The sequence below is a fragment of the Drosophila eugracilis genome, unplaced genomic scaffold, assembly GCF_018153835.1.
Source record: "Drosophila eugracilis isolate 14026-0451.02 unplaced genomic scaffold, ASM1815383v1 contig_116, whole genome shotgun sequence".
Lineage (NCBI taxonomy): Eukaryota > Metazoa > Arthropoda > Insecta > Diptera > Drosophilidae > Drosophila > Drosophila eugracilis.
Genome location: NW_024571941.1, coordinates 101,254 through 233,394, shown reverse-complemented (window position 1 = coordinate 233,394; position 132,141 = coordinate 101,254). Strand labels below are relative to the sequence as shown.

Here is a 132,141-nt window from a genome sequence, read left to right as displayed (position 1 = left end):
ATGCAATGGGAAGTTGGAGACCATTATGATTTTGAGTTAAAACCGCTCCACATGCTTGCTTACTTGCATCTGTTATTATACAGAATTCTTTAGTGAAATCTGGATATTGTAGCAAGGTAGGTTCCATAAGTTTTGTTTTTAAGTATTGGAATGCATTTTCACACTCATCCGTCCATTTAAAAGGAACATTCTTTTTACATAATCTTGTTATGTGCCGTGAATAGTCGGCGAAATTTTTTATAAAACGTCTATAATAGTTACAGAATGCTACAAAACGTCTAGCACTGTCCGCGTCGAGCGGAACTGGGTAGTTCATAATGACATCGTATTTCTTGTCATCTGGAAGTATTCCTTTACCAGTGCATTTATGACCTAGAAAAGTCACTTCATGCATAAAAAATGAACATTTTTCTGGATGTAGTTTTAGGTTGAATTTCCTACATTTCTCAAAAACATCTGATAAGTTTTTTAGCATATGTTTTTCGGAACAACCGATTACTATTTAGTCATCCATATAAAGAAACGCTTGAAAAGATTATAGACCAGAGAACGCAATAGTCATCATTCTCTGAAACGAATTAGGAGCTATTTTCAATCCGAAGGGTAATCGCGTGAAGCGATATGAGCCGTTGCTCGTTGAAAAAGACGTTATATCTCTTGAACCTTTTTCTAGTTTAATTTGATGGAATCCTGACATTAAGTCGAGACATGAAAAGTATTTTGCTCGACCTAGTTGGTCTAAAATATCATCAATTCTAGGTAATGGGAATTTATCAGATAGTAATTTTTTATTAATCTGGCGATAGTCAATTACTAATCGCCATTTCTTTGCATTTGATCCGGGGGATGATTTCTTAGGAACAAGTAACAATGGGCTATTATACTCGGATACTGACGGTTCGACAATCCCGTCTGAGATTAATTTTTCTACTTGTTTTTGTATTTCGTTCACCTGACTATGTGGGCTTCGATAGTTCTTTATATAAACTGGTTCATCATCTTTTAATCTCAGTTTCTGTTTATAAAAATTATTTGTGGTTATTGATTCGGTTTCCAATCCGAATATATCGCTATACTGGGTGCATAGGCTAGTAAGCTGAGACTTGAACTGTGGAGGGAAGTTTTTTGACAGTTGTGATATTACGGATTTTTTTCTATTGTCTGGATTTGTGTTGACTACATCGTAGTTCGAAAGTGATTCATATGTTAGATTATCTGTACTCACTACTTGGTCGGTATTTGTTGTGTTTAATAGTCTTATGAAGGCATTATTGGATGTTGCTATTGTATTTGCAACGTAAATACCATGTTGAATTTCCTGATTTGGAATTAATACACTGTCTGCTTTTGAATTAAGTTCAACTTTCCGAATAACTTGGGATCTTGCTGGCAGAAGTATTGAATTATTGCCAGAACTATGAGCTATTGGTACTTTAATTGGGAATTTTAAATTATTGGGTCTAATTATAAGCCAATCTTCAGATGGCTTGAAGTCTAATTGACAGTTGTATTTTTTGATAAAGTCGATGCCTATTATTCCATCGCATGGAATTGGGAAATGTGAATTTAGGATATGAAAATCGTGTGGAATTATGTAATTGGTGGTCTGTATCTCTATAAAAACTAAACCTTTGGATTTTATTATTTCTTGACTTATGCCTTTTATGTCTATGATGTAATCATTTTGGATGTTTTGGAAATTATCCGAAGTTTCTTTTAGAATGGAAATGTCTGCACCTGTGTCTATTAAAAATATAAGTTCTTTCCCAGTAGCTACATTAAAAAATGAAACGAATATATTTTGGCTGAGATTAATGGTGTGAACTCTCACTTCATTTATTGTTGAATATTTAAAGGGTTTTGGGAGTTTTCCGATGTGTTTTGGTTATTATATTGCGTCATTCTTACATTGCCTTGGTTATTGCTATTGTGGCCTCGGTTCGAGTTACCACTGCCTCTATAGTTTCCTCTATATGGGCCTCGCCCTCTATTGTTATTCTGATAATTGTTGTTATAATTACCGTTGTTGTAGTTATTGTGATTACCACGAAAACTACCTCTATAACTGCCACGTCCGCGATTTGAGCCGCGCTGTGGATAATTCTTATATTATAGGACAGTGTTTGACTGCCCAGTTGCTTCAGTGCAACTATTAACAAATTTGGAAACGGCTTCGTTCATAGTACTGAATGTGCCAGCATGCTGCATGGAATAATTCCTGGCTAGCTCTAAAGATAAACCATCTGATATATATGCACCTTCTAAGGCTTTCGTCATCTGCCCAATTTCTTGTGTGTATTGGTTATCAGTTTTATTGCGCTGCTGTAGATTCATCAGCTTCGCTGATAATACCTCAACAGTTTCGCCTTTGACGTTGCTTCCTAGTCTGGCAAACACCTCAGTAATTGTTGTTTCATTACCGATTAGATTCCTGGCGACACCTTTTAGCTTTATTTTAATAATGGAAATAGCTAATTCTTCGTGCTCGCCTTTTATTGATTGTATTATTTGTAAAGCATCAATGAAACTTGTTAAATTTTCAGCCTTACCATCAAAAACTGGTATAAGCTTAGATGCTGTATTAATAAAATCTATATTTGATTGTGCCATTGTGATGGATTTATCTATTTTGTATTCTATGACGCTCGAAGTATCTGAATCTGTAGAATTATTCAGATCAGTGTATACCGCCGGAATAGTAAGATTATTCAAATCTTCATCTTCTATTTTGGGGTTTACTTTGGGAAGCTCTTCTGACTCAGATTCGTTCGTTTCTTTTGATTCCGAGTCAGGTGCAGTGTCAACTGCTATTGGAGTGTTTAGAACGGTTGGTAATGATATTTCTAAACTGAACTTTTGTTTAATAAATATTAAATTAGATCGTAGTCGTATTAAAAGTTTCGATACCTTTGACCAATGATCTTGATTTAATCTTTCCCTATGATCATGTATTAGCATACGCGCTTCATTAAAGCACTCTACTAATATTTCAACGTGCTTCCTAACCGTGTTCTTTTGAATGGGTCTATTCTGAGTTAGAGACTTGTACGATCTGTCAAAATTATTTTTAATTATTGATAACTCCTCGTACAATTTGTTCCAATTCATGCCTTTAATTTAGCCATACTTTTGTAAAGAGAATTACGTAATATATTTTAATATTTATTTTCTGTTATTTCATTTTCTTAGATTTTAGGTGTTTACATTTGTGTATAATAATTTTTGTTTTTTCTGGGTTTTTTATTTTAGATTTTGTCCAGGTCATTTGCTTGACTCTGGAATTTTTTCTTTAAACATTTGTTGTGTAATTTATATAATTTTAGCAATACGCTTGCTAACATTATAACAACGATTATCATTAACAATATTGTAATTGTTTGAAGATCGATTTTTTCGGATTCAATTTTATTAACGACATTTGCCGTGGAATCTACAACTTTTGTGTCTACTAAACCCATTTTAGATGTTGTATATATTTTTATTTTTCAATTTCTATTTTATTTTTCTCTGAGTCATATTTTGTAATGTTACTTAATTTTTCTGGGAAGTAATAGTCAGAATCATTTATTTGATCTGTTTTACTTATGCTATTACTACTCATTAATTATTATTTGTACAGCTATACGGGACATACTTTCAAATTGGGCAAAAGAGGTTCCGCTCAATTTTTCAAAAAATATTATATTATATAAAAAAAATATGCATCGCAGTGCAATCAAAAAAATTATGCAACGCAGTGCATGGGTTAAAAAAAAATTTTTCTGCTCAGTTGATTTCCTTTTTTTCCACGTCAGCTGGTCGTCGCCGGTTTGGCTACGCTGACGTTCCCTCGGTGGCGCAGGAGGTGGCGTATTCCCGCACTCTATTTTCTGCTGCTGCTGTCCGGGGCCTTTTGGACTCAGGCGTTACCGGTGCCGGTCCTCGCACAGGTGTGGTTGCAGTGGGGGCTGTCCAGTGGTCCAGGGCAATCCTTCGGGCACGTCTTTTTTAGTTTCGGTAATGGCTTGGGTGATGGAGGTTTTGTTATTATTTTTTCATTAATTTTCCTTATCGGTACTGAGTGAGTGGCGGCAATCTTTGGGCATTTATTTTTGTTACTCATTAATTTTTCTTTCAGAAAATCTAGTTCTGATTGAAGTTTTTGGGCTGTAGCCCACGCGGGAGGTGGAATGTTTACGTAGAGTAGCCACTTTAGGTGTGCTACTCTTTTTTTTTTTTTTTTCGCAACTCCTCCGCGATTGCCCATTGCTTTCACTCTACTCACTCAGATTTTTTGTCGATTTATTTTTTCATGTTTCCTTCTAGTCCCTCGATGTCCTTCCATCGCTGTCACGGTCGCCATGTGATAAAAGGATTATACCCAAGGGTTAAGTTTGGTTGGTTTTTATTTGGAAGGAGCAGCTGAGGTGCCGCTCCAACGATCAAAATGTCTCTGTTCTTTTACAATATTTCTTAAGTCTAAGTAAGGCTAAGTCTCGTAGCTGCGCTGCTCGCAGGCGGCGGCAGAGAGACGGCTATGTACTTATGTATAAAGGAATATAATAATATACGTTGTTATGCGCTCTCAAGTGGAGGCGCGAGGGGTATGCATATGCTGACCGTTTGTTACGATTATGCTGACACTAGCACTGTGTGCGGGCTAAGCCAGAACGATCGGTTCGTATTTCGGCCACTTAGGGTTTATGACCGGGACTTTGGATTATGTAAACACTGCAACAAAGTGTTACAGTGCGCACCCTTTAAGTACTCATGGTTGGTGGTCATTTATGCAGTCATTCGAGATCCATGTAGAGTACAGGAAAGGAAGCCAAATGGCTCAAGTTAATTGTTTATCTGACAAAGTTTACTTTCAATTTCGGTTGGATGACTCTTTCCTGGATCTTCGTGCGACAAAACTCTCGGTGACTGCGCGGCTTTTCGATCCATTGGGCCTATTGTGTCCTTTGGTCACAAAGGCAAAGATGCTTTAACAGGAGCTGTGGCTTTGGATAATAGATTGGAACAAGTCGCTACCAATGCAGTTACTATCGTAGTGATAAGCTTTTAAGGCAACTTTGCTTCAACTGCCCAATGTTATGGTATCGTGATTCGTTCACACAGATCTGCAGGTTCCGATTGAGACACACGGTTTCTTTGCCGCTTCCATGCGAGCACATGGAGCGTGCATCTACGTTCCCACTCAAACTGCTGAATGTTTAAAAGTGTCATTACTGGCAGCCAAATCAAAAGTAGCTCTAAAAAAGTAGCCACTAATTAATTGCCGAATAATTACAGTTTTCCTATGGACTGACTCTGAGATCACTCTGCATTAGATTAAATCCCATCCCTCGTCATTGTCCGTTTTCGTCTCGAACCGAGTAGCGGAAATCCAATATTGGTCGAAGAAAGAAATTTGGCGACACGTCCTTACGAAAGAGAACCCAGCGACTCGAGGATGTGACGTTGAAGAGCTCGTCACGTCCATCTGGTTCGCTGAGCCATCATTTTTACTCGACTCAGAAAGCAATTGGCCTGTAAACTCACACTTCGAACCAGCTTCAGAAGTTGTGTCTAGGGAGTTACGCAAGTCGGCGTTAACTCTGATCGCTACAACAAAGCCTAAAGGTTTGCTTCAGAAAATAGAGTCCTTTTCGTCGCACCTGAAGCTTCTGAGAGTTTTCGTGTGGGTTTTCCTTCCGAACAAAGTATTACGCCAAGAGAACTGAATTTTGCATTCGAAAAGATTGTAGAAGTTATCCAATCTCACGAATTCAGTGACGACATAGGCAAAATTCGGAAACAGATACCGGTATCACCGAATATTCAGAAATTGAATCCTTTTGTGCAGGAAAATAGCTTAGATTGGTGCTCCTCGACGTTGCTCCGAGTTGGTGGTCGGTTATTGAATGCTCCTATCCCGTAAGAAGCCAAGTTTCCGTTATTGCTATCGAAAGGCTCGCAATTCGTTAAATCTTACGTGTCATACCTGCACGTTACGAATTGTCACGCTGGTCCTCGAGCGCTTGTAAGTCTTCTGCGCGAAAAAGTATAGTTAGTCAATGCTCAAGAAGTATGCCGCCAAACTATTGCTTTGTGCATGCGCTGTTACCGGTGCAAGCCGCAACTCTTGACTAAAATAATGGGGAACTTGCCATCAGACAGACTTCGAGCTCTTCGCCCTTTTAATATCTGCGGCATTTAGCCGCTTATCGTATTCGTGGCAAGCCACCGTACAAGTCGCACATAGCCTTGGTTGTGTGTTTTGCGTCCAAAGCGATCCACTTACAGTTAGTGTCTGACCTCACCAGTGATGCTTTTTTATTGACTTTGCAAAGGTTCGTGAGCCGCCGCGGGATCCCGGAGAAGGAATGTTGCGACAGCGCGACCAACTTCGTCGGCGCAGACCGCCACCTGAAAAATTTCCGGGCCCGTCTGGGGGAGCAGGAGGACCGTCGACGTGGGAGCGCTCGTCGTCGTAGGAGAAGACAACATTCTACACCAGCAGTGGAGGATCGGGCGTATTGTGGCGGTGCACGTCGGTGCTGATGGCAAGGTCTGAGTGGCGAACGTGAAGACAGCGGAGGGAACGTACCGGAGGGACATCCATAGATTGCCGCTTTTACCTTTACAATCCTGAAGGACGTCTTCCCTTCAAAGGGGGCGGTGTTCGGTCACTGTCCGGGTTTTGAGTGTAAAGAGGGGAGCGGGACCCAATAAAGCTTTTCGGTCAGGCGAATTCGGCCGCCGCTCTCCTCTCTCCCTCTCTCGTTGTGTCTTCTGTCCATAGCATAAGATAATTAAAGTCGAATAAATCAGTTCACATTGAAACTCCCTCTCGTTTGCACGCGTCGTGCCTTTTCGTCGAGTTCAAATTGAAACTCCCTCTCGTTTGCACGCGCCGTGCCTTTTCGTCAAATTAAATTCAATTTCGAAGTAATAAATAAAAACCCTGCATTTCACAAATTTAACTTAATAAAAACGCTTATTAATTCTTCACCAACCCTAGAAAAATACAAACAGTGGCATAACTTCTACTCAGTCACACAAACTGCAGTGACTTAGCATCTTACTTAAGTGAATTTGTCCCCCATTTCTCAGAAGTGATGAAACCTCATTATCAGCTTACTTCAAAGGTAAACGAATTTGACTGGAAAGAAAAATTGTGAAAGCCGCAACTCTTGACGCAAATAGTCTCTCCGCCCTTTTAATATCGTAATATTGGTGGCAAGCCATACTTGAGGAGCTGCACCCCATTCCAAAGGTAGAGATACCGTGGCATACGTCTACATTTGTCTACCTATACCATACCAGGAATTTGAACACGGTGAACTGCATAGAGTCAGTAAAGTCTGCAATACTGATATTTGGTGTTCCTAACAGAGTTATAGCGGACCAAGGCAGATGTTTTACGAGTAGCGAGTTTCGAAAATTTTGTTGCATGAATAACATTGACTTCCATGTAGTAGCGATGGGTGCCAGTAGAGCAAATGGTCAGGTGGAGCGTGTCATGAGTGTGCTAAAGGGCATTCTGACGGCTCTGGAGACTAGCGAACGATCATTGCAGGAGGCATTGGGCGAAGTACAATTGGCTATAAATTGTACCATGAACCGAGTAGTGCCTCATAGTTGATGATTGGCAAAGAAGCGAGGCCCTTGGGAATGCTCCCTGTAAATGAGGAAGTGCGAGTAGATTTCAATAGGGCTAGAGAAGAATCTAAGGAAAGTATGAATAAGAACACTCAGTATGATAAGGCAAGAATAGAATAAAATCATGCTCATGTGGTAAGGCATGTAAATGGCGATCTTGTTCTATTGAAAAACGAAGGGTGGCACCAAACGAAGTTGAATACAAAATTTAAGGGACCATTTGAAGTTGTGCAATTGCTAGATGGTGACCGATACTTGTTAAAATCATTGACAGCTAGACGAGTGTATAAATATCCACATGATAGTGTGCGTAGTGTACCAAAGATTCGAGAGATTTTGAAATTGGCGTGCGTGCAAGCAGATGATTGAGCTTGAGCGGAAATTTAAAAAAGAGGGAGTTACGCTTGAAGGCACAAGAGGTGCCTTGATTTTGTCTTGAAGAATAAATAAGATATGTAATTATAAGAGTTAAGTGGATCATTAATAAAGAGATTGGTAACCAAGTTTCACGACATATCTTGTACTGTGCAGAGCAACACAACACGGAGATATGTTTGATTTGGTTTGAAACACTGGGTTCAATTATTAGTTATAGGTCTCTCAGTGTATAGTTTAATAAGAAATAAATGAGCTTGCTAAATAAGAGAGAAGAGTTTTGAATAAGAGCGCGGTAGGAAAGGAGACCAAAAGCCTTGCTGAGTGTGGCGTAATGATAAGAAAGAGAGGGCGAGCAAGAGGAGGAGGATGGCAGTTGAGAAGAGCCCTCAGGAGTGAACAGAAGTAAAACAAAACATTCTGACTCGGTGCGCGTTGCGAATTACAAAATGACTGAGGAAATCCACCCTTATTCCCCGATACATACAGGGTGGCCCATGTAGCGTTAATATAATAATAATTATTTTCGAATGTCATTGTCAATGTGTCAGATATTTAGTAGTACGTTTGTGGTTTACGAAATGGTTAAGTTTACGCTCGACTGCAAGAACTGCAAGAAAATTGCGGTCAAAATTCAGAAAAATAAAACGCCTTCCAGGCAGTTTGTGGATAGTTTTGTTAAGCATGTGCGTGAGACTAGATCTTTGATGGATAAAACAAACGTTTGGGTGCTCTTCCAGCGCGGTCGATCAAAAATATTGCTGTGGTGGCCGTAAGAGTCAATAACAATCCGTCGAAGTCATCTCGACAGTGTGCTCAAGAGTTGGACATTTCGCGCTGCTTCAGCCGCATGACCATCCAATGCATTTTCGATCCGCGGAATGGACTCTGGGGCGCGGTGGTTATGTTAAGAAGCAATCTGTCGAATTTTAGGTTCAGAAAATCCAGAACGACTGACTGTTTGGTGCGGTATGTGGTCGGGTGGCATGATTGTGTCGCACATCTTTCGATTTCCTGCAAAGACCCATGGGCCGCTGCCGCTGTTGTACTGCCGAATTTTAACCCTTAAAGTGAAAACTCTGATGCTTTGTCCTGGGATTGAACAGTGGATTACAGCTTATAAGAAAACCTACTGGCAAGCAGGGCTCTAAGCAAGTTGCCGAAAGGAAGCGGATCTCATTGGCTTTCTTAGACATACTTTCCAGGAATTACGCGGACTCAGTTCAGAGCGCTCATTCCTGAGCTAAGCAAATCTTAGCTAACACCATAATGAATCCGCTGAATGGAGTCCGAAGGAAAGAGGAGTGCTTATCATTATATGGGAGCAGAATTTTCACATCGCTCTTGGCCAAGTAAGTCTCTAACAGTGGAACAAATTGCAGCTTCAGTTGTGTTGGCACATGGATGCCAACCCTTGGGCCCATACGCAGTCTGGTGGGTCGTTCCAACTTAGTTTTGACTCAGTAGCTAAGTGCTCGCTCATTCGAAAGGCTGCTTGGCTAGAATTGACACTAAGCGAATATTGGTGAGCAATAGTTTAAAATCTTATTCTATATAGTTTTAGGCAATCATATTATATACGACGCTCTAATTGATCGACACATTTTGAGCCGGGAATCGTAGTATAGTATATATTGCCTTTCAAGATTTCTGAATACGAGCATCAAGTTATCGGATATTTTTGCAAATATACTACTGTCTATAATTCCATAAAAACACTTCCGCCAATACTTGCACGCCCAATAGAGTGACCAAAGTGAGTCCTTTAGAAATACTTATAAGAAAGGCCCTTTTGGACTTGTACCTCTCTGTAACAATGAAAATATAATATTACAACACAAAAAAGAATGGTAATAGGAGAAAATTAGATGTGATACAGATAAGGTCACTATTATAAGACATAAAGTACTTATGTAAATGATTATGTTTTGCATTTGCATTGCAAGAAAGTCACCAGTACTTATAACATACGCGATACTATGTTAAGCAAATTGAAAATTATAATTTTGCTAAAAATGGACTCCATATAAAAAACTAGCGCCGCTCATTTCCATAACAATATAAAAAATGTTTATTAGCTGACGGTGCCGTCACAGCCATTGTGATCATCGGCTTTATGGCCTTACATTATTTACTTGTATTAACGATCAAATTGTATTAAACTTAAGCATTCATTTTATGGACGTCACCGTTTTTCGCTGTTTGGTGGAGCTATCATCTCTAGAATATATTTGATTAATTGAAACTTTATTAAAATGTGGGCGGACAGATGATAAATACGTCTTGAGCTGCCTCGTAATATCAAGAATCGTCATTCTTAATCCCAACTCTTAACCTCGTCCTGAGACCTCTGATCTCGAAGGAACATCCGGACCAGCAGACGTACATATGTACATGCCAATATTGATTCGGCCATTTACCCTGATCAAGAATATATGTATATATATAATTCATATGGTTGGAAATGCTTTCATTTTTTAGCTACACATATTATACCTTTTTATTCCCGTTACTCGTAGAGTAAAAGGGTATACTAGATTCGTTGAAAAGTATGTAACAGGAAGAAGGAAGCGTTTCCGACCCTATAAGGTATATATATATATATTCTTGATCAGGATGAATAGCGAAGACGATTGTGCCATGTCCGTCTGTCTGTCCGTCTGTCTGTATGAACGCTGAGATCTCAGGAACTATAAGAGATGAAAAGTTAAGATTAACCATGAAGATTCTTGAGGTCCCTACGCAGCGCATGTTTATTACAGCATCCTGCCACGCGCACTCTAACGCCCACAAATCGCAAAAAACTAAACTAAAATCGTTGAATTCTCTGGAACTATTAGAGCTAGAAAGTGGAAATTCAGAATGTATAATCTTTAGATACCAGCGCAACTTATAGTAGTAATACTATCCGACACCCACCCATACGCTACTTATGAAGAAATTAAGGTTATTAGGCGTCACATGGGCAATACTATGGGCATCATCAGTTACTCAACATGCTTTCTCTGACGATGGGTGGTGAATTTCCACTAGCAAAATTAATATTTTAAAATTGTGTAAAACAGTAACGGGTATCTTATAGTCGCGGCACTCGACTATAGCATTTCCTCTTATTTTACGTGTAAACGGGTATAAGCACATACATATTCATTCTTTTACAAGATAAAATCTCCACCACTTAATATCTACCAGTGTCACAATAATAACTCATGTACAAGTTAACACAATCGCGAAACTACAAGTTAACGTAATCAAGAAAACAGTTTTTGTGCAGTAATACGGCGAGCTTTAGCAATAAGAATATTCATGTACTTAGTTCTCGAACGTAGATGGAGGTTTAGAGATAAGATCAATGCTGTATACTCATTAGTCGATTTTTGGATATCATAAGCACCGGTCATCGCCGCGCAAGCCAGCAATAAAAGTCAACTCACGCAGACCACGATGTTAATAATATAATCAATCGACCACGCTAGCCAGCGGATCGAATAAATAAACCTTAATCCTAAACAACAAATACAAACCCTCCTAACTGGCGTCCAAACGGATATTCGAACCTACGATAATTAACTAATTATAAATAAATTAAAAACCGATAACAACTGGAGTGTCCCGAGAGATCAACAACTGGAGTATCCAGAGGCAACAACAACTGTAGCAGCCAGAGACAACAACACCGGCAGCAACGACTCTAACCTCAACAATAACTTATTTTTTCACTTTTTCATATTAATACATAAGACCCAATTTACCATATATTAGATTGTCAAAAAAGTCTTGCGGTATTTTCGCTAGTTGGCGCTGAAAGCGCGTAGTTCTTGTTTTATTCGTCGCATCAGGTCGTGCTATACCTTTTTGGAAAGCTTATTTCACGCGCTAACACGTGTTTGATTGTCTTTTCTTTTAAGTCGTTCGTGAGTTATAGCGTCGCAATCATGGAGCAAAATAAAGAGAAAATACGGCATATTTTACAGTACTACCACGATAAAGGCAAAATTGCATCTCAAGCTGTCAATAAAATTTGTGCAGTTTATGGACCCGATACAGTTTCCATTTCCACCGCACAACGATGGTATCAACGTTTTCGTTCTGGTGTAGAGGTGGCCGAAGATGCGCCACGCAGGCCTGTCGTCGAAAATTGCAATAAAATCGCTGAATTGGTCGAAAGAGACCGGCATAGTAACAGCCGTAGCATCGGTCAAGAGCTGGGCATGAGTCATCAAACCGTTATAAACCATTTGAAGAAGCTTGGAGTCACTAAGAAGCTCGATGCACGGGTGCCACACGAATTGACGCAAAAAAACATCTTTGACCGTATCGACGCATGCGAATCGCTTCTAAATCGCAACAAAATCGACCCGTTTTTGAAGAGTATGGTGATTGGCGATGAAGAGTGGGTCATTTACGATAGCATAAGACGCAAACGGTCGTGGTCGAAAAGCGGTGAAGCGGCCCAGACGGTGGCCAAGCCTGGATTGACGGCCAGGAAGGTTCTTCCGTGTGACCTTGACCTTAAGTCGGGGTTTCACCAAATCATGCTTGCGGAAAGGGATAGAGAAAAAACAGCATTTTCGGTTGGAAACGGAAAATATGAGTTTTCCGGACTACCGTTTGGCCTAAAAAATGCACCAAGTATATTTCAACGTGCCATAGATGATGTCCTTAGAGACCACATAGGAAAGTCCTGTTATGTCTATGTTGACGATGTCATAATATTTTCCAAAGGAATGGAGGACCACGTAAATGACATTGTTTGGGTACTGGATAGACTGTTTGAGGCCAACATGAGGGTTCACTATTAAACACATTGTTAGGTATAATTTCTGTTCTAAGTATAATTCTTCACTTTTCGGACAATACGTCTCTCCTCGTGGTCATTAAAAATTTTGTTCGGTGCATCACGGCCCTTATCTGCAACCCTATTTTCGCATAAACGTCTTTGGGTTATGTATGGGTTTGTACTAGCGCTTGAGGCAACCATTTCCTGGGTTTTCCCATCCTTAAACGAAAACTTATAAATATGCTTTTGTTAATATATTTTTACTAGTATTAAGAAAAAAATGGGTTTAAAAGTCGCAGTTTAGAGATATTTACAATTAAAGTGCTTGCACGAAATAAGCTTGTGCGTCAGAATTGCCCTATTTTTAAGTTTTTGTATAAAAAATTCTTTCGTTTTTTAAGTTAGTTAAAACGTTTGTTATTATTTAAATAAAATTAAATTTAAATTATTTTCATATCTCTGTTGGTTTAGTAGCAGTATCAAATTTAAACTTCGGCCATGTGAGGCCTTATAACCTAAATTTCTTCATAAATACCGAGATAATGTTCCGATTTGAAAAATCTTTGGTAAATCGATAGATATTAACAGAAATAATTTATACAAGGTCAAACAAAGGCATTCATAATATTATTATAGACGCCACAGTGTTTCGCGGTTTATGGGCGTTAGAGTGGGCGTGGCTGGATAAAAACTCGTGGGAAGTTGCAGTGGCAACCCTTAAATACGTATTCTTAAGCTTTCTTAACTTTCTAGCTCTTTTAGTTCCCGAGATTTTTGAATTTTAGGTTTTTCGGGTTTTGTGGGCGTGGCTAGATGGAAAAGAAAAACAATTCGCACTTGGGGCATCATAAAAATCTACATGCTCAATCCGAACTTTCTATCACTTATAGTTATCGAGATATCAGGTTTTCTTGAAAATGCGAAAACCGTCTTTTGAGCTTGGTGGGCGTATGGGTGGGTGTGGCCAGATAATAGTACTACTAAGAGATGCGCTGGCATCCAAAGATTATGCATACTGAATTTCAACTTTCTAGCTCTAATAGTTCCCGAGATTTAAGCAATTTTAGTTTTTCGTGGGCGTTAGAGTGGGCGTGGCAGGATGCTGTAATAAACTTGCACTGTTCCGGGATCTCAAGAATCTTTATAATTAATCTCCACTTTGTATCTGCTATAGTTCCTGAGATCTCAGCGTTCATACGGACGGACGGACAGAGGGACATGGCTCAATCGACTTCGCTATTGATCATATCTAGTATACCCTTTTACTCTACGAGTAACGGGTATAAAAAAACTGTGTTAACTTCAATAAGGCTATCTATTGTCACCAACGACCGAAACGCACGGATCATCCAATTGAACTACCATTCCAATGCCCAAACGCAGTACCAAGTACGAGATTTATTACAACTAAAATACCAGATAAGTAGTTTCAAATGGATCCCCCATGAAGTCGACATTGCATGTTTTAAGAAGACTGATGACAGCCTTCGTCTTAGAAAGGGAGGAGTTAACACAATCACGCAACTTCAAGTTAACGTAATCAAGAAAACAGTTCTTGTGCAGTAATAGGGCGAGCTTTAGCATTAAGAATATTCCCGTGCTTAGATCTTTAGAGATAAGATCAATGCTGTACTCATTAGCCGATTTTTGGATATCATAAGCGCCGGTCATCGCCGCGCAAGCCAGCAATAAACGTCAGACAGCGGATCGAATAAATAAACTTTAATCCTAAACAACAAATACAAACCCTCCTAACTTATCTACATACATATGTATGTACATCTATACATTTTACCGGCTTCGAATTTCCCAATCCAGACTTAATCGTTAACCTACATATATTTTATAGAACTCCTTCATCAAACTATAATAGGATTCTAAAAATGTTGAGCTAGGCCTACCAGTAAACAAACCAGTTTCTATTGCCACGCTCTACGTTTTAAACTATTATTTGTAATTTCTTTACCTCTTACCTTAGTTCTCTTGCCAACTGAGAAGACTCGTTTAAGGTTCCGTTTCGGTCGAATCAGTCTCTTTCTGAGCGTTGGTTTTACAAGATTACCACATGCGATCGCGAGGTTGTGACTAAAGCCTTCTCTTGTATACATATATTGTGTGTGTATGTTTGCATCAAACAATGTCTGCCTCTCAAGCCCAATATGGCCTTTCGTTTTGAGATTTGGTCATAAATTAAAAATAAAAACAATTACTATGAAAATATAATAAACAAAAATGGTGCAACAAATCAATGAAAAGTTTGCCAAATGTATACGCAGAAAAGTACGAATATAAAATAAATCAAAAATAGAGAGCTTAAATTTTTAAAGAAGCAAGAAGTTTGGTCGCTTCAAACAACTAAATCTACACGTATTTACTCACTTTTCACCTATATATTTTATATGTGTTATATTAAAATTTACAAATAAAGCATTTACTCTCCCTGTTTCATAATCTAAAAAGTGAGTATTCAAACTTATAGATATGTATGTACATACATATACATACATATGTATTTGCTTCACCAGCTTTCTTTTTAAACATGATTTGTTATTTATTGTGGGAAATTCATAATATGGTTTTGTACATTTGTACATACTTATGTATGTACTTAGATATGTTTGTGTATACAGTAACATATGCATGTGCATATATGTATGTACCTTACATTAACATTACTATCAATTAATATGAATATATTTAACCAAGAAATGTTTAAATTGTTAACATGAAAATATAATTCCTAATCGTCACAAGATCTAAAAATTATTGGTCCTGTAATGGTATCACGGCATTCATACGTACATATGTACATATGTATGTATGTATGTACGTCGAAAAGAAATTCACATCTAACTAGCATAATTAAAAGAAATGTATAAGTGTTTTGTGTGAACTTAGATACATATGTCTGTATGTATGTACATACATACATATAATGGCGTGCAAGTCTGAGTTAATATTTGCAGCTATAGAATTTAGGCCCACATAATAAAAAAGTTATTGGTAAAGTTAATGTACTCAAATTTTTTGTGTTTATTCTTCAAATATTACAAAATTCCTAAGCAAAATATAACAAAATATTCTAACTGGTCTCATTGAGAAATAAAAAACAAAACAAACTCGCATGTACTTAGTTATGCTCACTTTGAACTTTTCTACAAATCTTCAATGGAAAGCTTAATTGCAGATTTTTACCGTTTTTCTCTGAGAAGCGTAACGTATCTTATGTATTAAAATTATGAAATTGTCAAGAGACGTAGCAAGATTAAGTAGTAAACCTAACTGAAAATGGATGTTCGACACGAATAATATCCAAAGAGTGTAAAATCAGCCAATCAGCATTTATTCGTTTGCAAAAAAGGCGTAACGATGTCCATCATTCCCATCAGACAGTGGACAGCGTGTCGAGCAATTGGATACGTCTCAGAAGTGAAAAATAAGGTTTGCAGCTGTGCACTAAGAGAAAAAAATTCTTCACTCATTGTTGTTTTTTTTATGTTTAAAATATATGATCAAAATGTATATCTTTATTTTGAGATATTACATTTTAATTTCCGTTACATATATCTCGAGATATTAAAAAAGAAGCTAGAAAGTCATGGGTGTAAAAATAAATTATGTGCTGCCCATATGGGAATTTAAAGTAAATATATCAAGAAATTTGAACACATTGAAATAAAATTAAATAAATGACTTCGAATACAAAAGTATTAAATTTCATTTCGCGGGTCGACAACGTTAATTATGCGTTCAACTTAAACTTTTTGCTTGCGCCTATAAACTTTAGAATCAGTGGAAATATAAATATTAGGCATGTAGTTTTTTGTGATACCCCCAATGCGAATTTTTTTTTCTCGGCATCCGAATTTTCTGGACATAATGGTACGAAATCATTAGATAGTCTGTCTTCTTCAAAAAAATCAAACTCTTGTGTGCCGCAGATCACTAGTTCCCTTCTCCCTCCCACTTCTTACCTTCAGAACACTGAAGTGTCACCCTTGGGTGATGGTAGGAAACAATTAGATAGTTTGTCAGCTTCAAGGCTCCTGGCTCCTACAGAGCCAATTTCCATTTGCATCAACCCGCCCGATACATTGCAGGGGAATTCCGTGCGCGGATTACCGGCATGCATTGGCAGTCTAGGATTAGAACCTCACCAAAGCCCTTAAAGGTAATCCCATCTGAGAAACATATATTCGTTTTCCGGCTTTTCGATGATACGTCTGAGTCAGGCGTATTTGCTTACATACAAGCCAGAACGAAAGCCGACATCAAGTTGGAAGACATAACTAAATTTAAATATCACTATAATAGGAAAGATTTAATTTCTATAGACTCTAAACTCGTATCCGAGGAGATTAATCTTCAATTCGGGGATATCGAATTAATTTGTGTTTAACTTTTGCTTCCAGGTAGGTTTTATTTATCACGTGTTCTTACATCCCTCCCAAACGAAAATAGTTTAGCTTTAACTCCCTCCTCCCTCCCTCCCTCCGCTTAGTAACTCTCAATACCCTGTTTAAAGCTCAGTGTCATAAAATTTACACAGGATCCGAAATAATTTTATAATTTTGTTAAGACTAAGCACTAAATCACTAACGTTTCAAGACACAACAGCGAGAACTGATCAGGCAATAGCCGATATGTTCGCCAATTTTTTCAAGCCACATATTGTGCTTCGATAACCCCTAGGCAGCCTTATGTTAATGGTGTACCGGCAGTAACGCGACTTTTTCTGTCTAGGAGTGGTATTTTTAAAGATCTTCAGAGTGTTAAGCCCACCTTTTCCCCAGCCTCCGACTGCGGCCCGGCTATGTGCTTACGTACTGCGCGTCTTCCATGTGCAATCCTATTCTCAAACTGTTTAATCTTTTATCATTCCTTAACACAAGAAAGGGAAAATTTCGGATGCTGGTCATTATAGAGGGATCTCCAAATTATGAGCAATTCCAAAACCCTTTGAGAAAATCATTGTGCCCCATTTCAGTAATATCTCCTTATAAGCATGGTTTTATGAAGCGAGGGTCTACGACAACAAACTTATTAGAATTAACATCTTACGTGGTTCCCGAAAATGTCTAACAGAAATAAGTTGTACAAGGTCAAACCAAGGCACTCATAATAATATAATAGACGCCACAGTTTTCCGCGGTTTGTGGGCGTTAGAGTGAGCGTGGCCGGATGCAACTTCGTGGCAAGTTTTAGAGGCACCTCTTAAATAAGTGTTCCTAATCAAAATTTTGTAGCTCTTATAGTTTCCGAGATTTTTACATTTTTGGTTTTTCGGGTTTTATGGGCGTGGCTTGAGTGGCAATTCGCATTGGGAGCATCATAAAAACCTACATGCTTAATCCAAACTTTCTATCTCTTATAGTTACCGAGATATCAGCTTTTCTAGAAAATCCGAAAACCGTTTTTTAAACCTTGTGGGCGTATGGGTGGGTGTGGCCGGATAGTAGTACCACTTTAAGATGCGCTGGCATCTAAAGATTATACTTTTTGAATTTCAACTTTCTAGCTCCAATAGTTCCTGAGATTTGAGCTATTTTAGTTTTTTGCGATTTGTGGGCGTTAGAGTGAGCGTGACAGGATGCTAAAAAAAATAAACTTGCGCTGCGTAGGGACCTGCAGAATCTTCATGCTTAATCTTAACTTTGTATCTCTTATAGTTCCTGAGATCTCAGCGTTCATACGGACAGACTTACGCTTCCTTCTACCTGTTACATACTTTTCAACGAATCTAGTATATTCTTTTACTCCACGAGTCACGGGTAAAAAAATTGTATCAGGTGTGAAAGATACAGGCAAATTTCAGCAGAGCAAGTTATTGGAATTATACCGAGGCATAGAATTACAATTTCCAATCTATTTCTATATACGGAGCTATACTATGCCCTAGGTTCCGAGAAAAAAAGTTGGAAATTAGATGATAAAAAGTAATTAAGAAAATGAATTTTTGTTTTAATAACTTTTACTTATTGTATCTACTCTTAATTTTGAGACTAACAGTATACTAAGACTGCATTCTGGTTGCGCGTCCCTCAAGTCGGTCGCTGGGTGGGTAAGTCATTGCGACGAAGACGTGATTGGTTGCTCAACCTTGTTAGACCTCTCGCAAGGTGGTTAGGGTGCAACGATAGCTTGGTAAAGAACTTTTCCTTTTGTTATGCGATGACTTCTTTGACTGGTAGAATGTTTAAGTCGCGGTGTATGTTTAGTTGCGAACGTACTACGGTGCCCCGGTGGTCCATCGAGCCGGATCTTCTGCGATTGAATTCAAGTTTATTTGTGTATAATAAAAGACAAACTAGCCGCTGTTATTGGTAATGATCTCTGTAATCGGGCAATTCAACAATATCGTGCCTGCAAGGGGAAAAATTACTCGTACCCTTAAGAGTGCTTTGGAGTTTTCGCAGGTATGTGATAGTGTGGAAACATTGCAACTGAAGCTGGATCGTCTTGTAGCCACCTTCAACCACTTTATGGACCTCTCCGATGATTATGTTGCATATAACCAGGAGGAGGGATATGAAGACCCTGGATTGGATATACCTGAGTACGAGGACAAGTTTTACAGAGTGCATTCCATCTTCATTAAAGCCATAAACGAGATGGGTGGTCAAGATCATGGACAAGACCAGTCGAACATTTTGCAATGAAGTACAGTGGCACGTCTATTTGAGGGACAAAACCAACTTCTGGGACGAATGCGTACCTCATCGGGAGCAGCTGATTTAAGGTTTGAAAAAATTTGAATTCCCACATTTTCTGGCAAATACGAGGATTGGAGCCAATTTAGTGATTTGTTCTTAAGCTTTAAGCTTTCCAAGTGCAAAAATTTTCATTTTCTGAAATCTTATTTAGATGGGTAAGCACTTTCCTTAATTAAACATATTGCCGTCAGTAATGATAACTACCAAGATGCGTGGGAAAAATTGGAAAATCGTTTTAACAAGAAAACGATAATCGCTCGATCATTTGTTCAGAATTTTCTATCGTTGCCAACCGCTAACAATTTAAATATCGCAGAGTAACGTACGGTAATTGACTATGCCGACGAATGTATTCGAGGCCTACACGCGCTGAACTGTGACAGCCGCGATGTGTGGCTAATTTATTTTTTGATATCCAAATTAGGACCCTAAATCAAACGAGCTTGGGCAAACTGTAGTGTGACGTCCAAGAAAGACGTCACCATAAATGATCTATTCGCTTTTCTTTTTGCTCATTGTGATACTTTGGAGTCTTGTCAAAATATACACGTAATGCAACCCCCAGGACCAGCCCGGAGTAGAAGCCGCCAAGCTGCTTATCATGCAAGTGGATCAAATCAGTCTTCTCGCGACTGTATACATTGTCAAGGACAGTACAATATATACGCATTTACTGCATTCAATGTCGTAAATCGCTGCCAGGGATACTAAGCTTTGTTTTAAGTGCCTAAGTCGATCTCATCAAGTCAAGAATTGTAATTCTTCGAACACTTGCCGTCAGTGCAGCGTTAAGCATCACACGCTAGTCCACCCGAAAGAGTCTAGATCGATTCCGTTGGCCTCCGCCCATATGTCTGCGGCTGAGGTTAATATGTTTCCTTCGATTGATCCTGATGATGGTATGAATACTGCTGCTGTCAGCCATCATACTGTGGAGAGGGCCAACAATCAAGCCCTACTGCCAACTATTCTAGACAATGTAGTTGACACATGTCGCAAAAAGGTCATGTAGGATAGTGCTCGGTACTGGATCAACAATAACCATGGTAGCTGAGTCGTTTATCCGGATTGATATTCCACGCACGCATGCTCGCATCTCAGTTGTTGGATTAGATGCTAACCCGGCTGGAGTTAGTTGAGGTCGCGCTAGCTTCACCTTGCTTTCAAGGACCACGACTGCCTCATTGGAGGTCTCTGGCTTGATTATGAGTTCTCTGACTTCCTTGATTCCCGCTTAGGTCAAATCCACCGCTCCTGTCTAGACCAAGATTCGCAACTTACCGTTAACTGACCCGACGTTTGGATCACCGGGAAAAATCGACGTTATTTTAGGCGCTGATCAACTGTGGAACATCTATACTGGACTTCGCCGAGAGTTTGGTATTGAATACCCCATTGCACTACATACTAATTTTGGTTGGGTTATTACAGACAGCTATGATGATTGTGTCAAACCATTTACGAAGATTTGGATTCCCTAGTTCGCTCTTTCATCGACATGGAACAGGTGCATCCCCAGCCGAACCGCATGGGGATTCGGCAGCAACCTTCTGCCTTGGCGAGCGCTCTGCATGCCACTGCCAGATTGGCGGCCAGTGTGGATGCCTATACGGCGGCGGCTACAGGCACAGCGGCAACCGGCGACTACGGCGATCATATGCGCCAGAATCCGAACATCAGTCACATCCACCAACAGCCCCACCAGTCCCACCAGACCACCCAGCAGCCCCTCCAACCACCATCTACACCAGCTGCCCGCTCCCCAAATGGGTAATCTCAGAGCGAGCAATTTTGTTGGGTCGTCGCGGTATCTCTATCACAGCCAGTTCAATTCGAAATCGGCGAGCCAGCTTCGCCAGCATTCGCGGCTTCAGCGATAGCATCTTCAGCAGTAGCACCAATAGCGCCACTAGCAGCACTCGCAACACTATCCTCCATAGCATCGCCCTCATTTGCGGCCCAGGCCCCACCCTTTCAGTTGCGTACCTACCAACAGAATCAATCCTACCGCTTTCAGCCGCGCGGACATCACCGCACCGCCAGCAGCAGAATGTCGCAGTCCGGCGAGGATCTCCACTCGCCCACGTATCTATCCTGGAGGAAACTTCAGCTGAGTTGGGCCAAGCTCAAGGCTTCCAGTAAGACATCAGCCCTGCTCTCAGGATTTGCCATGGTGGCAATGGTGGAGGTGCAACTGGATCACGACACAAGTGTACCACCGGGCATGCTGATAGCCTTCGCCATCTGCACCATCCTCCTGATGGCGGTGCACATGTTGGCCCTGATGATCAGCACCTGTATCCTGCCAAAAATCTAGACGGTGTGTAATCTGTTTTTTTTTTCATTTTTCCTCCCTCTTCTGTTTTTTTATTTTTGGATTTTTTTTAAAAAAAAAAGGTGTCTTTTTAAATTTCGCGAATTTCAAATTTTTCCATTATCATTTTTTTTTTTGTTAATTGGTACACCCAACCTCTGTACCAAGTTTCAATGGAACATCCTCTTTTGTTTGGTTGTAAAGGAAAAATTTAAAATTTTTTTGCGAGCTCGGCGATTTTTGCTACGAAAAAAAAAAAAAAAAAAAAAATGATTTTTTGTCAAAAAAAAACACCACAATAATGCCTCAGCCACCATATTCACCGGATTTGGCCCCATGTCTTTTTCTTGTTCCCAAAACTGAAGATAATCGAAAAATTTGAAAAATTTGAAATTTGAAAAGTCACCTTACTTAATTCTAAAAAAGGTTTCGATAATCGAAAAATTTGAAATTCGCGAATTTGAAGAGTCACCTTACTTTTTGAACACACCTCGTATTGATACAGCGTGAGCCTTCTTCACGCTACTGGGACTTATACTGTTCCTGCTAGAGTCGTTCAACTTCATCCTGGCCAGGATCAGAGTGTCCGTGTGGTCACCGTTAAAACCGCCAGAGGCCCCATTACGAAAATTGCTGTGCTTCCTTTGAACTGAACCGTCGTTCAGGGGCCGGTATGTTGAAGAATAGATCGGAAGAATTTATCATTGAAGAATTTATCATTATTGTCAAATCGTACTTAGTTAAACACTACACTACATCATTGTATTGTTTTTCTAATCGCAGCTAGTTAAATGCACATTATTGATTTGTATTCTGTATCAAAGCTTTAAGCTCACTCGCATAGCCGAAATTGCAGTAGATCTTTATTAGTATTGCAATATTACGCGCTTTTCTGCATTATCTTTTCGGCACGTTTTTTCGACAGTTATATATAGTTTTGTACCCGCAACCGTTCAACCTTCACCTGCTTAAAACATTTTGTGTATTCAAGAAATAAATTGGAACTCTATAAAAAAAAAGAAATACAGTCCACTTAATTCGCAAACAGCCTTGTTAATTGCATTGTAGAGCTGCTTTCCTTTTGGAGTGACGAGACGAGATGCAAAGTGTGTGGGGTTGGCTTGAGTGAGCTAAAAAACTGCATAAACTCATCTTCAGCTATAGTGAAGCGAGGGGGGCAGTATCCGGCGGCTAGTGTAAATTGCTTGCCGGTATTTAGTTTTATGTATATACATAAATGTGGCCTGTAGCTAGTTTTTAGAGAATTTTGTATGCTAGTGGTGCTTAATACGGCTTCTGGTTAGAATTCCAGTCCCACCATGTGCTTTACCATCTGGATGATTTGTTCCGTAGAAAGAATATCCTCGTAGTTGAAAATCGTCGATTTGATTGACAAGTCTCCACAAACTACACACACCGGGCGCAGCTTAGAGTATGATCCTGTAAGGCCCTATTCTTGGCAGTTCGCACATTGCACCGTGAGATTGCGTTTGTGCGGTTCCTCAATTGTAATTCTGCTGTAGGAGGAACTGAAGATTTTATATAGTAAGCACTTCGTATTTCTTAAGGGGCTTATTTTCTGGTTCGAGCTCAACCTTAAGGAGTGGCTGCGGCTTTCTATTCCTGTTAAGGATATTGAAGAATGTCTTAGCGCTAAATTCCTCCTCTTATGGAGCAGCTATGCTAGCATTGTCACGGGTTCATTTTCGTTGAGAACACAGCCTTATATTTTCTTTGTTTTGGTTCTGTTTTTCGGGCAGCCCAGCGGCAGACGTATTATTGCTTGGGCTGCTAGCTGATGATGTCGTTAAACGCGCTGTGGATATAGTTGCGGTTGTTTTTGTTGTTATGGTTGACGTTGCAAAGATATTGCGGTGCTAGTTACTGCACTCTTTGGCTGCAGAGACATCGATGGTAGCGAGGGGGAGCATTAAGAATTCGGTCAGGTTGGGGGTAATTGACCTCGCTTGGAAAAAACTTGCTTTACTTTCGGCTGCTTTAAATAAGCAGTCCGCGTTGTTTTTTTTGTACTGAAGGCCGTCTCATGTCTTGCTCACGTTGACATTGTGTGCGAACGTTGTTTAGACTTATTGCATCGAGGTTGAGTTTGTTTGAGTTTTAAGTGTTATGCTTTATATTAATTAATTAATTAATCAATATAAGCATTATCGATGTCATCGCTAAAAGCGTCTTTGAAGATTTTGTTGTTGAAGATTTACGAAACCATTCTCTGCACTTTTATGTTTTTATTAAATTTTTTCCCGGAGCACAATAAAAACACGTCTGCATGCGACGACGGTTATATATCGTATAGAGAGAGAGAGAGAGACAATGAAGTGAAAAGAAAATAGGAGATTAAGATATTAACAAAGGCCATTAGTCTTATTAAAATAGAAGACATAGGTACATTAAGGAAAATACGACCGAGTCAGAGCGGTGAAAATAAAGTCTTATGAGGGTTCAATTTTATCTACCCTCTAACTGAATCTCCCATTCCTCTGAGACCAGAAAGGACTACTCAATGTTACCCTGAAATCAATAAGCTTGGAGTAATGGCAATAATGCCTGCTTTATGCTTATCATAGTATCCAATCGGAAAGGGATGAGCCGATATCAGTTTCTTATGTAAGTATGTAAGTAAGTATTTTGTGTGTATGTTTGTATATATTAAATAAGAACTCATTGTTATTACCTGTTACTGATCATCATGAAGAAATAAAGGGAGGGAATGGCTTCGCCACAAGATCCCAGCTCGGATCGATACCTGGCGGCGTTGGAAGTTCAAAATTGTTTCCTCATGCAAATAATAAGAACCATGTAGGCACCATGGAATGGCGAATGCTCGCTGGTCAAGGAGAGTGTTGCGGAAAAATTTACAGAAATAGAGATTTCTTAATATTGTACCTCTATATGGCAAGTACTGAGTAATATTAATAATAAAGAACATTGTTTAAAAGCTTTATTGTATGTAGTTATGGACATAAAGCAGTGAGTGAGTGTGCTCCAAAGACCCAAAAATGGAACGAGAGCATAGACGCACTAATGATCGTGCGTCTGATACCCGAGAAAGGAAGTGTTGATCGCACTATAACAGCTCTCTGACAGGGATGGGAAGAGTTGTGGCGGGAGCATCTGTAAGCGTCTAAGACTCGAGAGGGGAAGTAATGACTGCACTATAACGGCTGTCTCACAGGGATGACAAGTGTTGTGATGTGGAAAATGAGAAATGAAATAAGATGAGGGACGGCACCATGATCTTGTATGGATAAATGGCGAGAGTCAATATGGACGAGTCTTATAGGACAATAATTAAAATTTAAAATTGCAACGTGCAACGTGTGATATGTCAGGAAGGCCGTTTCGCAGCGTGATTCCTAGAATTCGTAGGTGAGTACATTTTCAGTGGCAATCTGAATTCGGGGAATACCACGCTTTTTTTTTAAGATGATATTGAGTGAAAAGCACTCTCCGATCGTAGATTTCAAGACTCTTGAGAAAGACATAGAGGACTATGTTCTAATAACACGAGAGAGTATGCGCCTTGAGGCGCGACACAAGAGTTGGGATTATATTGTCGAGCTTCATGAGTCAAAACGGTCGTAACTCGCTGTGCTGTCTCGCAGAAGTTACGAAAATACGAAGTACCCTGGACGCCGATATATTTATAAATGAATTACTCATTGTACAATGAGGTTATAAATTCTAATCCGAACATCGGTTGACCTGAGAAAGTTCAGATATTTCTATGGACACAATCGATAATATATGTACACTTGAAAACCCCCAACGATGAGCGGGAAAGTCTGCAAGGATCTTTAGATAAGCGTACATTTAAAATTCTTACGTAAGAGTCGAATATGAATAAATAAATTAGTTTGAAAATATAACTCAACAAATGTAAACGTCTTTTATTAATACTTCTCTTACCATAAGGATAGTCCGACCCGTAACTTAAAACTTTCATAATTGGAGACAAAAATTTAAACACCTCAAGTAACTGAACTCAATATAGCCGTCTCAAACAACAGCAAATACTGTTTATTTTTTTCGATCTACTTTTGAAAAATATATTAAGGTTAAAGACAGCCTTTTAAACGGCCAGTCTCACTATGCCGATAACATGTCGCCCGTCAATGTCTTCTGGAAAAAAAACGGAACGGCTTAGATCTCGCAGATACGTTTGAGCAATAACTCGGTGACCAAAAACACTCAATGACAGCGTAACTGGGTTAATTGGGTTAATCACTCCTTCCGGTCTACCAGATAGGATCAATGCGAAGCGTGTATTAAGCATGGAGCTGCTTCACGCAGTACTGCCCTTTAGCAGTTGAATGAGCACTGCGAAATCTTCGCAGGAAAAGGATTTAAAGTGAAGCACACTAAGTGCGGCCATGGTTTATGTTGAGAATACAAAGGGAGATCCCATAACATGTCGTGTTTTACTGGACACGGGCTGAAAACTGCCTTATGTACCCGAACATTGTATCCAAGATCTACAATTGGTTACTGGCAAGGGGATGCAGCACGCTTCACATCAAGTCTCATATTTTGGCATACCATATGGTTACTCATGCCCACGTGATTGTCAGGATCACTTCTTCTCTGGAAAGGCAAATTATATAAAGGATCGGCAGCTGGCTGATATACAATTCGACAAACTCTCCGATTGATATACTTTTGGGAATCAAATACGTTTGCTCTGTAATCACAAGGCGAAAGATGTATTACAACAACCTTAACCTTAATGTTTCGGACGCATCGATCTCAACTGGATTGCGACAGAAAAACCTAACTGTGTTTGCATGGTCTGACTCAACAATAGTGCTTTTTTGGTTATTATATACACCAACACAACTAAATATATTCGTTTGGAACAGGACATCGGAAATCCTTGACAACATCCCAAGGCAGGCTTGGCGTCATTTGGACTTCAAATCAAGCCCATTAGCTTGTGCTCCACGGGTATGATGGCTGCTGATCTCATCAACTTCCATTTGTGGTGGAATATGTTTTTGTGGCTACGAGACTAGGATCAATATTTGTTGAACTTTTGGATTCGAACCGAAAATTGACATGGACAACATGTTCCCCACTCTCAGTTGGTCAGGACGCATGATTGGTTTCCCACGATTCTCGACAAATGTATATCCTAGATCGTTGTGGAGCCAGACGAGGTCCGGGACCGGCTGCAGGTCCTTTTTAAGTTTCCCAGCAGCAGCATCAGACTCAACAGAAACCACAGCCCAGAAGCACTACTAGTACGCTGTGCCGGCCCAGTACAGAAAAATATACAGCTACAATGATATAAACTTTATTGGAGCTAAACGATCGCTCGATGCAATGCATAATTACTTTCGTCACAACATCGAACTCAACGCTCACCTTGAGCAGATGTGCATCTTGCTTGCTAAAATCAGCGCAGTAATCAATTGGAGTCCTTTATGTTATACGGAATCGGACTATCTGACACCAGCTCACTTTCTGATTGTATCCTGATTAAGTCATTAAAACCATTGAATCCATGTACCAAAGACTCTGAAAATGTCATCAGGAGTATCTTACAACTCTTCATCAGCGTCCGAAATGGAGTAAATAACGACACTATGATCTTGGCACCTCGCACGGGTTGTTGAGACCTATCCAAAAAAATAAGGAGGATCAATTCGAGCCGTCAGTTTTAGTCCTACTCTACGCATTTGGCAAATTATGACTTTATAGATGGACTTTTAGACATATACGACACGATAGTTTTGTACGTAACCCCTTAAATAGGCAGCTGAACTTTTTTATGATGAACTCCTTGCTTAATTATTGAGTTCTTTACAGCTTTCGGAAGAGCCTTATGATTTTTCGAATTAATCGGTGGCTTGCTCTGACTTTAGCGTTGTTAATAGTAATTGTTATTCTCTTTACTTAAATAAGTGTAAAACTGAATTTAACTGACCCCAAGCAGTTTTTTATTACTTTGTTAATGCCAATCGGAAATCCTCTGCATTGCCTTTATCGGCACTCTTGAATAATTTTGAAGCATCTACATTTTTTAAAACAACTAATAGTATCAGTTCTTTAATAAACTCGGATTATCCCTATCATTACAGAAAGTTCTCTTTTGACTGATTTTAAGTTTTTTTTTTAAGTTTTATTCCTCATCTATTTTTAAACAAATAATTAAAATCTTTTAATTGTCGATTTTAACATTAGTTTTTCCAAATGTTATCCTGATTCATAAAAAGGGCAGTAGGATTGATATTGAAAAATAGAAATGCCTTTTTCTAAGCTGTTCGCAGTTCGCAAAGTATTTGAACGTGACATTTGCAACATGCATGTTACTCGCTTCTGTCACCGTCCAAATATGATTTTTTTAAGCGAAGATATACTTACTTTCGAAGATATATACTTACTGAAGGTGAAAGTTGATGGATTTAACAATTAAATGCAGACCAATGCAACTTATTCTGATTTTAGCAACGGTTTTGATTTAAATGATTTAAATGCTATCTTAGATTTCTATTATTCAATCCATATTGTCGTACATGTAACCTCATCCTTGGGTTCATTAAGCGATGGTCAAAAAAATTTGATGATCCTCATACAACAAAATTGTTTCACACTTACCTTGTTAGACCAATCCTGGAATATTGATCCGCTGTTTGGAGACCCCAGTATCAAGAAATGTCTTAGTTTTCCTTATTTTTTTATTGCGTAATAAGCCTACCTTCTAGTCTTGAGATGCCAGCGCATCTTATGGTGGTATCATAATGCGGCCTACTCTTACGCTCACAATTTTGGCTTTTTGTAGAAACGCTGATATCTCTGTAACTATAGGTGATAGAAATTTTAGATTAGGCATGTAGTTTCTAGTGGCGCCCCAAATACGTATTATTATTACACCATCTGGCCACGCTCACTCTAACATCCAAAAAACGAGAACCAAAAATGAGAAAATCTCGGGAACTATAAGAGGTAGAAAGCAAGGCCTAGGAACTTACTTACTGACTTATTTTAGAAATGGCATACCCACTTTAACGCTCACAAACCGAAAAACTGTGGCGTCCATAATTTTATAATCTATGTCTTCGTTTGACCTTGTATAACATTTTTTGTCAATATCTACAGATTTACCAAGATTTTTCAAATCGAAAAAGTATTCCACTATTTATGAAGATGTATATGACAGGGACAGTTACGTCACCATCAGTTAGTTATTTTTTCCATTTCAACTACAAAACAACAACAATATGAATATTTTACAATTGTTTAGGACACTATAGCGATTTTTCTTGTTATGACTAATCTGTGGACTCTGTTAATTTACTACATTCATGTTTTAATGTTTTCTTTTAGGCTTTCACGGAATTTTTACCTATTAATTTGCCTAGATGTGTATCTAATTTTAGTCAGCGTGAATCCTCTCGTGTCCTTTTCAATAATTATAATAACCTCTATCCCTTGCTTAAAAATATTGTTTCTGATGTATTTACGTGTTTTTTATCCGATTTTAGTTTTATATTTTCCTTTCTCGCGGATTCGACTAGCCCACATTTATAAGGGCCCGGAACTTGGTGTCGTTGGCCACTTAATTGTACTGATCTAGGTGCATCAACGCTCAGCAATATATGATCCCAACTCCGCGACAAAGCTGAGACTCAGATGTCAGGAAGTAACCGAATTGTATTCAAGAAAGCTGCTTGACTGCATGCAGACCGTTGACCGGGTTTCGTATGGCGAGAAGAACATTTTTTTAAAGAAACATTCCACGACGTTGTCGATAAGCATCTGTAAGATGCATCTGGGTTTTAGTCCGACGTTGGTCGCTTGCTCTATTGAAATACGTTCTCTATAGCTGCAGGTGCAATATGTGGATGCGATGATATATGACCAAGCTCAGAGAATTGCAATAGCGTATAATGGCGCATTTTACAAAATCGACAGTCATCATTGCTAGTGCAGCGGGAAAGAGCACACGACTTACTCAAATAATTGTCGATATATCGAGCACCTGTATTCTCGATGGAGCTTCCAAGCGTTGTGGGTTCCTTATTTAACCTTGATTCTACGCAGTCCGCCAAGCTGTGCTACGATTACCCAAGATTATCCAAGGCCTGAATGCGGCGGATTGCAACCATTGGCAAATATTGACCGTGCTTAACATCGACTGTATTAAGTCCGTATTATCCATTTCCATGCTGGGCAACGTATAGATAACGTTTACGTGTTGTAAGAGAACAAGACGAGAATTTTTTACCTTTTAATCATAATTTTCCAAGTCACTTAGTAATTTGTCTCTGTGAGCTGACTTATGTCATTATCGCAACTTCCTGGCAACGACTCTTTGAGAAATATCTAATATCTAAGCACTACTCAAATTATTGTTTTTATGTATAAGGCTTGTAAAAGGCATCACAGTAGCCTGTCCAATCGACACACGCACAACTAACGTTTGGGGCACGTTAAGTCGATCTTCTGGATCGCGCCCTTGGTCCAAGTACCGCTCTTCGGATTTCGATTGGAAATTCTCATCGTAGTGCCTTAAAATCCTTTCAAGCTCACAATTAGCTAATCCGTCTCCTTGAACGCGTACTGAAGTTCCGCCACTTTTTCTAGCCGCTTTACTCCCAAGAGGAAGTGAAGAGAAGAGAGCGCCTCGAAAGTTCCAAAAAGTGAGGACGTTGCGTCTACATATTGCCGACTTCTCTTCCAGTGATTTTCAGAGCCAGCTTGCAATCCTAGTGCAGCCGCCTATTCACACGCATAATTATAGAATTTTCATCTATGCTTGCAATTGCATGGTCCGCTTGTGGGCCACCATTGCATTTGGGTAACAGGGAGTCATGCAAACCAAGCACCAAAAAAATAAATGTTAAAAAATAATGTTATATTTATTTATTACTTCGGATTAATATATGTAAATATTTATATACAATGTAAATAGAGCGTTCCAGCGGTAAGCCAAGCGGCTACCGTTTATCGATGTCGGGGGTGTAAGAATGGGCAGCACCACCCTGAAATGTGGTGGCATGTCAAGACAATACATACTTAAGCCAACTTTCTAACTTTTATAGTTCCATAACAATTTTTGAGCTGCGGTGTCAACTCAAGAATATGTATTTAATGGTATTCAAAGAATAATTATACTTTATCCTAGCTCCTAGCTCCTAGCTCCTTTCTAGCTCCCATAGTTACCGAGATCTTCGCGTTTTTTCGATGTTAGAGTGCTTTGGCCAAATGCGGAAAAATAATACGTACCGGTCTGCTCTTCATCATGTTTCATCGATAGCCGCTGGTTTGTACGCATGCACCGATATGTCGACTGCTCTAGATATATTTTATAGTACATTAAACCTAATTTTTGATCGCTTTGTTCCGTTGCGGTATCCGGCTATGGCGGATAAACCCCCTTGGTATACAAGGCACCTTTCTATTCTAAAAAATATCAAATTAAGATTATTTAAAAAATACTTAAGAACTAATAGCAATGACTGTTTTGTGCATTATATGGTGGCTCGGTCTAACTTTACCGTGCATAACGCTCAGTGCTATAAGAACTATTTAGCTCGATGTAAGAACCAGTTTGCCCTGGATCCGAAACAGTTCTATAGTTTTGTTAACACTAAGCGTAAATCTAAAACTTTTCCGTCTTTGCTATCGTTTGGAAAATCTACTGCAAGCACGGATCAGGAAATTGCCGATCTTTTTGCACAGTTTTTTCAAACTACCTATTCACCTTTGTTAATAAACGCGCAGACTTACGCTTACGATATCCCCCGGTCTAACTTTATTTCCCGACTGTCGGAATGTGGGGTTATAAAGGATCTTCAGAATGTGAAGACAGTCTTTTCGCCAGGTCCAGACGGGGTACCGGGCTGTGTGCTTAGGTACTGCTCTGATACCCTGGCCAAACCCCTTTTAAAATTATTTAACCTTTCCCTGGAAACGTCCACGTTTCCCGCTATCTGGAAAGAGTCCCTTATCATTCCCCTTCACAAGAAGGGAAAAAAATCGGATGCTGAAAATTACAGAGGTATATCTAAACTATCAGCAATTCCGAAACTTTTCGAAAAAATTCTTGTGCCTCACTTGCCAGCATGGCTTTATGAAGCAACGGTCTACCACTACCAATCTTCTGGAACTAACATCCTTCGTGATTACTGGTTTCCAAAATAAACTTCAGACGGATGTCATTTACACTGACTTCAGTAAAGCATTTGACTCCGTGAATCACGGCCTTCTTTTAGAAAAACTTGACCTTATCGGTTTTCCTACTGATCTCCTGGGATGGATTAGCAGTTACCTCACAGGTAGAACGCAACGAGTTCTTTTTAAAAATTCAGTGTCTGCTTTAGTCTATGCTTCCTCCGGGGTCCCCCAGGGGAGCCACCTTGGTCCGTTACTTTTTACCTTATTCATTAACGACCTTCCCTTGGTTATTAATGACTCCCTAGTACTTATGTATGCAGATGATGTCAAACTCTGTCTGCAATATACTGATGCCTTCTACCAGGTGAAACTGCAATCTGACCTTAATAATTTTCAAAACTGGTGCTCTGCAAACTTATTAAATCTTAATGGCTCTAAGTGCAAAGCAATGACCTTCTGTCGCCTAAGACCTAAAGCTGCCACTTATACTTTGTATGGTGTAGGTCATTAACACGCATTTTCTTCCTGTTTGGCGCCACAAAACTTTGACGACAATAAAATTATGGTTTAAGTCTTGGGTTGTTTGTTTGTTTAAGCAATGGAGATATTTTAGACATATTTTTTCAGAACCCAAACAAAAAAAAATTTTTAACGCTCACAGTCTAAATTTTTTTGAATGACGTTGAAAGAAATTTAAAACGCACAATAACCCGTGCTGACTTGCATTTTAACTTGTCGATACTTGATAACTACGTTCGACACTTTCGACAATTGTTTATGTAATTGTTTATGTATTATTACGCAGTGTTAAAAAGATTCTTAATAGTGATGCGAAACACCAAAACTTCCTTCTAATAAGCAAGCCTTAGCAGTTTTATTCTACAACATTCGTCAAGTGAATTTAATTCTAACTGTAACCGTTAGTGCAAATCTCAGTATTCGCGAGTGCCAAGAAAAAGGTTTCAATGCTAAGAAAAGGTTTCAAGTCAATGATGTTGCTGAAAGAGCGGTTAAGATGATGCAAGAGTTTCATGGATTAATTACAGTTGAAGAGGATCAAAAGCAATTTTTATTACGCTGCGTACAGGAACACCAGAAGATTTATGCAGACCGTAAAAAACAAACCTTAAAAAGAAAATTTTTAGAATTATGTTTTTCTCACATATACATAATAATAAATAGCAATATGATTCGTGTATATAAATATTTTATGACCTAAATAAACTCGATTTTTTAGTAATCTTCAATACTTATTCGAATACAGAAATTTAAATTTAATGTTCGATATAAAGTCGGCACGTTGTCCTGATTCAATCGCCATAATATTTATTTTCTATGTTCATAAGGTCATTTGGAAAGAAAATAGAGGGTATGCGATTTTAATTTAAAAAAAAATCGCACCTGTTACCTTGGGACACTCTACCGGACATGGCCAATTTACCGCCAATAAATTGCGCAAAAAATTGTAAACAAATTTCCCTAATATGGGGTTTAAGTTTTGAGTTGAAATTAAATATTCTTTTCGTCTCAACACCTAACAATTTACCGATATTTTTTCAAATCGGAAAACCATCTTACAATTTATTGAAAAATAAGCAATAACAAAATATAACAATGAGATACCTGTTACAGTCTTATCCAATAATTAAAATAATGACTTTGCAATCTGGGATTGACGCAGTGAATATTTTTTGAATCTTCTCTCTTTGAGACTGACGACAAGTATTCAAATCTTACCCGTTACTGTTTTACACAATTTTAAAATATTCATTTTGCTTTGAAACCATGTTGAGTAACTGGTAGTGACGCCACAAACCATGTGAGTCGTTAAACCTAAATTTCTTCATAAATAGCAAAATATTGTTCCGATTTGTGGGCGTTAGAGTGGGCATGGGAGGATGCGGAAATAAATTTGCTTATGGACCTCACTCCCTTGCCACTCCCTTTGAAGCCTTCTCTTATTGCGTATCAGTTCGTTAATATGTGCAGAAACCCGCCAGTTGTTATCAGGATTACAAGCCGGTATAATAGGGGTGGAGTGTTGTGCAGCTAGTGACATTACAGACACTAGTTCATCAACTGAGCTGTCAATATGGGTATTTACATACTTTCTGTATTTAAGCCAACCTGTTTTACGGGAGGTTAGAGCATGTATGCATTCTGACAGCTGTAAATGTAGAGATAAAGTAAAATAGCTGAATGATCCAATGACAGATCTGTTAAGTGTTCCACGTGGTCCACGTCTTCTTGTGTCGGCAAAATTGATGAAGTCAGGCTTCTTATTAGGACCTATTGGCCAATATGTAGGCTTGCCAGGGAGAGGTAAGACCAAGCTTGTTTCTGGGTGTAATTATACCGTTGTACAGCTGCCTTTCTTGCGATTGGTAAGTCGAGAGCGCCAATGGATGTGTTTTGCGTAATCACCAGCCGCTAGAAATCGGTCACCTAATAGGTCGAAAAACTGTACAAATTCATATTCGGAAAGGTTTAAGGTACCGCGGCTGGTATCGATGTGTATTGATGTAGCTTGTATACAGGCTGTTGCAAATGATGGCAACACATAGTGCCTGATGCGTTTCTTGATCAGTATTCCAGTACCGCCATGAGCCTTGCCATTTTGTTTGTTAGGTGTGTCTCTGATATAAGCATTTCGTTAATGTCATACTAATCTAGGAACTGCGAAAGCTCGTATTTGTGTTGTGAGATGCCATTCGCATTACAGAAACATATTTTTAAGGAAAACATCTAAGCATATTTTTGTTTGATTTATAGCTCCAAAAGGAGATTTTGGGAGCGCGTAAGTTCCAGCACCGTTTGCTGTATTGCTACCATTGCGTTGGTTATAGTTACCAGCATTGCTTCTTGGCTGTTAGGCAATGGTGTGTTTGCAATTATACGTTGGTCGACGGTATATGTGGATAATTGTTCCGGGTTACAGGATTTCGACCGGCAGTAAGTTTTCGTGTGGCCGTATTCCTGACAATTCATGCATCCCACAGGCCCATTCCGCTTACTTGTAGTCTTTTGTTACTTTTAAGTTTTTAGGTGTAGTAGTTAATTTTTCCGTTGTCAAGGTTTGCTTGACCACTGATCGGTAATCTTGCTCGTCGTTCAGTTGTATTTTTGTTTCATTAACATTACCCCTTTTTATGGACTTTACATAGAATTTGTTTGCTCCAATTTGATCAGTTATTTTTTTAACCATTTCTGCACAGTTTGCCTGATGGTGGCTTTAGTCAGTCTTAGGTGTTTGAGCATTATTATCATCATCTTTAGGGTTACTAAGAATATAAAATCGGTTTCCTGTCAGGGCATTTTTGTCACAGTGGCTACAGTTTTCTTCATTTGTTTTTTGGTGATTGAGGGCTACATTTTCTTTTTATTTGCACGTACTGATCGATTCCTGTTTGTATTAGTGGTCCGTTATTTTTTGTATTTCTGGGGCGGGTAGGGGCTACTTTGTCAGTAAGAGCTGACGAGGCACAAACTGCAGTTGATGTGGTTGTTGTGCTGATTGTTGTCGTCGTTAGTGTCGGAATGACCGTCTTAAACGAGGGCATTGTGCTGGTCGTTGTTGTAATAATCAGTGCATTGGTTATGTTATAGGGGTCGGGGGACGGACATTTGGCACTCCACGGCTGTTTTTGTGATGTGCCGCTTGCACATAATAAGCCGGGAGAGAGCGAGCGTGCTCTCTCCGTATTCGACTTGTTGGATCTGTTAATTCTACCGTTATTATATAGAAGTAAGCGTTATTTCTGATTAACGAGAGCCGACGTTCGTCTTGTTGTTGTTTCCGAGACTTGCTCATTATGGTTTTTCGAGAGAGAGATTTGTAACAAATTGTATTATCCCTTATATTAGTAATTATAACACTTTATAAGGGAGGCACATAATCAGAAGTACCCATGAGTACACTCTGAGCGTCTTTTCTCGAAATAGAGTTCGGCTTTTTTAGTGTTACAGGGCGGATCGATATAAAAACACGTCTGTTGTCATTGCCTTTCACTCTGCCCACTGATATGTGATAATTAAACTGAAAAAATCATCACTCATTTTACTGACCCGACAAATGCGAAATATACTCTAAATGGCAATCAAAAGGTATAATGAATGAATTTCAGTGCAAGGGTTCGAAGATGTTCCAGAAAGAAACAAGAACAAAATATATTGTGTTTGGTGACGAAATGAGGCGGAAATAGGAAAACGAAAAATTGTTAGTATAATATCGCCGCCAGCTTATGGGCGTTAAAACGGGCGTCACCGTGAACTGCGGTGGGATCTATAGATCAATCCTAACTTTCTAGCATTTGTATTTTCCGAGATTTTTTTTTTTGTTTTTAGTTCTTTTCGGTTTGTGGGCGCAGCATTCCGTTTTCAGCGTATTCAGCGGTAACTGCCTTTCGAGCTTATTGGGCGTGCCAGTTTTATCACTCATTACTTAAGGACCTTTATCCAAATTATAAACAACCTCCAGTCAAGTGCTCTTCTCTAGCCAACTCTAACAGTAACCCGAAGATAGATATTTCGATCTACTGTGTCCAATCTATTCCCACACAGATTAATTTAAATTACTCCACGTCTGGACGGATTATATAAACATCAACATAACATAACATAACATTGGAATTAGATTGTTATGTTCGTATGGAGTCGTACGAAGAGCTTCGTTTCTCAATCGCATCCATTATGACCGGCGGATCGTTCAAGAATGATTCCAAATCCTTGTAAGATGGAACTGATTGTTGTAGCGGATTGACGTGTCGGTGATTGCCTTGACCGGAATAGGGTTACGTTGATAGTCGCTTAGCTTTAGGTGGCACTTGACGAGATCAGGATTACCGTTTGCGCAGATGTACCGATACGAAGATTCCTTCATCATGGTGACGGGCGACCATGAATCAAATTCGAACTAGCATGACCACGGCCACGGATTTTTTGAGGCTGACCACCGGAAGTAATTGATGAACGCGTTCGTGTGATGGCCTGTTATTACGCATGTAACTGGGCGTAGAAGATGAAGATTTGGTTGACCCAGCTTGACTGTTACTGCGGCATACCAGACGTATGTGGCCAGTTCGACCACAGGAATGACAAGTGGCGTTGCGGAACGGACACTTCTTGCGGACGTGCCGACCCCCACGCAACTCGAACTTATTCCGTGGATGGACTCGGTGTTCGAAGACTCGAGGCGTCGGACATTGTCGCCTCGAATCGACAACGCACTCGCAGCGGCTGCTTCACTAGTGTCGGCTCGTGCCATGACCCGCTGCACCGTCAATTCGGGGTCGGCTAGCAGGCTTCGCTGGAGACCTTCGTCGCGCATGCCACACATAAATCGGTCCCGCAACATGCGATCTAACATTTGTCCGAAATTGCATCTTACCGACAAACTTCTTAATACGGCCATATAGTTACCGACGAACTCGTCGGGGTGCTGATCACGCTTGTGGAAATGGTAGAATGCGGCAATCTCCGATTGGCGGGGCGCCAAGTGACTGGTTGATATATCATAAACGTCTGTTAATTGCTCAAAAGACGGTATTCGCATTTTTTAGAAAACCTGATATCTCGGTAACCTACATGCTTAATCCGAACTTTCTATCACCGATGCTCCCAATGCAAATTGTTTTTTCCGATCAAGCCGAGCGGGCGTGGCCCACAACTCCCACAAAACCCAAAAAACCGAAAATGCAAAAATCTCGGAAACTATAAGAGCGACAAAATTGTGCTTAAAAATACGTATTTAAGAGATGTCTCTGAAACTTGCCACGAGTTTTCATCCGGCCACGCCCACAAACCGCGGAAAACTGTAGCGTCTATAATATTATTATGAATGCCTTCGTTTGACCTTGTATAAATCATTTCTGTTAATATCTATCGTTTTACCAAAGGTTTTTGAAATCGGAACAGTATTTCGCTATTTATGAAGAAATTGAGGTTATAAGGCCTCACATGGATTGTGACGTCACTATCAGTTACTCAATATACATTCTCTGAAAAAAGGTGGCGCCTTGTAAATTTCAACTAGCAAAATGAATATTTTACAACTGTGTAAAGCAGTAACGGGTATCTTATAGTCGCATTCGACTATAGCGATTCCTTTTGTTTTATTTGGAGTTGAATGTATGTTCAAAGAAATCAGCAAGATTTATAAATACCCACAGCACTAATTACAAAATAAACACTCATTCTGAACAGTTTAAATGCCCCGATACACGGAAATTCAAATGTTAATCCACAATTAAATTATGCGATGATGAATTTGGATAATTTTAAGGTTACGTCCCGGGCACTCGGCGAATAGTAAATGGTTGTATATGTAGTTCCGGAGGTTTTTAAAAGCCCAAACCATGGCAAGGAGCTCTCGCTTGTTGGTCGCGTAATTTGTTTTGTGATTTCTCTCAGCCTGTCGAACCTTTCTTTCTGTTCCTTACTCATGTTGATATCAATCTTTCTTGATTGGTGTTTACTATATTTTCCGTTTTCTCCCTTTCAGAGTCCCTGAAAAGATCTGAAGAGAAAAGGTGTTGTTGGTGGGGGAAATTCCTTGATGGCTTTTATCTTTTCAGGTGAAGTTCGGAGTCCTCCTGGTGACACTATGAAGCCCAAGTACACGACGCTCATTTTAAAGAACTCTCATACTCTGCTTCTAAGAGCTTGGTTAAGACCCAGTCCACGTCGTTAACGTGGTCTTCTTTTGTTTTTGAGAATATAGTGTCGTCATATTTTAGAGATTTCTTCTTTTAGTACGTCATCGATAGCCCTTTGGAAGCAATACTAAAAAATTCATATTTGCCATTGATTATAGAAAAAGCTGTTTTTTCCCTATCTTTTTCTGCCAGCTCTATCTGATGTAAGCCTGACTTGAGGTCGAGTGTGGTAACACACTGGGACTCGCCCATACTATAGTGTTTATGGCTATAGTGTTTATGGTAATGGAAGTGCTTCGTCTGGGTCAGCGAAGGCTTTATGATCTTTGACAATCATTTTATCAAATGTGGTTTTATTTGCCAAGGGAACGTCATCAATTTAAATAACGTTGACGTTTTCTGCCCCAGTGATTCGGATCTTTTCATCCCCGTTGTTTGTGTGTAGAACAATCCTGGTAAAATTGAGTGTCTCATTCGCTTGTTTAAGCAAGTCGAAGCCGATAATACCGTCGAAGTCTTTAAGGTTATTTAGGATAAAAAAAGGTGTTTTTATGTTAAGCACCCAAACTGAACATTTTTTGCTGATTTATTGACTTCATCGTGTAAGGTTTCTCCGCTGCCACGATGTCTTTTTGCCCCGGGGTTGGAGTAATATAACTTTCTAAGTACCTGTGTCTAAAAGTAGGTATACCCGTTACTCGTAAAATAAAAGGGTATACTAGATTCCGAGACCATAAATTGAGAGAATAAATTAATAACTAGGACGAATACAATTGAAAGATAACATTTTATATAAGCTGACAGGAGTGCAAAGAGTGCAATCTGTACTTTAATTCATCAGAAAAGTGAGTCTATTAATTACTCAGGAATATAAATAATCAATAATCCTATGAAAAGCAAGACGATCCAAAAAATCAATCACACGGTGAAATTTTACAAAAAAGACCCACTTGCTATTTACGTCAAGCTGTTTTACCAAGTTTCGATCTTAGGCATGTACAATCTGCCGCGTTTTTGCTTTAAACCGGGTAACTGGTTTCTTTCTAGGAGACCGTTTCAATATTATATTCTTCGTCAGTATCAATAGCGAAGTCGATTAAGCCATGTCCGTCTCTCAGTCTGTCCGTATGAACGCTGAGATCTCAGGAACTGTAAGTAATAACGGATATCTAATAGTCGCCACCGAAGTGATCATTTTTTGGCCCGTATGGCCACGCCTACTGTAAAGACGACAAAACATAAAACATCAATAAATCTAATCGATCGATATTCTCGTCGATATTTTGCATAACAAACTGTCTCACATAAGCTTCAAACAACTAACAAAGTTGTATACAAACCGAAAATGCATTTGCAACAATATATGGCCATGAATCGGGATAAGAGGGGCAAAAATGTTATCCACTTTTAGATTTCTAAAAGTTCAACATAATAATAAGTTACACTTTACAGAAATGGAACCTAAGGACCTAAAAACATACGAGCACATTGAATTTATCACATGTACTGAACATTTAGTCTTAACAATTGACGATTAGGTTACAAGGTCTCACATGGGCAGCGACGTCAGTTTGTAAACATGCTTTTTTGACAAAAGATGGCACATTGTTCATTTCCACTAACAAAATGAATATTTTAAAATTGTGTAAAACAGTAATGGGTAACTTACGGTACTTGACTATACCGTTTCTTCTTTTTATACCTGTTACTCGTAGAGTAAAAGGGTATACTAGATTCGTTGAAAACTATGCAACAGGTAGAAGGAAGCGTTTCCGACCCTATAAAGTATACATATTCTTGATCAGGATCAATAGCGAAGTCGATTGAGCCATGTCCGTCCGTCCGTTCGTCTGTCCGTATGAACGCTGAGATCTCAGGAGCTATAAGAGATACAAAGTTTAGATTAACAATGAAGATTCTTGAGGTCCCTACGCAGCGCTAGTTTATTACAGCATCCTACGCTACAAATCTAACGCCTACAAAACCCGAAAAACAAAATATACAAAAATCTCGGAAACTATAAGAGCTACAAAGTTGTGCTTAAGAATACGTATGAAGGAAATGCCTCTGCAACTTGCCACGAGGGTTCATCCGGCCACGCCCACTATAACGCCCACAAACAGCGGAAAACTGTAGCGTCTAGAATATTATTATGAATGCCTTTGTTTGACCTTGTATAACTTATTCTTGTTAATATTTACCAAAAATTTTTGAAATCGGAACATTATTTCGCTATTTATGAAGAAATTTAGGTTATAAGGCCTCACTTGGTTTGTGACGTCATTATCAATTACGCAACATGCTTCGTCTGATAATAGGTGGCGCCTTGTGAAGTATACATATTCTTGATCAGGATCAATAGCGAAGTCGATTGAGCCATGTCCGTCCGTCCGTTCGTCTGTCCGTATGAACGCTGAGATCTCAGGAGCTATAAGAGATACAAAGTTTAGATTAACAATGAAGATTCTTGAGGTCCCTACGCAGCGCTAGTTTATTACAGCATCCTAAACTAAACCCTACAAAAACCCGAAAAACAAAATATACAAAAATCTCGGAAACTATAAGAGCTACAAAGTTGTGCTTAAGAATACGTATGAAGGAAATGCCTCTGCAACTTGCCACGAGGGTTCATCCGGCCACGCCCACTATAACGCCCACAAACAGCGGAAAACTGTAGCGTCTAGAATATTATTATGAATGCCTTTGTTTGACCTTGTATAACTTATTTTTGTTAATATTTACCAAAAATTTTTGAAATCGGAACATTATTTCGCTATTTATGAAGAAATTTAGGTTATAAGGCCTCACTTGGTTTGTGACGTCATTATCAATTACGCAACATGCTTCGTTTGATAATAGGTGGCGCCTTGTGAATTTCGACTAGCAAAATAATTGTGTAAAACAGTAACGGGTATCTTATAGTCGCGGCACTCGACTATAGCGTTTCCTTTTGTTTTGTTTTGGGAAGTGTAATCAATGTAAGGGATCTATATTTCAATCAAGTTAATTCATGTAAACAATTTTTAATACTTTTTAATAAAATTAAACTTCCTAAAATCTGCATTTATCTGCCAATTTATCGTATTGTTTAAATTTCTTTTAATCAATAATTAGATGAATGTGAACTTTAATATCACAAAATTGAAAAGTTAAAAAAAATTGGAAAAATTTCTCGTTCTTCCATTTTTTGTACTTTTTTTTCACAAAAATTATAAAACGAAAAGAAGTGAGCAGAGAAACAAATAAGAATTACTGAAAGTATTAAAGTATAGTGATGGTTTAATGAAAATTATATTTAATCTGGTGGTAGTTTCTGCAATTTTAGATAAGATGTCTTTATATGTTTAATATTGACAATATTGCTGTATTTTTCTTGCAGACATAAATTTTTTTTGTAAACAACAATCTTTTGACAAAACTGAGACGTCTATTGGGCAAAGAAAAACTAAGAAGCTTATTTAAATGTGGAAGCAGAGACAACTTAAAAGATGTTTAAACCTTAAAAACAAGAAAACTGAAAGAGCTTGCTATCGAGAAAAATAAAAATCGAAGGTTTGAAATGGAGCATGTAGATATTGCTGGATATACCCATAACACAGCCCCAAATTGGAAGAGTATAAGCAAGTTGGAACAGCAAGGTGAGTTTTGAGATTTATTTGAAACGTACTAGTCTTATCATAAAACTTTTAAAAAATTGTTGCTGTATGTAAAAACGGGCCAAATAAGCATTTACATTAAACCTTTCCCATATTTTTAACCCTTGTGAACATTGTTCGTTTCTAAGATTTTTTCTGGAAATATAAAATTCTTAGATTGTGGGACAATAACGCTAAAAATCATCATCTTTCATCGTGCGCTCTTTTGCAGATGCTGTATTCTTGTCTATCTCGCGGCATATATTAGATCCCATCATAGAGGAGACCAGCGAGGACGAAAAACACAGCCCTGTTTGCTGGAGGGACTGTCAAATGCATCGATCTCCCATCTGGAGCTCCACGGAGCTCGAAACAGGCTCAATGATACGCATTGATGTTATGGGTAAGCTAATCAAGATTCCATTCTTCAATTCTACATATTCGCATATAATTGCACTTTTCTGAGCAGATGGCGATGTAGTATCTGAACGCGACTTCGTTTGCCCTCCTAAGCGACCAAAACGCGGCCAAGATTTGGATTCCGGTCAGAGTTTTGAGGATAGCATTCAGTTGCGCCGTTCTCTAATCCCCGACCCCGAGATTGACAATAGCTCGGAGCATTTCCTGACCCTAGACGCCTGTGTTCGGGAGAGTTATGAAAGTCAAGGGCAATGGAGCAGCATTAGCTGTCGGCGAGGCGGCACATTCGACGACTTTTATTCGGAAAACGACTCCCACCATTCGCTATCACGCAGCTCTTCCCTGGTGCAATTTGAGTCTCTGGAACGCCAATTCACGCTTCAGGAGCAGCACCATAGTATGGGCATTCTCTCCAACAGTTCGCCCTTGCTCATTTGCGAACTAAATCCCGGAACTGGGATAAATGACACCACTACGGAGAGCAGGAAGGGGTCGTCTTCTTCGCTATCCATTATGAAGCGGTACGAGTCAAGTGACTGTAGTCGCCTGCATCAGACATACCATGAATTGAAGAAAATCAACTTTGAGAAGCAACAGCAGCCGCGAGAACTCTCCTCCAAGATCTTGTACCAGGTTGAGCTAAATTCAGATTTAGAGACCAGCTCCAGTTCCAGCTCATCCAGCAATAGCAGCGTCCACAGCTTTATCAGCTCGTGCCTCATCAGCAAAGACTCGTATGAACGTAGAACCATTAAGCCGGACTCCACTCGACGACTGCCGCCCAATTCGGCAGAAAATCTATCCGTGGACTCCGGCTACTGTGAGGTAAAGACGCAGCAGCATGAAAAGTCTAAGTCTCTACCGGATAATTTCGACAAGCTCTTCGAAGAAGAAGAGGAGTTGCTGCTAATGGAAGACGGCGCGGAACATTCCCGCTACTTCAATGGCGGACATGATTTGTGTCAGCCAAAAATAGACAAAACGGTGGACACACCCGTAGCGCCCAGCTCTCATTCTCCGTCGTCTATTAATAGTTACCAGGAGAGGGCAAGCTCTCAGTCGCTGCCATCGCCTACTGAATCGGCATCGACGTCGTTCACAGTCTCTTTAATTGAACTGCTCAACAGTTTGCCGGGTACCGGCGAGACGTATGGTCCAGCACCCGAAGCACTCAGCTGCGCTCTGGCCAGCAAAAAAAAAAAAATCAGCCATTACTCCCGCCGCAGCCATAGCGCCAGTTCTATCGATAGCTGCAACGGCATTCACGCCACACAATCACTTAACAAGCTGCAGTATATTGGGCGGTGCCGATGCTACCATTACAATCATTCTAGCCAGTGGAACTGCGACAGCAACAAAGCAAGAAGCTTCGCCGAGGGGCTAAACTTGAAACAGGTAGATATCCAAGACAGCCTTTCTCAAGACTGCCGAAGCCTTACGAGGATTCAGGGAAGCTGCATCTGGAACGAATGCGCTCGAAAAGATTTAGGCGTCGCCAGTTCGGCATATTTAAATGTCAGCTACCAAGACCTTACGCTTCTGGACTATACGGATAATTTACTAACGGCAAAGCAACTTCGGAAAAACGACAAGAGGAGTGAGGTAGATGAAATGGCAGACCGGAGAAGCGTTGTCGGCGGTGACTACAAGTCAGTCATCTGCACGGGAAACTTTTTGCTGGATGAAATCAGCAAGATATACGACAAAAATGTATCAATACTAACAGATAAACCAATTATGGGGGATCAACTTCTACAAGAGGACTGCATTTCAAATGCAGCCGAAAAGCTTGAACAAGTGCATCATGTGCAACTAAACATAAAACCAGCACCGCCACAGAAGAAAAATCAGCAACAGCCGTTGTCTATTAAAAACTGCGTAAAATCATTTGACCAGGACCCCACATTTTTGCGCACATCATACTCTTATTTCCTGAAGCAGTGCCATTTTGGTGCTACAAGCCAGACCAAGGGGATTCCATGCCCGGAAGTCTCGCAAAGATCTCTGTACAAGCGCCGCCTTCAGTCTCAGGCATTAACAGCCAAGCAGCGTAGTCTGGTCAGAAGCACGCCCAATCTATCGGACAGCCTTGATGGACGAAAGGAGCCTGAGGAAGATATCTACGTGAGCAGTGCTTACACTTCAATGCAAAACCTTCCGCAGGAGTCAATGCAGACAAAACCATTAGGAATCCTGCTAACATCTGGATCGAGACACTCCTTTGGCAAGGAGGTAAGTTTTTGCCCAGTGGTAAGCAAGTACTGCTGGCAGGAGCAATCTTCCGAGGACCCGCCAGAAGATCAGGGCAATTCGGACGAATACCAGCAGGGCTCCTCGAGCGACGGTCTGATCGATAATGCAGACGTCAAATTAAAGTACAACACCAAAAAGAATGAGAACATAGCGGAGATTTTCAATCTAGAGGAGACACATCGTTTAAGAAATTCATCAAGTTTACATGAGGTATGTAAAATGTATACTTAGTAGATTATTCAAATGTCAAGATAAAAATAATACTTAAGAAAAACATAATGTAAAAAAAGAGGACACGCTCTAGTCGAGTGCCTCGACTATAAGATACCCGTTACTATTTTACATAATTTTAAAATATTCATTTTGCTAGTGGAAATTCACAAGGCGCAACCTATTGTCAGGTAAATAGATAGATATTAACAGAAATAAGTTATACAAGGTCTAACGAAGGCATTCATAATAATATTCTAGACGCCATAGTTTTCCGCGGCTTGTAGGCGTTAGAGTGGTCGTGGCCGGATGAAAACTCATAAATACGTATGCTTAAGCACAACTTTGTAGCTTTTATAGTTTCCGATTTGCATTTTTGGTTTTCCGGGTTTTGTAGGAGTTAGGGTGGGCGTGGCTAGATGGGAAAAAAACAATTTTCATTTGGGCCATCATAAAAACCTACATGCATAATCCGAACTTTCTATCTTTTATAGTTAACGAGATATCAGCTTTTCCAGAAAATGCGATAACCGTCTTTTGAGCTTTGTGGGCGTATGGGTGGGTGTGGGCGGATAGTACCACTATAAGATGCGCTGGCATCTGAAGATTATACATACTGAATTTTAACCTTCTAGCTCTAATAGTTCCTGAGATTTAAGCGATTTTAGTTTTTCGCGAAATGTGGACGTTAGAGTGCGCGTGGTAGGATGCTGTAATAAACTTGCGCAGCATAGTTAATTTCAACTTTGTATCTCTTATAGTTCCTGAGATCTAAGCGTTCATACGGACAAACGGATCCAGATCAAGAATATATATACTTTATAGGGTCGGAAAAGCTTCTTTCTACCTGTTACATACTTTTCAACGGATCTAATATACCCTTTTACGCTACGAGTAAAGGGTATAAAAAATTAACGTTGTAGGCTAAGTGCCCCGACTATTAGATAGTTATGCACATACATACATATGTACATACATACATTGATATGTATAAGTATGTAAACAACATTTAAAAATATATATATGTACATATTTCTGTATACTTCCGAATAAAAAAATTGTTTGTATGTATGTATACATAAATCGAATTGTTTATACTTATGAATCTATTTGTATATTGAGCAAGTTCCCTCACACATACATAGATACACATGTAAATACGAACACACATAGATGAATGAGCATAGCGAAAGTGATAAAGAGAAATTGGGTTCTTTAGGATACATACAGTGCCGAACTAAATTTTTGGCACAGAAGGCTTCATGAACTTTAAGGCACGACTTCTCCCCTTAAAATTTAGATATTTAAATAAACAAAGAAAAAGGGTGGCCAGATCGATGATAATATCCAAAAAAATAGAACTAAATCTTAAGTGTGCCAATAATTTTGTTCAGGCAAATTCGCCTCTTTTCTATGTTATTTAATTTTTAAAAATCAACCATTGAAGGTAAAAAGTTGAAATAAACTTTATCGTGTTATGTTTTTATAATATTATATGTATAAATTTTTGTTTATTTAAATATCTAAATTTTAAGGGGAGAAATCGTGCCTTAAAGTTCATGAAGCCTTCTGTGCCAAAAATTTAGTTCGGCACTGTACATATATTAATCCAGCAAGCATTTTATGAAATTTCTGATCGAATATGAGTCATTTTCGACTCTCCTAGAAGAGCAAAATGATCATAAGTGCGCTCGTTTTCTGATCGAAAAAGACTCTCTGCTCGGTAGAAAATGGCACCCTAGCCCTTAAGTGTGCCAATAATTTTGTTCAGGCAAATTCGCCTCTTTTCTATGTTATTTAATTTTTAAAAATCAACCATTGAAGGTAAAAAGTTGAAATAAACTTTGTCGTGTTATGTTTTTATAATATTATATGTATAAGTTTTTGTTTATTTAAATATCTAAATTTTAAGGGGAGAAATCGTGCCTTAAAGTTCATGAAGCCTTCTGTGCCAAAAATTTAGTTCGGCACTGTACATATATTAATCCAGCAAGCATTTTATGAAATTTCTGATCGAATATGAGTCATTTTCGACTCTCCTAGAAGAGCAAAATGATCATAAGTGCGCTCGTTTTCTGATCGAAAAAGACTCTCTGCTCGGTAGAAAATGGCACCCTAGCCGCGACTCTTCCTAAACAGTCGCATTCGATACCTCAGGAAGAGTAGTTTTCGACTCGTTTTTCTCGCAAGAAACGAGTCTTTTTCGAGTAATATTTTAATCGAAATTCGTTCGCTTTCGACTCATTTTCCTCCCAAGAAGCGAGTTTTTTTCGAGATGTATAAGAATCGAAAATAAGTGAAATATTCAATAATATTTTGTTCTTGAATTTTTTATTTATTATATATATATATATATATATATGTATATTAAAGCAAATAAACTAATTCACGCGGTTTCTTTTTTTAACAAGGTATTTGGCATGTACGAAAAATGTTTGAAAAGCCATGTTTATGTGCTTATCCGTGTATTTGAATTTTATGTGGCAAATATCTAGAAGGAGAAAAATATTAACTTTTTTTCACCAATAATAGAAATATTTTCTTACTTTTTATTATTGTTATAAGGAAGCACTTTTCAGCACTTTTGTAGCCAATTCGTCAGAAAATACTTTTCGAATTGCTGCTCTCAGAAATTGAGATGGTCCTTCTTCACCAGTTATCCCTATAAATTGTTTCTGAAAATTAAATCAAATTAAATTAAGAATCATTTCAAGACACCCGACTCATTTCAAGACACCCGACTCACTTTTCCCATAAACATGGGTGTCTCAGACACTCCCTTCATTTGCTATGAGTGTGTCGGGTGTCTGTGCAAAAGAGTACTGGGTGCGCAAGTGCACATTCGAAATGATCTTGTGCAAGACACATGGCCTTATTTTAGGGTGCCGATCACACTCTGAGTGCCGAAAAGGCACACATGATTCGAGTGCACTCATTGTTGTTATCTCATTGTACCCTTGCCGTTCTCTGATGTAGACATTCCTATTTAGACGTACAGAATGTGAAGAAACATTTTGAACAAAGGAATTTAAATACGCTTATTTTAATTTGCGTTCGACGTAAAATATAAAAAATATGTAAGTTAATTTTAATAACCTTTTGTACTATTATTTCTTACTTTAACTCAAGCCCGTTGGGGCAAGGATCCATTGATAACAGATTGGGCTTATTAGGTTTTTTCATTTATTTCACCTCATCCTGTTAAGGTAAAGGATAATATAAACAATGTGTTAAAATTATTTATTACACAGCTATGGCTGCGGAGTATGATTTTAAACTGAACTAAAGGTCCGATCCGGCTGCAGCTAGAAGTCTTCGTCCGGTCGCAGCGCTGTCGCCAAAGTGCCGGATCAGCATTTTTATCCGGTTGCTGACGATCACTCGCTGCGCGAGTGTTCTGGCCGGGAACCGTGGGATTGCCCCCAGAGTGCAGAGTCGGCGGTTTCTTCGTTGCGCATGTTGACCACTTCTGGCCGGGCTCCGGGTGATTGTCCCCGGAGTGCAGAGTCGGCAGTTTCCTTATTCCGTGTGTTGGCCACCGGATGTGGCCCGCAACTCGGCAGTTTCCCAATTTGGGAACTGGGTGTGTTAACTTGTACATATGTATGTATGTATGTATTTAGCTCTTATGTATATAGAATATGCTAATTAAGAAGCTAAGCAAGAACATAAACAAAACATTGCAATGTGATGAGGGACACTGCCAAGAAACTATTTACACACACATGTAAGTACATACAGTGGCTCCAAGCTTATTTCGTGCAAGAATAAACCAAAGTTTAAATTTGACACCGCTACTACAGTAGCAGGGATATCAAAAATTTAAACGCAGTAATGTTAAGAATGTCGTATATTATTAAAATAACAACAAAAGTTTTCACTAATTTAAAAAACAAAAAAAAATTTCATACAAAAACTAAAAAATAGGGCAGTTCTGACGTACAAGCTTATTTCGTGCAAGCTGTATGTATAAAAATAACGTATTTAAGTTATCTATAGGACAAATTAAAACCTTGGTTACTCTTAAGTGGAGTACAGGAAAGAAAAATTAAAAACTTTGGCTTACACTTACAGTCTGACACTGTTAAGAACTTATTTGGACACTATCGTGTTTTTATACCCGTAAAGTCAAAAAGGGTATATTAGGTTCGTTGAAAAGTATGTAACAAGTAGAAGGAAGCGTTTCTGACCCTATAAAGTATATATATTCTTGATCAGGATCAATAGCAAAGTCGATTGAGCCATGTCCGTCTGTCCTTCCGTCCGTCCATCCGTATGAACGCTGAGATCTCAGGAACTATAACAGATACAAAGTTGAGATTAACCATGAAGATTCTTGAGGTCCCGGGACAGTCCAAGTTTATTACAGCATCCTGCCCTGCCAACTCAAACGACCACAAATCGCAAAAAAAAATTGCTGAAATCTCAGGAACTATTAGAGCTAGAAAGTTGAAATTCAGAAATTATAATCTTTAGATGCCAGCGCATCTTAAAGTGGTACTACTATCCGGTCACACCCACCCATATGCCCACAAGGCTCAAAAGACGGTTTTCGGATTTTTTAGAATATGGCGTCTATAATAATATTATGAATGCCTTCCTTTGACCTTGTGTAACTTATTTCTGTTAATTATTACATTATTTCGCTATTTATAAAGAAATTAAGGTTATAAGGCCTCACATGGGCAGTGACGTCACTATAAGCATACTCAACATACTTCCTGTGACAAAAGGTGGCGGATTGTGAATTTCCAAAAATAAATAAATAGCAAAATAATATTTTAAAATTTTGTAAAACAGTAACGGGTATCTTATACACTCGACTATAGCGTTTCCTCTTGTTGTATATAAAAAGGTAAGGGGATTTAGTATAAACAATTTTGATAGGACAAGAAAAATAATAAGAACATTAACTACTAATGTTATAATTAAGTAAAGTGTGGTATTATTTTCTGAAATTAGGTTTAAAACGTCATTATGTTCTACTATCTTTATCTTGAGTACATTAATCGGTGAATACAATGCTGTTAAATCAAATTCTGGCTTAATGAATTTTCGCATAAAATAACATTTCCAATTTTAATTCTACATTGTTTTATTCTAATAATTTTGCTTCCATTTATTTTTATTTCGCCATTTAATTCTTGACAAGTTTGTTTGATAGTAGTTTTAGGTAGATTCCATGTAAGTATAATATTTGGTTCAACGTATTGAATCATTTCTTTTGAAAGAGTTGGTATAAAATTACAAATTGGATTTTTGTGCTTAATTATATTTTTAATGCATTCATTATTAACTTCTTTATTGTCTTGATTATAAATTTTATTCTCATCTTCAAAATATGATTTTTGATCTGAATAGTCTAACTGATACCCATTATGGTCGGGATAAGGAATTATTTTAATGGTGTTAATGATTTTGTGGTTAATTGGGATATGTGAAATAAGTAGTAATTCGTTATTTTTGTGGTCAATCCAAGTTGATGTTTTGATTAAAAGTATATTTTGGCTGTTAATGGATTCTAGTTTGTCGTAATTGAGTAACTTTGGATTAAAAAGTCCAAGACGTGAAAGTTGCATGCCCATTTCTATGTCTTCAATGTACTCAATAAATTGCATGAGTTCATAAACAAGTGTCCCTTTCAAAAATGTTTAAACTAAATTACCCCAAAAATAATCATTTGTATGGCAGTTTAGTTTTGTAAGGGATTCCGCCTCTTCAGACCATGTTTTAATCATTACGAATATTAAATTGAATAACAGAAAACTTAAGTAAGTTTAAAAGATAAGATTAATACTGAAAGATTATCTGTGAAAGCAATCAAACAACAATTTCTTGCATAGTTCTTTAACTACAATCGATGTCACTAAAGCAGGTAAACCTTAGCTTAACAGAACTTTTTTGCCATGGTGACAAATTAGATGTCTTTACCGAAAAACTAATAATAACAGTAAAGATTTATTTTCACGACTGTTTGGTAACTTCAAAATAGTTTTTTTCCCAGCGTTTCTAGAGTGTTTTATTTGTAATTAATTATATTGTGAAACGTTTTTCAGTATACCACTCCTTGTACCAATCCCCTCTCAACGTACGAAAATTGTGGACTCGACGAGAGCGGCATCGAAAACAATGCAAAAATAGATAGACAAAATCAAAAATCCGATGCTAGGACCACTCTGGAACTCAAGACCGCATTAAAGATCACAGTCAATCATGAACCCACAGTCGTGAACTCGCCATATGAAGCAAAATATTTCAGCGTGGTGAATGATACACCTATTGAAGCAAACCTACGACCTCTTAGCCTGCCTGTCCTTAGCGAGCCACCTACCAACCGCGCATACCATATTCTTTTATCTTCCCAGAACTTGCTGCAGCGCTATGAGCCGGAAGTTCCGCAGACTCTCAAGAAACCATTAGCCAGAAAACCCACGATTTTTGTTCCTACTATCTGCCCGATCGACAAGAAGTCCGCCTCTAGAGGCTTTCTATACAAGTTCGCCACCGGATTGCGCTCCTCACTACATCGCAAAATGAAACAAAAGCAGGATAAGCATCTTAACCACTTGCCTGATTCCAAACAGTCACAGAAGAATAAAGCGTTGCCCTGGATTGAAAAGGAGTCAGGGCAAAGCATTGGAAACGGAAGGTCCAGCGATGTTGCAAAACAGCAAACAGAACAGCTCTCTAAGACGTTAATACTGCATAAGGTGACTGGCAAGCCGCCACTACCAAACGTGACATACCGAAGTGGCATTCTGGCGCATGCGTCTAAAGAAGCCGCTGTTGGGATTGCTAATGCCAATAATTGCCACCCCACAGAGGCTTCGTTAAGCACCGACCAGTTAACAGCGGACATTCATGCGACAACGATGTGGAATACCGAATTAACTACACAAGAAAGTTCCGCGCAGAAGACACAAATGAGTAATCAACATGAGAGGAACAGTCACTCGTCAAGACCCACAATGGTAACCGCTTTTCCGGTAGATGTTGCTCCAGAGGAAGAGGTAGGCAGGATGGGTTTTATTGAGACCAACCTGGACACTCATGAAACGGTCATCAGAGGAAAAACACGCTCTCTTATGGACATAACTTGCAACCCTCTTCGTAAACCGCCCATGCGGTGCATAGAAAAGCGGCAAAATGTTAACAGTACTATCTACGATGTCAATGAAATGGGCGCAGTGAATATTAATTCTTCGTCAGGAGGATGTGACGTAAAAATATCTTCCATTAGCAGGCCGCACAAGAGCATGGAGTTTCTATTGGACAAGGAAAATCAAAAAAATTTTTTGGTAAGTATCAAAAATGCTCAAGTGCAGATGTCATTTAATCTGCTTAATCTTTTCTAGTGTTTACTAGTCGTTGGCACTTAATTAGCTTAGAAATTCTACCCTCATTATTATTGTTTTCAGAGTTCAATGTTTTAAATAGGTTTAATGTTACTATTAAAAATAATATTTATCAAAAATGTCGATCAAAAGAACTACTGTTTTATATTTCTTTTTATACCCTTTATTCGTAGAGTAAAAAGTTACATTAGATTCGTTGAATTTAACAGTATGTAACATGAAGATGGAAGCGTTTCCGACCCAATAAAGTACAAATATTCTTGATCAGTACCAATAGCGAAGTCGATTAGGCCATGACAGTCCGTCTGGCCGTCCGGCCGTCCGTCCGTCTGTTCGTATGAACGCTGAGGTCTTAGGAACTACATATAATGTATGTATGTATAAGAAATACAAAGTTGAGAGTACGCAAAGTAAGTAAGTACTTTCGAATCGGATAAATGAGTAACGCGTATCTTGTAGTCTAGACACTAAGGTATAGAGTTTCTTATTGTTTTTGTGAAGGAAAATGTTTGTTTGACAATATTTATTCATTCTGACGTTAAGATAAAGACTATGAATAACCTATACTATATTATCGAATTCCGCGACTTTAAGATGCCCGTTACTCTGTTCAACAATTTATGTATGTATGTACATATGTATGTATATATAGATGTACATAATGTCAGAGCACTAGGAATGCTCTTCTGAATTGTAGAGTAGTGTGCGGGGTTTATCATTGTTTAACTCAACATAATATTGTGGAAAATTTTGTTGCCATTAAAACAAGAATAAACTTCGAGTTTCAAAATAATAATTTTGCTCAATTTATGTGGCATTAATAACTAAAGAGGGCACTACTGCGCACTTAAGGCTTTATACCTTATCATTTGTTTAGGTAATTGCAAATACAAAATAAAATTATTTTTAAAAGTTTAGTTACAAATCTATAATTATTTATATGCTTACGTTACATACACGTAATCCACGACTTTTACACAGATTGAGGTAGGAAAAGCTTAACTTTTTACACCGCAAATTTATAAACATATAAAACCGCAGAAGTATTTTATGGGCCGTTGAAAACTATTTTAAATAGATACAACTAAAAAAAGTGTTAAAAAATTTAATAAAAATATTTTATGGTGTCTTATTGATACCGGGCTTAACATCATCATTTTTTAGACAAATTTAAACCACAATGTGACTAACGCAATTTAATAAATATCATATTTAAACATTTATTATGGTATTCACAAAAGAATGTAATAACAGCAAAGGCATTTTGCTCTCGGGGAAATATAGCTCACCTATCAAAGAATTTTTTAAATATATATTAAATATAAGGAAATTAATGCAAGTACGAAACACCTCAGACTCTAGGGCTAATACCAATAATAGGTTATATTTTCGTTCTAAGGCAAGTTGTTTTGCTTTATTTTGGAAAGGGACGCGTCGTCGTACAACGTACGTATTTTATTTTGTGTTTCTTTGAATAGACTTATATGGTCTTTATAAGGTCTCTATGTATGTGGGGGTGTACACATTTTTAAACTATTTTTTTCATTTTTAATCTTGAAAAGCAATTTTTCGCTAGCTAGCTTAATTTTAGGTAATAACATCAGATAATGCTTCGTAGAAAAAACACAATAAAGAAATTATATAAACAAGAAGAAACGCGCCGCGACTATAAAATACCCGTTATTGTTTTATACAATTGTAAAATATTGATTTTGTTAGTGGAAATTCACAAAGCGCCACCTATTGTCAAAGAAAGCATTTTAAGTAACTGGTAGTGACGTCACTGCCCACGTGAGGCCTTATAACCTATGTTTCTTTATAAATAACGACAAAATCCGATTTGAAAAATAAATGGTAAATCGATAAAAATTGGCAAAAATATGTTATACAAGGTAAAATGAATACATACATTATAATATTATGGATACCACAGTTTTTCGCGGTTTGTGGGCGTTATAGAGGTCGTGACAGGATGCTGAAATAAACTTCCATGCGTATGGACCTCAAGAATCTGCCTGCTTATCTGAACTCTGTATCTATTATAGTTCCTGAGATCTCAGCGTTTATACGGACAGACAGCCATTTCTTAATCGACTCGGTTATTGATCCTGATCAAGAATATATAATATATACTTTATAGGGTCGGAAACATTTCCTTCTACCTTTTACATTCTTTTCAACGAATTTAATATACTCTTTTAATTAAGGAGTAACGGGTATAATTACCCTACGAGTAACGGGTATGAATAGACATAGAAATATAAGTAAATGGAAAGCTGAAAAATTAATAACAAAGCAGATTTTTAAAAATTAAAAGTTTTATTTTATTTCCGACAATCATTTCCAGTTACTTCTATAATCAATTTCAAATTTTATTTTGCTAGCAGGGTTTTACGTTAAAATGGTTTGAAAATTGTAAAAGGATAGTCGGACTTGAAAAAGGTTTTGGTAATGTTTTAACCATTGGGTGTATTTGAAAAAGTAGCCAATAAAACTTAAATTGGAATATGGATTTGGAATAATTGCTACGCTCACTATAACCCCCACAAAAGAAAAAAAAACAAAATCGTTGAAATCTTAGAATATACAAGAGCTAGAAAGATGGGATTAAACATGTGTGATCTTGACATGTCAGCGCATCCATGTAGTTTCTAATGATGCCCTCAATGCGTGTTATTTTTTCCCTTATGATCACACCAACTCTAACGCCCAAATTGTAAGTAGCGCTAGATCCGCCAAAGTAAGCCGCAAGCGCAATGCATTTTGGCAGGCATGAGCAGAGCAGGGCTTGGCCCTTAAACCCAAGATAAATTTTAGGTTTACCCACAAACTAAATTTAAGGCTCAGGTCCAAGCTAAATTTTGGGCATAAGATCGAGCGTAAGGCACAGTTCAAACCCATGCTTAATTCCACGCTTAATTACGAGTGGGCATGGCGAAGTCGCGTAGCTCCGGTGAAAGGGTGCTATTCCAGTTCAAAGTCCGCCAGCAGGAGAGAAGCGAAAAGGAAGGCGGGCAAGAAGAGAGCCAAGCATTCCTCTCCTGTGAATAGCAGGATACCCGACACACTTAAGGAAGAAAAATCAATTACAAATATATAGAGTGCGGTGTAATGAACAGTTTCCGGAATTTTAGACAAGACGAGAGTGAAGAAGTTCGGCAAAATTTTTTGTGCGGTTCGAGACGTGCCAGGCGAGCGAGCACAGTGGACCGAAAACCTGGTGAAGAGAAAAAACAAATATCCTTTTTTGAAACCATTTAAACAGAAGCGGACACAACACGGAAGCGTTTTTGTCGTTGGTTAGTGACTTAGTCTCTGATCTAATTAACGTTACGTTCCGCCATTGTTAAGAAAGAAAAAAAAGAGAAAAAGAAAGCAATGTATGTGTGCATCTATAGAATTTTGGTCGTTGTACCACTGTCCGTTTCGGTGCTATGATTACGGGCACCGTTGTAATCTCCAGCAGAATTCCGCATTGTTGACTGATAGTTAAATAAATTGAACGAGTTTCGTTTATTAGTTGTATTTGCAAAATATTTAGCCAGTTAGGTAGTTTTATTATTTTGCATTTTATTTTACTAATATTTAGTTTTTTTGTATCCATGTATTACCCGTGTTTTTACTTGCGATCCTCATTTTGTACACAATATTTGAAATATATAAAATGTTTATAATATGGTAATAAGCCTCGTTTGCCTTCAGCTTAAAAAATCCCCATGTGAAAACTATGTAGCAACCTGAAAGGGCCGTCAAATTAAGCATATTTTATTTTGGAGTTGGAAGGGTCGGCACCTGCAAACTCAATGTCATCGCAGGGTTTTAGGAAAGTTTGGTTTGTAGAACTCTATCGCAGCACGCGAAATCTTTTGATTAAGATAGAAAATGAAAAGATGCCGGGGTAGAAGGACAAGACCACTATCCCACATAGCCGACGAAGAGCAGCTGAATATTCGCTCGAGCGTTCTAGACACCTCCCACATCCATCATGGCTTTGTAATTCGTTACAACTATGAAAGGGAACTCTAAAAGCTTAAAAGTTTGGCTTAAGCTTACGTATTCTATAAATGCCACCGAAGCTTGAGATGACTTTTCATCCAGCTACGCCCACTCTAACGCCCACAAACCGCGGTAAAGTGTTGGGTCCATAATTTTAATATCTACCAATTGACCAAATATTTTTCAAATTGAAACACTGTTTCTTAGAATTTTAGTTTAAAAGCCTCACATAGGCAGTGACGTAATCATCAATTGGAAAACTTGCTATATTTTGTTAAACTACTTAAAGTAGGGCTTATGCAAAAAATTTTACACTGACCACAAAATTAAATTAAATTTTTTCACTGTTAAATACTGAACTTTCTTAAACAAATTATGTAGACACCATAAAACCAACGTATTTTTGTGGTTCGGATAGCCTTCCTGGACCTGAATTTAAGTTTTATCCATTAACCATTTGTAAGCCAATCCTTAAGCTGTTTAATCTGTCCAATTTCGATGTACGATGTCCAAAACTCTAGAGGTGTTCCTAAAATTTCAGCAATTTCTTCTTTGCTTAGTGATCAATAAGTATTCAATAAAAGGAATGAAATTAAAAACCTATAATCACGTTGAAACCTTTACTGATTTTTTATTCTGAATACATTTTTTGTTAGATATGTTAGATAAATCGCTTCATTGAGCAAACTACAACCATTATAAAATGTTGTAATACGAAAAAAATTAGAATACAATATAAAATTTTTTTTTTATTATAAAGAATTACAAGCACTGTGACGTAATTAGTTGTTGTTATATGTACATGAGAAAATATGATGTTAAATATATATAAGTTTTACAATTTTGGCCGGCACCTTGCGACCCTGTGAAAAATTTTTCTACCAAGATACGCATTAATAAAATTTTATGTAAGCTGTATTACTTTTGAAAATATTTTAAAAGCAAAAATCAAAATCGGTATACTAAGGAAAGGAAATCATTTAGGATTGTGAAATGTACTTTATAAAGGCTAACATGAAATGATTATAAATGATTATAATATAAGTTAATTTGGACCGACCTTTATATTATTTCTCACTTTCACTCGTGCCCGTTTATTTCTCCTAAACCTGTTAAGGTAGAGGATAATATAATTGATTCTTTGATAATTACACAGCTACTAGAAGTCTTCGTCCGGTCGCAGCGCTGTCGCCAAAGTGCCGGATCAGCATTTTTATTCAGTTGCTGACGATCACTCGTTGCACGAGTGTTCTGGCTGAGAACCGTGGGATTGTCTCCAGAGTGCGGAGTCGACGATTTCCTTAATGCGCTTGTTGGCCACTTCTGGACGGGCTCTGGGTGTTTGCCCCGAGAGTGCAGAGTCGGCGGTTTCTTCATTGGCCGAGCTCCGCGTGATTGTCGGCAGAGTCGGCAGTTTCCCTATTCCGTGTGTATTTGGAGGAGATTTTTTTTCCTTAATCTTTCTTTATTTCGTACATTGAAATTCTGGAAACCATTCCGGTGAGCACAACAGTTGCAAAACGCGCGTATTACCGAACTAATGAATGAAATGCACCTATTACCGATCGTCCCCGCCGCCTGTCTGGTGAGAAACTTCCTAATTAAAGAAGGTATTTGTCGGCCTTCCAAGAATCAATGGTCAAACCAACCACATATGATTAGCAAAAAGGTGGCATTCTTGCGGGGGCTATCGAAAGCCGAATGCAATAACGGTACCTGACCGGTACCCAATTGCTCACATGCACTATTTCTCGGAACCGCTTCACGGAAACAAATATTTTCCCCTCTCGATATGCTGAAACCATACCATCAGATCCCAATGGCCGAGTGTGATATAACTAAAACTGCCATTTACTGCTTATTTGGCTAGTTGATTTTGTCTACATGTAGTTCGGTCTGAAGAATGATACACAAACGTCGATATTATCGTGCCGTCTTGGAGATTCTTCGTAGCCATGGAAGAATCTCCCCAAGTGCCACCTGGGCCAGGCAGAGAAGCCGTTTTTCAGCTACATTATTAACGAGTTAACGAATAAACTTCCCAGTCATCGAGTAGAAGCAATTTAAAAATTGCCAATGCTATCTACAATCAGTAACCTTGGACCTCCTTGGCATCATCAATTATAACCGAAGATGCCTACACCGTTTAAAATTCCTCAGGAACCTCAAGAAAAGCGACCAACGCCAAGTTGAATTGATGCCAGATTTTATGGCCGCCTACGAAGTATGCAAGCAAAGTGTCACAGATGCCGTAGTATTGACGCATTCGAGCCCAACTGCTCAACTGGCTATGTGATACATATGTTGTCACGATTGCAGTCGCACTCAAACAGGTAATCGACGGCCATCACTAAGATCTTGGATTTTTCTCAAAGAAGCTCATAGATACAGAGAAAAATAAGAGGAAACGCTATAGTCGAGTGCCGCGACTATAAGATACCCGTTACAGTTTTACACAATTTTAAAATATTCATTTTGCTATGGGAGAGATCCCGAGATTTTTGCATTGTTGGTTTTTCGGGTTATTGTGCGCGTTAGTCTGGGCGTGGCTTGATCGGAAAAAAACAATTCGCATTTGGGACATCATAAAAACCTACATGCTTAATCCGAACTTTCTATCTTTTATAGTAACTGAGGTATTAGGTTTCCTTGAAAATGCGAAAACCGTCTTTTAAGCTTGGTGGGCGTATGGGTGGGTGTGGCCGGATAATAGTACCACTAGAAGATGCGCTGGCATCCAAAGCTTATATGTACTGAATTGCAACTTTCTATCTCTGATAGTTTCTGAGATTTCAGCGATTTTAGTTTTTAGTGATTTGTGGACGTTAGAGTGGGCGTGGCAGGATGGCGAATTAAACTTGCGCTGTCCCGGGACCTCAAAAATCTCAATGCTTAATCTCATCTTTTTTTCTTGTATAGTTCCTGAGATTTCAGCGTTCATACGGACAGACGGACGGACAGATCAACCAATCCACTCTTTTAACTTTAAAATCTGAACCTACGATTTTCTAAATTAAGTCCCATGTTTAGGTCCCGCAGACGGCGAAAGACTTCTTCGGTTCCGTGCTTGTATTTTCTAGGACGCTCAAATGGTGATAATGTCGTCCAAATGAGCGAAGGCGTACGGATCCATGATTGGTACATAGTATCTGATAGTCGCGGCACTTGACTTTAGCATTTCTTATTATACCCGTTACTCGTAGAGTAACTAGGTTCGTTGAAAAGTATGTAACAGATAGATGGAATCGTTTCCGACCCTATAAAGAGATTATACATGAATATTATCGATTCTCTACGCAGCGTAAGTTTATTACATCAACGCCCACAAATCACGGAAAACTGAAATCTTTGAAGTCTCATGAACTATTACAGCTGGAATGTTGAGATTAAGTATATATAATCTTGGGACGCCGGCGGACCTTATGGTGGTACCATTATCCGGTCACACCTACTTTTACGCGCTTCAAACTCGAAAAACGGTTTTCACATTTTGTAGAAAAGCTGATATCTCAGTAACTATAAGTGATGGAAAGTTCGGAGTGGCGTATTGTGAATTTCCACTAGCAAAATGAATATTTTAATATTGTATAAAACAGTAACGGGTATCTTTTAGTCACAGCACTCATTTCATATACAAGTTTGTATAAGTTTGTATGGGACCAACCAAGCCATCGAATTTTCTTTGCAATAACCAAACGGATAACGCTATAAGACCTCACATATGCTGAAATATTATAGTTGGTTATAAAGCATGACTTTTAGGCTCGAGCTGTAGATAACGCTGGAAAAATGGTACTCTGTAGCGAAGCTAACTTAACTACGTAAATTTAATTCTGAAGTCTGCAGACTACCTCGCCATCTCCGCCATATTAGCATGCTGACTGTTAAGCGTTTAAGAGATGCCTGTTGCTACTATGAAATTGTTTACTGAATCGGGAAGGCGTGGGCCACCTGGCACAGGGCGCTTAGTGCACCGACCAATACACGTTAGCAACTTCCACGTACTTTCCAAATACAGAAAAAGGTCCTTATTGCTGACATGCGCAAAAGCTGAAAAAAATTGGAGCACTACTCGTTTGGCTGCCTTTGGGCTAGCTGAATTATTAATGTCGCCAGTATCTTCCACAAGTTTATTGTGTACTTGCCGGTGCTGGGTGTCACGTGCCATGATTGACCAAGTAATTAGTTTATTTTACCTAAGATTGTCAAATACAAGGCTAAGTGAACGTAAAAGAACTTATTTTATTTAGGATAGGAGGGTTGGTGCATCCGTTTAAAACTTTTTGAATGATTTTATTATTTAGTCGCAAATCAAACTATGTTTATATTATGAATAATAATTCTTATTAATTAATTATTTGCTCAGTGAGATACTTTTACTTATTAAATATATTATTATAAGTGTACATACATATGTACATATGTACATACATATATAAAAAATATGGGAATTTTCTGGGTGTGACTTACCTCGCTTTAAAACCCAACTTCTCCTGGGTATAAATACATACAAATATATGTACATATGTAGGTATCTATTTTTGTACAGAAGTTTTAAAAAATTTTTTCATACATTCATACATATATATGTGCAAATGTACATTGTATGTACAATCTTATTAAATTCTCATGTCACAGTGTATGTTATCATACTCTTATTCTTATATATGTTTATATGTACATACATACATACATACGTAAGAGGATATTAATGATACAGAGGCTAAAATAATTGAACTACATGTGTATGTATGTATGTAAATAGAATCTAAGGATTCCTAGGCAGTTTTAAGTTGTTTTACTGCCCGGACACAACGACAGCAGCATTCGTAATATTACGTTTTATGTACATATGTATGTACATACATATGTTTGTATCCCTGTGTCCGTATGAACGCTGATTTCTCAGTAACTATAAGAGGTACAAAGCTGAGATTAAGCAAGCAGTTCTTGAGGTCAGCTATTTTAGCATCCTACCACGATCAGCTATTTCAGACTCCTGCCACGCCCAGTCTAACGCCCACAAAAGACGAAAAACTAAAATCGTTAAGATCTTAGGAACTGTTAGAGCTAGAAAGTTGGGATTAAGCATATTAAATCTTGAGATATCAGCGCAGTGCTATTATTGAGCCACGCCCACTATGCTCGAAAATTGGTTTCCGCTTTTGTAAAAACGCTGATATCTCGGTAACTAGAAGTGATAACAAGTCGGCATAATGCATGTAATTTCTAATGATGCCCCCAATGCGTATTGTTTTACCCAATCCGGCCACGCCGACGCTACGCTCACAAGACCAAGAAAACCAAAAACGCCCAGATCGCGGTAACTAAAAAGAGATTTTTTAAGAGTTAAATGTTTCATTCTGGCAGCACTGCAGTGCACTGGTTGGTAATAGCATCCAAACGTCATCTTTCAAAGTGAGAAGTTTTCAGTATTCTTTACCATTTCATCAACAAACGAGCAACGGATTGCACTTTGTTGAAATTTATTATCAAATTTTTTGCTTTGTGAAAATCGTTTATGGTTTGTTAGGACCATTTTATGGTCGTCAAAATCGACCTAGTGATCAAGAATTCGTGCTGTTATTAACAAACTTCGATCTATGAATCGTAAAATGTCAATTCGATACCGTTCTCAGCAATTGATCATGTGTTACTTTAAATAAAAAAACCAAAATCAAAATTTTGACTTTTAATGTTCCAATTCTTATTTAAAATTGGTCTAGATATTTGAATTTATTCTTTTTTTTGTTTAGCTCTGCCTGTCCTTTTCAAGAAAGAGATAGCATGATTTTCATTGTGTATTGCAGCGTAAGCAACGTGCAAGGGAATCAAAAAATTTGTTAACTTTTTTAAACCAAGTGTTTGTGCAATGGAATTAATTAATATTTTTAAGAAATGTATTAAGTTTCTTTTAACAACAAAAAGTATATGTAGTATTTGTTGTCTTTTGTGTAAATCATTATTGTATTTAATACATAATTGTGAACGTTCTTAGTTTGTCTTTTCTGTGTTTGTTTAGAGTTTTAGTTGTGATGGCACTCTTTGGCATTAACAAATCTTTTTGTATAATATTCTTAAGCATTTGAAGAATGAAGGAAAGTTTAGTTCAAGTGCAATTGTAAATATATATATTTGATGTAAATATTTGATTATAAATTAAAAAAATTATTTATTTTATTTTCGTTTTTGTTATATGTATATATTTATAATTTCTGTCATTATTATTTTGAGGCAAAATAGTTTCCCGGCGAAAACTCGTTTTACACTCGTTTACATTGTTCCTGTGTTCCAGCTATAACCTATAGTATCCAGATTTTTACTGAAGTTTTCCAGGTTATATACGAAAATTTCCAAAGTATTGTTGCATTAGAATGAAAAACAATAGTTTTTCATATAAAAACTGAATATCAGACCGATTGTTCATATGGCAGATATATTACTTTATGATAAATATTAAAAACAAATTGTGCCAAGTTGCATTGTATTCAAGTATTTTTGGCCGCTCTCCCATACAAGCCAGGACCAATGTGCACCACTGTGTGTGGAAAATTTTACGATTTGTTTTGGGTTTGAGAGCCTATAAAAGTCAGCTAAAATTTAAGCATAATGACCTACCACAGCGCTTAGTTTTTGGTGAATGGGTTAGAACAACTCCATGATTATTTTTTGTGGGGTTATTTAAAGCTTTTTAGTCTATTTAGACATGCCTAATACGATTAAAGCCTTGCCGGATAACAAAACACGCGTGATTCGTGGAATACAGTCTGAAATGCTCCAAAAAACTGAAAAATTGAACCTTTCGAATGGACCACTTGAAACGGAGCTGAGAACAACATTGACATACATGAAATTATTTTTAAAACGAAAAGCCAAAGGCCAAAATTTATTCCAATAAAAAATTTTATTTTATGATGCAAATTCGAGTGTTTTAATCGATTTTAAAAAAGGTACTATTAAAATATCAACCGTTACAGGAGCTTATTTAGATGCCACCGCAGCTTAGAGTGGATTGCTGAGTGAATCGCTGCGAAACGGCATTCCTGACATATCACACTTCACACTTCACATATCACTCTTCACTTTAACAGTTTTTCGAACCTAAATTGCAATTCTTTTCCAATTAGACTCCCACTATTTATCCATCGTGCAGTACCACATAAGCTACGGCCAAGCATCCACACAGGTTCTTGACCCCCGCCATAACACTTCTCATTCCTGTGAGACAGCCCCTCTCGGGTCTTAGACGCACGATCACCAATGCCATCTATGCTCTTGTTCCCCTCTCGGGTCTTAGACACACAATCACCAGTGCCGTCTATGCTCTTGTTCCCCTCTCGGGTCTTAGACCGCCATTACCAGAGCCGTCTATGCTCTCATTTCCCCTCGGGGTCTTAGACACACAATGCAGTCTATGCTCTTGTTTCCCTCTTGGGTCTTTGGCCCACAATCAATAAAATACAACTTCTAAACATTATTATTCAATTTAAATATTACTCAGTTACTACTATCTGTCCGTTTGAATGCTGAGATCTCAGAAACTATAAGAGATAAAAAGTTGAGATTAAGCATGAAGAGCTTGAGGTCCCCACTCAGCGCAAGTTTATTTCACCATCCACGCTCTCTCTAACACACAAATCACGGGAAACATAATTCGCTGAACTCTCGGAACTTAGAGATAGAAAGTTGGAATTAGATATGCATGATCTTGATACACCAGCGCATCTTATGGTGGTACCATTATCCGGCCACGGCCACTCTGACTCCCACCAATCTCGAGAGACTGTTTTCGCTTTTTGTAGAACGGCTCGGTAACTATACCTGATAGAAAATTGGGATTACAGCATGTAGTTTCTAATGACGCCTCCAAGGCGTATTATTTTTTCACCATCTGGCCACGCCCACTCTAATGCACTTGTTCTTGTTCGTTTTTACACGCGGCATATATGACAGCAATTTCCGCTGTGTAAATTGAGATGTGTATTGGAAAACGGACTGTTTTGATAATCGTTTTTGATGTTTTATGCTGCTCCGTGGATGGATTTGGCTCCGTCCGTGTATATTAATTTAAAGTCATTCAATGTTTTCTTCAATGCAATAAATATTAATTTAAATACTTCCGGTGGAATGGTAGATTTTGTTGTGTAGTGTAACGATAGGTTTAAACAGTCAAATTTAATGAAACCAAGTATTTTTTGATCGGTTCTAGCGGTCAAAGTGCTATTTTCGATTGAGATCATTAATAATTTTTGTAGTACTGATTGGAGTTTTGACTTTCGTGTAGTTTTCTGATCTTTTGAAAAGTATTTCGAAGCGGTGTGCTTTGCTGTGTTAAGCTCCAATCTTTGTTCTGTTGACATTAATTGGTAAGGCTCCAAATGTGTGTTTTGCTAACCATTTTACGATGTTTAAACGGTTTGCTACTTGGACTACCAATGAGTCGATGCGCTTATACGCTGTCAGGAAAAGGATATCTGCGAGGTGTCATTGTACAGAGCTTTGCTCTCAGAGTATTCCATCTTGATTCTGATTGTTATTCTCCTGTTGCTGTAGAAATCTTATCACGTAACTGAGTATTCTACGTCCTATTTTCCACCTTATCAGTTAGTCAACTACCGTATGTTTTCCGACACTGACAGGTGTCTTATTGTCGAACCGGCTCTCAGATATACCGACTTATACTTTCGAAAGTCTAGTTATCGCCTATCGAGAAGTCCAACAGCCTGTTGGCAACGACTCATTGACTTTGGCGATGCATGGGTGTAGGGAAACTTGGCGATATGAAGTTATTAATGTTTTTTGAGTACCCGCTTTGTAGATGGGAATAATAGTAGTAGTTCTTTAATTTTTGGGGGATATGATTTGTTTTGAGGAGGGCATTAATTTATGCAATTTTTTTTTATAAATTTTATATAAAAACAGTGCAAAAGAAAAAGGCCGAGAGATTTTATTTTCGATAATTTATTTGAGAATGCTGAGACTGCGTGTTTACAGCCAAAAAAAACGAAATGCAATGAAACGAGCCGAGCGATCAGCGACTCGCGACCCCTTATCTCGGCTTGTCTTCAGATTAAATAGATAATTCAGCGTATAGTGATGCTAACCAAATTCTAAACCATGATTTTGGCATTAGCTTGATGACTTCTCCCGACATGATTATTGAGGATATTGTTGTAAAGGTCTATGAGTCTTTTAATTGCAGGAAAGGATAACTTCTTGAGCATTGAGTAGGGTATTCTGTCGCGACTAAGATTTCGTTTTAGAGTGTTAAAAATGCTCCTACCGAAGGATTTTGAAGGGTAGCTAATAATTCTGCCTGCGCCTTTTTATCTTTTGATTGATTATTTATCTTGGCTTGAGCATACCCCAGCTTCTGTGCCAGCTGTTAAAATCTCCTTTATTAAAGTGTTGGGATATTTATTAAGTTATTTTGCTGAAAGTTTCTATCCGCTTATCCGGCCACACCCACCCATACGCCCACCAAGCTTAAAATACGGTTTTCGTTTTTTGTAAAAAAGCTGATATCTCGGTAACTATAAGAGATAGAATGTTCGGATTAAGAATGTAGGTTTTTTTGATGCCCGAACTGCAAATTGTTTTTACCCATCTAGCCACGCCCACCCTAACGCCCAAAAAACCCGGAAAACCAAAAATGCAAAAATCTCTCATCCGGCCACGCCCACTTTAATGTCCACAAACCGCGGAAAACTGTGGCACCTATAATATTATTATGAATGGCATCTTTTGGCCTTGTATAACCAAAGATTTTTTAAATCGGAACGTTATTTCGCTATTTATGAAGAAATTTAGGTTATAAGGCCTCATATGGTTTGTAAGGTCACTATCAGTTACTCAACATGCTTTCTCTGACAATAGGTGGCGCCTTGTGAATTTCCACTAGCAAAATGAATATTTTAAAATTGTATAAAACAGTAACGGGTATCTTATAGTCGAAAGACATACACTATAATATTATGGTCGCCACAGTTTTCCACGGTTTGTGGGCATTAGAGTGAGCTTAGCCAGATTAAAACATAAGGCAAGTTGCAGTGGCATCTCTTAAATACCTATACTTAAGTACAACTTTCTAGTTCTATAGTTCCCGAGATTTTTGAATTTTTAGTTTTCGGGTTTTGTGGGCGTTAGAGTGGGCGGGGCCTGATCGGAAACAATTCGCTTTAGGGGCATCATAAAAACCTATATGTTTGATCCGAACTTTCTATCACGTATAGTTACCGAGATATCAGCTTTTCTAGAAAGATTTTTTCCGTGATTTGTGGTCGTTAGAGTGCGCGTGGCAGAATGCTCTAATAAACTTGCGCTGCGTAGGGACCTCAAGAATCTTCATAAAAGTTTAATTTGTCTTAGCTGGTATCGAATTTATTACATATTTTTTAAGTGTTCATAAGAGTAAAAACTTTTATTTTTTTTCTTTAAAAAATGTATAAAAGGCATGAAAGGTTTCGTTCTTTGAACCTTACTAAGAACGCAAAGGAGATATAAAGACTGTACGTTTATTAATATATTTTATTAGCTTATACAAATTTACGGACCACAATTTTTATGGCACTGTTAATTAATTTTCAGCCTCCTGAAAACGAGCTGCAGAAGTCGCATGACAATAATCCGTCCGCCCTGAGCGAGTACCAACAGCGGGTTCAGGCATCTCTTCAGCGTCTGAATATCCCCGACTGGTTTCGCCACTATAATAAAGAAACCGGACATGAATCAGATGACCGAAATGCCGTCACGGGTGCATTCACCGGCTGTTACCGACCTAGCAGCCTTACGCGCGAGCGTACTCAGGAGTCTGGGCGTTGGCAGGCGCTTAATTCAAAGACGACCTCCCTGAGCTCTCTGGGATCTCATCGCTCTAACCGAAGTCCCCTTCTGATGAGTCCATCCGCCCACAGCCAACACGGCGGCCAAATCTTAAATTCTAGACGGACTGTGGTCGGTGACACTCGCTGGTCTACTTCGCACCTTAACTCCACCCAGACGTCTCTCACTTTCCCGCAACGCGTTAGCTTTTCCCGTGGGGCAATTATCAATAATAGCTTTACGTCAGTGGCCAGCAGTAGTGGAGTGTTGCGCAATTCTTACCGTCAGCCGTACCTAGGATGGCGCAGCATTGAGAAGCTGTCTCAGCGGACGCCCCATGAACGGTAAGTTCCCATGAATAATTTTACACGCTTTGAGACATTTCAGGGTATTTAAGGTTTGGACATCGGAGAATTGTTTGAGAATAGTTATAATCTTAATATTATGAATGTCTCTGAGATACCTTTGACTGCGTCAACTTGTAAAGTAAAAATTTTGCTAGCAGAATTTAACTCAGCGAACAATATTACTAGCGCAACCTTTCTTCAGAAAAAAATTGTTTAACAACTTACAGTGACGTTACTGGCCATGTACCTACATAACCTGCATTTATTAATAAATTGTGAAAAAATGTTTATATATTAAGTCGAATTTATTTTTTTTCAATTTGAATTTCATTCAATGTTACTCTACGACTAACGAGCGGAAAACCAAAAACATTTTGAGGTCCTATGCTAAATTTTAAAAAATCAAGTCGTGCTCGCTTCGGTAGATCAGGTGGTTGGAGGCTTCTTTAAAGATATTGAGAAAATGTTCTCGGATAGTTTTTGTACTAAAGCTTTTACAGCCTCGTCGGCATTAAAACGTGTAAAATCCACCTTACCTAAAACCTCTTTTAAGGTAGCAATTCTTGATATTGTTCTTCTTGGTAAGCTGCAAATCTTTCAGGCAATCGTTTCGAAAATAGTTTATTTCAGCATCCTGCCACGCCCACTTCAACGCCCACAAATCGCGAAAAACTAATCTTGCTGAAATCTCAGGAACTATTAGGGCTAGGAAGTCAGTATGTGTTATCTTTGGATGCAAGCGCATCGGATTAAGCGTGTAGGTTTTTATGATGCTCCCAATGCGAATTGTTTTTTTCCGATCACGCAACGCCCACTCTAACGCGCACAAACCCCGAAAAACCAAAAATGCGAAAATCTTGGAAAGCTAATGTGTTGCCAAGTCTGTGGAAAATTCTTCAAAACATGTATTTATAAAATGACCAGCTATCCGTCTGGCGATTTTTAAGTCCAGCAATCTGCTGTCGAAGAAACATGGTTAATGTCTTGCAAAATTATTTTTGAGTGTTTTTTAATAATATTGTAATTCCTGTCAAGAAGCTCATTGCAAAAACTTTTTATTGAGTGTTTTATAACGGGGATTCAATACATTTATCACATTACTTAAACCATTCTCCTTTATGACATTAATGGGTTGCAAATCAATTGCTATAAGTTGCACTATTAGCTTCATCAAATGCATTTTTTTCGTGCGGAGCCATTTTCGTTATGTTTTACTTTGCTTACAAATTTATCAAGGCTTAAATTCGATTGGGGCCCAACGTATTTTTGATTGATCAAAATATTACTGCATGTCTCTAAGGTGATGCAAAAGATTCGTCTTATTTCCCTTAATTTTTAGCTTTGCCTGCATATTTTTCAAAATTATCCCAGCCGAATGGAACTTCGCTATATCGCTTACCCAGGTGGCTTTTTATCGATATTCCCTATTAATTCTTCTTTATTTCTTTGAATCGTCATTTTTTTGTGCAAGCACATGCACCCAATTATCTTGACAACCGCCACAACACTTATCATCCCTGTCGGTCAGGAGTTATAGTGAGGTCATTATTTCCCCTCTCGGTCCTTAGACGCATGATCACCAGTCATCAATGCCCTCTTTCCCCTCTAGGGTCTTAGACGCACGATCACCTGTGGCGTCTAGCTCTCGTTTTTTTTTGGGTCTTAGGCTCACACTGACCAGTGCCGTCTATGCTTGAAATTTTTGTCCATAACTACATAGAATAAAACTTCCAAAAAAGATTCTTCATATAATTGAAGTACTCAGTACTTGCCATTTAGATTTACAATATTAAGAAATCTCTTTTTCTCTAATTTTTTTCGCAGCACTCCTTGACCAGCGAACATTCGGCTCCAAAATGATTCCTCTTGGTGGAGTTAATGTTCAAATGTCAACTCTCTTCTCGTAGCTCTTGCCATTTCTACTAGTACAACCGTGGTTCATGCCGAAGTCACATGTCCAATTCCGTCACATTTGTAGCACCTTATGGGTAAATGATCATTCGCGGTGTTACTCCCTATGTCTGATTCTTTCTCCAATCGAGAGCGACATTCAGAATATTTGTCGCCAGCCCTTCCACAAAAATAGCAATTAAATTGCGACTGCATCGTGGTTTTCTTTTTGTCCGGGCCAGTCGAATATCTATCCCCGTTGATGCGTTTCTTGAAAGCATAAGCCTGCAGCTGCTGCTTAAGCTCATTTGGAGTCGTCACATTCGTAGTAAACACCGAACGCAACAAGTTAGGGTCAATTTGTGCCATGTGGGCAACGTCACTGATACGGCGATTTCTTTTAAGTCCTTTGCTTTTTATTTAGAGATAAAAAAGAGACGATGCAACTGCCATACTCAGCGAAACGTTCTTTGGAGTTTGGACGCCTGTTCAAATTTTTGATTGGTTTAGTATTAGTATTTAAACTGCGACCAGCCAAAGCTTTGCTTAACGCAATCACGAGATCACTACCTTCGATCGCATTGTCGGTAAAGATTAGGTCCAACGGAGTACACCACCTCTCTGTCTGAGCTACACTTAAGCAGTGCGACGTGGAAAGCTTTCATTCGGTGCTCTATTATTTTTATGCCCGTTACTCGTAGAGTAAGCGGGTATACTAGATTCGTTGAAAAGTATGTAACAGATAGAAGGAAACGTTTCCGACCGTATAAAGTATATATATTCTTGATCAGGATCAATAGCGAAGTCGATTGTGCCATATCCGTCTGTCCATCCGTCTGTCCATCCGTCTGTCCATCCGTCTGTCCATCCGTCTGTCCATCCGTCTGTCCGTCCGTCTGTCCGACCGTCCGTCCGTATGAACGCTGAGATCTGAGGAAGTAAAGTTTTTTCAGGTCCATACGCAGCGCAAGTTTATTTGCGCATTCTGCCAATCCCACTGTAACGGCCACGAATCGCGAAAAACTGTGGCGTCTAGAATATTATTATAAATGCCTTTGTTTGACCTTGTATAACATATTTTTGTCAATATCTATCAATTTACCAAAGATTTTTTAAATCATAACATTATTTCGCTAGTTAGGAAGAAATGCAGGTTATAAGTCCTCATATGGGCAGTGATGTCACTATCAGTGACATCAACATGCTTTCTCCGACAATAGGTGGCGCTTGGGGAATTTCCACAAGCAAAATGAATATTTTAAAATTGTGTAAAACAGTAACGGGTATCTTATAGTCGCAGCACTCGACAATAGCGTGTCCTCTTGTCATTATTTCAAATGAGGTTACGATTTTGAGCTTCCAACGCCACCAGGTATTGATCCGAGCTGGGAATCAAATTATTACATTATTCATTATCAGTGATGACTTTCTAAATCCCAAATGGACGGATGAAAACTCGTGCCAAGTTGCAGTGGCATCTGTTAAATAAGTTTTCTTAAGCACAACTTTGTAGCTCTTATAGTTCCCGAGATTTTTGCATTTTAGGTTTTTCGGGTTTTGTGGGCGTGGCTTAATCGGAAAAAAACAATTCGCATAAGGGGCACCTAAGAACCTATATGCTTAATCCGAACTTTCTATCACTTATAGGTACCGAGTTATCAGCTTTTATAGAAAATGCGAAAACCCTCTTTTGAGCTTGGTGGGCGTATGGGTGGGTGTGGCCGGATAATAGTACTACCATAAGATGCGCTGGCATCCACAGATTATACATACTGAATTTTAACTTTCTAGGTCTAATAGTTCCCGAGATTTCAGCGATTTTAGTTTTTCGCAATTTGTGGGCGTTAGAGTGCTCGTGGCAGGATGCTGAAATAAGCTTGCGCTGTCTAGAGACCTAAAGAATCTTTATGCTTAATCTTAACTTTGTATCTGTTTCAGTTCCTGACGGACATGGCTCAATTGACTTCGCTATTGATCCTGATCAAGAATTTATATACTTTATAGGGTCGGAAACGGTTCCTTCTAACTGTAACATATTTTTCAACGAATCTAGTATACCCTTTTAATCTACGAGTAACGGGTATAAATACTCATTGGCGCTCAACTAGGCTAATTAGTTACTCAGAGGCGTCAGGAAACAGCCACCGTAAAACTATGTTATATAAATATAATATTTTTAACAAATACTTAATAGTAGGAAACCAATATAATCATAGATAACCTACAAATATGAAGATATAATAACAATAATATTTTAATCAGCCGAGGACTGTTAAAACAGGCAAATGGGAATCGGAAGTCGAATGAATCTCATTTTATTCCTTTGCTGATACCAAAAAGGAGTACAAAAAATATAGCATAAATAAATTCATTGGAAATATTTATTAAAATACAAATTTTAATTCATAAACGTAAAAATTAATTTGTTTGGTTTTCGACAATGGTGAAAAACCCGCCAATTCTCTATAGCCTCGCTTTTCTCAAGTTAAATGATTTAAACACTGCCAACTGGTAAGTGGTGTTGAACATTTTCAATGTTGCCAGACTTATTTCAAATTTTAAAAAAAAACGTTACCACGAGGCTGAGCAACCATAGAATTCAAGAAATAAGAAAATATAGCGAAACATAAACCCAATTAAAATAGGAATTCTGTCAGAAACTGACGCAGGTATACATTTTACCTTTAGTAAGAAGATAAATAATGTTCTTTTAATGTATTAACAAAAATACCTTTAACACTTTCATGCCAAAAAAAAACAATTCAATATACATAACATAGCATTTAATATATTATGGACGCCGTAGTTTTTTACTATTTGCGGGCTAACGAGTGGGCGTGGCCTGATAGCAAAAGAAGATGAATGCGCAATCCCAACTTTCTGCCACCTATAGTTCCCGAAACTTTAGCGTTCCTACAGATACATGCTACAGTCTCAGCTGTTCACACGGAAAAATGATTAGCTAAATCGGCTGTCTATTGATCCTGAGCAAATAATATACATATATAGTACTTGCATAGTGTACCTGTTACATATTTTTACTTTACGAGTAATGGGCAATTATTGTTATAATGGCGGATTCTACTAAAACATATTTGGAAACTGTTTTAAAATGATCCATTAGCCTTCGAAGGATTTTATGTTATATTGTGTTTTATTATGTTATAATTCTAATTTGTTTTCAGTTAACCTCGAATTATTTCAATTTCTCCCATTTCCCAAACGACTTGGCCATTTGTCGTAACAGGCACCTGGAGAACATTCGACATTTTGGCGACATTTGAATTTTAGCATAATATAACTGAAAAAGCAAGCCAAGTACCTTACAATAATGTGAGAGCTATAGTATTCGACATAGTTATCAAAATTAGAGAATAGTTATAGTAATTTAAGATAATTCCGTCCTATGTTGTAGAAAGAACGATATATTAACGTTAAATATGAAAAAATTGTTGATGTATTGTTGCCTTCTTGTATTTAATAGAAATTCTTTTAGTTTTATTTTGAAGTGTTATTTATTTAAATGTTTTACCAGAATTACACTGTAAAATAAACCATGTCAGCCAGCAGTGGGCCTTTTCCAGGAAACTGTAATCTGATAAAACTTTTCCATTGGTTATAATCCTCAGGAATCAAATGTCGTCGTTTGGCAGATGCTTGCACTTTCTCCCTTACTGATTTTTTTGGCTAAACATTCTTTATGTAATTTCTATTTAACACCATTCTGATCGTACGCGATAGCGTCAGGCGATACTTGGTCTGCGTTCACACATGTGCCCGCGGACGCACAAAGGAAACAGAACCGTGCCCTCTCGATTTAGCGATTTCGAAATCTAGACTGAAAATACCATCACAGCTACAGTAGGTTATGCTGCTTCGTGCTGATCGGAGACCATTGCCCTTGGTTTCATTGTCGCAGATGTAGTATTCGGGCAGACCTGGATTGCTTTCTTGATTGTTGCTCTTTTGGACAGTTAGGAAGTCGGATACCGCATAGGGAATACACTTGGCCTCCAGGTGCAAGACGGGCTCGTCAGTGGTCATTTCGGCACTTGGGGTCGGACTGGCGCTTCTTTCTTTCTTTAGTTGGGTCATACGAGCGTGCTGAATCTTTTGTGCCCGACGGATTTTTCGACGCGTATTCCTTTCTTTCTCTATACGAGAAATAATTTCCATACTTTCAATGAATAAATTCAGGTCGCGCTGTCCGAAGTTGAGTGCGTTTAGATTTATGATGCTGGTGGACACAGATGACTGGTCCTGCCCGCTTAGGCCTAAAAACTGGGTGAAGTTGTATGTTGGCATTTTTTTTAAATACTTTTTGTTTTAAAATACTTAATGACTTTCCTGTAGCTAGACTGGTGTGTTGAATAATGAAGCAAAATGTTCGCCATCGTGACTTATTTATACGCAACAGGTAAAAAATTAATCTCTTTGATTCCACGTTGCTTACCTGTGATCATACCCATAATTGGGCTGCCTGAAAAACCCCTTAATCCTTTATAATTTGAAGTGCCCCGTATCCAAGGTTGATGAATATAAGTAGGACCGAAACAAAATCCAGGAAAACTCACCAAACTACCTGGCAGATAGTCAGACAAATAACGATAACGAACATAAAGTTGTGAAAATTGTGCTTCAGCGATTCAAAATTTTAAAATTAAATCGTGTTTTAAAATATTTTAAAAGCTTATGTACATATTTATTGAAGCTGTAAATTTAGCTAAAGAAATTCGAAGATTTGGCTTGTACCGTACAAGAAAGAGAAATAAAGTTTAATAACAATGCGTTTTATAAAAGCGTAATATAAAACAAGAAGGAACGCTATAGTCGAGTGCAGTGACTATAACATACACGTTACTGTTTTACACAATTTTAAAATTATTCTACCTGTTTCATACTTTTCAATGAATCTAATATACCTTTTGACTCAACGAGTAACGTGTATAACTATAAAAGAGTGACTGAACATTTGACATGGGCATGCATCTTTATATGTCTAGGTGTCCAACGTACGAGTATACCAAAAAGTTATAAGTGTATATATATATATAAATGAATCTAACCATGTATGTCCGCTATAGACTCGTAAACGGCCGGACCGATTTTGATAAAATTTTTTATACGTGTTAAAGGGGGCTCCGGGCGTGTTTAGAAAACAATCAAGAAAAATTTGTGAAAATTTAAAATAAGGAAAATTGATTAAAAATTTGGAGAATTGAGTAAAGTAGGCAGCTCTGATCATTTATAGTTGGCAACTCTTGATCAGTATCAATAGCGAAGTCGATTAAGCTATGTTCGACCGAATATTGTTCGTCAGTTCATTTGTCCGTTTGTATACACGTTACTGGTAGAGTAAACGGGTATATTAGATTCGTTGAAAAGTATGTACAGGTAGAAAGAAGCGTTTCCACCCCGATAAAGTATATATATTCTTGATCAGTAATAATAGCGAAGTCGACTTATTCGCCTATCCGTATGATCGCTGACGTTTTAGAAACCATAAGAGATACAAAGTTGAGATTAAGCATGACGATTCTTGAGGTCCCTACGCAGCGCCAGTTCTTTTACAGCCTCCTGCCACGCCCAGTCTAACGCCCACAAATCACGGAAAGCTCAAGCTTTTGAACTATTACAGTTGGAAGGTTGAGATTAAGTATGTATAATCTTGATATGCCTTTGCATCTTATGGTGGTACCAATATTCGGCCACACCCATTGTTACGCCCTTCAAGCATTTCGTAGAAAAGGTGATATCTCTGTAACTTTATGTAATACAAAGTTAGGAATAAGCATGAAGCTTTTTATGATGCCCCAAATGCGAATTAATTATTTCTTATCTATCCTCGCCCACCCCAACGCCCACAAAAACCCGAAAACCAAAAATTCAAAACTATCGGGAACTATAAGAGCTAGAAAGTTGTGCTTAAGAATGCGAAATTAAGAGTTGCCACTGCAACTCGACACAAGTTTTCATTCGGCCACACCCACTCTAACGCCCACAAGCCGGAAGATATTTTAAATCCCACCAATATTTCGTTATTTCTGAAGAAATGTATGTTATATGGCTTTACGTGGGCAGTGACGTCACCATCAGTTACTCAATATGGTTTCTCTGACAATAGGTTGCGCTATGTAAATTTCTACTAGCAAAATGAATATTTTAAAATTGTGTGTATCTTATTATCGCGTTTCTTCTTGTTAATTTTCAAACGGCGACAAGCCGACATTCTTTGAATGAATGATAGGGATAGGGAATATAGATAAAGATAGGGAAGTCAAGATAAAGAGGTGTAACAAAACTATAAATGTACATTTTGAAATCGGAATTAATTGGCCCATGGTTACAGATATCCACACAAGCTAACCTTATCATTGCTAAGGCAGCATAGGCAGCGATTTGCTGTTGGGAATTCTCCAGCTCCTTGTATGTTGTATCGATCCTTTTGCCGCCTGTAAAGTGATTGTTGATGATGTTTTTGTAAAGTGACTTATGTTGCTAAAATGACTGAAAGTAGAGTATAGCTCGCTAGAAGTAATATTGGCATTTCGAGCAACAAATTTAGGGGATAGATAAAGCAAATTAGACCCTTAAATTTGTACGAAAATTTTCTATAAGACATTAAAGTTCCATTAACCATGTCAAACATTTTTTCAATGACCTTTTGTGGTTATACAACAGCTGTATACCGTCTGATGATTATTGCAGATGTACACAGCTGTCGGTACTATAGTGCACTGCCAACTTCCAGAATTTCATGTTTTTCCTTTGTAGTTATTACTCGAACTATGAAATGGGAATTTGTTGATAGTGGGTGATGGATAACAATCAGCAGATTCCCTACATATGTTTGAAGTCATTGAAGCCTTGTACTTTATAACGTCTGATGAGCTTCTGTGACGTGTTCGCCCTGATCTCTTCCTTGTTTATTTTGCAGAATGGCGACGTGCTGCTCCAAGATGTTGAGGCGTGTATTAGTGGCTGACTTACTCCTTTTGATTATATTAATGGCTGAGTCTAAAATGTATGTTTTGTTTTTAGAGCTGCATCAAAAAATAGTCGTTTGTTTTTATTCGCATATTCTCCATTTCCTCAGCATACTTCAAGTCGAGAACTCCGGATTAAAAAGTTGCAACGTACCTGGTATGCGGTACACATCGTTGGCACATTTGTGTTAGTTGACGAAATCCGATTTCCAAGATCCGTAAATCATTGTAGTATGGAGCTAATTCGTAATATATAGTTTATATCCATTCTGATACCACTATTCTCGAGGTGGCAAGATAGCAAATAGCGTAATGCTAGCGGTCTGCGCCAGTGCCAATGAAATTATAAGCAAAAGCACCAATAACAATGAGGGAAAGCTAACCATTAGTACTTTTTACGGCGCTTCAATGGCTCAATGGAACCCGTAAATTGCTTGAGTTTGGATCATTGGTGTTTTAATACAACGCCTTCGGGGAATAATTACTTTAGTCTAGATTCTAATTCCTTGCCTTTTACGAGTGTTTTTTCCTTATGCATGGTGCAGGTGTTAAAGTTTCGCCAAATAAAAGTGATCAGGAGTGAGTGCTGTTAGGACCGTGGGATCAATTGACTTTGGCGTATTTGGCCGAGAGCTTATAATTACCTCAATCTCGATCATTACCTCGTTAATTTCTTTGAACGTCAATGACACCGTCGCAGTGGTGTTGTCGAGCAAACGTATTGCTGACTTAACTACCTACTCACAAAGACACAAAATTCCACCTTTTTCGTGCTGCAATAACTTATTATTTGGTTCTTTGCCTTTTCTTTAAAGATTGATTCATCTAATTATTTTAGTTTGTGACTGGCACCTACAAAATTTGTCGTAATGGATGGTCTGACATCTAACTCAGCGGCCTAGAAATATTCACAAAGCGGCTAAAAAGGCATCAGTGGTAAAGTCACCCACCAGTTCAAAGTACACTGTTTTTGTGGAGAAAAAGCTATAAAACTAAAATGTAAGCTGTCGGGAACAGTCATCTAGCGCATACCAGAATCCTGGCTTACAAATTGTTTGCCATCACTGTATGATGAATTGTACTTTTTTCTATCAAACAATCAGAGGCTCACCCGATTACATTTCGTTTTCTATCGCTATAGGATTTTTGTTTGTATAATTATAAGTTGTAAATCATATCTTAAAACAAGAGGAATAATTAATGTCTCCCCAAAACATTGGTGACCCCGACGTCATAGTGTGTGTGAAAGTTAAGAAATTATTAAATATCATTTTAATAATTCCAAAATACTTTTTGCTACGTACCCCAGATAACGAAGACTTTTATCGGGCAAAGTCAGGCTCCGTGGCGCGTCAACTTATGGCGTTAAATACACTCCTAAGTGACAAAAATACGTTTAACAATTTCATGCCAAAAAACAATTCAATATACATAACATAGCATTTAACATTATGGACGCCGTGGTTTTTTACTTTTGGCGGGCTAAAGAGTGGGAGTGGCCTGATGGTAAAAGAAGAAGCATGCTCAATTCCAACTTTCTGCCACCTATAGTTCCCGAAACCTTGGCGTTCCTACAGATAGATGCTACAGTCTCAGCGTTCACACGGACAGAATGATTAGCTAAATCGACTGTCTATTGATCCTAAGCAATAATATACATATATAGTACTTGCATAGTGTACCTGTTACATATTTTTACTTTACGAGTAATGGGCAATTATTGTTATAATGGCGGATTCTACTAAAACATATTTGGAAACTGTTTTAAAATGATCCATTAGCTTTCGAAGGATTTTATGTTATATTGTGTTTTATTATGTTATAATTCTAATTTGTTTTGAGTTAACCTCGAATTATTCCATTTTCTCCCATTCCCAAAACGACTTGGCCATTTGTCGTAAGGGGCACCTGGAGAACATTCGACATTTTGGCGACATATGAATTTTAGCATCATATAACTGAAAAAGCCAGCCAAGTAGTACCTTACAATAATGTGAGAGCTATAGTATTCGACATAGTTATCAAAATTAGAGAATAGTTATAGTAATTTAATATAATTCCGTCCTATGTTGTAGAAAGAGCGATATATTAACGTTAAATATGAAAAAAATTGTATGTATTGTTGCCTTCGCAGGATAGAACCTTCTTGTATTTAATAGAAATTCTTTTAGTTTTATTTTGAAGTTTTATTTATTTAAATGTTTTACAAGAATAACACTATAAAATAAACCAAGTCAGCCAGCAGTGAGCCTTTTCCAGGAAATTGTAATCTGATAAATGGTTTCCATTGGTTAAAATCCTCAGAATTCGAATGTCGTCGTTTGGCAGACTCTTGCACTTTTTCCCTTACTGATTTTTTTGGTGAAAAATTCTTTATGTAATTTCTATTTAACACCATTCTGATGGTACGGGATAGAGTCTGGCGATATTTGGACTGCGTTCACACATGTGCCCGCGGACGCACAAAGGAAACAGAACCGTGCCCTCTCTATTTAGTGATTTCGAAATCTAGACTGAAAATGCCATCACAGCTACAGTAGGTTATGCTGCTTCGTGCTGATAGGAGACCATTGCCCTTGGTTTCATTGTCGCAGATGTAGTATTCGGGCAGACCTGGATTGCTTTCTTGATTGTTGCTCTTTTGGACAGTTAGGAAGTCGGATACCGCATAGGGAATACACTTGGCTTCCAGGTGCAAGACGGGCTCGTCAGTGGTCATTTCGGCACTTGGGGTCGGACTGGCGCTTCTTTCTTTCTTTAGTTGGGTCATACGAGCGTGCTGAATCTTTTGTGCCCGACGGATTTTTCGACGCGTATTCCTTTCTTTCTCTATACGAGAAATAATTTCCATACTTTCAATGAATAAATTCAGGTCGCGCTGTCCGAAATTGAGTGCGTTTAGATTTATGATGCTGGTGGACACAGATGACTGGTCCTGCCCGCTTAGGCCTAAAAACTGGGTGAAGTTGTATGTTGGCATTTTTTTTTAAATACTTTTTGTTTTAAAATACTTAATGACGTTCCTGTAGCTAGACTGGTGTGTTGAATAATGAAGCAAAATGTTCGCCATCGTGACTTATTTATACGCAACAGGTAAAAAATTAATCTCTTTGAATCCACGTTGCTTACCTGTGATCATACCCATAACTGAACATATAGTGCACTGCTCCTAAATATAATGCAATGGCTTCCTGAAAAACCCCTTAATCTTTTATAATTTGAAGTGCCCCGTATCCAAGGTTGATGAATATAAGTAGGACCGAAACAAAATCCAGGAAAACTCACCAAACTACCTGGCAGATAGTCAGACAAATAACGATAACGAACATAAAGTTGTGAAAATTGTGCTTCAGCGATTCAAAATTTTAAAATTAAATCGTGTTTTAAAATATTTTAAAAGCTTATGTACATATTTATTGAAGCTGTAAATTTAGCTAAAGAAATTCGAAGATTTGGCTTGTACCGTACAAGAAAGAGAAATAAAGTTTAATAACAATGCGTTTTATAAAAGCGTAATATAAAACAAGAAGGAACGCTATAGTCGAGTGCAGTGACTATAACATACACGTTACTGTTTTACACAATTTTAAAATTATTCTACCTGTTTCATACTTTTCAATGAATCTAATATACCTTTTGACTCAACGAGTAACGTGTATAACTATAAAAGAGTGACTGAACATTTGACATGGGCATGCATCTTTATATGTCTAGGTGTCCAACGTACGAGTATACCAAAAAGTTATAAGTGTATATATATATATAAATGAATCTAACCATGTATGTCCGCTATAGACTCGTAAACGGCCGGACCGATTTTGATAAAATTTTTTATACGTGTTAAAGGGGGCTCCGGGCGTGTTTAGAAAACAATCAAGAAAAATTTGTGAAAATTTAAAATAAGGAAAATTGATTAAAAATTTGGAGAATTGAGTAAAGTAGGCAGCTCTGATCATTTATAGTTGGCAACTCTTGATCAGTATCAATAGCGAAGTCGATTAAGCTATGTTCGACCGAATATTGTTCGTCAGTTCATTTGTCCGTTTGTATACACGTTACTGGTAGAGTAAACGGGTATATTAGATTCGTTGAAAAGTATGTACAGGTAGAAAGAAGCGTTTCCACCCCGATAAAGTATATATATTCTTGATCAGTAACAATAGCGAAGTCGACTTATTCGCCTATCCGTATGATCGCTGACGTTTTAGAAACCATAAGAGATACAAAGTTGAGATTAAGCATGACGATTCTTGAGGTCCCTACGCAGCGCCAGTTTTTTTACAGCCTCCTGCCACGCCCAATCTAACGTCCACAAATCACGGAAAGCTTAAGCTTTTGAACTATTGCAGTTGGAAGGTTGAGATTAAGTATGTATAATCTTGATATGCCTTTGCATCTTATGGTGGTACCAATATTCGGCCACACCCATTGTTACGCCCTTCAAGCATTTCGTAGAAAAGGTGATATCTCTGTAACTTTATGTAATACAAAGTTCGGAATAAGCATGAAGCTTTTTATGATGCCCCAAATGCGAATTAATTATTTCTTATCTATCCGCGCCCACCCCAACGCCTACAAAAACCCGAAAACCAAAAATTCTAAACTATCGGGAACTATAAGAGCTAGAAAGTTGTGCTTAAGAATGCGAAATTAAGAGTTTTCATTCGGCCACACCCACTCTAACGCCCACAAGCCGGAAGATATTTTAAATCCCACCAATATTTCGTTATTTCTGAAGAAATGTATGTTATATGGCTTTACGTGGGCAGTGACGTCACCATCAGTTACTCAATATGGTTTCTCTGACAATAGGTTGCGCTATGTAAATTTCTACTAGCAAAATGAATATTTTAAAATTGTGTGTATCTTATTATCGCGTTTCTTCTTGTTAATTTTCAAACGGCGACAAGCCGACATTCTTTGAATGAATGATAGGGATAGGGAATATAGATAAAGATAGGGAAGTCAAGATAAAGAGGTGTAACAAAACTATAAATGTACATTTTGAAATCGGAATTAATTGGCCCATGGTTACAGATATCCACACAAGCTAACCTTATCATTGCTAAGGCAGCATAGGCAGCGATTTGCTGTTGGGAATTCTCCAGCTCCTTGTATGTTGTATCGATCCTTTTGCCGCCTGTAAAGTGATTGTTGATGATGTTTTTGTAAAGTGACTTATGTTGCCAAAATGACTGAAAGTAGAGTATAGCTCGCTAGAAGTAATATTGGCATTTCGAGCAACAAATTTAGGGGATAGATAAAGCAAATTAGACCCTTAAATTTGTACGAAAATTTTCTATAAGACATTAAAGTTCCATTAACCATGTCAAACATTTTTTCAATGACCTTTTGTGGTTATACAACAGCTGTATACCGTCTGATGATTATTGCAGATGTACACAGCTGTCGGTACTATAGTGCACTGCCAACTTCCAGAATTTCATGTTTTTCCTTTGTAGTTATTACTCGAACTATGAAATGGGAATTTGTTGATAATGGGTGATGGATAAAAATCAGCAGATTCCCTACATATGTTTGAAGTCATTGAAGCCTTGTACTTTATAACGTCTGATGAGCTTCTGTGACGTGTTCGCCCTGATCTCTTCCTTGTTTATTTTGCAGAATGGCGACGTGCTGCTCCAAGATGTTGAGGCGTGTATTAGTGGCTGACTTACTCCTTTTGATTATATTAATGGCTGAGTCCAAAATGTATGTTTTGTTTTTAGAGCTGCATCAAAAAATAGTCGTTTGTTTTTATTCGCATATTCTCCATTTCCTCAGCATACTTCGAGTCGAGAACTCCGGATTAAAAAGTTGCAACGTACCTGGTATGCGGTACACATCGTTGGCACATTTGTGTTAGTTGACGAAATCCGATTTCCAAGATCCCTAAATCATTGTAGTATGGAGCTAATTCGTAATATATAGTTTATATACATTCTGATACCACTATTCTCGAGGTGGCAAGATAGCAAATAGCGTAATGCTAGCGGTCTGCGCCAGTGCCAATGAAATTATAAGCAAAAGCACCAATAACAATGAGGGAAAGCTAACCATTAGTACTTTTTACGGCGCTTCAATGGCTCAATGGAACCCGTAAATTGCTTGAGTTTGGATCATTGGTGTTTTAATACAACTTCTTCGGGGTAAATACTTTAGTCTAGATCCAAATTCCCTGCTTTTTACGAGTGTTTTTTCCTTATGCCCGGTGCAGGTGTTAAAGTTCCGCCTTTACAACCCCTTTCGCCGACACTCTTTTCTACAAAAGTTAGCGCATTCACTTGCTTATTAGAGCAAGTCAATTCTTCGAGCTTTTTAGACAAATTCGCTTAGGAAACCGTTTACCTACCCTGCAGAAAACCAGACCTGGCTGGATCGTCTCAGGTTGTGTAAAGGTAGGTAGCCTCTACGCGCTGCCATCTAAAAACGCGGATGTTGCAAAGGCGTTGGGCCTAGCTTGTGATACTCTATCGGATAGTTTACTTTTCAGCTTCTCAAGCCCGTGGACAGACCAGACCGCAACCATGCGCAGCATTCTTTCGGCAATAGGTGATTCTATGATCCACTTGGATTAATAGCCCCGATCATCACCAAGCTAAAGATTTTTATGCAGGTCCTATGGAAGGATAAGCTTGACTGGGATGAATCCCTACGGCAATCGTTGCACTCGTCTTGGTTGGAGCACATGTCACAGATCACAACAGTTACTTGTTTAAAATTTCCCCGCATTGTTTTACAGTATAACTCATCTTGCAAAATTCATGGACTTTCTAGTGCCTGCTGGAACTGGCTATACATCCACTTCCTCCTCCGCGTCGGCAGTGCTGGAGGTGGCAGGTGGAAGCCGAAGTACTGGTATACGCGGCGGCGCCAACATTTCCCCCTTCTCCTCATCGTCATCATCGGCGCCGTTATATTCATCTTCACCTTTGTCGAGAACCCGCTCTTCTGGCCAGCTTTCAAGTGGAAGAATCGTACATGGCCACATATACAGGAGGACAACTTACCCCCCTTGCGGTGGCGCCTCGGCAGGGTGGAGAGCACTGTCTCCGGAGATCACGGCGTCGATCGAGTTGCGGTGATCCGCACTAGCTCTGGATTGTGCAAGCTGGCAACAAGGAAATTAGCTGCCCTGCCCCTCGAAACTAGTTCGCTTGGAAGTATGGCTCTTCCAACGGGGGGAGTATGTCGGGAGCAGTCATCTAGCTAATACCAAAATCATGGCTTACAATTTGTTCAGCATCACTGTATGCTAAATTGTCCTTTTTATCTATAAGGAAAGCCGAGATAAGCGCTTGCTTTGAGGTTTTTAAATATTTTCCATTCAGATGCGTTAAGATCGAAATGGGGGTGATAAGCGGTGGTTGACTCGGTAACGGCAACTGCAAGCGACGCTCTGCACTTTGCATTACTGCATTGTACTAAAATATAAACCGACTGGTCCGATGCTAGCGAGGATTCACCGACCCGTGATATAGAAATGGTTGAGTTATGGGGCGATTTTAAATTGAAGTTCATTGGAGAAACGAGAGGTGACGGAGTTAACTTGAGAGGCCGAATCAAATACGCAAGATCGGTTTTTGACATACACTATGGCAGTAGTAAGCAACACGTATTCGGTATTATTTTGACCACTTTCTTATATTGCATATAGTGCATCAAAGAAAGACATTAAGCAATGCAAAAAAAAAGTAAAAAGTTAGTTAAAGAAGCCAAAGATCTGTGACTCTGTAAGAATAGAATATTAGGACTTGCCTGCAAATTTACTCTTTAACTCTCTAATGCATATAACCTTAACCTAAACTTTAAAAATTGTTTTTTTTGTAATGCCTAGGTCTTGTATTGTTACTTTGTAGAACCGAAGAACCTTTACCTATTAGTTAATTTTGCATCGAATACATTTACTCGTAAAACTATTATACTTACATTATTCTACTTATATTAACACATACATATCCCCTACGAGGAACATATAAAATGATAATATTGTTTTTGCAAAAAGCATAGAGCAGAGCCTTTTTACACCCGTTACTCGTAGAGTAAAAGGGTATACTAGATTCGTTGAAAAGTATGTAACAGGTAGAAGGAAGCGTTTCCGACCTTATAAAGTATATATATTCTTGATCAGGATGAATAGCGAAACGATTCAGCCATGTCCGTCTGTCCGTATGAACGCTGAGATCTCAAGAACTATAAGAGATGAAAAGTTGAGATTAACCGTGAATATTTTTGAGGTCCAAACCAGCCCACAAATCGCGAAAAACTAAAATTGGGAACTATTAGAGCTAGAAAGTTGAAATTCAGAATGTGTAATCTTTAGATGCCAGCGCATCTTATAGTAGTAATACTATTCGGCCAGACCCACCCATACGCCCACAAGGCTCAAAAGACGGATTTCGCATTTTCTAGAAAAGCTGATATCTCTGTAATTATAAAGCGTTAAAAATACGTATTTAATAGATGCCACTGCAACTTGTCACAAGTTTTTATGCAGCGACGCCCACTCTAAAGCCCACAACCCGTGAAAAACTGTGGCGTCTAAAATATTATTATGAAAGCCTTCGTTTGACCTTGTATAACTTATTTCTGTTCATATCTATCGATTTACCAAAGATTTTTCAAATTGGAACATTATTTCGCAACTTATCAATAAATTAGGGTTATATGGCCTCACATGGGCAGTGACGTCATCATCAGTTACTCAACATGCTTTCTCTGACAACAGGTGGCCTTGTGAATTTCCACTAGCAAAATGAATATTTTAAAATTGTGCGTTTCCTCTTGTTTAATTATGCGAATTACACGAAATAGTTTTAAAATTGTTTATTTACAGTCTGGCAAATTCGTTGCTGACCCAACGGACAACTTCGTCCTCTACATTTCCAACCAATGAAACAGGGCCCTTACAGTCTGTAACGCCAGAGGTTCAAAGCTCTATTAAGGAAGTGTCATCCGCCATCGTTCACTACGTGAACGACCAGGAACAGACTCAAAACCGCAGTGGATCGTCCAGTCCAAATTCAAGGTAAGGCAAATGTCTACTTTCCAGTTTAAAAAAATTCATGATCGATGCATCCATTAACTATTTCTGTCACATCCCTGAACTACCTTTCCGTCCTATCAATATTACTATTATCTATTACTAACGGTAAACAATTCGTAGGTATGTTCAACATGGGACATTAAAAGTAGAATTCACATATAAAACAGGAACAAATACTTTACTATAAACTCTTTACAACATCTCTAAATTCTGCTAAAGCAGCCACCTTTGTAGTCTAAAACAAGAAGAAACGCTGTATTCGAGTACCGCGACTATAAGATACCCGTTACTGTTTTACACAATTACTGTTTACTTCATTTTGCTAGTGAAAATTCCGAAAGCGCCACCTATTGTCGGAGAAAGCATGTTGAGTAACTGATAGTGACGTCACTACCCATATAAGGCCTTATAACCTAAGTTTCTTCATAAATAGCGAAACAATGTTCTTATTTAAAAGTTTTTTGGAAAATCGATAGAGATTGACAGAAATAAGTTATATAAGGTCAAACGATGGCATTCGTAATAATACTATAGACGCCACAGTTCTCCGCGGTTTGTTGACGATAGAGTTTGTGGGCAATAGAGTGGGCGTGGCCGAATGAAAACTAGGGGCAAGTTGCAGTGGCATCTTTTAAATACGTATTCTTAAGGAGAACTTTCTAGCTCTTATAGTTCCCAAGATTTCCGCATTTTTGGTTTTTCGAGTTTTGTGGGCGCTAGAGTGGGCATGGCTTGATCGGAAGAAAACAATTCGCATTGGGAGCAAAAAAAAACCTACCCGGCTCCGCACGTCCGTGAGCTTGGCGAATAAAGTTAACGTCTTGGTTTCCGCTTCCTTGCTGGGAACCTTCACATTGTTGTAGAATGGCTGAGACTGGAAAGACAGGAAGTCGAATTGAGAACATATACCTTATTAACTTCTACTGAAAAGTCAGGGCTAAAATTACTTCCGATTGCGAAGCTGACTATATACTTGCACCACACCAAGACCCATTCCAAAAATAGATGCTTGGGTGATAGACCGTTTCAGATTCAGGGACTGCACTTCGTGTTCTGAAACAATAGTTGTTGCTGAGTCGCCCAGGGCGATTATGACTGTGTGCAGACCGTTCTCAGGATCGCACGGTTTCTTCGAAAAATTCGACGACGTTCCTGAATAGCATCTGTACGATGCGTCTACGTTGGCTGCATGCGCTGCTGAGATACGTTTTCCATGGCTGCAGGTGCATTAAGATCCGGCGTCACAGGTCGGACCGCATGCGGCGGTATGTGACTCGGCGATTGGTTATGAGCAAGAACTAGTGCAGCGCGAAAGAGGTTGTGCAACGACGCAAAATATCCTCAGCGGAAGCGTAATAGGAATCCATGTACCGCTCCTTAAACTCGGACTGGAAATCCTTTCAGATTCACAGCCACCGAATCCGTCTCCCCGAACGCGATCCGCTGCTCCTCCACTTATCCAGCCGCTTCTTCAAATAAATCGTAGTTTTTCTGGATTGCGAATTTTTCCTAAAAAATACTGTAAAATAGATTTTAGGGACTGTAATCTATTTTCCTGAAAATTGTTTAAAAGTCGGAGAATCCGATTCAGCTTTTATTTTGACAAGTATAAAAAAGCCCAAATAATAATGCAATAAGAAAACTTAGTAAATTGTCGTTATGTATTTTCGCGACTCCCGTCGCTTGACGTGCAACCCACCTCCCGCTCAACCGACCGAGGGGCGCTGCCGTCTGATGTACGGCTCGGGACACGGGGATAGATCCGAGTGGATTAGTAAAGACACGAGGAAAGTTAGTTGTGTGCTAAATGGATTAGTATCGAAACATTCAAAGTGTTAGGAGAAGAGTTAGAAGTAATGTTATTAAGATCATTGTAGTTTGAACATAGTACCCGAAATGGTTCATGTCGGGCAAAGTGCGAACTGCAATGCTCTAAGGATAGAGGAATATAGTTTCTAGTAATCCTAAGGGGTACATGGATATTCAAGCGGCCTAGAAGGGCCTGGCTATCAATTTCATCCCTTAAGAAGATTATGGATAAAGACGACACCAAGCATCGTCCTTCGATTAGCGAGGGATGACAAATTAATTAGTAAGAGACTACTTTTATAAGAGGAAAGGTGTATGCTTGCGTCCCAGTCATTAAATTCCTTCGACCACCTTTTAATGAAACCAAGCACTCCTCTAGCATTATTAACCATAGAGGAAATAAGGTCGGAAAACTTAAGTTTTGCATCGAGTAAGATGCCAAGATCTTCAACTGCATTAATTCTTTCCAGAGCTTCACCATGCAGAGTATAAGTAGCAACTTTAGGTCTTAGGCGACAGAAGGTCATTGCTTTGCACTTAGAGCCATTAAGATTTAATAAGTTTTCAGGTAGGAGGCATCGTTATATTGCATACAGAGATTAACATCGTCTGCATACATAAGTACTAGGGAGTCATTAACAACCAATGGAAGGTCATTAATGAATGAAGTAAAAAGTAACGGGCCAAGATGGGTCCCCTGAAGGAACCCGGAAGAAGCGTAGACTAAAGCAGACACTGAATTTTTAAAAAGAACTTGTTGCGTTCTACCTTTAAGGTAACTGCTAATCCAACCCAGGAGATCAGTAGGAAAACCGATAAGATCGAGTTTTTCTAAAAGAAGGCCGTGATTCACGGAGTCAAATGCCTTACTGAAGTCAGTGTAAATTACATCCGTCTGAAGTTTATTTTGGAAACCAGTAATCACGAAGGATGTTAGTTCCAGAAGATTGGTAGTGGTAGACCGTTGCTTCATAAAGCCATGCTGACATGGAGATATGACAGATCTACACTGGTGCTGCAAGTGAGGCACAAGAATTTTTTCGAAAAGTTTCGGAATTGCTGATAGTTTGGATATACCTCTGTAATTCTTAGCATCCGATTTTTTCCCCTTCTTGTGAAGGGGAATAATAAGGGACTCTTTCCAGATAGCGGGAAACGTGGACGTTTCCAGGGAAAGGTTAAGTAATTTTAAATGGGGTTTGGCCAGGGTAGCACAGCAGTACCTAAGCACACAGCCCTGTACCCCGTCTGGACCTGGCGAAAAGACTGGCTTCACATTCTGAAGATCCTTTATAACCCCACATTCCGACAGTCGGGAAATAATGTTAGACCGGGGGATATCATAAGCGTAAGTCTGCGCGGTTATTAACAAAGGTGAATAGGTGGTTTAAAAAAACTGCAAAAAGATCCGTAATTTCCTGATCCGTGCTTGCAGTAGATTTTCCAAACGATAGCAAAGACGGAAAGGTTTTAGATTTACGCTTAGTGTTAACAAAACTATAGAACTGTTTCGGATCCAGAGCAAACTGGTTCTAATAGTTCTTATAACACTGAGTGTTATGCACGGTAAAGTTAGACCGACCCACCATATAATGCACTTAAGTATTTTTTAAGTATTTTTTAAAGAATTTTAATTTAAAATTTTTTAGATTATAAAGGTGCCTTGTATACAATGGGGGTTTATCCGCCATTGCCGGATAACGCAACGGAACAAAGCGATCAAAAATTAGGTTTAATGTACTATAAAATATATCTAGAGCAGTCGACATATCGGTACATGCGTAAAAATCGGACCTGTCAAATTCTGAAATAAAGTTATTAATTTTTTTTAAGTCGGCTTTACGAAAACATCGAGTTTTCTTATCAGCGTAATTGTTCTTAGGCTTAGTACATAGCCCCATATCGAACGGAAGATCTAATTGTGGATGATAAGAATCTTCAGGGTGTGTCAGAGGTGGAGCTCTGTATATGGACACGGCGTCCGTATCAGAGAGAAAGCACAGATCGTGCAAACGACCTAAAGAATTCCCTATATGATTCATATGAGCCAGTGACATGTCTAACATTCCAGCAGTAAAGTCGTGATACGACGTACGACGTAGGTGTTAAAGTTAAGGTGTTATCGTTTATGGACCAAGCCACCTGGGTTAAGTTGAAATCACCGAACACCACCAGCTGATCCATGTCCGATAATATTGAGAAGACAGACTGAATGGCTGCTAGATCACCTCGGAAACCAGATTAGAGTCCACTAAAATTAGGACTCCACCACCATTTCCGAGGGATCGGTCAAGCCTATATATTGTGAACCTACTGGGGAAAACTTCAGAATTAAGAATTTCTGAAGTTATTCAGGTTTCGGTAAACACATTCCCCTGGGATGCAAACGATAAGCTTACCGAGAATAAATTAGCATAAACGATCTAATTTTCTTCTGGGCATCACGACATCTGTCACAACAGTAGTCTAAGCCAGAGTCGGAACGACCCAAAGCATCCCGAATGGTGGCTGACTTAAACCCTGCACACTTGGAGTGCGCAATGTTATCACACAGCCAACAGTGGACTCTTACTTGGTCAACCGACACAATTTTATTGCATTTTTTAATGCAACAGATAATATCGGACATTTTGGCAAATAATTAATAATATGTAATCCACTGTGCCAGAAAAATATTATAGGGAAGAAGAAAGGGAGTTTGAGAGAAACAGTTAGGGGCAAGAGAGTGAGCGAGAGAGTGTTAGCGAGAGCTACGAGGCGTTATAAGAGAGTACAAATTGTATAAGAGAGGGAGAGGAAGTGTGTTTTCGGGAGCTACAAGCCGGTGGGAGATACAGAAAAGAGATCTACAGATGATGCACTGGAGAGGTAAGCCGTGAAAGTTCCGTTACTAATAGCATAAAGTAAAATAAAAATATATTAGAATACAGACCACAATTCTTGATATTTGCTTGCAATAAATGCTTATGCGACGCGGAATCGAAGACAGATTTTTGAAGTAGATAAACGTTTGAAAAAGTAACAAAAACTAAGTGATTCGAGAATAAATTCAAATATTAAAATCGCTCGAGAACACGCATAAGCCAAAAACACAACCGTTCGCTTTGAAAGAGAAGTGAAGTGTAGAGAGCGTCTCGGAGGTTCCAAAAACTGTCGTAGTTACTCCTATGTATCGCCGTCCTCTCTTTTCCGTGATTTGCAGAGCCATCTTGAAAACTTAACAAAGCTGCGATCTAACGACATCCATTAACACACAGAATTAGGAATTTTCATGTATGCTTGCAATTGCACGTTCCCCACATGGGCGACCTTGTAAAGTTCTGTCCCCTTGTACTCGAACTAACAAAGCGTCATTGTAAGATGACAAGCAGTACTGGGACAAGCAGTAAACTTAATAAATAATAACAAAATTCGATATTAATGCAATAGTTCTTGGTTAGGACTAAGATTTACAATTTGCTTTTCCAAATTTTTCAAAACAAGTCAAGCTTTTTTGGAATTTTTTTAAAATAGGTCGTAAAACTAAAATGGCTGATATCTCAGAAACTATTAGAGCTAGAATGTATAATCTTTAGATGCTAGCGCATCAACTTATAGTGTTACTATAGCTCAAAAGACGGTTTTCGCATTTTCTAGAAAAACTGATATCTCGGTAACTATAAGAGGTAGTTCGGATAAAGCATGTATTCCAAATACGAATTGTTTTTTTCGATCAAGCCACGCGCACAAACCCCGAAAAAACAAAAATACTTTTTGTATTCGGAAACTATAAGAGCTACAAAGTTGAGCTTAAGAATACGTATGAAGAAGATGCCTCTGCAACTTGCCACGAGGTTTCATCGGGCCACGCCCACTCGAACGCTCACAAACCACGGAAAACTGTGGCGTTTATAATATTATTATGAATGCCTTCGTCTGACCTTGTATAACTTATTTTTGTTAGTATCTATCGATTTACCAAAGATTTTTGAAATCAGAATATTATTTCGCGATCAATTACTCAACATGCTGCGTCTGACAATAGGTGAATTTCCACTAGCAAAATTAATATTTTAAAAAAGTGTAAAACGTGTAACGACTATAGCGTTTCCTCTTGTTTTTAATTTGGTAAGCAATCTAACGGGTATCGTACAGTCGAAGCACACAACTACAGTATTTCTTGTTTTAATAATTTAATTTATTAGCATGTATTAATTTTTAATAATGTATTATCAGTTTTATGAACGACAATAAAAGCAAAATATATATGGCTTTTATATTTTTAAATGAGATGGATCATATTTCATGGTGTCGAAACAGTAAGATTACCCCTTTTGATTCTATATTATCTTTTTAATTCAGGAAATGCTGGGTGGAAAGCAGCTTTGTGGGGTCACGACCTCTGGACTCGCCGCAGACACCTGTGATCGATAAAAACTCTCCTGAATTATTACGTCAACAGGATGAGCACCACCAGAAAATCCAACCGTTACACCACAGCCAACTGCAGAAAGATGCTAGTCTATTGCCGGTAGTCGCCGCTGTACAACCGCCACTGAACGGAGTCGGCCGTGTCGGCGGAGGTGGCGGTGAGTCCACCACATATATCTGACAAATTGCAGTACTAAATTTACTATTAGTCACCGATTTGTGCTTATTTCTTTCAACCAAAACTTTTTTTATTTGTGTACACTTAAAAATTATTATAATTTCCCAATACAAAGTATCTCGTTATATTCCCTGTTTATAGTAACCATTATAATTATTTTATTATATTTTTATTTTAATGAAATTCTTACTTTGTTATATCCACTCACGCAATTCTTTTTAAAATTTAATTTACTTATAAAAACTAAACGGTTATGACGTCATTCTCATTACAATACTCTTTACAATAGAAAAAAATTAAATTAATTATAATTGCATGCTAAGGCATACATATTTTTTGAATTATCTGTTGAAGGATAGATTTTTAAAAAAAGAAATAAACAATTATACAAACTAATAAATTATGGCGATGTCTAAGTATAAAAAAAGATATGCTAAAATACTTTGTCAATATATTAACATGGCTATTGGCGTCCACTCACACACTTAACGAACATAAAGAAAAACAACTCAAACCAAAATCAGATACACATTTTTTTTGGATTATTTCACATGTGCTTAATTTATATTATAACAAGTTGGTTGAAAAATTATTAATGTGGATATAATAAAACAAAAATTCATCTGGAAAGCGGTTTATTCTATTAATTTGAATACATTATAAATTGGCGTATATATTTTTATTACACCTCTCTTCAAAGCCCACATACCTACTTTCATTTTGAATAGATCATTTTTGCACTAGTGGTTGTGATTATATTATTTAGTTTGTTTCTAATTAGTTTTCACATCAAAACTACAATACACTTTGGAGCCTTTCGAAAAAAAATTAATAAGCGATCAATATGTAATTTACTGTCAGAATGGTCATTGAGCAACGCCTCGCTAGAAGATGTCCTAGATTCATTATTAGGACTGCCAAATTCCTCCTTATCCAGCCAGAACAGCAATTACAACCAAAATAACATACGCTATGCCGCTTCAACTACAACAGGTATGAACCTGTAAGTCTTAATAATTGTGAATATAGCCAAGTAGCAAATTTGTAAATACGTAGCAGCAAATACTCTATAAAGTTTTTAAATACTTTTGATTAATCAAGAGTATTTCCTTTTGATAAATTAATTTTAAAAACACAGAAAATCAGACAAAGTACAATCTGACAAGTGGCACGTTAATCATTATTTACAAAATATTTATTGTATTATTCTTCTTGTATTATTGAATATGAAATTCATAAACTGGGGGTTTTTTAATTAATCTTGACAACTTCCCAATATTAATTTGAATTAAAAACTATTAAAAGGTTAAAAAGCACAAAGTAGGGCTGTATTTATACCCGTTACTCGTAGAGTAAAAGGGTGTATTATATTTGTTAAACAGGTAGAAGGAAGCGTTTCCGACCCTATAAAGTATATATATTCTTGATCAGTATCAATAGTGGAGTCGATTAAGCCATGTCTTGAGGTTGATACCCAGCGCAAATTTAATTCAGTATCCTGCCACGCCCACTCTAACGCCTACAAATCACGAAAAAAGCTGCTGAAATCTCAAGAACTATTAAAGCTAAAAAGGTGAAATTCAGTATGTATAATCTTGGGGTACCAGCGCATCTTATGGAGGTACCATTATCCGGCCACACCTACTCATACGCTCACAAAGCTCGAAAGACTGTTTTCGCATTTTGCAGAAAAGCTGATACCTCAGTAACAATAAGTGATAGAAAGTTCGGATTACGCATGTATCCTTTTGTAGATTTTATTGATTTACCAAAGATTTTTCAAATCGGAAAACTATTTTGCTATTTATGAAAAAGTGTAGGTTCTGAGCCTCACATGGGCAGTAACGTCACTATCAGTTACTCAACGTGCGTATTTCAACTAGCAAAATGAATATTTTAAAATTCATAACATAACTTAAAATAACTTTCGGCCATTCGCCATCGCCACGCCGCAGCCCAATGTGCAGAAATTTTTTTTCGGCTGGTTACAATGGCATGGCACTAACCAAGACCAAAAAGATCACAAGAAAGATAAGAAACTAAGGGAAATGAAAAAAAATGAAAAATTGTAGAGGTGAGCAGAATGGAAATCAATAATATAAAATGTAAAACAATTACATACAATTCCTATTGTTCAGGGCAAAAAAAAGAATAACACCACTAAACTCAATAAAATGCAAGTACCCCAAAAAAGAGTTTAGGACGTAAGAGTAGACGTCTTCATAGCTCTGACTGTCCCCCTAGTTTTACCTTCATGCCCATTACGAAGGTGTTTAAAAAAGTTCCCCGGAAAATATTTTTTTGTGCTCTTGCTTGGTTAGGGGCCGGATTTCTTAGAGTCAATTTAAAAAGGGCAGCTTTCATGTCAATGATTTAATCAAACAATTTCTGAACTGACAGTTGTTTGTTGGTCAAGTCATGAAGTTCAATTGAATGGTTAGATTTGACTCTTTTGTCGGAATAATGTAATACCAGTACCTCCTTGATTTTATTCCAATCAAGGCCAGATTCTGAAGCTAATAGTGCCTCCTTATCTTTTCCTACTATCTTATTTTTAATAGATCGTAGTAAAAATTGCTCGTAAGGTATCTGATCTGTTCCCCTTATTAGCATTACATTTTGGGGTATTTTGCGTCCGGGATACGTAAGGACGTATATAAGTTGGCGTACACGCTGGGGTTACTTATTGAAGAATATGAGGAACTCATAATATCAGATGAGGGTCGTGAAATAATTTGGTCTGAAACAGCGAGTTCTTCTATAATGACTGCAAACAAATACTCTGTTTTGCCCTGATCCTGCTACTTAGCGGTAAACTTTTCACTTTACTTAGTTTCGTCATTCACCTTTTACCAACTTTTTTATTAATATTCGATCCTGATCAAGAATATATAAACTTTATAGGGCCGGAAACGCTTCCTTCTATCTGTTACATACATTTCAACGAACCTAGTATACCCTTTACTCTACGAGTAACGGGTATAATAAGAAATGCTAAAGTCAAGTGCCGCTACCGTGTACCAATCATGGATCCGTACGCCTTCGCTCATTTGGACGACATCATCACCATTGGAGCGTCCTAGAGAATACGTGCACGGAACCGACAAGAAGACTTTCGCCGACTGCGGGACCTAAACATGTGACATAATTTAGAAAATCTTATGTTCAGATTTTAAAGTTGAAAGAGTGGATTGGTTGGAACGGTAAACATCTAATTCTGGCGTGGCTGTTAATGGTACCCACGGACAACAATGGTATCAAGGAAGGCTTCAAAACAAATATAAGACTTAGTTGCCTATTAAGAAATACGGAAAGAACTTATATATTGTAACTAAAAATGGAAAAAAATATTAAAATAATCATTATTATACCCGTTACTCGTAGAGTAAAAGGGTATACTAGATTCGTTGAAAAGTATGTAACAGATAGAAGGAAGCGTTTGCGACCCTATAAACTATATATATTCTTGATCAGGATCAATAGCGAAGTCGATTGAGCCATGTCCGTCTGTCCGTCCGTCCGTATGAACGCTGAGATCTCAGGAACTATAACAGATACAAAGTTGAGATTAACCATGAAGATTCTTAAGGTCCCGGGACAGTGCAAGTTTATGACCGCATCCTGCCACGCCCACTCACACGCCCACAAATCGCAAAAAACTAAAATTGCTGAAACCTCAGGAACTATTGGAATTAGAAAGTTGAAATTAAGAAAGTATAATCTGTAGATGCCAGCGCATCTTAAAGTGGTACTACTATCCGGCCACACCCACCCATACGGCCACAAAGCTCATAAGACGGTTTTCGGAAAGCTGATATCTCGGTAACTGTAAGAGATAGAAAGTTCGGATTAAGCATGTAGGTTTTTATGATGCTCCCAATGCGAATTGTTTTTTTCCGATCAAGCCACGCATACTCAAACGCAAAACCCGAAAAACCAAAAATGCAAGAATCTCAAAAACTATAAGAGTTACGAAACTTTGCTTAGGGACACTTATTTAAGAGATGCCTCTGCAACTTTCCACGAAGTTGCATCCGGCCACGCCCACTCTAACGCCCACAAACCGCGGAAAACTGGCGTCTATAATATTATTATGAATGCCTTTGTTTGACCTTGTATAACTTATTTTTGTTAATATCTATCGATTTACAAAAGATTTTTGAAATCGGAACATTATTTCGCTATTTATAAAGAAATTTAGGTTATAAGGCCTCACATGGGCAGTGACGTCACTATCAATTACTCAACATACTTCCTCTGAAAATAGGCGGCGCCTCGTGAATTTCTACTAGCAAAATAATATTTTAAAATTTTGTAAAACAGTAACGGGTATCTTATAGTCGCGGCACTCGACTATAGCGTTTCCTCTTGTCATTGGGTTGTTGTTGCGGGGTGATCGTGTGTGTAATGTGTCCTATACAGAGCCGGATGATGTTGATGCACTGTTGTCTGCCGATCCCAGATGGGAGCGGTATTGTTGTGCATGTGACATTTAACTTGCGGTATCTATTGCTGAATGAGTTCCATTCCTGGTGACGCTTTACTAAATTCAGTCGGAGTAAAGAGGAAGGTTGCTGAGAGACCCATGTTGTCAGCTTTCAGGTCCGTGTCTTCGTTTGCACTTACATATGTCCTGGTGGATAGGGACCCAGAGGTGCATAGAAGAGTATTCGAAGAGTAGAAGAATATTTGTAATTTCTTCTTTCTTTGAATATGCTCTTGAAGTCGTCGGCTACTTATCGATTTGAAGTTGTGTACAATTTGGGAATTTGGGAATCAGCTGGCATGTGGTTTCTTTTATCCTGGATGGAATGCTGGGTAGTCCAGACTCCGGTAGTATGCATTTGGTTCGATGTTATGAATTGAATTGAATTTTCTTGATTTTAATGGCACACCACCCAAAAATGGGTAGACCATAATCTATTTTGGAGAGCATTAGGGATCTTTTTATGTTGAATAAAGTCTTATTATGGACATGTGAGTATTTTTATCTGAGATAATTTAACCCATTACTCTTAGAGTAAAAGGCTATATTAGATTCGTTGAAAAGCATGTAAAAAGTAGAAGAAAGCATATACGAGGTGTGTTCAAAAAGTAAGGTGACTTTTCAAATTTCGCGGGCAACATATTTTCGATTATCGTTTTTTTTGTTTTGTTACACTCTTCCCTAACATCTGTACCAAGTTTCAATGGAACATCCTCTTTTGTTTGGTTGTGAGAGGCGTAAAGTTACAAGTTGTTTTGCGAGCTCGGCGATTTTTTGCTATCGAAAAATATGGATCAAAGGATTTGCATCAAATTTTGTGTAAAAAATAAAATTAAGTGCTCTGAAACACTTGAAATGTTGACAGTGGCATACGGTGAAACTGTTCTGAGTAAAAAAATGTGTACAAGTGGTACAAACTCTTCCAAGATGGCCGGAAGATGCCAATGACCAGCCTCGCTCTGGACGCCCAAGCACGTCAACAACTGATGAAAACGTTCAAGCAGTGACGAAAATTGTTTTGGAAAATCGTCGAATCACTATCAGAGAAGTTGCTGAAGATGTCGGTATATCGCTTGGCTCGTGCCATGAAATTTTTTCAAACGTTTTGGGTATGAGTCGTGTGTCAGCGAAGTTTGTTCCGAAATTGCTGAATTTTGAGCAAAAGAACCGTCGCATGAGCATCGCTCAAGAGCTGTTGAATGACGTCAACGACGACCCAGATTTACTCAAAAGGGTCATAACTGGTGACGAATCATGGGTATATGGTTATGATATCGAAACCAAAGCCCAATCGTCCCAATGGAAGAGCCCAGACGAGCCAAGACCGAAAAAAGCAAAAAATCGCCGAGCTCGCAAAATAACTTGTAACTTTACGCCTCTCACAACCAAACAAAAGAGGATGTTCCATTGAAACTTGGTACAGATGTTAGGGAAGAGTGTACCAATATAACAAAACAAAAAAAACGATAATCGAAAATATGTTGCCCGCGAAATTTGAAAAGTCACCTTACTTTTTGAACACACCTCGTATATTGTAGATCAGGATCAATAGCCGTCTGTCCGTCCCTCCGTACGGCAGTCTGAACGGCTCGTTCTCGACCAACACAAGGTCTCCAAGGCTCTGTACAATTGGCTTTGAATGTTTGGCATCGTAGTGTCTCTTGGCATCAGCTCGGTGATCGTTGACTGAAGTCGCAGCATCTGATCTTAGCTGTTCCAATTCGGCATCTGTTAGAATCTTTTGGTCCTGGGTTTGGATGACGTTGGTTATCGTGTTCTTCAAAATGTCGCGGGGCTTGTAACCGTAAAGAAGCTGAAATGGGAGCATTTAGTAGTGCTATTTACCATGGTATTAATGCTCCACTGTATTGATCGAATATTGTCATCCCAACGCTTGTCATCCCAACGCTCGTTGTCATTGGAAGGCAATAACATTGACAGTATTTTGCGATTTGTTCGCTCTACATGACCATTGGCTCTCTGTGTCCTTACAGCATTGAGGATGTGCTTCATATTGTTTGACTTGCAGTACTTCTCGAAATCCTTGGAGGTAAAAGCTGTACCACGATCAGTTACAATTCGATCTGGCAGGCCCAAGTAGCTGGTGACATTTTGTAGTACATCCACGACGTGCTTTGTTGCTGTACTTTTCACCGCTCGTACTATGGTAAATTTGGTAAAGGCGTCGACTATCACAAGAATGTCTTCGTTTCTTTTGGAAATCTTCGGAAATGGTCCCAGGTGATCCATGTGTATGGTGGAAAAAGGAATTTGCTTGATGTCATCGTAGTGGTACTGACCTTCCTGGCGTCGACCTGGTGATTTGTAAAATGCACAGCCCACACAGGATTTGATGTAGCTTTTCACATAGTTTTGCATTCGGGGAAACCAAAACAAGTTAAGGATTCGAGCCATTGTCTTCTCGGTGCTCATGTGTTCAGGTTTATCGTGGCATTTATGTAATATGTGGAATCTCAACTGCTTCGGCACAACCCATAACAAGTTGCTGTCATGTTTTCAAAACAAGCGATCTTGCTCTATCACATACTCGTCTGTTTCCGATTTCTTGTTCAACTTCATGTCGGTGACAATCTTCTGGATTTTCTTATCCTTCAGCTGTATCGCGAACAGCCAACCTTCCTCGTCGCTTATACAACTCACACTTGTCTAGGTTCAAAGTTAATTCGCACTCCTTTAAAACTTTCAGAATCCTGTCAAGCTTCTTGTACATCTCCGCGAACGTTTGGCTACCAATAGCGATGTCGTCCATGTAGTGAATTATGCCTCCTTTCTTTACTCTCTTCTGTAGCTTGGCCATGAGTCGATTGAAAACAGCGGGCGCGATTTTCAACCCGAATGGAAGTCGCTTGAACTCGTACAATCCGTCTGTGGTGATGAAGGCAGTAAACTTTCGACTCTCTGGGGCTATCTCAATCTGATAATATCCACTGTTCCAGGGATGAAAAGTATTTAAGTCTTTTAGCTTCCTGCAGACGCTCCTTGATGTTCGGTACTGGGAAATTTTTCTTCCTTATCAGCTATTTTCGACGGCGAAATTCGACACACATACGATCGCTACTATTCGCTAACATCGGCGAACTTCTCCAGCAAGCTGCGCATTTGCTCACTTATAGTTTCGAAATTGTCCAGAAGTTTTGCGATCTTGGTATCGCTTGCAGGTGCTATCGGCTGATGAACTGCTCGTTCGATCCTTGACTCGTCTGTCTCGAAATTCAGCTCGAGGTGAGCGCTGATGATGACGTACTGTCCCAAAAGGAAGTCCTCCTGCAACAGATCGTTGTCTGCTACTTAAACTTTAGCTTTGATCGATTTTCCATCTATGACCATGCCCAAAATCATCGATTCTGTGAAGATACATAAACCTCCACAAATGCCTCTAATTTTCATAGAGCATTTGGAGCGCTCAGCGTTGACTTGCTGTGCAACTGATTGGCGGATGATACTGGCCTGACTACCTGTATCGATGAAGGCGCTGTAATCGTACGAGTACACGCAGATTCTCCTGGTGAAAAGCTTGTTTTGATTTGCGGCTCCTAAGCGCATAACATTGACGGCTTGGCATGCTCCATTTGGCTCGTGGAATTTGTTGCATTCGGTACAGCATGACTTTTTTTCTCTTTCGGGCACGAATTGTCGAAGTGTCCCATATCTCCGCAATTGTAACACTTCCGGGATTACTTCGACCTGGGGGGCTTAACATCGCTGTCTGGTTTTTGATCAAAGATGCTGGCTTTTGTTGAAAATTCTTTCTTATTTGCAAATGAACGACCTCTGTTTACAAAATAAGACTCGGCTGCGTCGTGGAGTTGAGAAATGAATGGCTGCAATACTGTTTTGCAATTCTCGATGCTGTAGACCTGAGCGGACGTATATTATGACCGCTGCTTCGCTGAGCTTGTACCGCACCCCAAGGGCGGAAATCCTGAAACAGTATTCCTTTACCGTCTCCTTTGATCACCTGGTTGCATTGGTCATGCTGAAATGCACTTCAGCTTCGTCTGGGTTTGCCCCGAACTCGTCCTGTATGGCTTCGGCGAAGTGTTTCCATGTCGTGTGTAGACAGGAGGATGAATCTAGGTGACGATGATGAGTTTTAGACGTGTATAAATGGCAAGCAATAGGAAATTCTCGTCTCAATGATACGCATCAACTACCTTGTTGACGCGATCGATGAAATGATTGACTGAAATGGCGTTGTGGTCACTGGGATCATATTCTGGCAAAGTGTTGGCGATTTCATTGCTGGTAGCTTGCGTAGGAATACTTCTTTCGTTGCTGATCTCATCGATGTCCTAATCGATGATGTGCTGCTGCTGCTGATTTGGTGCTTCTGCTGGTGCTGCATTGCCCATTTGAAGGGACACTAATTGAGCTAACATGCCTTTTAACTCCATCATCTAATTGAGCTAACATGCCTTTTAGCTCCTTCATCTCGTTCTGTAATTGAGAAATTGCCGCTGACTGCGTTAACATCGCTTCCTCTTGCTGCATGGTTAGCCCCACTGGTGCTAGCAGCTCTACATCTTCCGATTGTTAAAAATCTATAAGCCTTTGAACCAATTCGGCTCTTGTGCCGGAAACTGACACGTTTCTCGATCGTAGGAGGAACCTTAACTCTTCGCCTTTAAGATCAGCTATTCTTGGCTTTATTTACTGTTCTCGAATTTACGTTTAGCTAAATTGGCAGTTATCTTGTGCGAACATGTCAACAATAACTACCTCGTGAGCGAGACAACTAAACATATGTACCTCGCAAGGCTTGCATGCGCTTGTGAAATTCACCAACACACAGAACTCCTGTGAATGTGTGTATGTGCTCTGGCTTCTGACTTTTTCTGAGACTTCTGCGGCCACAGGCTCAGGCTTTTGCCTTGAATCCGTCTGCCACGTAGAAATGGAACACATCCGTTACTTGCCATTTCCTTTGTCACACAGACCTTTGGGAACACATCCTATTGCAAACTTTCCACGCCGATGATTCCTGGAATTTTAGCACAAGTTTTCCGCTCCACGCATATCCAACCTCACCTATCCCACTTCTGAACTGTGAAGGGTAGCTTTTCGAGTGGTATGTAGGTTTATTAATATGTGGATAATTGAGTAGGATAAAACATTTGGAATTAAAATTATAAAAACGCTCTGCACACGTTGTTCTTCTTAAGTTCTCTTCTAGCTCTTCTTATCGTCTCTAGGCAACACTACCAACTAGGCGTTTCCCAACACTATCGGGCTATCGATAGGGATGCGAATTAGACGCTGTTCACATATTCTTAAGCACAACTCTATAGCTCTCAAATTATAGTTCTCAAATATTTCACGTTTTTGGTTTTCCGGGTTTTGTGGGCGTTAGGCTGGTCGTGCCTAGATGGAGCAAGAACAATTCGAATTTGAAGCATCATTAAAAGCTCCATCATATATCACCTATAGTTACTGTGTGAGGTATCCCTCACGCGACCCCGCCCCAGCGCCAAAACACAACCAGCAGAGCCAACACCGCCTCGAACACAGATTTACATTAGTTAAGACATAAGTTACATACATAGCTAAATCATAGGGCGTTAGATCTCATCATGCCCGCGACATCAACATCGCACAGCGCCAAACCATTATCGGCAGAGCCGACATCATACCGGCAGAGCCAACACCGCCTCGAACACATCAACATCTCACAGCGAAAAGGCCGTTGCCGCGCTCGGCAGCAGAGAAGGGCTTTGAACAACTCCCGCTGCCCGCCGATCGGGAGTTGGGTTTGAGCACGGAAAACGAAAAGACGTGAAAGAATCGGAGGAATAAAACGTGGCCTGTGGACTTGGACTACCTGACTGAGGAGGAATACGGGTAAGCCGGCCAAGGGCCAACTCCCAAAGGTGGGTGGCCAGCGGTGCGGGGGTGTAGGGAACAGCGCAGAGATAGGCTTAGAACATAATCAAGACATGTGAATAAAATAACTATACTAATACACAAATACTCAACTCCAAAACTATTTTCCCCAATCTCGGTCACTAAGAAACCGGGCGGCAAGCGGTCTCCGGATGACGGAACCGCAGTTTCCCCTCTCTCTCTCATCCTTTTCCCTTAGGGGGTCGGATAACCGATTCCCGGCCGACGGGATCGGCTGCCCCCGCAACCCCGACTCCCCCCCTCAAAGCCAACCTCATACACACATCTCGCATCCTTTTCCTGCCTGTTTCCGAATACGAACACGCACGCGAGCACGTACACGCGAGAGAAACAGAACAAAGGGGAGAGAACGAGAGCCGCAGAACCTAAGCCACGTCGACGACGCAGCCGGCATCCACACCATCAGATATGTAGTTCCCCTAACCCTTGGTTTCTTACCGAATAGGATGCCCGATGCCTGCAGAACCGGGGATATATAAGTTGCCACCGACACACAATCGGGATCAGTCAATCAACGGAGTCACGAGGGACAACATCGACCACCAACCTCAAGCAACAAGGACACTCCTGCACACTAGCCAGCACCATCAAGGATACACATCCTCCAGGACCACCAAGGATACACATCCTCCAAGGAATCAACGCATCGCCGCTCCTGCACCCTAGCCAGGACCACCAAGGATACACATCCTCCCAGGAACTAACGCATCGCCGCTCCTGCACCCTAGCCAGGACCACCAAGGATACACATCCTCCCAGGAACCAACGCATCGCCGCTCCTGCACCCTAGCCAGGACCACCTAGGATACACAGCCAGAACACACACCGACGACTACATGGGAGTCTCCTAGAAGCATGAACAAAACGGTACGGTCGACGAGCAGCGGGCCCGACTGTAAGCGATCACCTGGCAATCGGAACACTCCGAGGACACCCTAATCCGGCTCGGGGAGATGGAACGCAAGTATGGAAACGTTCCCTCCGGAGACACTAAGCCACGATCGCCGCTACGGCCCTCCCACGATAGGGGACCAAGCAGCAGACTCACGCTGACCATACCACGCAGCACTTCCCCGTCCCCAGGGACGCGAGGAAAAACGGAAGGCACAGCACGTGCCAGTGCGTCCCAGTTCGATGCCGGCATCTGCTCGATGTTGGTCGACAAAGTGACCAAATGGGGACTGTCCTTCGATGGCACCTCAGACCCGCTCAGCTTCGTGGAAAACATCGAAGAACGGGCGGATACCTACCGGGTTGACCGGGAACATCTGTCTCACGCTATAATCGTCCTCCTGACTAACCGAAAATTGGTTCCGAACCAGTGTTCTGTAGGGACGGACCTGGGCCGAAGTTCGCCGGGAACCGCCCCGGTGCTATCAACGCATCTACGCCTCCGCTCACACTTCCAGAAAGTGAATGAGCCTTTCAAGGAATACCTGGTAGATCGTTGCCTTTAGATGAGCCGCCCTGGATTCTCACCAGAGCAGGAATTGGAACGGGTCTACAAGAACATGTTGCCGGAATATCAGATGTTCACCCGTCCGTGGATACCCATCAACAAGCCCAGACTCCAAGTATTCATCCCATAGCAGAGTCGCACGACCCAGGGCGAAGGGTCGAGGGGCACCCTCTCACCGCTACCTCGGATACGGAGGCCTCGCATAGCTTTATAATCGAACGCCTGGCAAGAGAACTAGATGATGAAAAGAATCGCCGCGCCGTGCGGACACAAGTGAAGTTAGCCTACGGAACCGGCAAGGAGCTCACACAGGCCCTGCTCATGGGCTCATGGCTCAATCGTCTTCTCTATTGATCCTGATTAAAATTATATATACTTTATAGGGTTGGAAACGCTTCCTTCTACCTGTTACATAGTTTTCAACGGATCTAGCATACCCTTTTACTATACGAGTGATGGGTATAATTATTTCAGTTCCGATGCAATTCCTATCTGGCGAATTGGACTAATAGAAATATCAGTAATAGGTCAGTCGACCACGTTAAACAGAAGTAGAGAGTAACAGCAGTAGCATTAGCTTGCCTTTACACTATTTTTTCGGGGTAGCCTTCAAAGTACGGCATATCACTACGCTTAGGAGAAGCAGGCTAACGTTCACTTTCGTAATGGTAAGTCTGACCACGGAAGATTTACTGTAGTAAAGGGCTAAATCTTTATGTGCTAAAGCATAATCTTTTGTGAAACATTTGCATAGGATTTATAAGGGAGTTGCAGGCCGCAGATGATGGCAAAAGTGAAATGCTTTTTTCTTAGTAAGGAGGAGCGCAGGTAGCGGTCGCTTGGACAGCAGTTGTCACTTATCTCTTAAGAGCGGACTACCCGCGCAGCAACGCTGTTTGTTGTTGTTTAGCGCGACTTTTTACTTACCGTCTTTGTTTATTTTTAGATTATCAAGTTGTAGACCAGTTCAAGGCCAGTACTTATTCGCAAGGGAATGAGCTCTTCTTGTTGGCAAAATATTTTATGATATTTTTAGTTTTAATCATCCAAATTTTCTTGTTCGTTAAGTTATTACGTTTTTTGAGGACTATAGAAAAAAAAATTCTGAAAAAACATTTTTGCACTGATTATTGTCCTTTTCGCTGTTCGCCTACTGTGGTCTGCTGCTGATTAAAGGGGAAGCGCGACGAGTGAACTTCTGATCAGGGTGATGATGTCATTGATCTCTAAGTTTGAATGTGCGGAAAGCAGTAGAGCAGTAACCGTATTTAACTAGGAGTATTTAAAAGTGTTTGGATCGGTGGTTTTGAGTTTAGAAAGAATGGGGTCGGACGATGAGAAAGCCGCTGGGTCTGCACCCAAATGCATTTTATGACAAAAGCACACCAACATTTTCTTTGTGCAGTGCTGAGAAAGAAGAAACGCTATAGTCGAGAGCCGCGACTATAAAATACCCCTTACTGTTTTACACAATTTCCAAATATTAATTTTGCTACTGCAAATTCCCAAGCACCACCTATTGTCGGAGAAAGCATGTTGAGTAACTAATAGTGACGTAACTGCCCATGTGAGCCCTTAGAACCTAAATTTCTTCATAAATAGCGAAATAATGTTCCGATTAAAAAATCTTTGGTAAACCGATAAATATTGATAGAAGTAAGGTATACAAGGTCAAACGAACGCATTCATAATAATATTATGAACGCCACAGTTTTCCGCGGTTTGTGGGCGTTAGAATAGGCGTGGGCTTATGAAAACTCATGCCAAGTTGCAGTGGCATCTCTTAAATACGTATTCGTAATTCAAACTTTCTAGCACTAGGTCCCGAGATTTTTTCATTTTTGGTTTTCCTGGTTTTTTAGGCATTAGGGTGGGCGTGGCTAGATAGGAAAAAAGCAATTCGAATTACGGGCATCATAAAAACCGACATGTTTAATCCGAACTTTCTATCTCTTATAGTTACCGAGATATCAGCTTTTCTAGAAAATGCGAGAACCGCCTTGTGGGCGTATGGGTGGGTATGGCCGGTTAATGGTATTACCATAAGATGCGCTGGCATCCTAAGATAATAAATACTGAATTTTAACTTTCGAACTCCAATAGTTCCTAAGATTTCAGCGATTTTAGTTTTTCGTGATTTATGGGCGTTATAGTGAGCGTGACAGGATGCTGAAATAAACGTGCGCTGCGTATGCGTATCATCTAGCTAATAATGGTTTACAATTTGGTCAGCATCCCTGAATGCTGAATTATCTTTTCCTTTTTTATATTAAGCGCTCTCGAGTTGCCGAACGCTCGTTTCGTCCCATTCGGTGTTAAGGGCCATAAACTTAATTCGCAGCGCTGGCTTGAAATTCACCTATACCTGCAAAACATAGCAACAGTCAGCATGGGCTGCTGTTCATTTCAAAAACTTTTACACAACGCCGCGCGTTGTATTATTTCGGTTGCTAAGCAGACTCCTATTTTCGCTTTCGTGGACCTGCATCGGAAAGTTCGCAGTGACTGTTGCAATTAAAATAGAACTTGTTCAACGAGCCCCAGATAACGAAGATTTTTATCGGGCAAAGGCATGCTCTGTGGAGCGTCAGGCCTACCAGACTGCCAAAATTTCACCCTCTGCGATTTGGTGGACCATACATCGATTGGCCTTACTTCTACGCTATGTTCAACACGGTGGTGTAAATAATCGAGGATTTGTCATATGTGGAAAAATTCCAGCATCTTCGTTCCTGTTTGAATTGCTCACCGTTAGATACAATTCGATCCCTGGGGCCCACTGAAAGGAATTATGACAGTGCCTCAGAATTATTGATTTTACGCTTTGATAATAAATTGTTACATTTTCAGGCTTACGTTTGGTCATTATTCCATAAGAGATCCGCAAGTAGTTTGCGGCAATTAAGCAACAAGGCAAATTGCGCGCCCTAAGTACTATGGCAAATACGCCGGAAATTCTTGACGGTGTTGTGATCCATCTCATCTCTTCGATGCTGTATCTTCAGAACCAGGAGAGGGTTTGCCTGCAAAGGAGCTGCCGAATTGGAACAAATTTTCCACATTTTTGGAGCCGCATGATGGAGAATTTGGAATGCGCTATGGTAGACCATACACCTAGCAAACAGCGGCGAAATGTAGATAGTACAAGTCATCGAAGAACGCTTATTGCTTCGTCTTCGACATTGCCATTGTGTATACTATGTGAGTCCAAGGAGCATTATTTGACGAAATGTACACAACTTCCAGGATTGTCTCCGACTTAGCTCTACAAGGAAGCAAAAAGGATGCATCTTTTTTAAATTGCCTACGAAAGGGACACAGCTTACGGCAATGCAGATCTGGTAGCTATAGGAACTGCCACCAGAAGCAACATACTCTTCTGCATACGCAATCGAATCCCATTACAACTCTTCCGCAGCCTGGTCCTGAAATGCAAGCAATACCGATTACGTGTTGCTTGCCACCGCAATATTTTATTTCAAAAACAGCTCTGGCGCATTCGTGCCTTGCTGGGCCTTACAAAACGCGGCCTCTCAAATCAATATGCAACCAAAATGTCTTAGCGATTCTTTTCTAATTCATCCAGTGTCCTAAAATTGGAAGTCTGCAGAACGTCACCTGTGCTTCGGGAGTGTGAAGAATGATCACCGGTCTCAGCTGAAGGCTGTGTTTGTGGAATCTTTTCTCACATTGCTTGTCAAAGTCTCCCCCTCCTGTTATTTTTATAATGTCTCCCTATCTTTCTTCTACGACGTATTCGGTGGTGTCAGAATTTGGTGTAAGCTTGGGGAAAAAAATTACGTTTTTAAGAAAAACCTTGGTTCCCACTACAATATTGATTTTTCTGCCTCCTCTCCTCTTGTCAGGATATTCTTTGCCTTTCTATTTGTTTACCAAATCACTGTATCTTTCTACTAAATCATTGTATTCTCCCATTAAATCCTGAACACCCTTGTTCCTTATTACTCGATTGAACATTAATTCACATTATGCATGATAACAAATAATTGAAATTCTTCCTTGATATTCTTCTTATTAGCTTATGCAATTTTTAGCCTTTCTACTAACGATCTGTTCATATTATGAACTTTCCCATTGTCTTGAGACCGTTTCCGTCTGTTTTTAGCTTTTTAGGATAGCCTAATCTGGTGAAAATTTATTTCATGGAACTGATTATCGACATTGTTAAGATCGATTGTAGAAACTTGTATTCCATATACCTTGAATAATGGTTGATGAAAACTAGGATGTGTTCGTTGTTAGGTTGGGACCGTTAATAATAGTTCTGAAGCTACAAAAATCCATGGTCCTTCTGGAAATGTGGTTCGTTTCATAGCAGTGAGGCGTAATGCTTCCGATACCATTATGCAATCTTTGCATGATTTGACGAATTTCTCCTCGTCTCGATCTATTTGTGGCCACCATACTTAGGACCGTAACCGTTGCTAACCGACTCTTCTGGGCGACCTTCGTGTGCCAACGTTAGAATCGCCTGTCTTAACGGCATAATAATAGATCCATTAAGTGAGAGCTCATGTCTAAATGGAAACAGACTGTTTGACGATAAAGTGTTCCACGATTCTTCCTGCAGGCACGACGACTCTACGATCTCCTCGGAGTTAATGCTTTTCTCTGCACTTTCAGTGATCGTCATGGACGACGGAGTCGCGTTTTGATTACGTGGAGAATGCAATGTTCGCCATTCATGTCGTACGAGTATATCCTAGGTTTAACTTACACAGTCTAGAAAATGTATCCGCAATGTTCTCCTTTCCGGTTTTATATTTGACTATGAATTTGAAAGCTTGGAGTCGGAGAAACCATCTTTCAATTCTCGCTGGGGGCTTTGAAGATGGTTTAAAAATGGTCTCTAGTGGCTTATGATCGGTTATTAGTTCGAACTCTGACCCAGCTAGATAGAAGAATTTTTCCACTGCCCACATTATTGATAGGCTATCTTTCACGGTTTGCGAATAGCGCTTTTCGACATCTGTCATGCTTCGACTAGCAAAAAATATTATTTTCGGTTCTTCGTCTTCATGAAATTGCAGCAAAACGGCGCCTGATGTAACCGGACTGGCGTCTGCAAAAAATTGTGTTTTGTGCTTTGGGCTGATATACTGCAAGTTTGGAATTTTTCGTGTTAGTTTATCAAACACATCCTGTTCCTTAGCACCCCAGATAAACTTCTCATCCTTTCTGAGCAGTCGTTGCAATGGGCCAGTTTTATTTGCTAACTCTGGAATGAATTTCCCTACATATGTTACAAGGTCCAGTAAACTCCGAGTCTCCTCCTTGTTCTTTGGAGGTCGAAAATATGTTGTGGTTTTCATTTTCTCTGGATCGGCCTCGATGTCATGATTCGATAAAATGTGACCCAAAAAATTTAATTTAGAGGCTTTGTAGACAAATTTATTTTCATTTAATAATGCGATGTTTTCTTTTAGAATGCCACGAACTCTTTTCAATGCATCATCGTGCCCGGCCTCAGTTTTAAGACATTCGAGGGACCCGACAATAATTGCTCAAGCCTCCTTTGGAATATGTCTGGTGCCAAATAGACTCTAAACATCAATCGCTTATAACGAAATAATCCTAACGGAGTTATAAACGTTGTTATTTCACGGGTTTGTTCATGGAGCTCGAGTTGATGGTATGAATCCTTGAGGTCTAGCCTGGAGAAATATCTAGCATCTATGAGTTGAGTCAAATGTCGGTAACGGGCAAAATTACTTGATTTGCTCGCCGCATATCCAGGTATAATAGAATGTCTCCATTTTCATTAAAAACTAGAACCATTGGTGAAATCCAGGCACTTGGTCCATTGGTTTAATATTATCTCGCTTTAGAGCATCCTGATTCTTTTCACGCACCTTTTCTACTAATGCAATTGGCTGGGCTGTTGTTCTGGACTTATGGCCTGGTTTTTAAAGTGGACCAGTCGTCTTGACAGATGAGAATATAGCGAGACCCAGAATCAATGATCAGAGATATGACTGACCCCCGAAAACTTTGTTCGCGAGATGGAATCAAGCTCCTGAACATATGTCTTTTGAATGACGAGTTTTGCTTGGGTGAAAAGAAGACTGTTAATTTGTCCACTAATATCTGGTATACATCATTTTGTTCAACTTCGTTGACATCGACTACGGCATCGGGTAGTGATAGGCTACTGATTGCAGCTGTGTTCCACCTAGATGGAGTAATTTAGTCCTCTTTTGCTTGCACACAGTGATCTATTCTGGTTGAGCATAGATCTGTTATGCTCTCAACGATTTCTCCCACTCACCACGAAGCAATTTTTTGTCACTGATTTCAAGAATGGTTTAATAGGTAATTCCGCGTTAATCTGTAATAAATTTGAATAAATCTATATACATATGTATATATATATATATATAATTTATTTGGTGAAACTGATTTCGCTTTACTTAATTCTGTCACTGACTTCAGTCAGTTCGTATCCTATTCTGTGTACATACTTTACTAAACGTATGCATGTACATACGTACGTTTTTTCTCTCTCTCTCTCTCTAAATGTTGTCAGTCTTACTGTCTCTGACCTTTGTCAGCTTAGTACATACAAATGAATCTATATGCCAACTGCCTATGAGAACTTTTTTTTAGATAACTTCTTTCATTTTTTTATTATAATTTATTATTTATTATTATTATTATTGTTATTTTTATTATTATTATTATTATTACTATTATTGTTATTATTATTATTGTTATTTTTATTATTGTTATTTTTATTATTATTATTATTATTATTATTATTATTATTATTATTATTATTATGATTATTATTATTTGTATTATTATTATTATTATTATTATTATTATTATTATTATTATTATTATTATTATTATTATTATTATTATTATTATTATTATTATTATTATTATTATTATTATTATTATTATTATTATTATTATTATTATTATTATTATTATTATTATTATTATTATTATTATTATTATTATTATTATTATTATTATTATTATTATTATTATTATTATTATTATTATTATTATTACTGTCTCTGATCTTTGTCAGATAGTCAATTAATGCATAATAATACATAATAATAATTTGCATAAAAATAATATGTATTCGTTTATATTCTTTTTATACATATATTTATGTGCAAATACATGCATATATGTATATACACGTGTGCAAAAAGGATGCTGCAATTGAACATTTTATGCGCTTCTTATGCGTATATTTTTTTATTTCTTTATATTTTATTTTCTTTCACGTTCAATATTTAGTTTTATTTACCTCTCTCGCTCTCAGGGATCATCGGAGGTACAGGCTCCTGCAGTTACTACCTTGTTACTTGGACATTTTTGGAAAATAATAGTCACGACTTGTTTGATATTTTCCTTAGCAGCTCTATTCTGCGGTAATTATTTCGATCTGTTCGCTTTTACCGGAAATGTCTGATACAAGGTTCTTGCAATGCCAAAATTTCGTAGTTGGAAAATTTGACACCGACGCATTTTGAATGTTGGGCAATATTGGCATGTTACTATGAATAGCGTTGACAACTTTCGGGTTGATGATTGGTTTAAATGATTCTAAAAGGTCGGATTTGTTCGTGAAATGTATAATATGGCGGGATTTATTTCCGATAAATATAAAGTATAGTGTTGGGCCAAGCAGCCAAAGCAAAGACGGATGTGCAGCGGCGGGCTTATCAGCAGTTTCTATTTTGTTTTGGATCTTCCACAAATTAACAATAAAGCGCATGCGACTTTCGGAGCTTTGTAAAACTACTGTAGCTCGAAGTTTTTATTGTTAAGCTGTACCTATTTGTCTTCGACGTGGTTTTGTTGAGGAGTTAATTTGGTTTTGATTTGAACGCGTAATAAAAATTTGGATTAAACTGCCCCAATTTATTTATTCTAAAGCAATTAAAAACTCTTAGTTGCTCAACATTTTGTTGACCCCGACGACGATCAGTTTAAAAGTGCCACGGAAACCTTTTTTTTGTTGTAATAGTAGTACACTAACATAAATTACAAAATGGAGGTCCTGCATCAGAAGGTCAAGTTTGCAAAGCAGGACCTCCAATTCTTGACAGGTCACCTCTGCTCGTCTCCGCAGTCAATGGAGAAGCGTCTGCATGACCGATTTCATAGCGAAATCGGAAGTAATTTGTATTGGAAACAATACAAACACATCCAGGTGGAAGTTGCCAAGCATTACAGTACAGTTGCTGCCCACTCTACGCTATTGGATGGTATTTTACCAGCTCCATACACGCCTTTTCCCTCATTGCCCCCGTTGCCGATGCCAACATTCAGCGGTGGCTATGCCGAGTGGGGGGATTTTAAGACATTTGTGGCTCATTTCATGTCTGCGGGAGTCAGCCTTGGAGTCTTTGAGAGCCTTGCAGATTACTGACGCGAATTATGTTGTTGCCCTTGATCCTTTTGCGCAGCCGTTTTAGTAATCGACGATTAATATTTCAGGCTCACATCAACGAGATTCTGCAGCTAAGGGTAGTAGAGCCGGGATCCGTTGCAACTCTATGGAAGGTTTTCGACCGATTCATTGATTCATTGACGTAGGCCATCGTTCGTGCATGCTCATTAATGCGCCGCCGGCTCCGTATACCCTGAGCGGTATCGTGGCACATGCTGTATCTTCTTGCCCAAGGTTCCACGCCTTGTCAGTTGAGGAACGATACGATGAAGTCCGACGACTTGCCCTGTGCCTTATTTGCCTCAAGTCTGGACACTTAGCTCGCGGATGCTCATCCTCCAGCTGCCCAACGTGTAATCGCCGACATCATACCCTGTTACATCCTTGCGTGGATCCTGCGAATAAGGCTGGCGTTGCGACCTCTCGGGCTCCGCCAGCTAACGCGTTTGTGACCTAGGATAGCCACGCTGAAGCAGTGTTCATGCCAACTGCCAACATCCTCACAAGTTCATCTCATCACATAGAGGGTGGTCAGTCAATTTCAGCTTTATCGGACACTGAAGTCGCTACGGATGGAGCATCGGTTAATGTTTGCCTGAAGTCTTGTCTATCCACTTATTCAGTATGCATTGGGGCAGCTGTGGCGTCTCACATCGCAGAGCGTCAACTTGGAAGGTTCCTGCTAATGTGGTTCTGGCAGATCCGAACTTCCACAGAGCGCAGCGTGTGGATTCGCTGAATGGAGCCAGCCTGTTTTTTTGATCTGCTTTCGGTTGGGCAAATTCAACTAGGATACGGTCTGCCTCTTGTGCAGAATACGCGCTTTGTATGGGTAGTTTCTGGCGAAACCTCGTGTGGCCGTTCATCAGTGGGGTCCTGTTTCCTGAGCTCTACCTGCTACTCTCGCGTAACTGAGGAGGTTGAGCTGCTGAACCTGAACGATCGTCTGGCTACCTAGAGAATTCCAGCCTCAGCATTGGGGTGCAGACTACCAGGGACACGGTCACCCGCGAGACGACCAATATCAAGATCTTGTTCGAGGCTGAGCTGCTAGAGACGCGTCGTCTTCTGAACTATGACGCCAGGGATCGTGCCCGTAGCGAGATCGATAGCAACTGTCTGTGAGAGGAGAACGAGGAGCTGAAGAACCGTTTGGACAAGAAATACAAGGAGTGCATGCCCGCTTATACGAGTCGCGTTTCGATGAGCTGAGCAAATTCAACGCCGATCGGAAGAAGATTACTGATGAACTGATCGATATGACCATTAGTTGGATCTTCTGCGCAAGCAGTTCGAGGACTATAGAGCAGGAGGCACTGTCGCTCTTTGAATTGGAAAACAAGAGGCTGCTGCACGCACATCCAACTCTACGCACAAGTCCATCGAAGAGTTGCGATCGACTCGTGTTCGTATTGACGGTATAAATGCCAAAACTCACGATTTTGAGCTCGTATGTAAATTTGAGCAAGATCTATATAACACTCGCGAGCGTCACGGCCAAAAAGGTGGCTCAGGTCGAGAGTGGTTGCTTAAGGATTGCCAACCGGGCCATAATGTGGCTCCTAGATGGCCGCTGATGATATGGCACCGGTAGGGTGCCTGCTGATGTGTCAGTTTATCTTGAGAGGGTGACTGCCCCCTACACCCCTGGCCTTAAGCTCAGTAGCCGAATGCAAATAAGTTGACGACGAAGGCCGGAGTCAAGTTTACGAGCCAAGTACTCTTTATTCAACTAAATGTAAAACAGATCTGAGGGATTTAACTGTACGATAACGCTAGCTTGGCTGGCAGGCCGACCGCGTGATAGTGGAAAATGCTGAAGGCTGCAAAATGATCATATCTCACTTTACAGGAAACCAATGTGACCCCAAAGGCGGGTATGCTAAGTCGGTATCTAGAAACACTAGGGTGATCCAAGAATTATCCAAGATTTCTACCAAGTGTTTGTTACCCTTCAGTTATGTTAACTTTGCGGCATAAATATAATCAAGGAGGACAACTTACCCTCTAGCGGTGGCGATACGGCAGGGTGGAGAGCACAGTCTCCGGAGAAGATTGTGGTGATCGAGTTACGGCGATCCGCATTAGCTCTGGACTGTGCAAGCGAGGAAATTAGCGGTCCTGTCCCTTGAAACCACTTCGCTTGGAAGCATGGGTCTTTCACCGGGGTAGTATGTCGGGAGTAGTCATCTACCTAATACCAAAATAATGGTTTACAATTTGGACAGCATCACTGTATGCTGAATTATCTTTTTCATCTTTAGCTGAGCCGAAATAAGCGCTAGCGAGTCGCCGATCTCTCGGCTCGATGCATTGCATTTCGTTCTGTACCGCTGTCACCACGCAGTCGCAGCGCTGCTAAAATAAATCGTAGGAAACAAAATCTCTCGGCCTTTTCTTTTGCACCGTTCACGACATCGCTATTTACGTGTAGTTATAAATTGTAAATAATTAATAAAACAGGTGGCATCAATAAAAGCGCTCCTCTAAACACCGATCTTACTCTGCTCCGCTCGTGGGCTAAATTTTAAGAACTCCCCTCCTCAGATCTTTGTCACCAGTCCTACTAATTCCCAGGCACTGAAAGTCACCATTTGTCTCACTCGGGACGTGGTCATGTCCTATCTGCTATTAATGACCACCAAATACGACTATAACGGCAGCGCTTTCGTCTTTATGCTCTTTTAGCAACCTGATGTCATTTCTAATGGTAGACTCTACTAAAGTTATGAAAGAATTCGTCGCTATGGCAGACTTATGGTTAATAGGTTTTGGTAAATATTTCGTCACTATTGAAAATATTATGCTGGTTGTATATTGGGTTAAATTTAGCAATGTTGTGTTGCTTATTGGTAAAAGGACGATGTGTGATAATACATATTTTTGGGTGTCGATATTGGTATATTGATGTTGAAAAACAACATATTTTTTGTATCTGTCAAGGTATCTGGATTTAATAGTCAGTAAAATTGTTCATCTATTTGTATTTCAAAATATCAATTTCCTGTTTTGACAATAAATATTTTAGGATAATATTTAATTTTCTAATAGCAAATTTTCTGCGATACTATTTACATGGATGGTAAAAGTATCTATATTAGGACTAACACGGTTTACATATTGAAAAATATGCATTTCCTTACATATGTTCTTGCGATAATCTTTCATATACATCCTTATTGTTATTATTAATATATTTGTTTTATTATATACTTCCCAAGCTTTGATTAATCCTCATATTGCTATATTAGGGATTAGGGGTGAGGCTGTAACTGTTACAGGACCGAGTAAATGGTTAAATAAGGTCAGTATTTGGATCGTGCATTCATTTTTTAATTTTTAACTTATGCTTTTTTGTCGTTGTTGAACTTTTGAATTTCAAATATGTACTGTTTCTCCTGAAAATGTGACGCCACTGAGATTATTCAAAGCTGTTTGTACCTGGTATAAATCTATAACACGTGAGAGTGATTTTGTAGTTTTAATATGTTTTGCTTCCCCTAAATTAATTTTAAAACGTTGTGTACCTGGCTTGAATTCTAACATTTTAAATGATTGTAACATGGGGTGAGGCTGTAAGGGTTACAGGACCGAGTTAATGGTTTAATAAGGTCAGTATTTGGATCGTGTATTCTTTTTTTAATTTTTAACTTATGCATTTTTGTTGTTTCTTGGTAATATGGGTGTCGGCTAGGTCTTCGAATACAGTGTGTTTAGGTAATCTTGCCGTTATTTTGTTTCTCCGAATTTCCTTCTAAAAAAACAAGTCATCTGGTTTCTTTTAATAGCTTCCGTTCCATTAGTTTAGGTTTTTTGTTCTTTGATTGTTTTCTGTCCTTTTGTACCTGGGCATAGAGTTTTTCTCTAATTTCTGTTTTTCTGCAACTTATCATGTTCATTGTTAAATTTGATTTACTTGTCGAAGCTATGCGTTCTCCCAGCAAATAGTAGGGTGTCCAGTCGCCGAATGTATACAATTTGTTTATGTTATAAATGTTTCTGTCAGTATGTCGTCTTATTTTATATATATGTTGTTTTGGCCTTGGAAACGCTCTATTGGTAGCAATCTTTAGCTGTTTGAAATACAGAATCTCTTAGGTGGTTATTATGTTTTTTTGTTCAACACTCCTGTCTCCTTTCACTGGTGGGGGAAAACAATCGTGTGAATATTTTTGCAACCTTTAGCTGCGAGTGTCTAGCACTTGAGAGAATCTTTAAGGTGCAGAAAATATTTGGACCTCTTGCCTCTGGTGGGGGAAAACTGCAGAGTTGTCGGCCGATTATTCTGCAAAGAATCAGAAAAGCTCGAATGATCAAAATTTAAAGGTAATCCTTAATAAGGAAAACAACCATCACCGTTTGGTTCTGTATAGAAACTGATTTTATTCTAAGAAGAATTCTCTTAAGTAGCTAACATGAGAGATATATTCTAGTCTTCACTCTGACTTGTTCAACATTCTACATATGGCACCACAGCTCAGGGTGGTTTTCTTGTTCAACCCCGACCAATGTTAGGTAGCCGCATTAGCTAAGAAGACTGAAATCTCGGTAACTACATATAAGAATTAGAAAGTAGGTATTAAGCATGCAGTTTACAATGATACACCCAAAATTATTATTTTTCCGCATCTGGCACTGCGTTTTGTGGATTATTGGTCTGATAGAGTAGGGAGTGCCAGATGCGGAAAAATAATAATTTTATCGATTTACCAAAGATTTTTCAAATTATTATTACGCTATCTATGAATTTCCACTAGAAAAATGAATATCTTAAAATTGTGCAAAACAGTAACGGATATCTTATAGTCGCTGCACTCTACTATAGCGTTTCTTCTCATTTATGCAGAACTCAACGGTAAAGGTTTTTGTTTTTCCTTATTACGGAGAACCTTTACATTGTTCCTAACATTCTAGCTTATACAGTTTCCGAGATCATATGATTATACCCGTTACTCGTAGATTAAAAGGAAGCGTTTCCGACCCTATAAAGTATATATATTCTTGATCAGGATCAATAGCGAAGACGATTGACCCATGTGACGGAAACGCTTACTTCTACATTTACTTTTAATGAATGAAATATATCTCTTTACTCTATGAGTAACGGGTAGTCATTAATTGCAGAACACCGTTTTGCTGGTTCTAAATAGGGTGAAGTTAGTGCGTTCTCGGGTTTTTCGATTTGTAATTTGTATATAGAATTGTATATTTTTATTCAAATGCCCTTTCAAAGTGCAATGTGATAATTTAAAAAGTGTATTGAAAAAGTGTATTTTATGGAAAGAGATCTACTAACGAGATACATATAATAATATACAGTCTGCGAATTTCCCTTCTTAAAGCTGAGTTGGTTAGAAGATTGTTTGTTGTAACAAACCACCCTAGCCTTATAGAGATAATGTTATCAACATTTTTTTGAAGAACAAGATTTTAGATATATGGGGAGATACCATTCTATAGTTTTTTGTCTTTTCATCGCATGTGTATTGGTTTTAATTGTACTTACTCACTATGTTGGGCGATGTGTGAAATCAACATTACTATTTTTATACCCGTTAATCATAGAGCTGAGATTAAGCATGAAGATTCTTGAGGTCCCTTCGCGGCGCAAGTTTATATCAACATCCTGCCACGCCCACTCTAACGCCCACAAATCACGAAAACCTAAAATTGCTGAAATCTCAGGACCACAATCCTGAGGTGCCAGCGCATCTTATGGTGGTATCAATATCCGGCCACACCCACTCTTAAGCCCACCATGCTGACATCTCGGTAACTGTAAGTGATAGAACGTAAGCAAGTAGGTTTGTATTATGCCCCAAATGCGAACTGTTTTTTTCCGATCAAGCCACGCCCACTCTAACGCCCACAAAACCCGAAAATCCAAAAATGCTACAAAGTTTTGCTTAAGAATACGTATTTAGAAGATTCCACTGCAACTTATCCATAGTTTTCATCCGGTCACGCCCACAAACCGCGGAAAACTCTGTCGTCTATAATATTATAGTGAAGACTTACGATTGACCTTGAATAACATATTTTTGTCAATATCAATCGATTAACCATAGATTTTGCAAATCGGAACCTTGTTACATGGGCAGTGAAGCCACTATCAGTTACTCGACATGCTTTTTCCGACAATAGTTGGCGATTTCGGAATTTCCCTAGCAAAATTAATAGTTTAAAATTGTGTAAAACAGTTATCTTATAGTCGCGGCACTCGACTACAGCGTTTCCTCTTGTTTTAGATTGAAAGAGTGTATTCTGATAAAAGAAATTATATTGTTGTTTCATGGTTTGATTCGCTCAATGTTAATATGATGTTCAATATTATTATTGATTGATATAATTTATATTTCTGTTAAATTTTCTGCTGTTGTTATTTCTGCTATTGTTATTTTTTGTTTCTATTTTCACTTTGGCACTGTGGAGCACTGTGGAGAGTGATATAATTTAAAATAAGTTCATTCTTAGTGTTAGTTGGTGTTGATATTAATTTGCTTACGTATTCTGTAACAGTCTGTTCAGTTGTCTATATTTCTCAAATTTGTATTAAATCGTGTGCTGTCTATGTTCATGCGAGCAGAGATCTTGATCATTGGCTTGCCATTGTTTAGGATAACCTAATTCCAGTCTAGGATACATTTTCTAAGAATTTTTTCTGCTTAATTTTTTTTGGGTGAGCCCAACAAACTGTTCCAACCGTTAAAGTTACCTGTAATCAACGACGGACTGCATGTGATCATTGATCGGGAACACTGTTTCTAAGTGGTCTTGGGTGAACTTCTTATTCGAAAAGATATATGCTGCAATTATTGTAATTTGTTGATAGATTGATGGAATTTGCTTGTGATGTAAGGACTTGTCCATCACCTGTCCATCGACATAACTGAGATTGGGTAATTCGAATTAGTGTTATTTTGATTTTTTGATTAAAAATGATGGCGAAGAGGCATGCTTGTAATAAGGCGAAGACTTCAGCAGTAAAGACGGTTATATGGAGGTATCTTTCGCCTTCATATTATTTTACCATCACTGTCGAAAACAGCAATGCTTCATCTGTTTTAGATTTGTACCAAGTTTTTTTTTTAACGATGGAAAGCGAGTCTGGAATTCTAATCTGGTAGTATTCTTTTTTGGAGAGTTATACAATGAATGCTCAGATCGCGCAAGCTTGGGTGTGACTTTGTATGTTCGTTTTTTCTTAAACATGATTAAGAAAGCCTTCCTTAATAGAGCATTATTTGTTTAATACATTTTGGGAATGACGTGTTTGGTCATTTATACTCTGCGAGACTGAATGCTCGGTAAGCCAGACTCGGCCAACATGCATGCGGTTGAAGAGGTAGGAAAAGCATTTATAGCACAGTGGTATAGAGCCTGTAACTTACATAATTGCGATTTTGCACACCATCCGTAAACTGGTAGACCGTAATCTTCTTCAGAGAGAATCAGGACACGGGTAATCCCTACTGGTATGAATTATTGGTATGAATGATAGTGTATTTAGATGATACAAATTTTATAATATTAAATCTTATCTCGCGTTATTTTCTGAATTTAATTAATGTGGATTAAAAAGTAAGTTGGAGTCAAAGATTATGCCGGAAATGGTTAAACTTTTTACATTTTATTTTTATACCCGTTACTCGTAGATTAAAAGGGTATATAAGATTCGATCATTAATGATCTGTATCTATAGCGAAGTCGATTAAGTCATGAACTATAAGAGATACAGAGTTGAGATTAAGCAAACAGTTTCTTGACCCTACTCTAACGATTTGAATTTGCAGCTTCCCTTCACTATGAAATATTCCCTTATAATTACTGCAAATATTATCCACAACAAACTAATTGGGCATTGGGAAGCCGTAAAAGCGATTTCTATGAAATTGGAGTGGTGTTTTGTGGCATACATACATTCCTGTTATCCTGTTCTGTGCGGTTAGAAAACTAGCCACTGACAGCCGATAAAGCTTTCCATATGTATTATTATTAGAAAATATTATAAATGGTATTTATTTAGAGGTATAGAAATTTAAATTTCAATAAAACAACGATGGATTTTTTGATTGAAATGAAATTTTATTTATTCGAAAGATAATCTTGTGGCATTATATTTATATTATTTATATTTCTGATAGTCCATTCTGGGCGACCAATACAACGGTGTTTTGAGGGTTATTTACACTCCAAATGCGGCCGTTTTATTTGTTGACGTAGCCATTCAACCAGAAGTACGCTTCATCGATAAACAAAATAATAATAGCAATCTTGACGATCTTCAATTCTTCAATTCAATACGTATTCCGCACATAACCATTATTTTCGAAATAAAATTCATGAGTCTATTCATGATGAATTGCCAAACTAACCTGAGAATAATTTTTGGTTTTGTTTTGTTGTTTTTTTTGTTTCTTGTAAAAATAAAATGTCGGGTAATTGTTCTTTTATTAGAAGTCAAACTACGTTATAGTGTTAAAAACTTAGTTAATATTACATTGCAAGATTTTTATTGGCATATATTTATATAAATAAATAGTGTTCTGATAGTGATAATTATTGCAATGAAAAAATGGACTTTAAGTCCAGAGCTTCCATTGATGAATAAGAGTCAGATATAATATTTGTGACGTTAGAGTTGGGTGGAGATTGTGGTACGATAATTTTTGTTGTTTCTTCACCAATTTTTTATTTTAATTAATTTAATAAATGACCTCGGGTCTTGTGTACGGGGTACAGTGGAGAGATGTGATTTGTTTGAATTTGGGGGAGATGGGTGGATGTCATGTTGGTAAAAGAGATCGGTTTTGGTTGCTATCGTGTTTCTACTTTAATTTGATGAACCCGGGATTCCGATTAGTTTATTAGCGTGGATTCCCAATTATCTAAATAGAAGAAATCAGTGTGTTTCATTTTTTCTATAAGACCTTACTCTTTGATATCTCCTGGGAAAGTCCGCCTGTGTACTCACACCTTTCCTCAAGTGTCCGCTTTTGTCTTCCGTTGAGGATGTACAATCCATCGGCCTCAAACTATTACATCGGAATTGAAATCATTAGTTCTCGTTGATTTTGTAGGAAAGGCTACACGGGAAATTTTAAAAATCGTATACATAATAACAATATAAAAATGAGCTCTGTGCTGAAAGGTTTGTTTTAATGAGAAAATTGAAAAATAACCATAGGCAAGTATCTACAGCTAATGGATGACGGACATTATAAGGTCTAACTGCAAGTTTTCTAAAAACTGGATTGTTTGTATTACCGTTGTTCGTTCAGGGATAGGTTTCGTCCAGTGTAAAGAGGGGAGCGGAACATAATAAATCTTTTCGTTTTCTGCATTTCACAAGTGTCGAATTAAATAAGAAATCTTATTTAAAATATTTATGGTGACCCCGACGTGAGTGCAGGCATTTTTAAAAAACAATTAACAACAAAAGCCCAATTTAAACCTCCGCGTCGGTCTAAATTACGCAGCAGCTAGAAGCATAATAGGAAAAACTAAATATGGAGCCTAAATGTGAAGTTGTGAAGATATAGGTATAGAATGTTTAATCTGTGACATTTTCTAAATCATTTCAACTTTTTGCTTTCGTGTAAAATCGGTAGATAGTGAGCATTCTGGCCAATAATTTAACACAAAACTTAAGTTTGCATGCACTAACAAATTATTTATATTTATCATACCTGCCAATAAATATTAAGAGAAAAAAGTGAATCGCTTTGGGTGTTTAATTTAATTTCGAATTTATTTTAATTTATTATTATTTTATTTTTTATTTTTTTTTTTTTAGAAATTTTAAGTTCGCACATTGAAATTATTATTTAATTAGAAATTTTAAATTCGCGCATTGAAAAAGCTTCTTTGATTCAAAATCAAATCGAAGAAAAATACGGAGAGGATTTATTCCGCGAGGAACTAGAAGAAACTGCCGTAATGGCAAAATCATTACTGATTTCGCTTAAAAAATAAAAGCAGGCGTATGATGATGCCGCTCTGCCGTCAAAGCGCACTTCCCAATGCCGTATGCCCTGCGTTGCTATTTCAACCTTCAGCGGAAAGCAGTTTGATTTTAACAATTTTATAAGCCTTTTCGAAACATTTGTCGATAAAGATGACACTCTGCACGATATTGAAAAATCAATCATGTAATAGATTATGTGCTTTAGGCACAGTAAGGGCGTTCCAAGTCACTGCGGCTAATTACCCCAAAGCTCTGGCTAGCCTGAGCCGGGTGTATGATAATGATTTATAATGATTTGTATGGTTTTCTTCGACAATATCCCAATATCCCAGCCTTAAGCTACAGAATTGAAAAACTTGATCAACACAATCAGAGCTCTTTATGATTCTCTGCTATCTATTGGGGATGAAAAACGGATAACGAAGAAGAACAGTTGGACTATAATTTACAACCCTTTTAAAGCGAATTTGAGACGGCTGCGGATAGGCGATACCAGCATATGGTCGCCGAAGAGGTTTCCAAGCCCAAAAAGGTGCTGTCTCCTCCTCAGCACGCGGTCACACAAGAGTCTCCATCCATTTCGCATGTTTTGCATGCGACTGTATCGGATAGACCTATTCTTGGCGCAGCTTTCGTGACCATGTTAACGAAAAGTGCCGAATTTGTGCTCGCTAGAGCGTTGCTTGACTCTGGTTCACAAGTATATTTTGAACACCAGCTGGTGAAGCGTACCTGAAAATATTTAATTGGCAGATCCATTCCATAGAGCAGAGGCCTGAACTTCCCGTCTTACAAAAAACTGTCCTCGGCTGGATGATGTCAGTGAGATGTGCCTCGGAAAACAAAATAAAGATAGAAAATTCGCTTCATCTCAGCTGTCAGAAAGAAGAGTTAGAGTCAATCGACACCAACCTGCAGAAAAGGCCATACTCCTGAGAAGCAACTTTGTGAACAACACTTTGAGAAATATACTCAAAGACTGCCGTCTGGGAGATTTTCGGTTTATCTGCCGTTCAAATCTGACCCAATAACTCTTGGTTCGTGGTATGAAGTTGCGAAACGTAGATTTTTGTCGCTTGAAAGGAGACTGTAAAAAGATCCTTCGTTCAAGAAAATGTATCTGGATTTCACGGAGGAATATGTATCAATGGGACACATGTCCTCTACTAATGATAAAATTCCAGATGGCCCACACTATTTCAAAGCACCTCAACCAAGTTCAGAGTGGTATTCGAATGCATCGATGCAGGTTGCGTTGAAATACATATTGATGGTAGGCCCATCTATTCAATAGCAACTGTATTCTACGCTGATTAGGCTCAGATTTAATTTTGCCCTTGCAGCGGACATTAATAAGGTATACCCCAGAATAAGGTAAGCTGACCGAAACTTCCAGTTCATAGGGTGGAGGCGGGATCTTTCTAAGTCTCTGAAGATCTTAAAGCTAAATACCGTAATATATGGAACTTCCCCAAAACCTTTTATGGCAATCCGATGTTTAAGCAGCTTGGAAAGATGGCGCAAGCTAAGTATCCAAAAGCTGCGAAGGTCATTTAGAACGACTTCTATGTTGACGATCTGTTGATCTCCGCATCTGATAGTATTGTTATGCCATTATTGGCTGATTCAGATGTAACTAAAACCCTTGGAGTGGTTTGGTTACCTGGCAAAGATTACTTTTAACTTCGATTGGATGACTCTTTCCTGGATCTTCATGCGAGAAAACGAAACTTAGTTTCCGTGACCGCGTGGGTTTTCGATTCAATAGCCCTATTGTGTCCTTTGGTCACAAGGGCAAAAATGCTTTTACAGGAGCTGTGGCTTAGAAAATTAGATTGGGACGAGTCGCTTAAAATGCAGTAACTATCGTCGTAGGAAGCCTTCAAAGCAACTTTGCTACAACTGCCCAACGTTATGGTACCGCCATTCATTCACACAGATCCGCATGTCCCGATTGAGATACACGGTTTCGCTGTCGCTTCCATGCGAGCATATGCAGCGTGCATCTACGTTCGCATTCGAACTGTTGAAGGTTTAAAAGTGTCATAACTGACAGCCAAATCAAAAATAGCTCCCCTCAAGACGAAACTTTGCCTCACTTTGCGCTGTGTGGAGCTCACCTTTTGGCAGATCTTCTAAATCGTGTATGGCCATTAATTAATTTCCCAATAAATACAGTTGACCTATGGACTGACTCCGAGATCTCTCAGCATTGGATTAAATCCCATCCCTCGTCGTTGTCCGTTTTCGTCTCGAACCGAGTAGCGGAAATCCAAGAGTGGTCAGAGAAAGAAATTTGGCGTCACGTTCCTACGAATGTCAACCCAGCGGATATAGTATTTCGAGGATGTGTTCGTTGAAGAGCTCGTCACGTCCATCTGGTTCGCTGGGCCATCGTTTTTACTCGACTCAGAAAGCAATTGGCCTGTAAATTCATACTTCGAACCAGCTTCAGAAGTTGTGTCTATAGAGTTACGCAAGTCGGCGTTAACTCTGATCGCTACAACAGAGCCTTATGGCTTTCTTCAGAAAACAGAGTCCTTTTCGTCGCACCTGAAGCTTCTGAGAGTTTTCGTGTGGGTTTTCCGATTCATTTGAAAATGTAAGAAAGTGTCAACGCCTCTCGAACAAAGTATTATGACAAGAGAACTGAATTTTGGGTTCGAGCAAGTGGTAGAAGTTATTCAATCTCACAAATTCAGGGACAGCATAGGCAACATTCAGAAACTGAGACCGCTATCGCTGAATATTCACAAGTTGAATCCCTTTGTGCAGGAAAATAGATTAGATTGGTGCTCCTCGACGATATTACGAGTTGGTGGCCAAATTTCGTTTGTTGCTATCGATATGCTCGCAGTTCATTAGGTCTTACGTGTCATACCGAACGAACGAACTGGTCCTCGAGCTCTTGTTTGTCTTTTGCGAGAAAAAGTATGGGTAGTTAATGCCCAAGAAGTAGGTCGCCGAACTGTTCGTTCGTGCATTCGCTGCTTTCTTGATAACAAGGTGCTACTGTTTAAATCAATTGTGATATCCTCGATGTTGTACTGCATCCAAATATGGGGCATGGCCTTAGACCTAACGTCATGAGAGTATAAAGAGTTAAAAACCGGGGATCTTGCAAGTGACCAAATTCCTTTTATTAGGGAACAATGATCGGCTAGCAGCTCTCACCAACCATTCAGCTTCTTCCCTGGCTAATAAAAGAATTTGAAGACGTCTAAAGCGAAGAAATCCTGCCGATCTGGGGACAACAGGACGCCAAGTATCTCGAGTTCTAAAACATTAATTCAAATTTGTAGTATTAATCTTTAAACATTTGTTAATTTCCTCCCTGCTATGTATTTATGTTATATGTTCAATACTATAGTCAACGTATTATAGCCATTAAGTTGGCTGATTGACGTTTAATAAACGTATTTATTTGTTATACCAAAAAATAAAACAAAAAGTTTTAAAAACAAATTTACCCAACTTAAAATCAAAAGCACACTTTATATTTTATGCATAGGATATACTGCAGATTCGGGCGCCAATATATTCAAAGGGTGCGTACACTAGGAACGGACCCTGAGGCTATTGGCGATATTGCTTATACTCGTTATTCTTGGTACCTTTCGACTACAAAGATTTTTATGTTTTAATACAATATCCTCAGAGCTGGAGAAATTGTGACAGCCATTGCAACATCCTCTGACACTCCCATTGTGTAATAACCTACAAAAAATACAACTTTAATTTAGTTATATGTTTACAATATTATATTTATACTATAAATATATACAAAATTCAATATTAGTTTATATTGACATAACGAGTATACTTGTGATTTTCCAAGGGCTTATTTTCGAATAGAGGTTTGGCGACCAAAAGCGAGAGGATTTTGTAACTGGACAAACACCGACCTCTTTGAAGGGCGGCGTTTCCGCGATAATTTTAACTCTAAGTGAACCGCTTTGGTCGCAAAACACACAAACAAGGCCAGGACTGACTTGTGCGGCAGCTTATCAGGAATACTATAGGTTTTGCTAAATGGTCCACAAAAATCAACTCCTCAGATATTAGAAGGGCGGAACTTTTGAAGTCTGTCTGATGGCAATTTCCCCATAATTTGCTTGAAGAGTTGCGGCTTGCACCGAAAGCAGTGTGTGCACGAACGAACAGTTCGGCGACTGGACTCAGGACTAGTGCATAGCAAATTTTTCGGACTTTATTACATCCAGTGAATGGCCACCTTGCTCGCTAGATCTCAATCCGATGGACTTCAGTGTGTGGTTAATTTTAGATTCCAGGGCATGTTCCAAACGCCACATAAACTTGGAGGCGCTGAAGCAATCATTGCTTTGAGAATGGGATCGATTATCGGAAGAAGACATGCGCGTGCATGCGGCCCATTCCGCTAAATTTTCAGAAACGTGTAGGGCCCTGCATCGCAGCCCAAGTAAGCCACTTTGAAACCGGCTTTATATATGTTAACATAATAACAATTTAATAGTTGTTTTTTATAAATTATAGTTCCTTAAAAAGTTTTTCTGAAAAATGTAAGTCTGGGTTATTTCTTGTCACCCTGTATTTTACTCATATATTAACGTTTAATAAGTGCATTTATTTGTTAAACCAAACAAAAAAAGGGTAATACTTTTGGGACTATTGTATCTTTTTTTCGGATACTCGACTATACTTATAACTTTTTATTCGGTATGCTCGTCCCCATTGGGACGGATATTTAAAATACATGACACATTTTGATGCCATAATTTATTTAACATTACACCAATTTTATTTATTTTTGTTCATGGTAAATATAGAACCGGTCACCAACTAATCTCAGACCTAATATCTTTCTCACAGATGACTTCATTCGATACCAGATGGAGATTCATTCAGCAGTTAAAAAGCAGCGTCTTCGGCGTCACAGTGAGGGTGAGGACCACCCAGAGCAAAATCAACATTCCAAGATCCAGCAACAATCTCATACTTTCTTCAATTCGCAGTCAGTTGGAGTTGGAGAAATGAATCAGCAAAATGCCATTAAGGGATGTCGGCGGCTGTCGCTTGGCGATATCGCGTCCACAATTACACATTCAAAAATACAAAGTGGTGGGAAAATTAACGAAGAGCCGAGGGAAAGAGAATCAGGAACGGAACAACAAATTCGCTGCCGAAACCCGAAGTGCAATCAGAGTGCATTTCCAGGCGATGCAAAAAAGGTCTTCAAGTCGTGCCATAATTGTTCTCATTTATACTGTTCGCGTGAGTGTCGTCGAGCTCACTGGGAAAATCATCGTAAAGCGTGCCTACACTCGCGCGCTTCCAACCTGTGTCGCCAGGTGCTAGCCACCTGCAAGGACGATCTTGACACACAACGCCATCTCAGCTTGTTGTCTTGCAATGGCTGCTTCGCGCAGGGCAGAGGCGTCGTGCGGATGCTATTCCGCAGTCCTGAAGCAGCGGAGTGCTTCATTAAAAACGGATTTCAGTGCATGGGTGAGGCTTCGTACGTGCGTTGGCCGGACCTTATGCCCGCCGAGATGGGCCTTGAGCTGTACTCTGAACTTCTCAAGCTCAGCACTGAGTACAGGCCGGAATCCAAAATGCTCATTTATGTGGCTATTTGTGTTGTTTCAGAGTCGCCAGGCATGGGCCAAGCGCCGGTGCGCTGGGAACGCCAATTGGTTAGTCGTTGCGCCAAACTAAAACTCTGCAAAACGGTTTTAGCCGAAATAAAGCAGCAGCAGGAGGTGGTGGCTATGCCGGAGCGGACTGAAATACTTATTCTCACCTTCAACGCCAGGCAACATCATATGCATGGCACGCGAGAGCTGATCTTTTCCAATATTTTGGACATCTTATCTAGACGCGGTGTCAAGCTTCGCAAGCACTATCCTGAGATATTTCAGCGCCTGCAAACTTACTCCGAGGGTAAAAGCGACAAGTTCAATCCGGTTACACTGCATCCCCGAAACTCGCAAACAGGCCAAAGTTTTGTCTGCATCATCATGCCTGTACAAACGGACAGTGGGTTTAATAGGCTTCCATCAGGGACGGACAGCTGCAATCGTGTGACAACCATTGATGTGGCTTCTCTTGCATCTCTTGCTCAACTAGACGAAGGAGTGCTAAAAGCAACATGATTAAAAAATTGCAGCAAAGGACTTCAGCATGAAAGGAGTGGCAAGATTACGTCACCCAACTTAGATCTTTATTGCGAAGCTTGGGGATATGGCATAAAGAGTACCCGTATGTAAAGCATTATCTTCTTAAGTGATTTTTTATTTTGTTATGGGAACTGAGGTATAAGTATATACCCTTGATTAAAATCAACATCCGAGGCTATCTTGTAATGTACGTCCACGCATCACTAAGTTACTATGCCAAATGTCGGACAACTACATAAGTACATACCCTTTATCAAAATCAACATACGAGGCTATCTGGTAATGTTCGTCCCCGCATCATTAAGTTTCTATGCCAAATATCGGACAACTACATTATGAAGCTGCCTCAGAAATTAAATGAAAATATAAGGAAAGCTTTCCGAGCTCGAGTTATATATTTTTTAATTTTAAAAATATATTTTTTTTTAATCAAGCTGTTGACATAAAAATAGGCAGTACAAACATCCAGTTTTTAGAAATGGATAACAGGCGGTAAATATAGGATGGCCCACGAAAGACTTACGTTTTAAAATCGATCGATTGTGACGTTTGCTGTGCGGCACGTATTACCGTCCTGCTGGAACCATATTTCGTCTATGTCTTCCTCTTCCATTCGGGGAAATATCTGGCACATTGACATTCGAAATGTCAAAGTCAAAATTATGGATAGTTCAAAAAGCAAACGCTATATGGCCACCCTGTATAATGAAATGAAGCCTATTCTGCATGGGTTCACTTCTATCCACGTATTCCTTTCAGATCTCTTAAAGTTCATATAGATCATAAATTTATAAAGCCGTTTTCACCAGCCGTTAAAGTTTGATTTAAATAAAAAATAATAAACTGTTGTTTAAACAAAAATAATTGGTTGCTTAAAATTTTCTTTAACTCAAACGAGGCAATCAAAAACTGAAAAATTAAAAGGTTTTTATATTTTGAGAACTTAAGTATCAAGTCAGTCCTAAACATATATTTTTAAGTAACTTCTACAAATTTTAAATTAAAATATTCAGTTATATGAATATCTTTATAAACTCCTTCCGCAGCATTTGATTCGAATCGCTTTGAAACAAAAATTTGAAAAGTTTGCTAAAGAAATATAAAAGAAAAGCGCGGTAAATGTAATGTAGACAAAAAATCTTTCTGATCATCCAATACTTTTGTGTCTTGTCTCTTTAGCCATGAAGATACAAAAGCCAACTAACACACATGCTCTTCTACTCAACAGTCTGTCCTTTTTGTAAAAATATTTAACTTGAATCATTATTATTTTTAATGAACTTTTTAATTTGATTAATTTAGTAAATTATTTGGGATACTGTTATTTATGAATTTCTTCTGCTGATTAAAATCAATTACTGCAGTTTTTAAACACTACATTTAACTATTGTTGAAACTAATTCTCCGAATACCTTGTTTAAGATTTGGTAATGCAAACAGCATAAAGACACCCTCACGATCTGTTCTGTTACTCGTGGAGGGAGCCTAACGTGATCATCAAGCCAGGCAGTCACAACGAAAAGAACTGTACTATGCAACCTACGAGCCAAGTGACTCCGCTTGTGAAATATCCTTTTATTTTTACTTTATACCTACTTTTGTTAACTTAGGCATTTGGTACCTCTAGATATTGTTAAATTTGTTCAATAAAATATGTCTCAGTCTTAGAGAATTCAAGAACTGTTTCGTTTTCCACATCGCAATCTATAGAAGCTGTCGCCATTTTTTTATATCCTCATCTTGCTAAAACCTCACCACCATCCACCATATGACCAGGGCCGTTAAATCACCGCCTAAGTCAAGAAAGTTAGGTTTTATTTCTTCGTCCAGGATGTAGAAGTAAATAAGTTCGGGGTGACCACTTTTTAAGCGTGTAAAGATTATGAGATCCGGCTTGGGTATTGATGCTAGGGTTGTGCTCCGATCTTTATTTTGTGCTGATAGCTTGTACGAATGGTGAAATGATGCCCAGTCGTCTAAATCTGCAGATGCCAGTATTGTTTTAGTATACTTAAATATTGTATGTAATATATTTTACACTCCAAAATTTGATATCTAGGAGTACGAGTATATGTGTGTCATGTTTCTGTTTGCAAAAATTGTATATATCGTTAGTATTCTTGTGTCTAGCACTCGATCTAAATTTAATATTCAATAAACATCAACTATGAAAACATCAAGCAAACAAGTAAATAGACCGAAAAAGTCGCACAAAGTAAGGAGAAGAACGATTCCTCACAGTTAAAATATTGCATAAAGAATCCAACTACAGACTATATACGAGTAGTTGTCAAGTAAACGTGAATTAGATTAACTTCAGTTACTGGGCAAAGCTGACAGTTCTAGCTAAGCGGAAGAAAATAGAGAGTAAAGACTTTTGGGACGATTCGCGTAAAATAGTCGCTATATGCCCCGCAAGTTTTTGTATCAGTCATCGGCATGGTAACTCACATAGACGGCATCGCCACCAATGCTAATCAGGCACTGACCCTGATTCTTGTGCTGATTATCGAACAACATTAGTTCGGTGATGTAAAACGAAACCATGGCATTTCCACCCAGAGAAGCGATGTGGGCCTTCACTACCGCCAACAGTTCGGTAATAAAACCATGGACAAAACCGCTGATGCCGCCACCTCCCTTATTGAGGTGATTATTATGTTTATTGTTAAGGCTAGTTTTAAATAAGTTACTGTACTATTGAAAGTCAGAAGTTTATCAGTTGTAAATTTGTTTTATGTCTTTATTATTACATGATAATAGTCGGTATGTACAGTGGGGTTTTTACAAATGTGAAGGAGCTTACATTTATTTTGCAGAAAGAGTCGCACCAAATCGGGTTTTTCCCAGGATATTAAAGAAAAACTTGCCCTGGACACTGCACCCAGCACTACCTCCAATAAATTTCCTATCTTGGCTGAACGGTAACCAACTGAAAAAGGCAATGATGCTGATTAAAACGAAGCTCTTGACATAATAACTGAAGACAACATTAATGAACCTGCCAAGCCGCCACCTATATTATATTCTTATCGGATGTTATTGTGTTATTACCGAGATATCAGCCTTTCTACAAAAAGCGCAAACCGCTTGGTTGGCATCTCAAGATTATACTTGCTTAATTCCAACATTCTAGCACTAATAGTTCCAGAGCTCTCAGCGTTCGTACGGACAGACGGACGGACAAACGAATATGGCTCAATCGACTTTGATACTGCTCAAGAATAAATATACTTTATAGGGTCGGAAACGCTTCCTTCTACACACACGCGTATAAAAATAAATTTTATAAATCTCAACAAGATAGTCAAGTGAGAGTTATGATTAACTTTATTGATGAATACTGGTCCCTCGTTAAAAATCTTGCTAGTGATTTTGTAAAGTTTCACACATATTAGCTTGAACTGAAAGAGCATTTAGGGTCGTTATAAAGAATTTGCACTTCTCAACGGATATTGAGGTAATTAAATGAGACGTGGAGTCCAAAGGTGACTCTATTACGAACATAAATAACATTAAGAACCGTGGAACCAAAGAGCCACTAAATCTCTTCTTCCTTTACGTTGAGCCCAACAACAACAACAAAGATATATACGAAGTTAAGCACATTGGTAACACAATTGGTAAAATAGAACCCCCGCATAAAGCAAAAGACATTGTTCAGTGCCACCGTTGTCAGGACTTCGAGCACACAAAAGCGTAAAATGGTCTCGTAAGCATCCCAGCATCCTATGTCCAAAAGATAAAGAACAGCCAGA

General features: G+C 38.8%; 2 protein-coding genes, 1 long non-coding RNA gene and 1 pseudogene across 9 annotated transcripts; 2 read left to right on the top strand and 2 right to left on the bottom strand.

Moving 5' to 3' along the window:
- Nucleotides 1–14,759: 14,759 nt before the first annotated feature.
- LOC108111545 lies at nt 14,760–130,055 on the top strand. Of its 7 annotated transcripts, XM_041817955.1 has the most exons (11): nt 14,764–15,240; nt 41,978–42,236; nt 42,466–42,636; nt 42,703–45,116; nt 51,173–52,414; nt 67,055–67,632; nt 85,348–85,539; nt 91,708–91,934; nt 92,816–92,947; nt 127,077–127,148; nt 127,220–127,275. In XM_041817955.1, exons 2-11 carry the CDS (start codon nt 42,158–42,160, stop codon nt 127,258–127,260), a joined length of 5,148 nt encoding a protein of 1,715 aa, XP_041673889.1. In that variant the 5' UTR covers nt 14,764–15,240; nt 41,978–42,157; the 3' UTR covers nt 127,261–127,275. The 7 variants fall into 7 exon arrangements, with proteins under 7 accessions (XP_041673886.1, XP_041673884.1, XP_041673887.1 ...); XM_041817952.1 differs by having other exon boundaries at nt 14,760–15,061; nt 127,077–130,055; XM_041817950.1 differs by having other exon boundaries at nt 14,760–15,240; nt 127,077–130,055.
- On the top strand, nt 20,283–23,268 carry LOC108112722 (annotated as a pseudogene).
- On the bottom strand, nt 47,504–48,565 carry LOC108112732. Its single transcript, XR_001772673.2, has 3 exons — nt 48,235–48,565; nt 47,663–47,791; nt 47,504–47,607 (listed from the first exon to the last, which is right to left on the bottom strand). It is a non-coding gene; the product is annotated as an uncharacterized LOC108112732 (long non-coding RNA).
- Nucleotides 78,099–80,640, bottom strand: LOC108111544. The gene has a single exon (XM_017221063.2). The coding sequence runs from the start codon at nt 79,489–79,491 to the stop codon at nt 79,000–79,002; it is 492 nt and encodes a 163-aa protein (XP_017076552.2). The 5' UTR covers nt 79,492–80,640; the 3' UTR covers nt 78,099–78,999.
- Nucleotides 130,056–132,141: the final 2,086 nt, after the last annotated feature.

What these genes read in the sequence shown, in the direction of transcription:
- LOC108111544 (XM_017221063.2), bottom strand. Translation starts at nt 79,491, where the DNA reads ATGCCAACATACAACTTCACCCAGTTTTTAGGCCTAAGCGGGCAGGAC.
- LOC108111545 (XM_041817952.1), top strand. Translation starts at nt 42,158, where the DNA reads ATGGAGCATGTAGATATTGCTGGATATACCCATAACACAGCCCCAAAT. An exon ending in ATTCATCAAGTTTACATGAG is followed by an intron (nt 45,117 to 51,172) that starts GTATGTAAAATG and finishes AACGTTTTTCAG; the next exon opens with TATACCACTCCTTGTACCAA. An exon ending in CAGCGGACGCCCCATGAACG is followed by an intron (nt 67,633 to 85,347) that starts GTAAGTTCCCAT and finishes GTTTATTTACAG; the next exon opens with TCTGGCAAATTCGTTGCTGA.